General features: G+C 43.7%; 2 protein-coding genes across 18 annotated transcripts in view; both read right to left on the minus strand.

The window, feature by feature from the left end:
- Positions 1-23150: 23150 nt before the first annotated feature.
- LOC147122260 (uncharacterized) lies at positions 23151-115425 on the minus strand. The gene is made up of 4 exons (XM_085983186.1): positions 115005-115425; positions 33061-33149; positions 32229-32475; positions 23151-27216 (listed from the first exon to the last, which is right to left on the minus strand). The coding sequence occupies exons 1-4, from the start codon at positions 115102-115104 to the stop codon at positions 26768-26770; spliced, it is 885 nt and encodes a 294-aa protein (XP_085839312.1). The 5' UTR covers positions 115105-115425; the 3' UTR covers positions 23151-26767.
- Positions 115426-134114: 18689 nt separating this feature from the next.
- st3gal3a (ST3 beta-galactoside alpha-2,3-sialyltransferase 3a) overlaps positions 134115-144179 on the minus strand; it is a 723997-nt gene continuing 713932 nt past the window's right edge. For all 17 annotated transcript variants that reach the window (XM_085983191.1, XM_085983189.1, XM_085983190.1 and 14 more), the window contains one exon: positions 134115-144179. This exon is cut by the window's right edge and continues 2232 nt beyond it. The gene's annotated coding sequence lies outside the window, so the exon portion shown is untranslated.

The following is a 144179-nucleotide window of genomic DNA, read 5'->3' on the forward strand; positions in this document are numbered from 1 at the left end:
TGTGTGATACTGCCATACTGAAAGCCTTGTCCAGCGTAAGATCCTTTTCTGATAGAAGCCGTTTCTGGGTTCCTTCACTTTGTAGCCCACACACAAACTTGTCCCTTAACGTATCTGCTAGTCCCGCTCCAAACTGGCAGTGTTCCGATAGCTTGCGCAGTTCCGTTAGGTACTCATCATTGCTTTCATCTTTGTGTTGGTTCCTTTTATGGAACTTAAATCGTTCTGCCATCAGCAGCGGTGTGGGGTTTAAGTGGTCCTGTAGGATTTCTACTATGCTTTCGAAATTCTTGTTCACCGGCTTCTCTGGGGTTATTAGATTTCGCAGTAACCCATAAGTTTTTGCACCCATGGAATTTAACAAAACCAGTGCTTTATTAGCATCTGGCACTTCATTCGCCCTGCAGTACACCTCAATACGTTCCACATATGTCGCCCAATCTTCGACTTCATTGTTGAACGTAGAGATACTGCCACTCTTCGGCATCCCTGGGTGTGATTTAACTGTCAAAAATGGCGTCTCCCGCGCTTCCCCTTCTTCTCCGCTAGCACAAAATGGTGTCTCCCACGCTTTCCTTCCTTCCCGCGCTCGCCCTTCTTCTCCGCTGCGGCTTCTAAAAATGGCATCCCCCGCGCTCTTCCTTCTTCTCCGCGGCTCAATGGCGTCTCCCACGCTCTCCCTTCTTCTCCCCGCAGACCCTGTTCAGCCCGTGAGCCCTGGCTGTGCTCTGCACGTTCTTCTTTTTATTTATTCGACGCCACTCGGTCTTGAACCCGGCTGTTTCTTTACCCTCTCTCTCTCCAGTTTGTTTTCCTTTATCTCGACGCCGCTCAGTGTTCACCCCCGGCTGCGCCCTGTGCGCTTCACCCTCTGTCTTACCCCATCGACGCTGCTCGGCTTTCTCTCCGCCGTCGGTCAGCACCAGCTGGACCTGTCGTCAGTCTCTTGCTGATCGTCGTGGCTGGGGAACCAAGCCCGGCTCTCCACAGCCTCCCCTGCGATGTTCACTCTCTGCCGGTTCTGGGCGGTTGCTTGTGGTCGACGCCCATGTTCCTGGCTTCAACTTTTTTTTTTCTTTTGTTGCAGGTAGATTCGAATCGACACTCGTCGCCACTGTTAGATCCGTGATTCTGAGGGTCTGCTGTTATTCAATAACCACACAGATGCTGTAAGTTAACAATAAACAGGTCTTTACTGGAGGAGGGTAGTCTCAAGACTGGGGGTACAGAGGCATGCGCAAAGCTTATATACAGGTGTGGTCACTACAGTATACAGGAGCTGTAAAAGTAGTTCTGTCTTAAAGGCACATACACTACAGAACCCACCATGATGTCGCATGCAGCTTGCCGGGAAACCCGACCTTCCAGGTTTCCCATCGTCTCCCAGGTATCACCGTACCATGCGGGTGGGACCCAGGAAAATCCAGCCAACGTTTTGAAAAGGCAGGTAGAATGGAAAAGGAGGGGGATAGCCCTGATAATAAAGAGTGACATAAGGACAGTAGCGAGAAAAGACCTTGGCTCAGAAGATCAGGAAGTAGAATCAGTATGGGTGGAGATAAGGAATAACAAGGGGCAGAAAACACTGATGGGAGCAGCTTATAGGCCCCCAAACAGTAGCTATACTGTCGGACAGAGTATTAATCAACAAATAATAGGTGCTTGTAACAAAGTTAATACAATAATCATGGGGGACTTTAATCTTCATATAGACTGGACAAATCAAATTGGCAAAGATAGTCTGCAGGAGGAGTTCATGGAATGCATCCTAGAATAATACATCATGGAACCAATCAGGGAACAGGCTATTTTAGATCTTGTATTGTGTAATGAGACAGGGTTAATTAGTAATCTCATAGTAAAGGACCCTCTGGGAAAGAGTGATCATAATATGATAAAATTTCACATTGAGTTTGAGAGTGAAATACTTCAGTCGGAAACCAGAGTCTTAAACTTAAATAAAGCCAATTACATAGGTATGAAGAAAGAGTTGGCTAAGGTAGATTGGGAAATTAAATTTAAAGGTATGACAGTAGATAAGCAGTGGCAAACATTTAAAGAAATATTCCAAATTTCTCAACAAATATACATTCCAGTGAGAAATAAAAACTCCAAAGGAAAAGTGATCCATCTGTGGCTAACTAAAGAAGTTAAGGGTAGTATTAGATTAAAAGAAGAGGCTTATAATATTGTGAAGAATAGTAGTAAGCCTGTGGATTAGGAGAGCTTTAGAAACCAGCAAAGGAAGACCAAAAAATTGATAAAAAGGGGGAAAATAGAATGAGAGTAAACTAGCAAGAAATATAAAAACAGATTGTAAGAGCTTCTACAAGTATGTAAAAAGGAAGAGAGTAGCAAAAGTAAGTGTTGGTCCCTTACAGGCTGAGACAGGTGAAATTATAATGTGGAATAAGGAAATGGCAGAGACTTTAAACAAATATGTTGTATCTGTCTTCGCAGTAGAAAACACAAAAAGTGTACCAAAAATAGCGGGGAAGCGAGGGGCTAATAAGAATGAGGAACTTAAAGTAATTAATATCAGTAGAGAAAAAGTACTTGAGAAACTAATGGGACTAAAAGCCAACAAATCCCCTGGACCTGATGGCCTGCATCCAAGTAGAAGTGGTAACAGGGCACTTAGAAAATCATAATATATGATTAGACAGAGTCAACATGGTTTTATGAAAGGGAAATCATGTTTAACAAATTTATTAGTGTTTTTTGAGGATGTAACTAGCAGAGTAGATAAAGGGGAACCAGTGGATGTAATACATTTGGATTTTGAAAAGGCATTCAATAAGGTGCCAAATAAAAGGTTGCTGCGCAAGATAAGGGCTCATGGGGTTGGGGGTAATATATTAGCATGGATAGAGGATTGGTTAACAGACTGAAAATAGAGAGTAGGGATAAACGGGTCATTTTCCAGTTGGCAGGCTATAACTAGTGGGCTGCCGCAAGGATCAGTGCTTGGGCCTCAGCTATTTACAATCTCTATTAATGATTTCGATGAAGGGACCGAGTGCAATGTATCCAAGTTTCCTGATGATACAAAGCTAGGTGGGAAAGTAAGCTGTGAGGACACAAAGAACTTGCAAAGAAGTATAGACAGGCTAAGTGGGTGGGCAATAAGGTGGCAGATGGAGTATAATGTGGAGAAATGTGAGGTTATTCACTTTGGTAGGAAGAATAAAAAAACAGAATAGTTTTTAAATGGTGAGAAACTATTAAATGTTGGTGTTCAGAGAGATTTGGGTGTCCTCGTCCAGGAAACACAGCAAGTTAGCACGCAGGTACAGCAGGCAATTAGGAAGGCAAATGGAATGTTGGCCTTTATTGCAGGGGGGTTAGAGTACAAGAGTCTCACTACACAGTTTTGGTCTCATTATCTGAGAAAAGACATACATGCCTTAGGGGCGGTGCAACGAAGGTTCACCAGATTGATCCCTGGGATGAGAGGGTTGCCCTATGAGGAGAGATTGAGTAGATTGGGCCGATACTCTGGGGTTTTTAAGAAGCAGAAGCGATCTCATTGAAGCATATAAGATTCTGAGGGGGACTGACAGAGTCGATGCTGGAGAGTCTAGAACTAGGGGGCATAGTTTCAGGATAAGTGGTCGGCCATTTAGGACTGAGATGAGGAGGAATTTCTTCACTCAGAGGGTTGTGAATCTTTGTAATTCTCTACCCCAAAGGGCTGTGAATGCTGAGTCGTTGAGTATATTCAAGGCTGAGAGAGATAGATTTTTGGACTCTAGGGGGAATCAAGGGATATCGGGATCGGGCGGGAAGTGGAGTTGTGGTCGAAGATCAGCCATGATCTTATTGAATGGCGGAGCAGGCTCGAAAGACCATATGGCCTACTCCTGCTCCTAATTCTTATGTTCTTATGTTGTAGTGTAATTGGCTGCAAGTGCGTAGCTTCAGTTCATTCTCCTGCCTATTGTTCCCTCTCTCCATGTGAGGAAATAGTCAACTGCTCCTCTCTGTGTATTCAGGTACTGAATCTCATTAAGACTCAAACTCTGGGAGTTTGTAAGAAGCCACACAACACCAGGTTATAGTCCAACAGCTTTATTTGAAATCACAAGCTTTTGTAACAGAGCTTCAGGTGAAACTAGAGACACGTATGATTAAATACATTTGGAGAGTTTCTCTATTGACACAGGAGTTACAAACAATGAGGTCATTTTCACCTTCACCCATTAGCCGGTAAACCCATGGAGTGGATCGACCGCCCATTCTGAAACCCATCCGATTTTCATTTCCATGAAAATAGAATACAGATGAGTTCTATAAAGAGAAGGCAATCCACTCTGTCAGTTCACCGTTCAAGTGGCGAAAGTGAAAATTACCCCCAATGTGTGCTATGGTAAAGAGATTAATATATCTTAGTGTTATACTGAAGGGTAGGTATCATACCCCTTTTAATATTCTAATATTGCCTGTACTGTGACCACCCTATTGCCCACTCCTTATGTAGGTCTCTACTATCCAGCTTCCTGTTTTTAAACGTTCTCTCTAAGCACAGATACATGCAAACAGGAAAATTATATTATGTGATAAGCAGATTTGCTTGTTGATTTTGCTGACTCCAATAATTCTAAACATCTCGAATTCAATAAATCCATCCACATCAATTTAGACTCCTACTCACTAAATGAGGATTCAGGCCACTCTCTCCACAATCATTCTCGTTCTCCCATAGATAGATTCCCCGGCCCTCGATATTATCTTTCCCCACAGCTTGGAGATGGGGGTAAATGAACATGGCTGAAAAATCAATCTTTAAAATGCACTATTTTTGGAAGCCCCGACTGAACCACCATGAATGACATGGCCCAACAGACATCACTCTACAACCAGAGTGTGTCTGTCTGTGCATTTATGGCGCCATTTAAAACTTATTTTTTAAAACAAACATGGATATCTAAAACCAAAGTTGGCCAAATCAAGCTCGCTGAAGCTACAACCAATATTTCCATGAAAATGTTTGCAAGTATCACTGGCAGAGTTACTTCGCTACCTCCTCCCTCTGTTCAAGTTCTGCACACAGAAACATAGAACAATAGGAGCAGGAGTAGGCCATTCGGCCCTTCGAGCCTGCTCCGCCATTCAACATGAGCATGGCTGATCCTCTATCTCAATACCATATTCCCGCCCTCTCCCCATGCCCCTTGATGCCTTTAGTGTTAGGCCCCTGCCCTCCCACCCATTGGAGAGGAAGCCTTCCAACTACATGGGATGGATCTGAACTGGTCCTCAGAGGTGAAAAGGCAATGATCAACAGAGCGCATCTCTCACCCAAGGGCTTCTGAAAAGAAGGTATTCTGTTCTGTACCATAGATTTAAAATTTTAATACAACAACAACAACTTGTATTTATATAGCGCCTTTAACATAGTAGAATGTCCCAAGGCGCTTCACAGGAGCATTATAAGACAAAAAATTTGACACCGAGCCACATAAGGAGAAATTAGGACAGATGACTTGGTCAAAGAGGTAGGTTTTAAGGAGCGTCTAAAAGGAGGAAAGAGAGGTAGAGAGGCGGAGAGGTTTAGGCAGGGAATTCCAGAGCTTAGGGCCTAGGCAACAGAAGGCACGGCCACCAATGGTTGAGCGATTATAATCAGGGATGCTCAAGAGGGCAGAATTAGAGGAGCGCAGATATCTCAGGGGGTTGTGGGGCTGAAGGAGATTACTAAGATAGGGAGGGGCAAGGCCATGGAGGGATTTGAAAACAAGGATGAGAATTTTGAAATCGAGGCGTTGCTTAACCGGGAGCCAATGTAGGTCAGCGAGCACAGGAGTGATGGGCGAACGGGACTTGGTGCGAGTTAGGACAGGGGCAGCCGAGTTTTGGATCACCTCAAGTTTACGTAGGGTAGCATGTGGGAGGCCAGCCAGGAATGCGTTGTAATAGTCGAGCCTAGAGGTAACAAAGGCATGGGTGAGGGTTTCAGCAGTGGATGAGCTGAGGTAAGGGCGGAGACGGGCGATGTTACGGAGGTGGAAATAGGCGGTGACATGAATCAGTCATTCATGAAAGAAAGACTTATGAAATAATACTGAGCGGCCTACGGGTGGCGCTGTCCAGGGAGAGTATAAATACTCGGGCACAGGCCCAGCTTGCGTAGGACATTCTTAACAGGAACTAGTGAAGGACACAACTAGACCTCCATGTTGTAAAACAGTTGATTAAAGCTTTGTTTAACGCTTAGACCAAGTGCCTAGTAGTTTTCTTACATCAGGCGGTCTTCGTTATGCTGCGGATATGTGGTCGGAAGCTCATCTCAGGGCCAAATATGACACCAATGTTGCAAACACTGTGGTTCAGCCTCAGACAGCTATTAGGGAGAGCGATGGAGTCAGTGGCTAGGGAACGGAGTTTGTGGCGGGGACCGAAAACAATGGCTTCGGTCTTCCCAATATTTAATTGGAGAAAATTTCTGCTCATCCAGAACTGGATGTCGGACAAGCGGTCTGACAATTTAGAGACCGTGGAGGGGTCGAGAGAAGTGGTGGTGAGGTAAAGCTGGCACTTAAGAAATAGTCAGTTGAGACTGAACAAAAGGACACTGTCTCCTTAAAGCTGTGAATTCACTTACAAAACAAAATGAATAGGAAAGCCCTCATGTCTTCAGCAGTTTAGTGATGCTCATCAATAACGTGTTACAAACTGTTTGAACACCTTTTGTTAAACTGTAGAGTTTGCTTTTGTAAATGTCTGAAGATCGATATCAGGGAAATCCTCAGACTGTTATTCCCTATCCCAGCTGTTTGTGCTCCAAAGTTATTTATGTAAACTGTAATCCAGATCAGTGAACTTCCACGCCGTGGATCAATCCTTTGTTAATGTGCTCCCCTCCCCTGTTACCTGTGAAACAGTCACAAGGATTAAGGATTATAATCATCTGAAATTCAATGGTGATTAATCAGCAACCAATCTTCAGAATTGGAAACACAACATGCTCATACATGAGAGAGCCCTTGTGAGTTTGTACTTTATCAAGAACTTCTTTGCTTAAAAAAAAATCACACCTCTACAAAAAGTGTAATGTACTTTCTAGCCAGACACTTGCTCCCCTGTGAGCGGCAGCAGGGCATAGGGTGGGGACTTACTGTCATGTATTCTCCTTCAGGCACACGGAGACAGAGGCATGACAATCTCCAGATGGACACTTACGACAATGTATCCTTCTCCAGCCAGGGCAATAGAGCTCAATTTGGTGCTGTGGAGAACAAATGCAAGAAACCCGACACAGAAGAGATCTGTTTCAAGTCAGGAGAAAGTAAAAGTTCGTACTGTTTAAATTTACCAATCTCAGATTGTGCCCCTGCTTGTCATGTACAGTTAGGTATTATATGAACATACGAAAATGGCAGACAGGCAAACACCAGCTGGTCCATCGAGTCTGTTCATAGTCATGTTGCAATTAAGGATCATGACCTCCATTGCTCCCACTCACCAGCAGCCCAGGAAAGGCAAAAAACCAAATGATGTTACGTCTGTGTAATGTAAATAAATGCCAGCCGTGGGAGCATTGAATTGCTGTACAGATGGAGAAAGCTGATGTAATGCAGTTTGGTGGGGTGGTGGGGTGGGGGAAGGTGGAGTGTAATGACATAGTTTTCAAGGCTTAGCTGGAAGCTAGTAAGTGCCTGGGAAAGTGTCAATAAGACTGTCTCTTGCATCTGAGTCCATCCTAGTAGAAGACCTAATTAATGCATCAGTGGCAGCAGTGGTTGTTCATCCTTTTCGTTTTAAAAGAAATGACTAAAAACTGTGAAAAACAGTGAATGAGTTTTGCCAGGCAGAAGAAAGGATTGGAAAAGACAAGAGCCCAGAGATGGCACAACCCTGGGGTAATTCCAGCAAGGAGGTATGAGAAACGGGATGGAGTCCAGAGTGACCGGGTCTCTGCCCATTCATAGAAAAATGACAAAACCTAAGCTGGGGGAGGGGAGGCGGATACTCCTCATGCCTGGTGCTTCTTCTGCCCCATTGACATTTTGCCAGTAGTTTGGGGGGACGTCTGGCAGGGGGCGTCCCCAGACTGCCCCGGCAATCCTGCTGAATGCGCCCAATAGGCCCAGCAGGACCCACGTCTGCTGCGATCAAGCATAGGTTTCATTCCGGTCCCAGTGAAGACCCCCAATGCAGTGGCATCCAACAATAAGCGATTCCAGAGAGATCGACTACTGTCACTCAATGGCCCCCACTGTCTTGGAAATAACTTATAGAATCATAGGGCTCACCTTCATCTTCAGGGTGATCCAGCCTCTTGCTCTTGGATCAGCAGTTTCTGCTGTATTCACTGAGTGGTCACCCTTGTTGCAGCACCCACCCCTATTATTTAATTAAGTGACCCTCCTAGCCCTGGGACTTGGGACAGGGTCCCTGCCAAGTGAAAGTGGCAGTTAGAAATTCTGCCCCGTGCACTTCCGACAATATAACACCATGAGATTTCACCCCCAAGGTCGAAAAGAACATAAAAATATAAGAAATAGGAGCAGGAGTAGGTCATTTGGCCCCTCAAGCCTGCTCTGCCATTCAATAAGATCATGGCTGATCTTCTATCTCATCTCCACTTTCCTGCACTATCTCCATATCCCTTGATTCCCATAATATTCCAAAATCTATCGATCTCTGTCTTGAATATGCTCAACGACTGAGCCTCCACAGCCCTCTGGGGTAGAGAATTCCAAAGATTCACCACCCTCCGAGTGAAGACATTTCTCCTCCGCTCAGTCCTAAATGGCCGACCCCTTATTCTGAGACTGTGACCCCTGGTTCTAAACTCCCCAGCCAGGGGAAACATCCTCCCTGCATCTACCCTGTCAAGCCCTGTAAGAATTTTGTATGTTTCAATGAGATCACCTCTCATTCTTCTAAACTCTAGAGAATATAGGCCTAGTCTACTCAATCTCTCCTCATAGGACAATCCCCCCATCCCAGGAACCAGCCTGGTGAACCTTCGTTGCACTCCCTCTATGGCAAGTATATCCTTCCTTAGGTAAGGAGACTAAAACTGTACACAATACTCCAGATGTGGTCTCACCAGGGGCCGATATAATTTCAGTAAGATGTCTTTACTCTTATACTATAAGTAGGTAGGGAGAGTGATTGCAAAATGCAGATGAATGGTTTCTTGACACATGAAATTAAACTCATCTGATGAATTTAGTCAGCCAACAGAATAGCCAGGATGGATAAAGAGATTTGAAAGATTTAGAAATGCTTCAGGCTGATATAAGAAAGAACTGAATCAAATTATTATACAAATATACAAAACATTGATATATTCAATGGACGAGGAAATGGAAAATATGTTGTACTGTCTTCAACTGTCCAAGAATGACGGGTTATTGATGAAACAGCCCAAAAATGACAGGGTGTTCATGAAACAATGCAAGGTACACTCAAAAATATCCATAGTCCACAAATACCTGATTTTGAAAGAGCTAAAGGGAACAAGAAAGTAAAGTGTTTGTGGTACTCTGAGTGACAAAATCATTTGGGCCAATGAAGTACACAGGAGGTTGGTCAAAATCCATAAAGAGAAATGATAAGTTATTGACATTGTCATCAGGACCTTTCACCAGATAGATAGAGAAGTAATTTACTGAACCAGAAAGATTTGTAAGTCCCAGAACCCATGAAACAAAATACTATACATTCATGAAAATAACCTTCACCAAATTATAACGAAGAATAAGTTCCTGCTGTGAGTTCTGCAGCTTTGATTCACAGGCACTAAGCGTGCACGCTATTGATACAGATACCAGCCACACTGTCACACTGCTACAGTCTTTTCACATTCAAACACAGCCTCCACAGGGTGCAACCAGGGGTGCGCACTCTGCTTTTCTTTTCTTGGAAAATACGGGCCATGGAAACACCCAAATTGTTGACATCAATCCAAAAATCTGAGTTCCGTGTGAACATACCTTCCTGCAGACAGTTAAAGTGAAGAGGAATCTTATAAAATTAGTCTGACCATGTTATTAACCAATTTTAAGAAGTTTTGTGACATGGAAGGTGGGGGGGGGGGCAGAAATAAGTTCAAAAAATAAACCAAGTGTCATTACAAACATTGAAGACAGGAGTGAATGGTATCATGCACAGTGACAATTGCTTTACATTTCCTAAAATCATCACTCCACATTGACCTGATTTAAATAAAATTAATCCCGTTCTTTCTTCATAATCGGATTAATCCTTCACCAAGGAGACAAGCTGATAAAAGCGCAAGGTGAGAACGAGAAAATGTTACTGTGGCCATCCATCGCGTCCTGTTGTTGAGGTCTGTGTTGAGAATCCATGAATCCTTGCCACTTTGGGAGGTTTCACTTCATGATCTTGCTTTATTCATTTAACGGTGTGATGACATCAACAGGCCTCTTGCCTCTGTAAGTCAGGTAAATCGTCCTGCCCTTTTAAATTTGAATGATTCAATCACACAGTTCAAATTCTGGTGCTGAATTGTTGATTGGACATTTCTGATCTGATCAGGTGAAAAGGTTCCCACTAGCAAGCAACCGCACTCAGCAGTTTACCTGACTCCAGATATGTGTGCAGATTCGCCCTGCGCTGGACTTGATGATGGATTGATTCACTCTGTAACCATGTCAACAGATCCAACAACCTTCACATTACATTCTCTAAATAAGTGACAGAGGTTATCCTGGGAGTGACACTGTAGCTCTTAGCTTCCTTACTGAGCCTCCACTCAGCCATCAGCCCAAGTACCTCAAGAAGAGATAAGATAAGCACTGTAGCACAAGACCAAGAGTGACTTGTCCACTCCTCTGTGAACAAATTACACCGCACCTCCTTCCTAATACCATGTTAGGGATTGGGAACTAAGCTCAAAGCAAATTACTGTACAACCATGAAGCCATATCCTTCCACTTAATGGGGCCAAATGCCAGTATACATCTGTGCTACACAGGGCTGTACATTTTAAAGTGCATCACCATTCATGGTTTTCTGCTTCTCATGAACTCCTGGCGACTGATTATTTGATCCAGTTTTTATTAGAGCAATAAAGTCAAACGATATCTCAGGCGCAAAAGGTCTTCTATTAACAACTGGCTTTATTTGCATTGGCAGCATGAACAGAGACATCTATAAATTCCTTCCAGATTTAACAAACAATAACATTTGGATTGCAGTGAGTTTATAGCCTGTGGTGCAATCTGTATGGAGTGGTGGGAGGGGAAGGGGGCGGAGGTTCCACCGTGCCAAACATTCCAGGGGAGAACTTTAAATGGTTCGAGATGACCTGACCACGATAGTGGTAGAAATCTGTAATGCACTCCCAATCAGATTGTTACTTAATCTAACTTTCCATGGTAGGACTATTTTGGAGTAGTTAAAGTGCTGTAAAATCCTTCACAGCTTTGAAGACCATCATTGCCCACATTGCCTGTCATAGCTGTTCTCTAGATGCAGAGGTTGTTCTCTTATCATGACTGGATGAGGGGAGCGTTCAATAAGGGTGAATAATTTGGCTGCTTCGCAGTGGCAGTGGAACTGAGGCTTTTTCAGTGTTGTTAGCTGGCCTCTCACTATAAAGCAAGGTCCCACTATAAAGCAAGGTCAGCTAATTCACATAACTTAGCAGTGCTGCTGTGCACACTTCTGATGATGCACTGGGAGTACACTGGGGTCAAAGTTCGGGATACCTGGTGCTAGCAGGTCTTAAAGGCTAGTTGCCCTTAGGCCTATCCTGCCACTAAAACAGGAGAAACGGCATCCATATCTAAAGATACAGCCTTAGAAGTCCTACTGCACGAGGTCTTCCACAGAAGATTGCTCCTATTTATGCTTCAATTGCGAGAAGTTCCAAAACTCCCTGGACTCAGCAAAGGTCCCGGCAGATTGAAAAACTGCTAATGTAACACCCTTATTTAAAAAGGGTAGTAGGCAGAAGGCTGGAAACTATAGACCTGTTAGCCTAACATCTGTGGTTGGTAAAATGTTAGAGTCCATTATTAAGGAGACAGTAACGGGACATTTGGATAATCATAATTTAATAGGACAAACTCAGCATGGTTTCATGAAGGGGAAGTCATGTTTGACAAATTTGCTTGAGTTCTTTGAGGAAGTAACATACAGGGTGGATAAAGGGGAACCAGTGGACGTAGTGTATTTAGACTTCCAAAAGGCATTTGACAAGGTGCCACACAAAAGATTATTGCTCAAGATAAAAAATCACGGGATTGGGGGTAATATTCTGGTGTGGGTGGAGGATTGGCTCTCTAACAGAAAGCAGAGAGTTGGAATAAATGGTTCATTCTCAGACTGGTAATTAGTAACTAGTGGTGTTCCGCAGGGGTCAGTGCTGGGTCCCCAACTCTTTACAATCTATATTAACGATTTGGAGGAGGGGACTGAGTGTAACATATCAAAGTTTGCAGATGATACAAAGATGGGAGGGAAAGTAGTGAGTGAGGAGGACATAAAAAACCTGCAAAGGGACATAGACAGGCTAAGTAAGTGGGCAGAGATTTGGCAGATGGAATACAATACTGGAAAGCGTGAGGTTATGCACTTTGGCAGGAAAAATCATAGAGCAAGTTATTATCTTAATGGCAAGAAACTGGAAAGTACTGTAGTACAAAGGGATCTGGGGGTCCTGGTGCACGAAACTCAAAAAGTTAGTATGCAGGTGCAGCAGGTGATCAAGAAGGCCAATGGAATGTTGGCTTTTATTGCTAGGGGGATAGAATATAAAAACAGGGAGGTATTGCTGCAGTTGTACAAGGTATTGGTGAGACCGCACCTGGAATACTGCATACAGTTTTGGTGTCCATACTTAAGAAAAGACATACTTGCTCTCGAGTCAGTACAAAGAAGGTTCACTCGGTTAATCCCGGGGATGAGGGGGTGGTCATATGAGGAGAGATTGAGTAGATTGGGACTCTACTCATTGGAGTTCAGAAGAATGAGAGGCGATCTTATTGAAACATATAAGATTGTGAAGGGGTTGGATCGGGTGGATGCGGTGAGGATGTTCCCAATGATGGTTGAAACTAGAACTAGGGGGCATAATCTTAGAATAAGGGGCTGCTCTTTCAAAACTGAGATGAGGAGAAACTTCTTCACTCAGAGGGTGGTAGGTTTGTGGAATTTGCTGCCCCAGAAAGCTATGGAAGCTACATCATTAAATAAATTTAAAACAGAAATAGGTAGTTTCCTAGAAGTAAAGGGAATTAAGGGTTACGGGGAGTGGGCAGGAAATTGGACATGAGTCTAGGTTCGGAATGGTCATGGCCCTGTGGGTAGTGGAGCGGGCCCAGGGGCCGTGTAGCCTGGTTCTGCTCCTACTTCTTGTGTTCTAATTCTGTGTTAGATTTCAGGAGATGGTTTTATTCCTGTTCCTGGCTGGGGTGGAGAGCGCCTTTACAGAAGGTAAGTACTGTAGAAAATATAGGGACAGAGTGATCTCCTGGATGAGTTTCGATCGCCTAGATGGGTCGGAGAGGAATTTCCCAGATTTTTTCTCCCAAATTGGCCATTGGGTTTTTTATCTGGTTTTTCGCCTCTCCCGGGAGATCACATGGGTTCAGGTGGGATGGAGAGTGATAGAAGATTTGAGGTTAGGATCAGATCAGCCATGATCTTATTGAATGGTGGAGCAGGCTCGAGGGGCCGATTGGCCTACTCCTGCTCCTATTCCTTATGTTCTTATGTTCTTATGTTAGCAGCCTGGATATAGGTTGCAGACGGGGTGAATTCAGTCTCCCATGTGCTTGGGAGCAAATGAGGAAGAAATTTGCTCGTCTCTGAAAGGTTGCCACTGTAAGTGAACTTGCACTTTGCCTACTTTTACATTATTGTCTTAAAATGGGTGCCAACAGCACTTCACTGTAAGCTTGATTTAGCTTTACAGAGGTATCAGGAATCTGTATCAGTATGGACTGGCAGCATGGTACCGGGTAACTGCATAGACTGAAGAAAGTGTTATATTAATGTCATTGTTTGGTTAAAGGGAGCACAGGACAAGTGATTTTCCCTCAGATGGGGAGGGAAAGTCACTGTGGTTCCACTAAATATTGATAGATAACCTGAAGTAGGCCACCTGCCCACCCATCATATTGACAGAATCAAGGTTCTTACAACTTATTCTATCTGACTCCTCGGCATATATGCTTCAAAGAACTAACAAAAACTGGGACCAGCTAAATACATTGTGACATAATAAAACTCACTACACACTTGGTTTGAGCATAAAGCAAGGTTTAGTGAGTTTTATTACGTCAATTTAATCAACTTGTTTCAGAACATGGAAGTCTAGTTGTATCCACTAGCTCCTTGTCTTTACAAAATCTCCTGGCAAGCTGGGGCCAACGCCCGAGTATTTATACTCCTTGGACTGTGCCACCAGCTGGCCGTCCAGTGTTATTTCATAGGTAGTTTCTCGATGATGAGATTTATGACACATTGCAACAGTCTTTTCCATTTCTGTACATTCCTATATTCTTATTTTGGAAATGAGCCCAAATCATGACTGAGAATAACAATCGCAAAGAACTTTTTCATCTTTATGATAAACTTGATTTTACAGCCACCTGGAGTTTTTCTTTTTTTTCCCTCCTCCATTGAGGTGAGAAGTGTTAGTGTTGGCAATGGAATATTTCTACTTCTACCCAAAGTGTCAGCTTGGCTCAGTTGATAACATTCTTGCCTATGAATCAGAAGGTTGTAGGTTTCAAGCCTCACTCTACCATCTGAACAAATAATCTAGGCTGACACTTCAGTGCAGTAGTGAGGGAGTGCTACATGGTGGAAGAGGTGGTCTCCTTCAGATGAGTTCATAAACCAAGGTGCTGTCCGTTCAGAGTATAAAAGATCCTGTGGTACTCTTTGAAGAGGCTGAGAGTTACATGAATAGCATGTATCTGGAGGTGGTCACCCTGCAGCTTAAGAGTGTGCAGGCAGAGAGGGAATGGGTGATCGCCAGACAGAAGAGGAGGACCAGGCAGGTAATGCAGGAGTCCCAGGAGTGCATCTCACTCTCCAACCAGTATTCTGCTCTGAGTACTGGTGGGGGCGATGGTTCCGCTAGGGGGTGCAGCCAGAGACAAGGCCACAGCACCACTGGTGGCTCAGCTGCACAGGGGGGAGGAAAAAGAGTGGAAGAGCAATAGTGATAGGGGATTCGATAGTTAGAGGAGCAGACAGGCATTTCTGCGGCCGCAGACGTGCCTCCAGGATGGTATGTTGCCTCCCTGGTGCCAGGGTCAAGGATGTCAGTCAACGGCTGCAGGGCACTCTGAGGGAGGAGGGTGAACAGCCAGAGGTCGTTGTCCATATCGGTACCAACAACATGGGCAGAAAGAGGGATAAGCTCCTGCAAGCAGAGTTTAGGGAGCTAGGAGAGAGATTAAAAAGCAGGACCTCAAAGGTAGTAATCCCCGGATTACTCCCAGTGCCATGTGCTAGTGAGTACAAGAATAGGAGGATAGAACAGATGAATGCGTGGCTGGAGAAGTGGTGCAGGAAGGAGGGCATTAGATTCCTGAGGCATTGGGATCATTACTGGGAAAGGCGAGACATGTACAAGCCAGACGGGTTACACCTCAACAAAGCCGGGAACAATATTCTCGCGGGGAGGTTTGCTAGTACTGTTGGGAGTGTTTAAACTAGCTTGGCAGGGGGATGGGCAACAGCATTTAGGAGTAGAAAAGAGGAATATGGTGAATAAGAGTGAGTGTGTTGGATATTACTAGAGAAGAAAGTAGTACTAGAGGCAGCAGTAGTACCATATTAGATAGGAGGGGACTAAGAAAGACTACGAAAAATTCAAAAATGGGTTTAGAATGCATGTACGTAAACGCACAAAGTGTGGTGAATAAGGTTGGTGAGCTACAAGCACAATTAGCCATGTGGCAATATGATGTTGTGGCAAGAATGGCGGTTAACATAAAAGGGAACCCAAAAATCTTCTACCGGCATGTAAACAGTAAGCGGGTAGTAAGAGGCGGGGTGGGGCCTATTAGCGACAAAGAAGCTGTTATATGTTTCAAGGCGCAGGGCAAGGCTAGAATACTCAATGAGTACTTTGTATCTGTGTTTACTAAGGAGGTGGATGCTGACAAAATATCGGTAGCAGTGGAAAAGGTGGAAGCAATGGAAGGGGTGAAAATTGATAGACAGGATGTACTAGAAAGGCTGGGTATGCTTAGAGTGGATAAGTCACCTGGCCCAGATGGCTTGCATCCCAGATTGCTAAGGGAATTGGGGGAGGAGATAGCAGAAGGGCTTGTCATAATTTTCCAATCTTCTCGAGATGCGGGGGAAGTGCCTGAGGATTGGAAAGTGGCAAATGTGACACCATTGTTCAAGAAAGGGTGTAAAGACAATCCTAGTAACTACAGGCTGGTCAGTTTAACATCAGTGGTGGGTAAAGTTTTAGAAACAATAATCAAGGAAAAAATTAACGGGCACTTGGAGAGGTTTAAGCTAATTAAGGAGAGCCAACGTGGATTTGTAAAAGGCAGATCATGTCTGACTAATCTAATTGAATTTTTTGATGAAGTAACAGGATCAATGAAGGGAATGCAATGGATGTTGTCTACATGGATTTTAGGAAGGCATTTGACAAAGTACCACATAGAAGGCTGGTTAATAAAATTGAGGCTCATGGAGTAAATGGCTGTTTTTCAGACTGGAGGATGGTAGACAGTGGTGTTCCCCAAGGGTCAGTGCTGGGGTCACTGCTTTTTTTGATATATATAAATGACCTGGATATTGGAATACAAAGTAGAATTTCTAAATTTGCCAATGACACCAAACTTGGGGGTATGGCAAACAGTGAGGGTAATATCAATCGACTGCAACAGGACATAGAAAGGCTAGCAGAATGGGCAGACAAGTGGCAGATGGAATTTAATACTGAGAAGTGTGAGGTGATGAATTTTGGCAGAAGGAACAGGGAGAGGCAATATCGACTTAATGGCCCAGTTTTAAAGAGTGTGCAGTGACAGAGGGACCTGGGAGTTAATGTGCATAGGTCTCTGAATGTGGCGGGACATATTGAGAGTGGTTAACAAAGCATATGGGCCTAGAAATTCAGTGGTGTTAGCGCCCACTTAGCGCCTAAAGAGGTCTTTAGCGCCGGCGCTGTTGGTAGCCTGGAATTCAGTGTAGCGCAAATGGTGGCGTTAGCCGGTAGCGCTGCGCCGGCACCGATGACGTCATCAGTGTGCGCAGCGCCCCGGTTTCAACGCGATGCCGGCCCAACGCCCAAATTCAGTTGCCGCCGCCTCACCCGTAGCGGGCTCAAGGAGCGTTTGTAAAACGGGGCCTTGCAGCTCCGAGAGGCCGGGGCGTAAAGGTGGAGGTGCGGCCGGCCGCTTTCCTGGCGGCCGCTTGGCCGCTCCTTCCTCCCCAGACTCCCACACCACCCCCCCCGCGGCATTGGTCTCTGACCCCCGCGAGCCCGGCACTTCTCCGTGGTGCCGGGCTCATTTGCCGGGGGAATCCAGCGGCGATCTCACGGCTGCAGGCAGCTCCTTCTTAAGAGAAGGAGGAGGCCTGCAGTACCCCAGCCTGCCGCACCGCATCGGGTGGCGCAGCGGCAGCTGGACGCCTGAAATTGACTTTCAGCACCCCAAGCGAGGCGGCCAAACCCTGCAATAGCGCCCGCCTCCGTCTTGGGGCGCTGCAACTGAATTTCAGGCGGGCGCTACGGGAATCTGGGCAAGCGCTAAATTTCGGACACTAAAGACATGGCGCGGCGATAGCGAAATTCTAGGCCATGGGATCTTGGGCTTCATAAATAGATGTATTGAGTACAAAAGTAGAGAAGTTATGCTGAACCTTTATAAAGCGCTGGTTAGGCCACAACTGGAGTATTGCGTCCAGTTTTGGTCACCACACTTTAGGAAGGATATGAGGCACTTGAGAGGGTGCAGAGGAGATTTACCAGAATGGTTCCGGGGATGGGGGATCTTAGCTACAAGGACAGGTTGGAGAAGCTGGATTTGTTTTCATTAGAGCAAAGGAGGTTGAGGGGTGATTTGATAGAGGTGTACAAGATTATGACGGGTCTGGATAGGCTAGACGGGGAAAGGCTGTTCCCACTAGTTGATGGTACAAGGACTAGGGGACACAGATTTAAGGTTTTGGGCAGGAGATACAGGGGGGACGTGAGGAAAAACTTTTTTACACAACAAATGGTGAGGACCTGGAACTCGCTGCCGATGGAAGTGGTGGAAGTGGAGACACACAATGTTTTCAAGGGGAGACTGGATAAACACTTGAGGGAAATAAACTTGCAGGGCTACGGGGATAGAGCGGGGGAATGGGACTGGCTGGATTGCTCTACAGAGAGCTGGCACGGACTGGATGGGCCGAATTGCCCCTTCTGTGCTGTTATGACTCTATGACATAGTGGTATTCTGGTCAACATTTGTTTCTCAATTTACACCACCAAAAATGGATTAATTGATCTTTCATCTAATTTACTGTCTATGGGATCTTGCTGAGTGTAAATTGATAGTTGCTGCTGTGTTTGCCTATAAATCAACAGTGATTGTTGTTTTAAAAGTGATTGGGACATCGTGAGATGTGATAAGGTGCTATAAAAGTTATTTTTCTAATTCCATGTCAGCAATTGACACTTGTCCAAGTCAATATCTAGATGCAGGACAAAACTGCCTCACAATGTGTCGCAAGCCTAACCTCATAGGAATAACTACTGCAGAAATGTGCAGTACTTCCATTTGCTACATAAATATTCTTGGCCGAACTGAGATTGCCAAATTGTTCCAAATTATCAGACTTACATCCACTGGAAATGAAGTTAAGACTCCTGAAATTGTTTCTCTTAGATCTCTTACAGCAGAGAAAGACGGCTTATACACCATCAGCATGAACTGGATTCAATCCAGGGTTCCTGATGGTTCAAACCAAACGACTCTCCCCAGTCTCCAAAGGTTTTCCCGTTAATGCAGTGAATTGGATCTGAACTATTCATTTCACCTCACTCGACAGAAATAATGAGAACAACCAAACTCTGTGTATAGTATCACAAAATTTATTTAAAATATCTTAAAATACTGCATTGGAAAAGCTTTTTGTTTTACAGAGGTTTTGTGTTGACATTCTGCATGGTTGAGATTAAATTACAATATTTTAAAAAAAGCTGTCAGAGACATGGCCCCATATTTCACTTCAAATAAATAGGATCTTATATCTGAAAAGGATGAGGTTGATAAAAAATAAATAAATAACTTAACTATAATAAATACTTTGCCTAATAAGTTTCTTTAATGCACAGAGATGCATAGCATCCAACATGGCTAGCTTGCGCTCAAGACATCTGTTAGAACCGTGTGTTCATGTGAACGAATTGGTTGGTGGCCTTTTGCCCTAATGTTTTCCAGAAGCCATTCACTTCAATGGAACCTTTTTTTAAAAAAAAATCCTTTTTTGTTGATGCGAGCTGATAACTATTTGAAAGTCTTCGCAATTTAGAGATGATCTCAGAGGTTCAGTGTTGGATTCTACATTTAACCTGTTTCATCTGCACACATCCTCTCCCCATGACCAAAGATCAAAATCTCATACAGGATACTGCAGTCAGGCATAAATGTGCTAAAAGATTACTTTTCCCCAAAAAACCCTTTAAACGCACTAATTTGCAAGTCTGTTACCAATCTTCAGTGTGCATGTGTCACACTCCATCAATGGTGCAATATTCCATTTATTGAAGGTGGGAAGCAGGGGATTCTGTGGCTGTCTGGGGGCGGGATGTATTGGTGCGGTGCGATACGGCTCTCATTCGCCCTCCCCCAACCACGTATTGAGTTCAAGGTCCCAGTTTTGCCATCGGGGAAAGGTGACAAGCAAAGGTAAGGTGCTTCTCCATTGAAAAAGCGAGAGAGAGATACATTTCAAACTGAGACACCCAATCTCCTTTTGTACACCTGCTCACACCCAGTTACTAGCTAGTACTGGCAGAGGCATTGAAGCAGATGTCTCGCCACAGTGAGGAGGGAGAAATCTATGGGTAAACAAAAAATATTTAATAACATTTCTCAAACAGACCAGTAAATGAGAATTCCCTTTGATAAATGTCATGTCACTGAACAGTGGTACCAATCGCAGTCATGGGATAAATATACTTTGTATTAAATTAATTAGGGGTGAAATTCAACTTTGGCTGCAGCACAAGTCAGACAGTAGCGGACTGGCCGCGTGTTATACACCCCGCCTGATGTTCCTTTCCATTGACTTTAATGAAAAGGAAAATTGGTCGTGGTGTATAACATTCTGCTGCCATCCATTTTGTGCCACCGCGGAGTTAAATTTCACCCCGCAATGTGTGTTGCAGATTAGAATAAATTTGATTTCCGTCACTCCTATAAAGACCAGCTGGACTAGAATCCAACACTCATTTTGAGATCAGAGATTTCCCCATCAATGTCATATTCTGTGTAAACTGAAAGCATTGATCAAGTTGCCTTATTGCATTGTCAGGTTACTAGTTACATGCCAGTCTTTTGGACCTTTGTATTTTTTAGTTATTCCTTTGATCCACTCGGGCTGTGATATGTTTTATTTTTTTAATGAACAGCAATTTCACTGTCTCTAATGTGGCTTCTTTAAAAAGCAGAGCTACTTAACGCCAAGAACACTGAAGGGATTTTGTTGCTGAAGTTTCTTTGAGTGGCCTGCTTTGCAACATATATTTTCTCAACTGATATTTTGTTAAGATAATACATAATACTGAGTCACAGAGCACCATAGCGGTTTCAGCAGACTGAACATAGTGTTATAATACATTGGTATCTCATTCAGGGCTTTCCCCCCAACAAACACTTTTTTTTGAGGGGGAGGGTATTTATTTTGTGCTTTCATCAATATAAAAAATGGCAATACAGTCATGGGGAAAGTAAGATTGCCTACCTTCAGACTGCCCTTCCTCATTTCTCAATTGAAGTTTATTTTCTTATTTTCAAAGGGATCCATTTGCTATTAGGATGGGGGGTTGGTGGGGGGGGGGGGTCGGGAGGGGAAATCACTGGGACAGTGTAGCTCCAGGAACTTTATGTTCTCTGTTGTGAGAATCTTGTAATCTTTACCCGATTGATGTTTGTGGAATCTTGCTATACGCAAAGCAACTGCCATGTTTGCCTACACTTCACGCCGCAAATAATTCATTACATGCGACACACTTTGAGATGTTTCTGAGAGACAGGATAAGGCACTAGATAAATGCAAGCTATTCTTTCTTTTCCCATTCTCACACTGCATAAAAGCTTCACCTACAGACCAGTCTCCATTTCTTTTTGACTATGCAACCTGCACCATAGGTGACACTTTCACGGCAGAGGAAATAATTTGAAAATTAATAACATAAAACACTCCAAATCATAGTCATAAATGTGGAAAAAATGTGGGAGCAAGGTTAACTATTAACTACATTCAAAATACGAAGAGGACCATACCATCGATTTTAATCACTCCGCCACTGGCGGCCGTGCTTTCAGTTGAGTAGGCCCTAAGCTCTGGAATTCCATCCCTAAATTTCTCCACCTCTCTCTCCTCCTTTAAGACACTCCTTTAAAACCTACATCTGCCCTAATAATAGCTCGGTGTCAAATTTTGTTTGATAACGCTCCTGTGATGCGCCTTGGGATGTTTTACTACATTAAAGGCGCTAAGTAAATGCTAGTTGTTGTTGCTATCTTGCTCATTCACTCATTCTCCTTGTCCCTTAGAACCACGCCACAATAGTGCCAAAAAAAAAGAGTAAGTTAATATTCAGGCTTGCATTAAGGACCAATGTGCAGAAAGCAGTATTGTGTTGGAAGTTAATAATGGTGTTTGGTAAAAGCATGAGGATTATCCCACATGGCTACTTTACTACAGAGGCTACAAAAGCTCTCCTATGCTGCCCCCTAAACTGACTGTAGATCAGGTAATTTATTTGTTGGTTGCTGACCAACCAGTTTATAACAAAGATATACATTCCACAGTCCATCTAAAAGATGCATTGCTTGTTGATGGGATTAACCCTAAATGAAATGAGCAACTGTCTTCTAGGCCCTGTCATCAATCTCGACAAGATTACAAAACTACCAAATCATTGAAGGGATCTATAGGGAAAGATTTCCTCTCTCTGCTATGTGCAACAAAATCATAAACCAGGTTTTTAAATGGGTTTATAATTTTGTTACATATAGAAACAGAGGAGATCTTCCCAAATGTCTTATTCCCTGGGAAGAGATGATGTGCAATCCATCTCAGCCAGTGTTCTTGAAACGGATTGATCCTATGACTGACTGCTGCAACCTTCACTGCTAGATGCGGAGTGTCTGTCTTTATTTTTAGATCTGGCTGCACACAGCAATGCCAAAGATTCGTTTTCAGTGGCGAAAATGTATCCAACAAGGGTAGAATGCCAAAGCTTCACAAGCTGGAATTAATGGAGTAAAAAAGAATCGTAGGAATTTTCCCATTGTCAAGCAATAGTGAGGCCTGCTGGGGAGAAAAGGGCACTGAAGACTGGTTCTGTGGATGAAAGTAAGAGAGTATCATCTGACTCTCACATGACTTCAGAAAGTATAAATCTCTCGGAGGGAAACTGACCTGCCAATGATTTTCCTGATGGGCAGTAAGAAGTTATGTAAAGGACAAATTAATAAAGAACAAAATATTTTCCCTGTTTGATCCCAGTGTTAGTATTAACACACTCAGTGAAGGTTTAATGCAGTTTAGAACTCCTGATAGGCTGCTGCCAATTATTTGTCTCTACTCCAGCCCAGCCTCATAGGAAAAGATTCCATTTCCCACACCAGCCATCCCACAGAAATAAGGGGGGAAAAATTCAGTTGTTTGCGCCTCCCATTAGTGCCTTAAGAGGGCGCTAATGGGGCGCAAAGCAATTAGCGCCCGGGCGCGGCGATGTTTGCACCGCTCGCAAAATTAACTAGACATTTTGCGGCAGCGCTAAACACTACCGCCACGATCTCCTGCGCCGGCAGATTGTGACATCAGTCGAGTGCGCAACGCCCCGTTAGCGCCCCGGACCGGATATTGAGTGGCGCCCCCTGCCTTACCGTCTGCCGCTAGCAACGACAGGTTGAGGGGAGCGTTATGCTGTCAGAAAGGGACTGGGGGAGCGCTATTTAAAGGCGACCGCTTCCTGCCTTTTTTTGTTGGTGACATTTTTGCACCACGCATTCTGAGAGAGAGAGAGAGACTTCTGGAGAGATTCAACGCTGTGTGAAGGAGTTTTGAGTACTGAGCAGCACTTTGCAGGTTTATTTTGATTTGCCCTTCCTTGCTTCATCAGCGCTCTGAGGTAGCGCCTCGCTCCTTGGCCTTTGCGCCTTAAGACAGGTGTGAAGTGCCTGATTTAGCGCTCCAATCACCTCCAGGGGCGATAAAAGCCAAGTTTGCTGTCGGAGGCGATAATTAGCGCCAGGCGCTAAACTTTGCACACGGCCGATAATGGCGCCCCAAACGGGGCGATACTGAATTTTTCCCCCAAGATCTTTTAAAGGGAGAGAAATCAGAGCAGTTAGGTGATGTGGTATAATATCCACCGGGAGCTAGGTTCAGACTGATTCATTTCACTGTGAACCCTACACCTAAGCAATAAAGGGGAAGATTGTATTCCAGGCCTATAGGTGAAAAGGCTAAATGTAATAGCCATTACTTCTATTTGTGATCTATCTTTTGTGCATGTTGAACTCTGAGACTTTCCAAAAGGGCATACCTTTGCTCTTTTTGAAAAACAACTTTCTTGGATGTGAGCCATTCAAACCTGGAGCCTTTGATTTAGGTTTTTGATCATAAAGTAAAGCTTCAGGAAACTAACAGAGCACTGTCTCTCTAAAAGGGATCAACTAAAACACCATCTGTGTTAACACAAAGGGGGGGGGGAAATCTTGCCATAACTCATTTTTTTTATATAATGTATAGCTTCTTGTAGAATACAGTAAGAGTGGTAATCCACAAAAGCAGTGTACTGTATGACAGCTGATTGAACTTCACCGTACTGTCATGGTTTATAACATACACTGTGAGGTTAGAACAATTACATTAACTGTTAGTTTCAAGGGTCACGTTGTAACCTGCTGGTATTTTGCAAGAGAGTTGAGTCAATGTAGCTTTAAATAGAAATACAGCGAGAATGTGTGACTACAGCAGAGGTCAGGGGAAGGTGTGAGATCCAAGTGCAAAAGAAAAAAAACAAGAAGATAGGGAGTAATAGGAATAGACTGAGGCAATAAATAAAGTGAGGCATAATTGGGGAAACTTCTGGGACTTAGTTAAAGCTCAACACCAATTGATTGTGAGTAAGTTTTCAATTTCTTTGGCTACCCGTCCCACCCAAAAATGTTGAATTTTCAGCATGTCCAAAGAATATGACAAAGGAAGGCTCTGAGGTTAAAATGCCCCTTTGGAAGATGTTGTGGTTAGCATACATCAGCTGAACTATAGGAGCTCAAAATAGGCCAGTGGTTGTGAATTTGGAGAAGGCCCGAAGAAAGGTGTGTGGTGAGAATAGGCCAAGAGAAGGATCAAAGGTCAAAAATTTCAGGGTGAGCAGTACAGACATTGAGTATAGTAGAATAATGTTGTAGCTTAATATAGTATCTATAGCATTCTGGTTGTCCCATAAACATAAATCCCCAAACTGGCTCTGTTCCTGCATGTGGCTCATTAATGGTGAATGAAGCAAGAGTTATATGTTAGAAACTCTACTGCAAATTAAATGGACACTTGAAACCCATAGCAGCCTTCTTAAGCAGATAATAAGCATTAGCCATTAATAAAATTGATTTAAACCCTTAGTTATATGAATCCTTTCCCTTTTCATATTAGGCTAGCTTTCTCCAATCGTACTTGAAAGCAAATTTGACAATTTGTCATAAGGGATGTGACAAAATGATTGTTGGTTGAAAAAGCACGTGTACATTATTACCTGCAGTGTTTGATGAAAGAGGGCAGATGACAGATTTAGGTCCTTCTGTAATCCACTACAAAGTACCAGAACACTAGTCAGTGTAGTAATATTTTACAACAATATTTTCTTAAATATTTTTACCAGCTGTTTTAATTTGATGCAGTGGCAGTCTATAGAAGTACTTTTCTCTCTTCGAATTAAAACTTATTGGCGTTTCCATATGCACACAATAATATAACTTGAAAGGGAAATGACCCTGGCAAAAACCAATGTTGCTTTTCAGTTACTTGGTAACTTCTGGTACCAGTTGACCCCCTCTTTGATTCTATCTACATTGCATACCTTGTAATATATTTACCATACCTATTCTTTGACAAGGTAGATCGTCATTGCATTGAAAAGCAGCTATACAGTTAATATAATGTCGGACGGACGCTAAGCAAGAGTGAACTACATTAAGGTGCATATCTCCTGACAATGCATGAGATGCAATGTTATAGTGTCATATGCATTCTTCTTAATGATCCCTGTATAAAATGAGCCTGAACGAACCATACTCTACCGCTTGGATGGAGAACAATCCTGGTTTTGCACCTGCACAGTGAGGTCTTTGGATACTTTTGGAGAATTAACAGGATCTCCAACCTCTTAAGCTGGTGGGAGAGGAGCAAAGAAACAAAAGAAACCAACAAGGGAGCTTTGGTAAATTTAGTATGTAGTATAAATACATACATATGCACACATGCATATACTTCCACTCTTGTTAAAAGGAATAGTACTGGCTACAGATGAGCACACAAGAGATGGATCCAAACTACAGGCTAAAGATGGGGAAACCACTGCTCAGGAACATTCTCTGTTCCTCTGAGGTAATGCCATACGCTCCATTCCGGGAACTCCTGCTGTTGTATTTTTACAATTTCATGTGTTTTTCCTCAGAAAGAACTTTGAGAGCCCTGCAGAATCTTCTTTTTAAGAGTTCAGCACAGTTTCATAGAGGTAATTGTGCTTTCTCCATTTTCAACGCTCAATGCATGCCATTAAGGTAAGTGTTGGGCATTCATTTAGCTAAAGTCATTTTGTTCTTTGCAGCTAAAATTGAGGCCTCCTCCTCAGCTCCATTCTTGGGATTACTTTGAGAAACCTTGTTGAAGAAGCGAATGTTTTTGACTATAAGATATTTGTTATAAAAATATGCTTTCCTTGAGGATAATTCCATGTCATTTCTTGTGAAGAACTCTTTACAACCTCCATGTATCTTTAGTGTGTCTTTGCATATTCCTTTTGGAAAGCTCTACATTGATATGTTTATTTTCGAAGAGCCCCATGTCATTCTTCCAACAAAAATTCTTTGCAGAAAGCTTTTTTGTCACAATAACTCCAGACAATATAAAACTTGTTGTATTCCTCTCAACAACAAAAAAATCCAGGTGCATTCCTGTCATCCTAACACGGAGAACTCTTGGCAGTGTTTTCACCTGAGGGATGCCATGTACTCCTGAACTGTTGAAAGCCCCAAGTCACTGTTTACCTTTAGACCAGAAAACAGATTCCATATCAGATTCCCTTTGGTTGATTTAGAACTTTCAAAAAAGGAGCAGCACAGGCCAGAACTAAGTCTGGTTTATGGTCCAACTCATTCAAACCAGTTACCCCTTTGTTTCAATCAACTTGAAGTACAGACCCCACCCCCACCCCCACCCCTCCAAATGCCCAAATGTAGGCGCCATCTTGTTATCTCCAAAAGAGAGTGTTGTACAGCCTTGGTACCTTGCCCTGGTACACAGTTCCTTTACCTCAAAGCAAATGCATAGTCCCTGATGATGTAGTCCATCATCCCATACACATGCATTCAGCTGCAGAGAGCCTCTTGACTCTCTGCCACTGGTTTTGCACATCCAGAAAGGTTACATCTTCATACTTGCTTGGTCTGCAGCATGGGTGACTGATCACCTTTTCATTACTACCAGAAATGATCCCATTTTGTTTCAGCAGTTTGGACAATGTTAGGTCATAGTTTGATCGTGAACGTGGGCAATTTCCACTGCAATATTTGAAGAGTACAATCTCATCTGATTTATACCCATGCCCCAGGTCTCCAACTTTGACCTTCAGGCTATTGATATGGCATCCTTGATTGCCCTTGTTCGATTTCCTGGATCCTCGCTGCCTATTTCTGCGTGATGGTTTCATGCCTTGATGTGAACCCCCTGGAGATCGCTCATAGCGGCTTCGCAGATCCTCTGCAAGCTCTCCAGGTCTGTCTGAAGTTGCACTCTCGTCTGTAGAAGGTAGAATAGCAAATTAGTACAGAGACCTTGGCTTCTCTTCATTTGAAAGTACAGTATGGATGCACATTACACAGTTGAGTTTGTTTAGATGATGCGGTACTTTGCAAACCAATTCCACTGCAACAGTAACTAAAATAGAATTGTGCTGGATTCTCGTGAAAACTCAGACCCCGGGATCTCCACTACAATTGATGGTGTCCCCACACAAAAAAATTTAATTTTTGGAACAGTCACAAATTGCCTGTTTTAAACGTAAACTCAAGCACTGCCCTGCTGACTGCTGTGGGTATATTCACCTCACATCATGCTAAATCTTCTTCTGTGCTAATTTTGCTCAATTTATTTTCAATGGTTTTTGTTTATCTCCTCTCTCATTGGCTAAGAGGGCAGACGCCCAACCTGCTCTTGGGTCTCTGCAAATGGTGCTCTAAGCCCGTTTCTATGAGGCATGCAGCAGCAGCCGAGGGGTGGCTCTCCCTCTGATTTTAGTACAGTGCTGGTGCTAGACACAAGCTCCTGTGCTGAAGTTTCTGATTCGGTGTGACTGTCGGTAAAATGTAATTGTGTCATCCAAAACGCCTCCATTTACAGAAGGTACAACAGAGCATAGTGTGCAGGTTATACACCCCGCACGTTGTAAACCCCACCTGCTTTCCATCACCACAGAAAGGTCAAATCAGTCTTCTTTCTTCTCTTATAAATTTCAAGTTACCTTTCAGATCTTTAACAATAAAAGGTGGTCGACGCTGGGAATTTGTATGTTTTTCTGCTATTCGCAGTCTGTATTGGATTTAGCACTTTCAGTTTGGGATGCTGAACAAAGCATCTTTTACAACACACTTTCAATGTGCTTTTGCCCAGTCTCAAAAAGTAACCCCCTGCTCCACTGACGTGGCATTTCCCACAAAGGACTGACGATCTCCCTAAGAGTCTTAGGGGGATAAATTCGGTGGCGCTAACTTCATCGGGGTGCTACTTTTAGTGCCCCGAAAAAGTTTGTGCCCATGCACCGTAAATTCAGTGGTAGCGCCCCAAGCAGGAGGCGGGGTGCTACTGGAAGTGCTCCCCCTCCTTCCTGGGGCGCTACCAGTGAATATCATGGCGCTATGTGCAATAGCGCCACGCGTGTCGGCACGTAGTGCCGCGCTATTGCAGGCCTCCTTCCCCAGATTAAAGGGGAGGGGCCTAGTGCAGCACGCACTGGGGCCCTGCTGGACCACCGGGGAGCGGGGTGCTGGGAAAGCAGCCCGGCACTCAAGAGGAGTGCCGGGCTGAGCGATCGCGGCCAGCACCCAGAATGAAAGAGGGGAAGGAGGCAGGTGCTGGCAGGCGGCCAGAAAAAAATGGCCGCTTGATACCTGCCACTTTAAATACCGCCGCTGCGGCTGCAAAAATGCCAGCCTGACCCTGTCGGGCATATCGTCCGCCGATAGGTCAGGGGGCGCAACCGAAGTTTGTGACCGGGGCGCGAGCGGGGCACTGCGCATGGCGATGACGTCATTGCCAGAGGCACAGCGCTGCGGGGGGGCACTACCGGCGCTGCTAACCACCCGCTGAATTTCATGGGAGGCGTTAGCAGCGCCGCTCCAGGGTGCTAACGGGAGGCACAAAGCAACCCAATTTTTTCCCCCTTAGAGTAATTGATTGGGAAACCATGCATAAAAATAGAACAGCCAAAGAAAAACAGAAAAGGAGAAAATGCTTCAGGCAATATTATGGGATGTTATAAATGAACATCTCGAGAGCACAGGGTATGATGGTGAGCAGTCAGCAAGGTTTGAGGATAAGTCAGGGTCTAAATGGAGATCACTAGATGGCGCCTGACTGGGATGTTTCTGGGTCCTACAGAACCAAGTTATAAAGAAAGTGACTAAATTTCTTTTCACTGGAGAAAAGAAGACGGGAGGAAAAACACAATATAAGGTTTTAAAACAATAAAAAGTAAAATAAAAAAATAAAAGGTATAGATAAGGTTGAAGTAAATAAACTATTTAACTTAGATAATGAGTACAAGACTAGAGGACACAAGTGCAAAATTAACAAGCTCCAGTAAAATGAGAGAGTAGAAGAGACCTTTATCCCCACAAGCTAGTGGGCACGCGGAGCTGACTCCCAGAAAAGGCAGTACATTCAGGGTGAATTGGCACGTTTAAAAGGGAGCTGGATTATTATCTGTTGGGCGAGGTGGGGGGGGGGGGGGAGGGGGAGCGATTGATGATCAGAGAGATTTTAACAGCACTGTTTGATCTTTTAGGGGGAAGCTAGGGGAAGAAATTTAGTGTTCCTTAAAGTAGAGGGTCAACAACTGGTGGTAGTGAGGGAAAAGAAAGACAGACTTGCATTTATATAGCACCTTTCACGACCACCAGACATCTCAAAGCGCTTTATAGCCAATTTACGCACAGCAAGCTCCCGCAAACAGCAATGTGATAATGACCAAATAATCTGTTTTTGTTATGTTGATTGAGGGATAAATATTGGCCAGGACACCGGGGATAACTCCCCTGCTCTTCTTCGAAATAGTGCCACGGGATCTTTTACGTCCACCTGAGAGAGCAGACGGGGCCTCGGTTTAACGTCTCATCCGAAAGACGGCATCTCTGACAGTGCAGCGCTCCCTCAGCACTGCACTGGAGCGTCAGCCTAGATTTCTGTGCTCAAGTCCCTGGAGTGGGACTTGAACCCACAACCTTCTGACTCAGGGGCGAGTGTGCCACCAACTGCGCCACAGCTGAGAGGGAGAGTCAGTGGGGTAGATTTTGATTTTTGGGGGACTGACCGACCAGCAGAGCACACCAGCTGGTCGGTCAGTCCCCCAATTGCCCGTACCTGCGGCGAAAAGACGACCGTGATTTTGAGGCACCGGCCTCATTAACAACGTGCTGGCGAGCTGCAAGATGCCAAATGGGTTTCCCGATACAGCTTGCTGGGTTGCGGCCTCCCACTATCGGTCCATCCCAGTCGCCAGCAAGGTAGATGCGGGAGGGAGGAGGGAGGTCACAATCAGGGAGGGTGGGGTTCCCGGGGCGGCGGAGGCGGCGGCCCAGATTATTTTTGTGGGCTCCTCTGGGCCCCATAAAAATAATTCCAACCTTGACTCGGTCTCTTCAGCTCCAATTGCCCATTGAACGGGTTGGAGTTTCATGGCGCACGCTCCGACGCATTCCGACCTAAAATAGAATTTGTGGTCCAAGGACCCCAATTGCACAATAAGAAGGGGCTACCACCTGAGACAGGCGGGTGCTATGGGCACCCAGTGGTAGCCATCTTTCATATTGTCACCTGCCTCTTCGTGGGTGTTAATGGGGCGATAAAGTTACTGACCCCATTTTGAAGCTGTTATTGCCCCATTAGCGCCAGATGATAGCAGTGAAAACTGTCCCCCATGACAGAATAATTACATATGGCCTCATCGATTGAGAGGACTTGATGTTATGAATGGCCTTTTCTCTCTCTCTCTAAACATATTGGGGGGAAAAATTCGGCCACTCCCCTTTGGGGTGCTAACTTTGCTACTTTTAGCGCCCCAAAAAGGTTAGCACCCCCCATGCCAGAAATTGAATGGTAGCGCCCCAAGCAGGAGACGGGGCGCTACTGGAAGCGCTCCCCCTCCCCCTCGGGGCGCTCCCATTCAATATCACGCCGCTACGTGCAGCAGCGCCGCGGTGCTACAGGCCTCCCTCATCTGATTAAAGGGGTGGGGCCTAGCGCAGTGTGCACCGGGGCCCCGCTGGACCACTGGGGAGTGGGGTGCTGGCAAAAGAGCCCGGCACTCAAGAGGAGTGCCGGGCTGACCAATCGCGGCTGGCACCCCGCAGGAGGAGGCGAGAGAGGGCAGGTGCTGGCAGGCGGCCCCAAAAAAAATGGCCGCCCGGTACCTGCCCTTTAATTTGCGCCGCTCTGGCCGCAAACACATCCGGCGGTAGGTCAGGGGGTGCGAGCAAAGTTTGCGGCCGGAGCGCTGCGCACAGCAATAATGTCATCGCTGGAGGCGCAGCACCGCGGGGCATTACCGGCTACCGCCACCACTAACCTGCCGCTTAATTTCACGGGAGGTGTTAGTGGCACCGTGCCTGGGCGCTAGGTGCAAAGCAACCGAATTTTTCCCCCATTGCTGCTCTTGGTGTCAAATTATGGGTGTCCGGAATTGAGTTAAGACTGCCGCAGCCTTATTTTGAAAATACAAGAAATAGCCTCAAATATAAAGAAACACACAAGCCTGTAGAAAATGGGACCAACAGTTTAGGAAACTGAATCACTGATGAAAGCATGATGAGGCAAATTAGAACACTTTTTCACCCCGTTTGAATCCAGCCCAGAGAGAGCAGATGAAAACAATGCTCTCTCCTCGCTGCAGGGATCCTAACTAAAACGAATTAAAATCAGGATCAACCCAGCTCCAAGACATGTGAGTTCACAACCCAAGACTCCATTGTTTGGCACTAATTTATACCGAGTAAACACTCCTGTCAGCCAGGTCACACTGCAATGGATGATGTGCAAAATGGAAAAATTCACCAGTGAGGGTGCCATTTTGAGGCTGAGGTAAAAGAATGTTACCTCGGCACAGCAGAGTTTTATCCTGCAAATAACCCGTGCCATTCCTGACCTGGAAGTACTTGATGCACCACCATGATCAATGAATGGTCGGACGTCAGTTCATGCCCATGATTCTTCATATGGTGAGTTCCCAATTCAAGCCAAACTACCTGGAGGAGGGAAAGGCTATGCCCAGTGAAGGGAAAGCGTTTTCTTCTTATAAGGGAAAGTTAGCCACAGGTCAAATATATTTTTGTGCACCTCCCAGCAGGTGATTACAGAGCAGCACAGGTGACAGTCTGAGTTCAAGTTGATTGCCCTCTCTCCTAGGAAATGGCATGTAATGCAAGAGGATGTAAAGTGGGGTTAAATAAATTAAATTTGGTTTTTAAAAGCTGCTTCCATCAATTCAAATATTAATTCCTTTCCTCATTACTGTTTTATGATCAATATACCGTACTTACAATAGGCAGCACCCCAGACAGATTGTGTTGGCAATTCCCTGCTCTCATCAGTCTTACTCTCGAGGGATCCTTGACTCTCCAATGGTCCCTGGCTCTCCACTGAAGTCCTACTCAAGGGAACTTTCTTGTCCTGGGCTAGTATCTCTCTGGAGCGTGGGTTATTTACTGGAAACCAGTTCTCCTCTTGGGATGAAGCAATTGTACTGACAATCAGGGACAGAAAGATGGCCAGGGTCCAGTAAGTAGCCTTCAAGACAAGAGCCATAACAAATAACATTTCAAAGACCAAATCAGATAGAAACATTTCTTCTCTGCTCTGATATGACAGTTTTCAGAGCTTTGACACAGCTTTAAATTGTGAGGCTTATTTCTAAAGGCCAAGTTCAAGAAGGTTTGGAACTGCATCAAAGAAACCCAGCCAACCTCCCCTTCAAAGCAAACTATCAGCAACAAACAGAATCCTTTGGAATTTTACAGTAGGTTTGGCCTGTATCATCATATTGACATATTGGCTGCATTAAGCACTTTTGTCAAAAGGGATTTACAGTCTGTCTGAAAGTAACAGGTAACCAATTTCTCACTGCACAGTAGTTAAGGCATAAGGCTGGCTCGTGCACCAAAGTGCCCAAGGCTGATAGTTTAAAGTCTACAGCAGCTTCTTCTTGAAATACAATAGATTGAGAATCACTGATCTCCAGGGGAGGGGAAAGGTGGACAGTCAGGGGGGATTTGCAACAGTGGGGTTTTTCCAGGCCACAAAGCATTATTACAAAATACTGGCATCAAAGATTTGGGATTTTTTAAAAATTCATTTTCTAGATCAGTTTCTTACCTGCCATCTTCTCAGGGGTTTTAAGGGTAAATCAGCCAGACCTCCTGAATCTATCAGATTGACACCGCCACTCACTTGCTTGCACCTGTCTAAAAAAATAAAATTGAAATTGAAAGAAAATGTGTAAGGCGCCCTGCCTATAACAGTCCCAAGACTAGTGAGATCTGTAGAAGCAATAAACTGTGCCTATGCTCGTACAGCGAATAACTGATAAGCCTGGTTTTATTACTTTATGGCCAGTAATCTCTGGTAGAGATAGATGAGGTGTCGGATCATATGATGACAAGTAACTAAAACAAGGTTTTACATCACTTATAAACAAAGGAAAGGTTATTAAACTGGAGCAGACAGATGATGAGTTAAATGGGTTCAGGCAAAGGTCCAAAGGCAGTGCCTCTAATCCATAGATAGCACCAGTTATCGAATCACCGGGCCATGCTGCCAGTCCCTTCCTTACACGTTTAACACTTAAAAATGCACAAAGAATGAATCCTGGGCCTAAAAGAATCCAGTCTAGCCAGGTAACAGATTTCTGTTGCTTAGTCAAATACTTTTTACATATAAAAAGGGGAGTAACTGACCACTTCTTCAATATTTCATTTGAACTAGTGTTGGATCCTTACAGTATGCCAAGAAACATTATGCTTGGATTAGGATTATGCAGGGATTAGGGGCTCTATAAACTGCAGATAAAACAGGCAATTTGCAGATGTTTGACTCAAAGCCCACTAAACCGTTCATTCAGCGATTAAACCTCAACAATAACAAAAGAAAACATTGAACAAAAACAAGTTGTACAAGAGAGGTGAAATGAAGCTGTTTTAGAGATCACTGAGCAGCCTTTTATGTTTCAATCAGGTGCTTGTATTCAAGTGTTGTGGCTGGGATCAAGAATTCCATAGACTAGGAGCTAACATTAAGTAATTTAGATCACTGAAATTTTATACCTTGGGAAGCAGTTTGCTCCACTGGAATTTCAGCCTGCATTTACACTATAACGACAATGTCAGTGTAAAACAGAGCAGTGAGAATCTTATCCATTGACTCATGTTAAAAGTACACATCAGCTGAGGGCAGGGTCAAGCTCATCTGCCATACCCTCCATGGTTAAATAGCCTGCCAACATTCACACCCTAGGGTTCACACATGAAGAATAGACATTTAGGGGGTGAGACAGTGAACTGCTGGTGCCTACTGAATGATGCTAATGCACGAGTCACAATCTTCAGGAGTGATGGGGAGAAAAGAGAGAGACCAAAGGCATGGCATAATTGGAAAATATCTGAACTTTTTTTTAAGGTGCAATGAGCATTCGTTCCCAAAACTGCTGCAGGCTCAAGTTCCATTTAACGCTGTGCCCTTGAACAGACAGCTCACATCTTCTTTCATACTGTGTGACTGCTCATTGTTCTTTTCTCTCGACTATCTGACAGGACTACCTGCATCTAAAATTATAATTCCCCCCCCCCCTCCCATGTACCTACTGTGTTTCTCCATTCCAGTCACTTTACTTTAGTCTGTCAATCTTTTTCACCAAGATTCCAGTTCTTGAACTATAATCCAATTTGCTACTGATGCTCTCTAAGCATTCATCAGCTACAACAGAGAATAATTATTTATATTTAAATATACCTTATGTGAGTGCTTTTGACTTACCACTGATGTAAGGTAATACAGACACTGAAGCATGTTTATTTATTTATTTTTCACAGAAAATTAAGTTTGAAGACCGAACGTTTTTATAATTCAATGTCCATTGTAGAATTAACTGTCTTGCTGTCACTGAAAAACTCAGAAGTGATCAAAGAAATGACTTTAAATAATGAAAAAGATTATTTTCTGGGATTTCCTACAGAAATACAACAACAACAACTTGCATTTATATAGTGACATGAATCAGTCATTCATGAAAGAAAGACTTATGAAATAATACTGAGCGGCCTGTGGGTGGCGCTGTCCAGGGAGAGTATAAATACTCGGGCACGGGCCCAGCTTGCGCAGGACATTCTTAACAGGAACTAGTGAAGGACACAACTAGACCTCCATGTTGTAAAACAATTGATTAAAGCTTTGTTTAACGCTTAAACCAAGTGCCTAGTCATTTTCTTAGGTCATATAGTGTCTTTAACGTAGTAAAACGTCGGCAGTCTCAGCCATCCAAAAGAACCGTTATGTCCCAAAGCTTTCGCTTATCCTATCCTTTCAAAGTTCAATCCAAACTTTGCTCGTGTGAACCATTCCAACTGCATCTCATCTGAGTGTGTTATTAATTATAAATTGCTCAGATTCGACTCTGCCGGGGAAAGTATTGCACAGCACTTGTTTTTGGCAGACCCCTTCAAATCTTCTCACGGACCCCTAGGGGGATGTGGACCCCCGGTTGAGAACCCCTGGACCAGAGGATCTAGGACTTCTTAGGAACTGTGCTGACGTAGCGTATCTCAGCAATACACTTGGGCCGGGATTTTCCCGTTGCCGAGCGTGCGGGTTTGGGGGAGGGTGGGCAGTAAAAATCCCAGAAATAGTGAGTGCATTGGGAACTCGCCGTCATCCCGCCACCTCGCGTATTTAACTCGGGTGGCTTTGAAGGTGACAGAGGTGGGCGACCTCACTGAAGTCATTAACTGCTTGCTGAGAGACCCTTAAGAGGGTTTTTAATGCCAGCTTTTGACTTTTACTGCAGGAACATGGGATTCGCGCAGCTTGGGTACCTCGCCTGTGAAGAGGAGGTGGAAGCTCAGTGGCCATTGGCAAGTTCATTCATTGCGAGCTGGGAAAAGCACATAAATACTGCAACATTACACCTCATTACTTGCCTCATGGAAAGGCTCCTGTTCACTCCATTTTGTGCACAGATTTGGGTGTCAGAAGTTTGCAGGTCATTTCTGAAACCTCGGAAGCCACTCTCACCACATTGCTATTCAGCATCACAACATTGAAGGATTGGCCCTCTGATCTCCACTTTACCTGCCATCTACTACATCAGCATGGGTGCCGCTTATACTGTCTCACCTTGGTCCTCAGAATCAGACCAAGATGAGCACCACCACTAATAACACTAGCAGTAGCAATAGCAACCTTCTCCTCAATGACCTGATGCTCCACAAGAGAGAGGGGATCAGCATAGGGCTGCAGCACGCCTTTTGGCGATACCCCAGCACAGGGTATGCAGGCAGAGGATAAGCTTCCTCAACATGACTGAACAGCAGTGCTTTAGGAGGCTCAGGCTATCGCGCCAGGTCATCACAGACATTTTCAGCTTGCTGGAACTAGACCTGCTGCCCAGAGGACCTAGTGGACATGCTTTACCAGTGGCTGTCAAAGTCACCACCGCCCTCAACTTCTTCGCCTCAGGCTCCTTCCAGGAATCTGCAGCAGACATTTGCGGGATCTCGCAGTCGGCTGCCCACAGATGCATCACCCAGGTGACCAATGCCATATTTCACAAGTCAGTCAATTATATCAACTTTGCCACTGATGAAGCCAGTGTTACTGAGCGGGCGCTCGGCTTTGCAGCTCTGGCTGACTGCCCACAGGTGCAGGGCGTCATTAACTGCACAGGTGGTCATGAAGGCACCCTCATCATCACCCAGGAGTGTTTGTGAACCGCAATGGCTGCCACTCCCTCAATGTGCAGCTCGTCTGCAACCATAAAAAGATCATCATGCATGTGTGCGCCATATTCCCTGGCAGCTGTCATGACTCTTTTGTGCTGTGCCAATCCACCCTCCCTCAGCTCTTTGCACCTCCAAACAGACTTACCGGCTGGCTGCTTGGAGGCAATGGCTATCCACTAAAGACATGGCTCATGACACCCCTGAGGAGGCCAAGTTCTGAGGTCAAGGAGTGTTATAATGAGAGCCACATCTCCACCAGATGTGTCATAGAGCAAGCAATAGGTATGCTGAAGATGCGCTTCAGATGCCTTGACAGATCTGGAGGGGCCCTTAGATATGCACCAGCCAGGGTCTCCAGAATCATCAGTTGCTGCGTGCTGCACAACATAGCGCAGCAGCGAGGATTGCAGCTGCAGGAGGAGCAAGGCGCAGAGCCTCTTCAGAGGAGGAGAAGGAGCAGGTGGAAGACAAGGAGAGGGGGAAGGAGGAACCTGAGGTGGAGATGGCATTAGCAGCAGCGCAATTTGCTGCTCAGGAGGCCCGGGATGGCCTCATCATGGCCAGACTTACTTAACTTACTCCAATGCAGCAACATGGCTGCCACATGCTGTACTAAGTTCCTCTCCCAACAACATCATAAAGCATCCCTACAATGACCAAGCCATTCCTCTCACCCAAACCCGCAGTGCTCGAGGTTAAGTAATGTCTCACCATGCACTCCAAGAGACAAAGCCACTTCCAAGGTTGCAGGCAATAATGGACAAGACCGGAAAGTGGTGCAAAGAAAAACATTTATATGTCATCAAAATAATTGAAACTTAACACTAAGATTTTTTCATACACCCATGTATCTACTTTTGCATCATTTTTCTTTTCTGAGTGCTCCTACGAGGTGCAACCTGTGGCTTCAGCAGAGGTAGAGGCAGGTTGCTCCCTATCCTGCTGTGACTCAGATACTTTTGGCAGATGTCCTCTGGATTTTGGAGCCTTTGAGGGCCCCTCCAAAGTCTGCTCCTCCTGTGACTGTGCAGGGGCAGACTCGGCCATTGCGATCCGAGGAAGCATGTGGGGCTCTGACTGAGGGGGAGGCAATGGGGGAAGAAGTGGGAGTGCTTTGTGAAGAGCCCCCACTTCCATGTCCCCTCTCACCATCATCCTTCTCATGGGCCACCTGCACTCACCTGCTAGCAAGGAGCTGGAGAGCACCTTGCTGCACAGCAGTGGGGCGATGAAGGCCCAAGTCTACACTTATATCCGTCCTCGAGATGAGGTCTATGAGCGTCTGTCATCTGTTGTCCACAGCTAGCATGTGCTCATGTGACTGGCGCATTAGTTGCTCCATGCAGGTGGCCATCCTTGCCATGGAACAGCACATCGTCACCATCGCCTGCGACATGGTGGTGCTCATGTTGGAGATGGACTCCTCCATTCTCCTCCATTCTCTGCACATCGCGGCTGCAAAAGATGCCAGAGCCTCATGGAATTGTTGCTGCCCCTCCGAGATCACACTCTTTCTTGATGGCCCCCCAAGGTTCAGCATCTGCATGCAGTTCAGCTGAGCTGGGAGCATCCTGCGCCCTCCGGCGAGGAGTCTCCACTGCTGTCCCTGTCAACGCCATCTGCTCTTGCTCACTTGTGAATTGTGAGGCACCAGGTGACAACTCTACTCTATGGCGCACAAGACCCACCGAGGTGTGCGTATCTGCACTGGTGCTGGGTGCACTTGGTTCTGCTGCCAGTGCACCCTCAGAGGCTGGAGGTTCCTCTGAGGAGTCATCTACCTCCGCAGCTATATCCAGCCAGGCTCTTTTGGTGTCTTTTGGAGGTCTTCTTCGCCTATCAGCAGGGAGCAGGACCTGAGGTATCATCCTTGTACAGGAAACTTTGTTATATCCGGCACCGACGGGACCGAGCTGTTGCCGATCTATCAAAACTGCCGGACATACAAAGTTAATGTTGAAGCATACGGAGGTTTTCATCTCCGTATCTGACAACAAACACCGTTGCTTAGCAACAGCTTGTAAACAGTCGGCCCATACCTTGGAAGCGTCTCTGTAGCTTAGCAACAGCTTCAGAGAGACTTTCCAGAGCCCGACTGTTGAAAACAAAGCCACGAGAAGAAATAAAACCTAACAAAACGGCTCCTGATTTCTGCCGGTAGATCGAGGTTTCCGGACAGACAACCTCCAGATAAACCAAAGTTTCCTGTAAATCTTTATTGCACCTTCTCCAGTGCCTTCTATATCATTTTTGTAATATGGAGACCAGAACTGTTCTGTATAAGTTTAACATAACTTCTCTATTTTTGAATTCTATATCTCTAGAAATGAACCCCAATGTTTTGTTTATACTTTTCTTAGCTTTGTTAATCTGTGTTGCTACTTTTAATGGTTTGTGTATCTGTACCATCTCACACTTATCTATATTGAAAGTCATTTGCCATTTACACACCCATTCTGCATGTTTGTAAACGTCTTGTATTTTGTCACAGTCCTCCTCAGTATTAACTGTACCCCCCAATTTGGTGTCATCCGCAAATTTTGATATTATACTTCTGATTCCTGAGTCCAAATCATTTATCTAATTGGTGAACAACAGTGGTCCCAGCACTGATCCCTGTCGAACACCACTTCCCACCTTTCGCCAGTCTAAGTAACTACCTTTAAGCCCTCAGGTCAGGCAGCATCTGTGGAGAGAGAAACAGAGATAACATTTCAGGTCGATGACCTTTCATCAGAAACGTTAACTCTGTTTCTCTCTCCACAGATGCTGCCTGATCTGCTGAGTATTTCCAGCATTTTCTGTTTTTATTTCAGATTTCCAGCATCCGCAGTATTTTGCTTTGGTACATTTAACACCTACTCTCTGTTTTAATCTTTCCCTAGCTTGGGGCTAGTACCATCATGCTGTTCTCATGGCTTGTCCATCTACTCACAGACATACACTCAACCATATAAACTTCACTCACAGTATACAGCAATCCATGCACTGTTTGAAGGTGTCTTTAAAAGCCAGCATTATAATTTATATAGCATTCCACAGATGCTGCCTGACCTGCTGAGTATTTCCAGAATTTTATCTTTTCATTTATGTCCCTCTTCTGTTTTTGTCAGCGTGGAAAGACAGCCTGGCAGCACTACCAGTAGCTGTAGCCTGGGACAAGCCAGGGTGTCACCACATCCTGCATTTTGGGAAATCTAACAGTGTGGGGGAAATTATCATGCTGCTAGTTGCCATTCACTGGGAAAGGAGGTGGTGGTATTGGTCCTGCTGAATGAGGCATCTGCTTGACATATCAGTGGCCTTTAGCATCCTTTTGAAATGGCCAAGATTAAAAAGAAAGATTGCATCTATATAGCATCTTATCACATTTCTCAGGATCGGAGCAATTCACAGCCAATTTATTACTTTTGAAGTGCAGTTACTGCTGTTACCTTTGAGGTCCTGTTTTTTAATTTATCTCCTAACTCCCTATATTCCGCTTTTAGGACCTCATCCCGCTTTTTACCTATATCGTTGGTGCCTATATGCACCACGACAACTGGCTGTTCACCCAGAACATCTTGGAAGGGGAGGGTGAACAGCCAGTTGTCGTGGTGCATATAGGCACCAACGATATAGGTAAAAAGCGGGATGAGGTCCTAAAAGTGGAATATAGGGAGTTAGGAGATAAATTAAAAAACAGGACCTCAAAGGTAGTAATCTCAGGATTGCCACCAGTGCCACGTGCTAGTCAGAGTAGAAATAGAAGGATACTTCAGATGAATACGTGGCTAGAGGAATGATGCCAGGGGGAGGGATTCAAGTTCCTGGGACATTGGAACCGGTTCTGGGGAAGGTGGGACCAGTTCAAACTGGACGGTTTGCACCTGGGCAGGGCTGGAACCGATGTCCAAGGGGGAGTGTTTGCTAGTGCAGTGGGGAAGGGTTTAAACTAAAATGGCAGGGGGTTGGGAACCTGAGCAGGGAGACAGAGGAAAGGGAAATAAGGATAAAAGCAAAAGATAGGAAGGAGAAAAACAAAAGTGGCAGTCAGAGAAATCAACGGTTTAAATCAAACATGGCCACAGTAAATAATAATTCTAATAGGTCTAAGAGCGTTAAAAAAACAAGCCTGAAGGCTTTGTGTCTTAATGCGAGGAGCATTTGTAATAAGGTGGATGAATTGGCTGCGCAAATAGAGGTAAACGAATATGATTTGGTTGGGATTACGGAAACGTGGCTCAAGGATGGCCAAGGCTGGGAACTCAACATCCAGGGGTATTCGATATTCAGGAAAGATAGGCAAAAAGGAAAGGGAGGTGGGGTAGCATTACTGGTTAAAGAAGGGATTAACACAATTGTAATGAAGGATATTAGCTCTGATGATGTGGAATCTGTATGGGTAGAATTGAGAAATACTAAGGGGAAAAAAACATTAGTGGGAGTGATATATAGACCTCCAAACAGTAAGGCAGAGGTTGGGGATGGCATTAAAAGGGAAATTAAAGAAGCGTGCAATAAGGGCACAGCAGTCATCATGGGTGACTTTAATCTGCATAAACATTGGGCTAACCAAATTAGTAACAATACTGTGGAGGAGGAATTCCTGGAGTGTTTACGAGATGGTTTCCTGGACCAATATGTCGAGGAACCAACCAGAGATCAGGCCATCTTAGACTGGGTATTATGTAACGAGAAAGGATTAATTAGCAATCTTGTTGTACGAGGCCCCTTGGGTCGGAGCGATCATAATATGATCGAATTCTTCATTAAGATGGAGAATGAAGTAGTTGACTCAAAGACTAGGGTCCTCAATTTAAATAAAGGAAACTACGATGGTCTGAGGAGCGAGTTGGGTAGGATTGATTGGGGAATGGCACTCAAAGGGTTGACGGTGGATAGGCAATGGCAAACATTCAAAGACTGAATGGATGAGCTACAGAATTTGTTCATCCCAGTTTGGCATAAAAATAAAACAAAAAAGGTGACCCAACCGTGGCTAACAAGGGAAATTAGGGATAGCATAAGATCCAAGGAGAGGACATATAAATTGGCCAGAAAAAGCAATAATCCTGAGGATTGGGAACAGTTTAGGATTCAACAAAGGAGGACAAAGGGATTAATTAAGAAAGGGAAAATAGAATATGAGAGTAAGCTTGCAGGGAACATAAAAACTGACTGTAAAAGCTTTTATAGATATGTGAAGAGAAAAAGATTGGTGAAGTCAAGCATAGGTCCCTTGCAGTCAGAATCAGGGGAATTTATAATGGGGAACAAAGAAATGGCAGACCAACTAAATACATACTTTGGTTCTGTCTTCACAAAGGAGGACACAAATAACCTCCCAGAGATGCTGGGGAACATAGGGTCTGATGAAAGGGTGGAACTGAAAGAAATCAGTATTTGTAGGGAAATGGTGTTAGGAAAATTGATGGGACTGAAAGCCGATAAATCCCCAGGGCCTGATAATCTACATCCCAGGGTACTTAAGGAAGTGGCCCTAGAAATAGTACATGCATTGCTAGTCATCTTTCAGAACTCGATAGACTCTGGAACAGTACCCATGGATTGGAGGGTAGCTAATGTAACCCCACTATTCAAAAAACGTGGTAGAGAAAAAGCGTGGAATTATAGACCGGTAAGCCTGACATCGGTAGTGGGGAAAATGCTAGAGTCCATTATAAAAGATGTAATAGCAGGGCACTTGGAAAGCAGTGACAGGATCGGACAAAGTCAACATGGATTTACAAAAGGTAAATCATGCTTGACTAATCTACTGGAATTTTTTGAGGATGTAACTGGTAGAATAGAGAAGGGAGAACCAGTGGCTGTGGTGTATTTGGATTTTCAGAAGGCTTTCGATAAGGTCCCACATAAGAGATTAGCGTGCAAAATTAAGGCACATGAGATTGGGGGCAAGGTATTGACTTGGATAGAGAACTGGTTGGCGGACAGAAAGCAAAGAGTTGGAATAAACGGGTCGTTTTCCGAGTGGCAGGCAGTGACTAGTGGGGTACCGCAAGGATCGGTCCTAGGACCCCAGCTGTTCACAATATATATTAATGATCTGGACGAGGGAATTGGATGTAATATCTCCAAATTTGCAGACGACACAAAGCTGGGTGGGAGGGTATGCTGTGAGGAGGATGTCGTGAAACTCCAGTACGATTTGGACAGGTTGGGTGATTGGGCAGAAACATGGCAGAAACATGGCAAATGCACTATAATGTGGATAAATGTGAGGTTATCCACTTTGGTGGCAAAAACAGGAAGGCAGATTATTATTTGAATGGCAATAGATTGGGAGAAGGGGAAGTGCAAAGAGACCTGGGTGTTCTTGTGCACCAGTCGCTGAAGTTAAGCATGCAGGTGCAGCAGGCGGTTAAGAAGGCAAATGGTATGTTGGCCTTCGTAGCAAGAGGGTTCGACTACAGGAACAAGGATGTCTTGCTACAGTTGTACAGGGCCTTGGTGAGACCGCACCTTGAGTATTGTGTGCAGTTTTGGTCGCCTTACCTGAGGAAGGACGTTCTTGCCATGGAAGGAGTGCAGCGAAGATTCACCAGGCTGATACCTGGGATGGCAGGAATGACGTATGAGGAGAGATTGTGTCGATTGGGCTTATACTCACTGGAGTTTAGAAGATTGAGAGGGGATCTCATCGAAACCTATAAAATTCTGTCAGGCCTGGGCAAACTAGATGCAGGAAGGATGTTTCTGATGGCCGGGGAGTCCAGAACCAGGGGTCATAGTCTAAGGATAAGGGGTGAGCCATTTAGGACTGAAATGAGGAGGAATTTCTTCACCCAGAGAGTGGTGAACCTGTGGAATTCTCTGCCACAGAGGGCGGTGGAGGCCAGTTCATTAAATATATTCAAGACGGAGTTGGATATATTTCTTAAGGCTAAAGGGATCAAGGGATATGGGGAGAAGGCAGGGACAGGGTACTGAATTTGGATGATCAGCCATGATCTCATTGAATGGCGGAGCAGGCTCGAAGGGCCGAATGGCCTACTCCTGCTCCTATCTTCTATGTTTCTATGTTATCTAGGCAGAGGCAGCAGCCATTTTGCACGTAGTAAGGACCCAGAAAGAGCACCGAGAGGACTGATCAGATAAATCAGTTTCTAGTGGTGTTGATTGAGGGAGGGATGTTTGCCAGGACACCAGGAGAACACTCTGCTCTTCTCTGAATCCTGCCATGTGATCTTCTGTATGCATCTGAAACAGTGGAACAGGGAGACAGGACCGTGGGTTAACGTCCCATTTAAAGGGCGGATAACAAGTTGCATGTGCGCTGTGAGAAAACAGGGACATTGCAGGCTTGCCCATTCAGTAGCATTAGTGAGCAAGAGGTGTGTAGTGTATGTCACTGTTCTACCTTTAAGAGAACTATTGTATGTAACCATCCACCTTTAAGAGAACTATTTTAGGTGTGGCACTACTTTATCCTGGCTGCTGTATACTGTAATACCGACGGTGACCACACCGGTATATAAGTGCTGTGGCAGAATTTATTGGGCAGATTCGCCCTGACCTTCGAATAGTAAAGTCCTGTTTTAAGTTACTCTTGGAGTCTGTGCATTAATTAACTAAACAACCCACAGACTTTACAGTGGCGACGAGTCCGATCGTACCCTGCGGCAACAATACTTCCGAAGCAGTTAACGAGCGTCGAGAAGAGGCAACCGCCCTCGTCGTTCTGCTGGGAGAAAACGCGAGGCTGCAGAACTAGAAAGGAGGAAGAATTCAGAGACAAAGACTTCCATCAGCAACAGGCACTGACTGTCCCTTCTGCCACGGTGAGGAGTGAGCCGATCAGCACGAGAAGCAAGCCGGCCACGGTGACTGTGAGTAAGGGAAAAGTAAAAAGAATAACCGGAGGATAAGGGCGGTGCACTCGACCACGGTCGAGGGGGAAAGGAGCCGGACAGAAGTCGGGCCCAGAGGCGCTGAGGCTGGGGCAGCGTGGAGCAAGGAAGCCGCGGTACAGACAGGCTGGGGACGCAACGGCGTCGTGAGACAGCTAGACCGCGACCGGCGAAAAAGGCCGGGCAGCGACCGAAGCCACGAAGCGCTGCGACCGGGAACGTAGGCGCGGGAAGAGATAAACTCAGCCGCAGCCGGGGAGGGAAGCACCGGACTGCGAGAGGGCTGGGAGGCGCGATTGGGAGCCGAGCGAGCGGGAGAGGCAGAGCCGACCAAGGGAGACTGAGCGAGAGCCAGTCCAGCGGCTGAAACTGTTCTCCGTCAACGGGGTGTACCCAGCGCCGGTAGAGCCGAGTGAGCAGGAGAGAGACAGAGCCCGAGCAAGGGAGACTGAGCGAGAGCCAGTCCAGCGGCTGAAACTGTTCTCCGTCAACGGGGTGTACCCAGCGCCGGTAGAGCCGAGCGAGCGGGAGAGAGACAGAGCCCAAGCAAGGGGAACTGAGCGAGAGCCAGCCCAGCGGCTGAAACTGTTCGCCGTCAATGGGGTGTACCCAGCGCCGGTTGCCCTGCCGAGAAAAGGGAAAGCACTGAAGCCGACGCGTAGGCTGTGAACCTGAAAGCCAGCGGCCGTCGCCCGTGGGGAAAGTGTACCCCTCCCGCCAGGGAAGAAACGCGGGAAGCCGCCATTAGGCGGGGAAGAAGACAGAAGCGGGAAACCGCCATTGAAGTGGGCGGGGAGAGAAGATAAGTGCGGGAAACCGCCATTTTCGCGGGAACCGCCATCTTGGAAAAAAAAAAAAAAATTTAAAGAAATAATTCGTGGTGTTTATCAGGAAGAGAGGAAGATGCCTAAGCGTGGTAACATCAACGATTTTAATTCCGAGGTAGAAGACTGGGCCACGTATGTGGAACGCATTGAGATCTATTGTGAGGCCAATAAAATAGAAGAAGATGACAAAGCTATAACCTTGCTGAACTCGATGGGCGCGAAGACATACGGGCTCTTGAAGCATCTACTATCACCGGCTAAACCGGCGGATCAGACTTTCGATGATATTGTGGCTGTTCTGAAGGATCACTTGAACCCCACACCGTTGATGTTGGCGGAACGATTCAAATTCTATGCGAGAACGCAACGGAAAGACGAAAGCAACGCAGAATACTTGGTCGAACTGCGTAGACTAGCGAAATACTGCCAGTTTGGAGGGAATCTGACAGAGGCATTGCGAGACAAGTTCGTGTGCGGATTGGCAAAGGAAGGAACGCAAAAGCGACTACTCGAAGAGAACGACCTTACACTTGACAGGGCTGTCCTTATTGCAGCATCGCACGAAGCCGCAGTGAAGGGAACTGCGGAAATGCAGCTAAAGACAGCGGCACTCAGTGTGGATCAAATTACCTCGACAACAACAAAATGCTATCGTTGTGGGAAGACAACACACGACCAGAACCAATGCTGGTTTAAGAACCAGGAATGTAGGAAATGTGGCAAACTGGGTCACATAGCTAAGGTATGCCGGTCAGGGAAGAAGACCAACAACCAAAGGACCAACAACCAAAGGAAGCCATCACAGGAAAAGTACAACAAGGTACACAAGGTGGCTGAGAAGAGTTCAGACGAACAGAATTCGGACTCAGACCCAAACGGCCAGGAGCTGGGTAGTCTGAGAATTCACAATGTGAGTAAGGAAGCTGACCTACAAACTATCTGGGTCATGCTAAAAATAGCTGGAGTCCAAGTGAAAATGGAGTTCGACACTGGATCAGCTCTATCAGTCATAAATCGAAGGGCTTACCACCAGCTATTCTCACATATGCCCTTAAGAGATACCAAGTTCGTATTGCAGACATACACGGGGCATAAAGTATACCCCATGGGAAAGATAAGAGTCAAGGTGAGAGATAGGGGTAAAGAACACCCAAGAATGAACTTATACGTACTACCTGATGGAGGACCACCACTTCTAGGACGGGAGTGGATCAAGAAAATAGACATGGAATGGCACTATCTAAAAGCCATAACGAGTGAGGACTCGGTGCAGACAATCAGCTCAGATTCTGAATCGGATGACGATAAGACCAACCCAAATGTGAAAGACAAGGCTAAAATGGACTTGCCGACTAAGGTTGGAAAAATGAAGGCATGCAGAAAGGCTTATGCTCCAGAGAAGAACAAAGTTTCAGAACAGATCTCCACCGAACAACGACAACATAGTTTGACAGAGAATTCTGAGTCTGTTCAGTTTAAGGACATATCCATGACGGAAGAACACCGAGCTCGGACTCAACTTTATTTCAAATTATGACAACAATTAGAACAATTGAGTTACCGTCTCGTACAAGAGATGAAAACAATGAAAAAGTTCTATGACACCGAATGGGAGAATCTGGAAAGACAACAGAAGCAGCTAGCTCAAGCAGAGAGCGACCATAGAGCCATCGTGACCAATCACCGATCACATCTCCCTTATGATGTTCAGGAGTTAGAATATTTGCAGAAAGAAGCAAATGAAGAGGAATCTTCAGGAAGCCAGGATTTTATTCCAGTTCTTCTCTACGACTCCTTACAAGCAGAGTTTGAGAAGTTGAAGGAACAGTATGAACAGGCCCAGGCTACAATCCTGGAGGGGGTTAACTCGGCAACCTCCGAAAAGCTAGTTTCAGTGGAAGCATATGAGCAACTAAAGGTTGAACATGAGCAAGAAGTCCAAAGGCTGCAGGAAATTCTTGATGAGCTCAAGGCCAAGACAGACTCATCGGTAGAAGTTCCATCCATAGGTGAGAAATTAGAGGTGAAAGACATGGCAGAACATGAAAGTCAAGATGTCCAAGAACTCATAAAAATATTGAAGGAAACCCAAGACAAATATGAGGCGGCAATGACCGAGGTTCAACAACTTGAAGAACAGATTCAACTGGGAATTCTTTCAGTGAAAAAGGCAACTGTAAGAAACACAGAGACTGTAAGAATGGCCCCTGAACATGAGCTAGAGAGCATCAAGGCGCAACTTCTCCGAGCGCTTAAAGCCAAAGTACAAGAGGAAAAAAAGGTGAAAGCATTGGAGGAAAAGGTGGATGAAATGGAGAAGACTCTGATCCACAGGGTCCCCGTGGAAGAGTTAACGGTCAGCCAACTCCTTCATATGCTGAGAGACAAGACTCTGCAATGGGAACCATTTGAACACGAGCTTCAATCTTCAAAGGGAAGGGGTTCGGAGCTCTCAAAAGTTTGGGGAATAGTTGAGGTTGCAACACAGATTTTACGGGGCTGCCGAAAGTACGCTGAATCACGTCAATGTGAACTACAGAATGTTGAAACAGCTGCTCCAGTAGAAGGATTGAATAGCCCGATCAATCAATCCCCGATGGAAGGGGAAGTGTTGGAATCACAAATGAGGTCATTAGTGAAGGATTGGCAGGAAACCCAGGAAGAGCGGGATGAATATGAACGCATGAAGAAGTCTCTTCAGGAAAGATGTCTAGGGAGGGAACAACAGTCGGCTAACGTCCAGTTGGGTAAGGAAGAAGTAGCAGGCCCTCTCGCTAGACTAGCTCAGGACGACACCGAATATTACCATGACCTGTTGAGTGACACGGAAGATTACGATGACTTGGTCTGCCCAGCTTGTGATGAAAACTCCCAAAGTGCAGAAATCAGGATGAAGCACTTAAAGTCTAAGGAACATAGGGAGATGGTGGCGCTACAGCTGGCAGCGGATAAGGGAGCCCCGAGAGTCTCCAAGAAGCAGAAAAGAAAAAGACGAAGCAGAAGACGATAACCATCTAAATCATTATCACTTCTATCAGATCATGCACGTGGGCCCTACGAAGGGGGCCAAATCAGTTGGAAAGTAGGAAAAATTACCAAGGCAGTCCAGCTGTTTGTAAAAGTCAGCACTGCTGGTTCAGCAGGACGGAAGTTCAAGCTGTTAAGCCAAGGGAAAGACTATTGGATGAGTCACGCTAGAAATGTGAACCGGCTACACCACAGAGATGTTGTTCGGACCGAGTCAAGACCAGAGACTGAATCTGTGAACTGTTCCCGCAGAGACTGAATCTGTGAACTGTTTCCGCAGAGACTACCTCTGTGAACTGTTGTAACATGAAGTTGGATATGTTATGATGTTATGTTAATGGGGAATAAGTATGTTGTAAGCTAAAAAGGGAGGATTGTAGTGTATGTAACTGTTCTACCTTTAAGAGAACTATTGTATGTAACCGTCCACCTTTAAGAGAACTATTTTAGGTGTGGCACTACTTTATCCTGGCTACTGTATACTGCAATACCGACGGTGACCACACCGGTATATAAGTGCTGTGGCAGAATTTATTGGGCAGATTCGCCCTGACCTTCGAATAGTAAAGTCCTGTTTTAAGTTACTCTTGGAGTCTGTGCATTAATTAACTAAACAACCCACAGACTTTACAAGGTGAATGTGTAATAGAGATCTGTGCAAGAGCACAATGTGCTGGCAGAGAACCAGGGCAGGGATTTTAAGCACTATGCTGACTTGATAGGAAATGAGTGAGCTGAGAAATCACCACTTATACCACATCACAGGTGAGTAATTTAAAGATGATTATTAAAGTAAAATTAAAATGATTAAAGTTGACATAAATTTTAATATTTTTGTGGAATTATATTGGTATGTCGATCGGCTCCAGTGACACTAGTGAAACTTTGCTTTATAGCAACATCTGTTCTGAATTATGAGGTCAGCTCCTCAAAATACAAAACGTGTGGTTTAATTTATGGAAACCGGCAGGATACAATTGGTATCTTCGAATGGGGTGACCCAATTAATTCACAAGCAATAAATTCATAGTTCTTTACAACAAATGTTGTTTATACCATGTATACAAAATTTATTTGGTAAAGAATTAGGTAATGGGAGTAAAGTAAAAGTGAACTTAATGGTGTGCTTTGTGGTTCTGTTCTGTTCCAGAGGCAGTGTGAGTGCTCAGTCCATTATTATTCTGTGATATGGTTTAAAATGTTTAATAATTCCTCTAATATTTGCAGTGTGATGTTATAATGCCAGCTGCATGAAATATTACATTTACTTAAATGACATCACGTTGCATGGTGCTTCTGCTAAAGTGAATGATGCTTTATTCCAGCAGGTGGGGCAATCCCATGACTTTTGGGTAACAAGCCAGCACATGTCTGAATCGCACAATCATCACAGGTTTAATATTATAACCTGTTACAGTCTAAATATCAAAAATGAAACACAGTCAGTTTCATAATATTTATTCATAGTAACTTTTTTCAAGGGAAATCAAACTCCACAACAAGATCTAATTTCCGCTCTTCACCTCTTAGTTCCTGGCAATGACAGAGCTAGGAAGCCAGAGGAAAGAACAGTGGTCGAACCCACTTATAAACATCAGACGCAATTTATGGAGTTGAACCTTTGCTACAAAACTTTTTTTTTAAACCCTGAAACTGATCTTGTTTGAAACGTGACTTTCGGTAAATCGCACATTGCAAATATTAAGCTTTAAAAACAGGAATCTAGTTGTAGGACCCACAGCTACAGAGTAACTTCACTATTCACAAGTTTGTGGACAATCCTAAATTCCAATCCATAACTTAATCAGGCCTACCAACTCTCCCACATTTAGCAGGAGTCTCGTGCAGAACATTGGAGTATCAGGACCTCCTGGCTGAGGATTACAATCTCCCACTTGCATTATTCTAGTAATGCCTGGCTTTGCTGATTTTGTTTGCTTTCTCTGGCTGGAGGCCCTGGTTTTAATAAAGGACTCTCATTACCACTGCTTCATGATCTTTTGCAAAGTGAAAGAAAATAGCAGCGGTGGCAACTGAAACCCACAACCAGGTGGGCTGTGAAGACAGAAAATAAAAAGAGAAAATGGACAGAGAGAAAAAAGAGGAAAGAGGATAAGAGGAATAAAAAATGAGACAAATATATTAACTCCAGGTTTACATGCCACTGAAGGATACAGTAACGGCTCTATTGTCACAATGACATCTTTCGGATGAGATGTTAAACCGAGGCCCTGTCTGCTCTCTCAGGTGGACGTAAAAGATACCATTTCGAACAAGAGCAGGGGAGTTATCTCCGGCATCCTGGTTAATATTTATCCCTCAACCAACATAACAAAAACAGATTATCTGGTCATTTTCACAATGCTATTTGTGGGAGCTTGCTGTGTGCAAATTGGCTGCTGCGTTTCCCACATTACAACAGTGACTCCACTTCCAAAGTACTTCATTGGCTGTAAAGCGCTTCGAGACATCCGGTGGTCATGAAAGGCGCTATATAAATGCAAGTCTTTCTTTTCTTTTTAAATGAGAGCCATGTTTTCACTCCCCCTTCACACTTGGCCGAAACTTGTTTCAAAAATAACGGCATGTTAACGACACACGTCGTTATTAATGCGCAAATCAGCCAGCAAGTTCAGGGGATGGAGAGATACACTGCGAGTTGCGAATCTCCAGACCTTGCTGGTCGTTTGCCTCACACAAATGGTATCCCACACTCAGCCTCCCCGTTATTTTTAAGAACTTGTTGGATTTGCACATTTAATTGCCCATTAAACTCGGCACCAAAAGTTAGGACTCATAACTAATAGAGCAAGTACCCTTTTAACGACATGATAATTGTTAATGCAATGCCAATCAATCTCGTCGGCCCAAAAGGGAACAATTTAAACTGTTGAATCTCACTCCTGCATATAGTCAATTGTTGCTAAAGATTTAAAACATTTTAAATTTTTACATTTTTTTTCTTACTTTTCCTTTCTGTCTCTTTTATCTCTCTTATCTTAATCCAATCTTTCTTTCCCTCTCTTTATTTCTCTTTTTGTACCTGATTTGAAACGAAAAAAGAAAGACTTGCATTTATAGATCGCCTTTCACGACCTCAGGACATCCCAAAGCGCTATATAGCCAATTAAGTACTTTTGATGTGTAGTCACCGCTGTAATGTAGGAAATGCGGCAGCCAATTTGAACACAGCAAGATCCCGTGATAATGACCAGGTAATTTGTCTTTTTTTAGTGATGTTGATTGAGGGATAAATAATGGCCAGGACACCAGGGATAACTCCCCTGCGCTTCTTTGAAATAGTGCCATGGGATCGTTAATGTCCACCTGAGAGAGCAGACTCTGTTTACGTCTCATCTGAAAGACGGCACCTCCGACAGTGCAGCACTCCCTCAGCACTGCACTGGAGTCTCAGCCTAGATCTTTGTGCTCAAGTCTCTGGATTGGACACTAATTCACCCTCCTTCTCCGTCATTCCTGTTTCTTTCTCAATCCTTAAATCTCATTGGTTAAGGAGCTACACTGCTGATCCCGTTGCTCACTAAGGTCCCAGGTGCCCTGTTGCCCCATTATAAGCTCGCACTTCCAGCATGTTATGGTGCAAAAAAGATTTGAGCTGAAGGGTGAGGGAACATGAGCATGTGAGATCACCTTGTCCAGGTGATTTCTGAGGTAACTGAAAGAGCTTCTTCTTGTGATTACAACTCAGTTGCTGTAACATTCAGCAATAATAGGATAGTGAGCTTTGATTAAGGCACAGACTGCGCGCCACGCCACGTGATAGACGCTGCTTGCTACTTTGACCATGCTTACAATTTTGGTGCGATGTGATGCTTCACATGACTGAAAGTCCCACATCCAGAGGAATATATCAGCAGAATTACAGAGAGGACACTGGTGCCTGCCAGAGAATCACAAGAGTGCTCCAAACAGGAAGGGGAAAGGGAAGGTGGGATTTCAAATGGTACAATGTGGGAGCAAAGTTAGACAAACCTTTGCTTGACATTTGAACTCCTAGATTGGGTTTTTGTTTTTGTATATTAGGCAAAATAACAAGAAGGTTCAGCTGGGAGTAGCTATAGAGGGGGAGGGGAAGGGGGAGGAGAGGGGGAGAGGAGGACAGGGGGATGAGGAGGAGGGGGAGAGGAGGGGAGGGGAGATGGGGAGGAGGAGAGATGGGGAGGGGAGGAGGAGAGGAAGGGAGGAGGATGAGGAGAGGAGGAGAGGAGGATGAGGAGAGGAAGAGAGGAGAGGAGGGAGAGGAAGAGAGGAAGAGAGGAAGAGAGGGGAAGAGGAGGATGAGATGAGGGGAGGGGCATGAGGAGAGGAGGAGAGGAGGGGAGGGGGATGAGGAGAGGAAGGGAGGAGGATGAGGAGAGGAGGAGAGGAGAGGAGGGGGATGAGGAGAGGAGGGGAGGAGGGGAGGGGATGAGGAGAGGAGGGGGAGAGGAGGGGAGGGGGGAGATGGGAGGAGGAGAGATGAGGAGGAGAGATGGGGAGGGGATGAGGAGGAGGGGAGGGGATGAGGAGAGGAGGGAATGAGGAGAGGAGGGGGGAGATGGGGAGGTGGAGAGATGGGGAGGGGATGAGGAGAGGAGGGGAGGAAGAGAGGGGAGGAGGGGATGAGGAGAGGAGGGGATGAGGAGACGAGGGGAGGAGCATGAGGAGAGGAGGGGAGGAGGAAGGGGGAAGGGGAGGGAGAGAGGGGGAAGGGGAGGGAGAAGGGGAAGATGAGGGAGAGTGGGGGGAAGAGAGTGGGAAGAGGAAGAGAAGGGGGAAGGGGAAGGGGGTTGCTTTCAACCAGCATGACACTGTTTGGGACTCAAGTGTACCATCCACATAGGACAAGAGTGCCCCTTGCCTGTCAGGAGGTGGCGGCCAGATTGATTGGCCTGTACAGTACGTGGATGCCACCTACAATGCTCTGCACTCTTGGGGACCCTGACAACTGAGAAACTTTCTGTGCCTGTTGAGCTGATGCCTCCTTTCTATATAGAAAATGATAAACATATTGGCCCTTGTACACAAGACCTTTGTCATTTGGTTGATTCATCTGTGGACAGCTGCCTCACTGGCTTGGCAAAAATCACCAGTGGTGACGTGGAAAGAATCCAGTGGTGTAAAAATGCAGCAGAGACCTCAACACCCACAGCAATAGCCATTCTTGTGGTACAATGTGTTTGCTTGTTGGTCTCCAGGGTCTGGTGTACTTAACTGGCAGCCCCTTTGTGAAATGAAGGCGCCAACAACAGCTCTCCTCTGACATGCACAGAAAGGATTACCTGGACGAGTAAATGTGGGTCCTGGGATAAGGATGGGTGCAGTTGTACATGTTTTTCTTTTCCCTCCCGGGAGCTGCTCTTCTTTCTCCAAATCCAAGAGCACCACTGGAACCACCGCACCCCCCCAAAGGATTTCCCATCCTGCCCACTTTTGGTTGCTGCAAGTGAACTAGCAGCTGAAAACAAAACTGTTGTAAGAAAATACATTGGAAATAAAAGTACTGCAATGCAATGGGGAAAAAAATTCCTAAACACAATAAAAATGAATATACCAATAAAAATGCAGATAAAGTAATATAGGGTCAAAAGTTGCCAAGAAAATATTAAATAGTGATACTATCATTACAGAAACCTACTGATTCAGGCCAGGCCATTCATATACTGTTGTGCCCGTTTAAAATGTACAAGCAGCAAAGGGGCGGTGAAAAGCCACAAGATCCAGTGACGGACCAATGTGCTGATGTAGTGAGGCATGTGCTGGCCTTCAGAGTGCCCTCCAAAATCCAGGCATTTTTCTTAACCACAAAATGCGTAGAGCTGGAAATCAAGAGCACTGCTCTGGCTGCTCAATTTCATGACTTGCACTCGTCTCAAGCGAAGCCTCACAAAATCAGAGTAAGAGAATAACGTGTTACAAAAACACAGCAAAGTTGAAATCAGTTGAAGCATTCAAGGAGGAAAAAATTCAATCCAATTTGAATAGCGACAGTGGTTCCTGGAACTTTGGGAATTATATTTGTACACGATACAGGAAGGAAAAAAATGCTTTCAAAACTGAGGCATTATAGGATGTGTACATTTTGAAGTGTTGGAATCACTGCTGTAAAGTATTTTACTGGCTGTAAAGCGTTTTGGGACATCCTGAGGCCGTGAATGGCATTATATAAATGCTTTCTTTTTATTGTACATCATCCGTGGGGAAATGGTAAAGATGACAAGCTTGGTGCCATGAAAGAAGGGAGAAGAGAATAGTCTGGGCAAGGGGTGGAATAGTGAAACAGTAGGTTGAAGCCCCAACACGTTTCACTATGACAGCTCTATCGTACCTTTGCACGCTTATCCAGGCTCAACATACCTTAGCATCTGCAATACTATACAATTTAAGGGCAACATAATAGTCTTAATCCAACATTGTCTAATTCCAAGTGAAAACACATCTATCATATTCAGCCTGGCCTAATTTGGAGTTCACACAGGATCTACTGTACTCAAAGTGGCCCAATTAAAGCTGAATAGTCCACTATATCAATTGAATGCACCCAGCAGAATGCTCATATAATTCTACCATACAATGTTTGGTCCACCTCACAGCCAATACAATTGGGTCATAGCCTTCCTGATCCAGCTCAGAATCAACACAATTCTATCTGCCTAGTTAGAGGCTAATTATTTTACTATACATAATCTGGTCTATTTTAAGGGCAATGCAGTTCTACAATACAGATTTTGATCCAACTGACTAAGAATACAGTTCGACCAAATCTAGCTCAAGGCCAGTACAGTACCCAGCCTAGTCCCATAAAGCACGAGCTAGCATAGCCTGCTGCAGCTTGAGGAAGGGGTGTGGTAACCAGAAATAGTCCTGCACTACAGAAGTACGCTTCCTGTCAGTGAATCAAAAGTGACATTCATAGCAGTCATGAAGAAACTTGCAGTTCACATCCTTATACTCAGAGGTAAACACCAAAGAGACACATACAAAGAAATGGTCAGTAAGCAGTATGTGTTTGCAGTCCATTGGGAACTCCAACACACACACACACACACACGACAGAATAGTGGTCTGTAAGCTGATGCTAATCTCAGCCACATCACTGTAGGAAAAATACTAAACAGAAACCAGTCACTACCCCATGGGGTAAAACAGAGAAAAGTCACCCTTCATCGGGCAGAATGGGAGATACATCCAGCAGCAAAATTTAGTTCTACTAGCCGTACATCTTTACTTTATATGGTCAATAATACGTGCTGCTGCACCACCAGTGCGGGCGCTTTGTGTGCCGGATAAAACATTTCTAATGGCACTCTGGGAGCTTCAGCGTTACATTGTCAGGTGCCAGCAGCTAGTAAAGGCCCGCTGAGTACTGTCTGTGCACCGGCCGCTTCCCGGTGTAAAGGGAGAACATAAGAACATAAGAAATAGGAGCAGGAGTAGGCCATTCGGCCCTTCGAGCCTGCTCCGCCATTCAATGAGATCATGGCTGATCTTCTGCCTCAACTCCGTTCACCAGCCCTATCGCCATATCCCTTGATGCCCTTACTCGTCAGAAATCTATCGACTTCTGTTTTGAATATACCCAATGACTGAGCCTCCACAGCCCTCTGGGGTAGAGTATTCCAAAGATTCACCACACTCTGTGTGAAGAAATTTCTTCTCATCTCAGTCCTGAATGGCCTACCCTTTATCCTGAGGCTGTGGCCCCTGGTTCTAGACTCCCCAGCCAAGGGAAACATTCTCCCAGCATCCACCCTATCAAGCCCTATAATAATTTTGTATGCTTCAATGAGATCCCCTCTCATTCTTCTGAATTCAAGAGAATACAGGCCTAGTTTACTCAATCTCTTCTCCTACGACAGTCCTGTCATCCCAGGAATCAATCTCGTGAACCTTCGTTGCACTCCCTCTATGGCAAGTATGTCCTTCCTTAGGTAAGGAGACCAAAATTGTACACAGTACTCCAGGTGTGGTCTCACCAAGGCCCTATATAATTGGAGTAAGACTTCTTTACTCCTGTATTCAAATCCTCTTGTAATGAAGGCCAGCATACCATTTGCCTTCCTAATGGTTGCTGCACCTGCACATTCACTTTCAGTGACTCATGTACAAGGACACACAGGTCCCTTTGAGCATCTGCATTCCCCAATCTTTCACCATTTAGGAAATACTCTGCCTTTCTGTTTTTTCCACCAAAGTGGACAACTTCACATTTATCCACATTATAATCCATCTGCCATGTTCTCGCCCACTCACTGAGCCTGTCGAGATCTCCTTGAAGCCTCTTCACATCCTCTTCACAATTGACACTGCCACCTAGCTTTGTATCATCAGCAAATGTGGAAATGTTACATTTAGTCCCCTCATCCAAATCATTGATATAGATTGTGAATAGCTGGGGCCCAAGCACCAATCCTTGCGGTACCCCACTAGTCACAGCCTGCCATCCTGAAAAAGAACCGTTTATCCCTGCTCTTTGTTTTCTGTCTGTTAACCAATTCTCAATCCATGCTAGTATATTACCCCCAATTCCATGTGCCCTAACTTTGTTCACCAACCTCGTGTGTGGGACCTTATCGAAGGCCTTCTGAAAATCCAAATACACCACATCTACCGGTTCCCCTTTGTCTACTCCACTAGTTACATCCTCAAAGAACTCTAATAGGTTTGTCAAACAGGACTTCCCTTTCATAAATCCATGTTGACTCTGCCCAATCTTACTATTAGTTTCAAGTGCCGAGTTATTGCATCCTTTATAATAGATTCCAGCATTTTCCCAACTACTGACGTGAGGCTAACAGGTCTGTAGTTCCCCGTTTTCTCTCTCCCTCCTTTCTTAAATAGCAGGGTTACATTTGCTATCCTCCAATCTGCAGGAACCGTTCCAGAATCTATAGAATTTTGGAAGATAACAACCAATGCGTCCATTATCCCAATGGTCACCTCTTTCAAAACCCTAGGATGTAGGTCATCCGGTCCTTGGGATTTATCAACTTTTAGTCCCATTAATTTTGCTGGTACTGTTTTTTAACTAATAGTAATTTCTTTAAGTTCCTCATTCTCGCCACACCCTTGGTTTTCTCGTATTTCTGGGAGTTTTTTTGTGTCTTCCTCCATGAAGACAGAAACAAAGTATTTATTTAATTTCTCTGCCATTTCCTCATTCCCCATTATAAATTCTCCCATCTCTGACTGTAAAGGACCTATATTTACCTTCGCCAGTCTTTTCCTTTTCACATACCTATAGAAGCTTTTACAATCCGTTTTTATATTTTTCGCTAGTTTGTGCTCATATTCCATTTTCCCTTTCTTTATCAATTTCTTGATCCCCCAGGCATGGGACGGGGGGCCATCGGGTAGCGTTGCCAGGTACCAGGGATGTCAGAGAGCTAAAGAGTGGGGTGGACTATTTAGAAGAAAAAAATTAAGTAATATTATGGGTGGCCATCTCATTTGCATTCAACTTAGGGGCCTAATCAACCGAGTACATACCTCGTGCTCCCAGTACACTTTGCCCTTGCTGACTGTATTGAGACACACTGAGCACCTCGAGTGCACTGCCGGCTTCAGGCCTCCATCGCTGATGTTCCAGAGAGCGGGCAGACAATGCCTTTCAGCTTGCTTAGTACTTAGCACCTTATGCTGCCCCATGAATAAAGCCATTCACTTTCCTGATGCACTTTGTACATGGAAGAAATGGGATTCCACTTTACCATCTATCTTCAGTACCCTGTGAAAATTCTTGCAGATTGTTTCAACTCACTGCTTCAAGTTTTATTTAGCTTTCTGTTGGATTTCAAGGAACCTGCTGGATTTACATAGCCATTTAATTCTCCAGCTTTCTATTAGCATTTCTGTTTGACAACTGGTTTCACTGTGTATGTACTATAAGTTAGGCAATGAGAGTTCTTTTTGTAGAGTTTCTGTTAGGATTGATGTCTGCTGTTACTGTTTCTGATTTTGGTCCTGGTCAGGCTTCTGTAGAACATATCCTTCCCCGTTTACTTACATCTCTTTTTACCTGGGAATTGGTTTTGCTGCACGCAAGACTTATTAAAATGTAACTTTTACCTAACTAGGAACTTGTAGTGTATTCTTTGATTCCGACACTATGTTGATATAATTTTTTGTGGAATTCCTTTTTGTCTCTCCTATGCAGATGCATCACAGTCACCACATGGAATTATGTAAACACAGTTATGTACATATTTGGGAAAGAGTCTATCTTCGGGTTGGCTGAGCGTGCCAAAACTCTACTTAATAAAAATAATTGCACTGCGCCAGTGTAATTCCTTTCTTTTTTTAAAAATAGATTCTCGGACAATTTTTACCTTTTGACTGGTGCCCATGTTTTGTAGTTTTCTAAACATGTATAAGTATTCACAGAATTTGGTGGAAAAATGCTGTAACTTTAAAATACTAGACACCATAAGACGAAGAATGGTGTGATAAAAGACCTAATTTACAATGTTGTCAGAGTTAACTAAATAAAAGTTTCCAAAAGGAATATATCTCAGGCATTCATTCATTCTGAGGGAATAGCTCTTGACTGCGGTTCCTGCTTCAGACACACAAGCTTGAAAATTACTGTTTGTGATATTGTGGCATGCACATCAGATATTTTACCCCGTTAATTTATGAACACTTAACACATTCTTATGACATTCCTCTATCCACTACTTTAATGTCGGCTTTCAACAATTTTAAATTAAAGGGCTGCTAAACTAGCAGGCAGTGGAGTGTCAAATGGATTTATTGAGCATTTGCATGCTAGTATTGCAAGTAGTAACTTTTAGGCTATGATTCTCAAGCAATCTGTGCTCCATATTGAGACAGCACTTAAACAACAATTGGCCAAGATTCACAGTCCTGGTTGTAACTCAAGCAGATTAAATTACAAATTGAGATAGGTTATTTAACATTCTGCCTTCCTTCATAAAACCAGATTTGAGTATTTTGTGCAATTTTGACACTCGATATATTTTTTAAAATATTGATGCATTGGATAAGCACTAAAAGATTATGTTATGCTAACAGCTCTGAACTAGTTCCATTGGCAAGGGGGGGGGGGGAATGATCCAGACCTTTAAACTGCTGAAACACAGTTCATGTGGTTATAACCAAGCTTTGTTTTTCCAATTCATTCTTGGGATGTGGTTGTCGCTGGCAAGGCCAGCATTTGTTGCCCAGCCCTAATGGCACTGAAAATGTGGTGGTGGGTCGCCTGGCTTGCTCAGCCACTTCAGAGAGCAGTTAAGAGTCAACCATGTTGGTGTGGGACTGGAGTTGCGCCAGATCGGGGAAGATCAGCAGGTTTCCTTCCCAAAGGGCATGAGTAACCCACTTGGGTTTTCACGACAATCCAGCAGCTTCATGGTCACTTGTACTGATGCCAGCGTTTTATTTCAAAATTTTAGAAACTGAATTCAAATTCCCACACTGCCATGGTGGGATTGGAATTCACGTATTAGTCCAGGCCTCTAGATTAACTTAACTGTGAGTCAAAGACTTAAGGATATCAGTACAAAATTTGTAAGTCTTGTGTGTGGTATTAGTTCCCATCAAGGGCAGTTGTAATGGTTAATTTTGAATAGCCACTTATACACACTGGTTGTAATTAGTCTATGCATGTGATCTAACACTTCTATTCCAGTTTTGTGGTCTGTGTCCTGCTGCCCGTCAGCCCTGTCAACTGCTGAATACTTGGGCCTGAGGAAACAGCAAGGAGGTAAAATAATAGCAATAGACCAAGAAACAGCTCATCACTCACGCTGTACACCATTCTAACAGACTGTATGGAGCCACATGAAAGGAAGCTGAACAGGTAAGACACAGTTCAAATCACATGATGTTCTCTAGAAAGAAGCTATGGACTCCAGTTGCTTTTCTTATGCACTGAAAGTTTACAAATACTTGACACTATTTCCAAATTATTGCCAAGAAAGCTGCAGGCGCATTCATTTGGCAGCAGGATCAACCTTCGAGGAAATCTCACCACAAATACAAATAGAATCCTTCTTATTTCTTTTGAGAACTGATAAGGTTGGGCCAAGGTGGCAGCCAGTTGTTCAGCTGCCTTGAATTCAAGCCTGTGAGATACGGAATCGGAGGTATGGGCTGCTTGGGAAATAGGAGACAGAAAGTATGGATAAATCATGAGGGGTGATCTAATCGAGGTGTTTAAAACAATAAAGGGATTTGATAGGGTAGTTACAGAGAAACTATTTCCTCTGGTGGGGGAATCCAGAACAAGAGGACACAATTTTAAAATTAGAGCTACACCATTTAGAAATGAAATCAGGAAGGACGTTTTCACACAAAGGGTGGTGGAAATCTAAAACTCCCTTCAACAAAAGGCTATGGATGCTGGGCCAATTGAAATTTTCCAGACTGATGTCAATAGACTTTTGTTAGGTAAGGGTATCAAGGGATATGGAGTAAAGACAGGTAAATGGAGTTGAGATACAGATCAGCCATGATCTAATTGAATGGTGGAACAGGTTCGAGGGGCTGAATGGCCTACTCCTCTTCCCATGTTCCTAAAGTACCTCTGTACAAAACCAATTCTGCCCAGTTTTAAGGTTCAAGAAGACAATTTGGCCTAGAAATTCATTGATGCTGCACCTACTTTACAGGTGTAAAACAAGCATCTCAGCATCAAATATGGCAGGCAGTGTGCCTGCGCACATTCTGTGCCAGAAGTCCGCTGTCCAACATATTGGTAAAGGGTGAATGATAGGTGGCTAGGCCCCATGCCTGAAACAAGTGTTAGGTACTTTGGAAATGCAAATAGGAGGCCCTGAGTGCAGCCGGGCCAGCTGTGTTCAGGATAACTATGTCAACATGCAGCCAAACCAATAAGATAAGCTTCAGGAAGGAGCGAGGGCCAGCAACGTTTTTTTGGTATTGCTGTGGAGCTGAGAGGTGCACTCCTGCTCCTCCTGGCTCCATATTCAGGTAAGCTTACCTTATTGATGGATTGCCTGATCGCCGGCTCGCTCTTGATCTGTTCATCCCCCCTCTTTGTCAGGACCTACCTGACGCAGCGGCCCGAAATGTACATCAGTTTCTCCAGCGAGTTGCCTGGGGACATGCAGCAGGTGTCCGCTGCTCGTCGGTTTAATTTAACTGAGGCCCGAGGCCCAATTTAGATCAGTCCTCGGGCCTAACCGTTCCAGCGCAGCAATCCTTCCCTGCACCCGGCTCACATCGGTGGTCCGGTGCTATCCAATTTCACCACATTTGTATATAAATGGTATACATTTGATCCCGACAATGCAGGACTCAATTTACACATACGTGCTCCTGACACCGAGCCTTGCCAACCAGGAGTAATCGTGCCGTGATTTACCAATATGTGCTGCCAGTGGATGAGGCTCGCACCAGGACTGCACATTTGGAAAACCTTTGCCCTAGCATGTAATGCATTCCTGCTTCTCGTAAGGCTAAAGATCACAAACAGTCTTTACCATTACAAAAGATCTACAGAATCACAATTACACCTTCAACACATTGCTGGCATTGTGAGGAAACAGAGTATAAATTCCCCTGTTTCCACCAATATTCTATTTAATTTGCTCCCAGTTTTGACTTGGATGTTTAAATTTCTCCAGGATTGCTTTTTAGGACTTTCATACCATTAAATTCTGCCACATACATTCTGAGTAATAAGTCATTCTTGTTATGGACCAGATTGCTGCATTTGGAGCTGTTGAAGCAATGAATATGGACTCTGTGCTTCTAGAAGTAAATGGACCAAATGAGACATAGCAGGTGGTATAGTCTGATGTGAGACACTGCAGATTTTGAAACCCTTATTATTAAACCTAGGAGGAGTATAGTGTACTTTATCAGAGGATTGCATCTTAGTCACTAGTAATTATCCTTCTTGTGTGTCTGGGTTAGCCTGATAATAATAATGCAGTTCTGTACTTCTGAACGTATTTGATGCTTCAAGTGTATGTGATGCAATAGTTACTTTGTACAGCGTAATTGTGATTTCTTAGAATCGTTTCAATAAATTGCTCTTCAAACTTGAGGGACCAAATCATTTTAATTCATTCCTATTTTACAAGTTTTCTGATCCAAGCATAACATTTCTCAGTGAAATCTTTATGCAAGAACAACATGTTCCTCAATTATTTGTTTCTCCCCTCCCTAAATGTATTCAGTCCATGGCTGCAGGTCAGTTCGAGGCAGCCACACATTTTAGAGACACCAGTCTCTTTCTTGTGGAAAAACATGCATTTGCTCAGTGTTTTCTGCTGGTTTTGTTTAAACCGAATTCGTGCATGAATGATTAAATGTGCTGCAGTAGAAAAATGTGCAAATTGACTTTTTATTTGAAGTGTATGGAAATCCTGATTCAAGCATAACATTCTTGTCATTTGTTAGGATTTAACTGTCTGACTGTTTAGACCCTGAAAGCATACCTGGCACGACTATTTCCGTTAATACTTTGAGAACAGTCTTTTATTTTCCAAAACTCCAAACACTTTTTCAGGACTGCTGTTGCTTCTGCCAGAACCTGGCAGATGGTAAGTACCTGCCAAATAAATGGATTTAGGTCGTGATTGTGTATCCAACAGGTTTTGATTCGTCATTATTCCCAAATACTGCTGCACTGAAATTTTATTGTGGTTTCAGAACATGATGGCGAGCATTGTACTGCCCCAGTATATTGCAGCACAATGGGCCGGATTTTTGCGGTAGAAATAACGGTGAGGCGAACAGGGCTCACTGTTATTAACGTGTAAATCGGACAGCGGCCGCACGTATGCAGTTAAATGCGTAAATCAGGAAGTTGCTGTCTGAGATGCCCTGCTCCTGCGGTAATGGTATCTCGCTGAGAGGCTCGGTATTGAAATACATGGAATGGCGTGAAGTTGCTGTACTTACCCGATATATACGCACTAAACTCACCAGCAAAAGTTTGGGCCTGTCCATTCCAGTGTAAGTGAATTTTTAATGCCGTGGTAAGTCTTAATTTCTGCCAAAGAACCTCCCTGGCACTGAAAATTAACTTGAACAAGTGTGAAGTCTCGTTCCTTCAGATTTTAACTATTGTTGGAGATTTTTTTTTATTTTTAAATTTAATAAAAATGATTTATTTTTTGTCTTTTTATTTCTGTCTCGTCTCCCTCTCTTAATCCTATCTTTCGTTCCCTCTTTATTTCGCTTCCTGTATCTGATTTGACATTGAATTCAATATTCTAATTGGTTCAGACTCTGTGCTGCTCATTAACGATTCTTCAATCTGATTGGTTAAGGAGATACACAGTTACTTGCCCTGTTCACACAGGTCCCAGATGCTCTGTAGAGGGCGCTGCGTTTTTTGGATGGTTGGCTAACAGGAACTTCCAGCGCAAAAGCCCCAAAAAAGTCTACAGGCAAGGACAAGTGTAACGAACAGCTGGTGCCATTTGTTTGCCGCTGACCACAGAATCTGGACCAAAGTCATCTATCTTTTGTACAATGATATGGAACACTTTAGGCCACACTGTGCTGTATTTTTACATAATATACAATGCATTGCATTACTAGATACTGCATAACAAGTGTTCTCTTCCCTCCCATTGGTATAATATCGGAAACATAATGTATCCCTTATGACAAACACAAGATACCATGTGCTACAAATATTTATTTAAACATGCTTTCTGAAAATGGCATCACTGATACAGTAGGTTGTATTGAGCAGGTGCGGATTCAACCTGTTGCATCTACACTTTTACTCAGGCTGCCTGTCCCCAATTACAAGCTACTTAAACCCCAACCCGTCACATGTCCATTATCACACAGCTAATGGACACGTAAACCACCAAGTACAGAAGTGAAAAGATTTGAAGTTTACTTTTTAATACATATTTTAGAATGAAGGTACATTCCACCATCATCCCTCTGGAGATTACTTGAAAGAATATTTTGGAGTCACTGTAACACACCTGTAACCGAACTGATTGCACATCCCACCAGATCATTTAGAATAACAGATATGATAAGTTTCTCATCACTGTCACTGTTGCACAAACAGCCTGTGAAGTGAGAATGGTAGATAAGGCTACGAAGATATAAAATGGTGGCCTTGGTGAGTACCAAGAGTACCATTTATACTTTTTCCTCCTCAGTTACATATTTTTAATTCACACATCGTTGTTCATAGAATCACAATTTAAGTGCTTCTGCTATTGATACCAGTTAAGGAATTGTGTTCTTTTAAAAGAACGGATTGCCAGCTGGGGAGTCCCCTTTGTGATTTCACTGCTGTAAGTTAAAGGGAAGTAAGAATGGTAGGTGCCAGTTCTGCCGGTGCAGCAGTTCCTGGACCTGTACCAGGTGTACAGAGCTCATGTCCACAGATGCAATTTGGTACCGTGTCTCCCTTTTCATTCTCATAATGTTTTGAGAACTGTTATCAGGAGTAAACATCTCCCTTACACTAAATGGTTAGTTACATTGTGCACATGGAGCATTCTGTTATGTAATGATTGCTCTACATCATGCATGAAACTTTCATTTTCAAATACCTGAAAAAATTTGATGAACACTAAAGGAGGAGCTATTAGAGAAATTGGATAGGCTAAAAATAGATAAAGAGGAGGACCATAGTGCAGAGGAAATTTACAAGAATATTACCAGGGATGAAAGACTACAGTTACATGGAGAGACTAGAGAATCTGGGGTTGCTCTCCTTAGAGAAGAGAAAGTTCAGAAAGATTTAAGAGGTGTTCAAAATCATGAAGGGTTTTGATAGAGTAAATAAGGAGAAACTGTTTCCAGTAGCAGAAGGGTTGGTTATCAGAGGACACAGATTTAAGGTAATTGGCAAAAGAACCAGAGGCGAGATGAGGAGAATTGTTTTACACAGCAAGTTGTTATGATCTGAAATGCATTGCCTGAAAGGGTGGTGGAAGCAGATTTAATAATATCTTTCAAAATGGAATTTGATAAATACTTGAGGAAAAAATTGCAGCACTATGGGGAAAGGGCAGGGGAACACGGCTAATTGGATAGCTCTTTCAAAGAGCCGGCACAGGCACGATGGGCCGAATGTCCTCCATCTTTGCTGTATCATTCTATGATTCTAACCCATGCAATTCCCCATTATTGAGTTATTCAGTACCAAAGTGGGCACTAAGGTGTGTGCTTCTGTGCCTGACTTGTGGTGTCTGAGCTTTGTTTTCATATTGTCATCTTCCTGAACCGTGCCGAAAGTTGCAACTGCACCAGCACCACAATCGGTAGCTTATTCTGACATTGTCTAGGTGCCATTCACCAAGAGAATCCTGGTTCAAGCCAACCCCTCATACTACATTTTTTCATTTAAGTATATCCCTCCATTTTCACTCAAATTTCTTATATCATCAAAATGACATAATTCCTACTTGAGCACATAATCTAGGCTGGCACTCTAGTGCAATACTGAAGGAGTGCTGCACTGTCAGAGGTGCCATCTTTCAAATGAAACATTAAACCAAGGCCCTCTCAGATGGACGTAAAAGATCCCATGGCACTATTTCAAAGAAGAGCTGGGGAGTTCTCCCCGGTGCCCTGGCCAATATTTATCCCTCAACCTGCAGCACTAAAACAGATTATCTGGTCATTATCACATTGCTGTTTGTGGGAGCTTGCTGTGCGCAAATTGGCTGCAGTGTTTCCTACATTACAACAGTGACTCCACTTCAAAAAGTACTTCATTGGCTGTAAAGTGCTTTAGAATGTCCTGAGGTTGTGAAAAGCACTATATAAATGCAGTTTTTTTCTTTCTACTTTATTGATGCACTGTAAGGGCAACTTTATTCTATATCTGGACTGCATCTAACATGGTATAAACATAATAATAAGAAATAGGCAGAGGGAGTTCATTTCTGGTCCAAGAACAAACTCCTAACTCACTGGTACAGACCTGTCAAGTCTTACACATTTGTTTAAATAGTAACTATTAGCTTTGTTTTGCTTTGCACATAAACAAAAGTTTACAAGAGGTTTAGTTCCTTTCATTGTTGCAATGACTGGACTATAATACAACCACGTCTGTCACTTAGGGCACTGTCTCCAGCAGGCATAAACAAGAAACAGCAACACTACTATCGGGTTGCCTTCAAGGTCCTGTTGTACACTGTGTTAGTGAAACTCCAACCACTATTTTAACAGGCTTTCTGTGGCCCAAAGTTTATTTTTAAATGTTATTTAAATTTATCTTTAAGGGGATTTTTTTGTGCTCATCAAGTTCTTAGTAATTAAACATCTTTCTATTCTGAGCATCTCGTTTCACAATCAAGTACCACTAAGTTAGGTATAGTCCAGATATAGAATAAAGTTCCCTTTACTGTGCATCAATAATATGCCTTAATCTCAACTGCAGGTAAGCATCTCAGTGTGAATTTTCTAGCCCCTACACCAGCCATCTTTAAGGCCTGTATGAGCAGAAATCCCAGTTTAGTGCTCGTCGTCGTCGTACGTGTCTTCACACTGTTCTCTTTGGGGAACTGTATGAAGTGGTGGAAGGATTTCTGGCCGCGATTAACGCTCCTTCCGTGACCGTAACCATCTTCGTACCAGCCATTAGGGTAGTTAGTCCTATGGCAGGAGGGTTTTACGGGCTCCCACAAGCCATACGAGGGGGGGGGGCCACCCACACCCACGGACGCAAGTATCCCGCTGGATGTCAACCCAAAATTTAGAGCCGGAGCTGCGACTCCACTTGCCGGGACTGTCTGGAGCGGGGTTCGAAACCCTATGCCTTCTGGCCCAGCGGCGGGGATGCTACCGCTACGCCAAAGGCCCACTCCAGTTTAGTGCTGAATTATGGTAAAACATCAAGGGCTAGATTTTCAGTATAGACAGTTTTGGGGCGCTAACCTTAGCGCCCGCCCGAAGTTAGCGCCCGCCCCAAAGTAGCGCCCCGTTGCCGGAAATTCAGTGGCTTCGCCCTAAGAGGTTGGTGGAGCGCTAAAAGAGGCGTTCCACTACTATCTTTAGGCGCTAAGCCGGCGGTGCAGAGCGCAACACCCGAGCTCGGGCGCAGCGCACGGCAGACACTCTGGTGCCAGTGAGCTCTTAAAGGGGAAGGGTGCATGTGTTTTTTTCAAAGGCAGAGTCTGCGGGGGAAAAGAGGAGGAGGAGGAGGAGGAGGAGGAGGAGGTGGTGGTGGTGGTGGTGGTGGCCGGAAACATAAATACACCGTTCACAACAACACACTGGATCCTTCCACACAACACATTCAGACTGCCTTTTATAGTGCAGGAGGAGTGCCCTTTAATTTGCGCTCCCCAGGGTGTGTAGCGTTCCATTTTACAAACGCTCTGGACGCCAGCCGCACAATGGGGCGGTCCGACTGAAGTTTGGATTCGGGGCGACCAAAGGGCGTTGCACGAGGATGTGACGTCATTTTCTGCGCGCGCATCCGGGCGGCCGCTAAACTTTGCGCCGGCGCTAACGGGCAACTTAATTTGGGGCGGGGCGCAAACTGCGCTGCGCCCGGGCGCTACACGCATAGCGCCCGAAAATCACTTCTCTTAAGGCGCTAACTGCTGGCGCAAGCAACTGAAAATCTAGCCCCAACAGTTTTGTGGTGTGAACTTGAACCCACTAAAATATGGTTGAGTCTGCCCCAAAGTTACTTCACTTAGGACTCTTACAGGCAAAGGAGATCCTGAGCTAGTCAGTCTGGGCTCGATTCAATCGGAGTCGAAAAGAAATGAAAATTTAGCATTCTATACAAATTCGGCCACCAGAGGCACTCTTGTCACAATTTTTTTGGCGAAAATTTAAAATGCAAATTTGCAATGTTGAAATCCAATGATTAAATGTCACAATGATCAGTAATTGGGACTCCAGTTCTTAAGCAGATTAACTTGTTACTTATTCCTTTTACTGTTTGTGGGACCTTGCTGAGTGCAAATTGGCTTCCGCAATTACCGACAAAACAACAGTGACTACGCTTCAAACATAATTGATTGGCTATGAAGTGCGTCGGGACAGCCTGAAGACGTGAAATGTGCTGCAAATTAAGGCTCTTTCTATTTAACCAACTGTAAGTGAAGCAGCATTGGAGATTGGAAAACAGCTTAGAAAATGCTCCATTTCTAAAGCATGGTGTTGTGTATTGGGTAAAGAGGTTTAATAGGTTTTTTTTGTTGTAAAAAGATGAAAAAATCTCAAAATAAATACCTTCTGTGTGTCTCCTGTATTCTACAATGATTTAAAAAATTGTGAAAAGCTGATAAATTTATATAGATTTTAAATAACTGACAATGCTAACAGTTCTGTATATGAATAATAAAGTATTATGCAAAACTAGAAAAAAACTATGGTGTACATCTAACCAAACATTATGAGTACATCTATGAAATATGGTGCTAACCATGCATACATATAGTAACCTATAAGAATAGAAAGGACCTGGATATTGAAATACAGAGTAGAATTTCTAAATTTGTCGATGACACCAAACTTGGGGGTGTGGCAAACAGTGAGGATGATACCAATCGACTGCAACAGGACATAGAAAGGCTAGCAGAATGGGCAGACAAGTGGCAGATGGAATTTAATACAGAGAAGTGTGAGGTGATGAATTTTGGCAGAAGGAACAGGGAGAGGCAATATACACTTAATGGCACAGTTTTAAAGAGTGTGCAGGGACAGAGGGACCTGGGAGTTAATGTGTATAGGTCCCTGAAGGTGGCAGGGCATATTGAGAGAGTGGTTAACAAAGCATATGGGATCTTGGGCTTCATAAATAGAGGTATTGGGGCCGATTTTCCTGCAGGTGTGGGGAATTGTCGGGTTCCCCGAATGTCGGGGTTCCCACACGAATGTAAATGGGTCTGCCAGATTGATGCAATTTTCCCTCAATTGGCCAATTCATTTCCAGCGTGTGGGAACCTTTGCTAATTGACTATTTCCAGTCAGAAAGTCGCACAATATGATGTCATCATTCGTGGTGCTTTTAAGGTCCCCAGCAAGCATTGCTTCCTCTGCAAGCTTTCAAACGAACCATACAGGATGGCAGAGGAGCCTGCAGCAGCTGTGGCCAGTGCCAGACCCCGAGCTGCCTCCAAATTCGACGAGGCTTCACTGCAGGCATTATTGGATGGGGTCAGGGCCCACAGGGAGGTTCTCTTCCCTAGGTCAGGGAGGAAGAGGCCTCCCACTGAGACCAAGGCTGCATGGATGCAGGTGACAGCAGATGTCAACTCGCTGGGAGTCACCAGAAGAACCTGGATACAGTGTCGGAAACGATTCCATGACCTTCACCATACAGGAAAAGTAAGTATGAAGTTTCCATCACCCTCAAACTGATCCCCATTGCCTTTCCCCACCAGCACTTAGCTTTAGCACTCTCTTCCTCCACATCCCACTTCACAGTGACATCCATGCACCCTTACCCATTCCCTCTCTCTCTATGCTCACATTCACATAACTATTCCACCATGCAGCCCTCACACTCCCTCTCACTTTGATGCTTTGAACACAACTGACAACACACAGGGAGGGCCCTTGGTCTTGCAGCCTCACACCATCTTTGTCTCCCTCTAAGTATCTATGCTAAGCAATCTCTACACTCACTCTTTCATTCTCACTCAAACTCCACTTGTCTCCCTCATTGCAGGAAAAAAGAGCTCACAACAACAGAGAGCGAGCCAGGACTGGAGGAGGCCCACCCTCAAAAGCCCACCTGACCCCCTGGGAGGAAGGAGTGCTGGAAATTGTTAGGGCTGATGTGGCTGCAGAAGCTGGGGAAGGAGAGACAGGGGCAGTCCCGCAAGCTGGTGACAGAATAGTTTTCCATCTCTCTCATTGATATAGCATGAGCCGCTGTTATGATTCTGAAGCTACATCATTTGGACTTATGAACATCTGCAAAATCCAATGTGCATGTAACCTTGGCATCACATCTCTAACTCTTTCATTTACTCCCCCACAGGACCATCCAGAGCCCCCGTCCCCACTGCGGAGGAGGAAGAGGCTGAGCAGCCAGACTCCTCAGAGGAAGCTCCAACCTCTGAGGGCGCAGTGTCAGCAGTATTCAGCGCACCCAGCACCAGCGCAGACACTCACACCTCGGTGGGACCTTCGCGAGATAGAGTAGTGTTGTCACCTGGTGTATCACAGCTCACAAGTGAGCATCAGCAGATGGTGGAGACAGGGACAGCAGTGGAGAGTCCTCGTCAGAGGGCGCAGGACTCTGCCAGCTCAGCTGAGCTGCATGTCGACCCTCTGCCTCTGCGTCCATCCGCAAGAGAAGAGGTGATGGATCTCCATGCACAGATGCAGGAGTCTCTGGCAGGTTTTGTCTCCAGGGTCGCTGCGAGTGTGGAGCGAATGGAGGAGTCCATAGCGAACATGAGCAGAGCCTTTGTGGAGTCATTGGCACATGAACGCACCACCATGGAAAGGATAGCAACCTCCGTGGAAAGGATGGCTACAGTAGAGGAGAGGATGGCTATGGCCATGGAGGAGCTAAGTCGCCAGAGTGTTGAAAACATGGTAAGTGTTCAGAATAGACTGACATCTCTGGAGGAGCGATGGTCAGCTATTGAACAGAGAAACCAGACCTTCATGGCAGGCCCTCTGAGTAGGACTGCCATTGTAGAAACGGGTCCCCATGGCCCCCCTGATGTGCAGCAAGCTGCTCTCAAGCCACTTGCAGGCACTGAGGGGGACCTGACCCATGAGAGGGAGGTTGGTGGCAGACCTCAAGGAAGTGGGGGCTCCTCACCAAGCGCTCACACTTCCATGCCACTGCAGAGCCCTCAGTCAGAGCCCCGCCAGAGTCCACACCCAATGGAGATAGAGGTCTTAACCCCTGCACAGCCGCAGGAGCAGCAGACTGCTGGCGAGCCCTCACAGGCTCGCCATCCCAGAGGACGCCCGCCAAAGGTGTCGAGACAGGAGCAGCAGGAAAGTGAGCAAGGGGCCTCCACATCTGCTGAAGCCACAGGGGAACCACTACGTAGGAGCACGCATAAGAGGAAAATAAAGCACTAATAGTCACAAGGGTAGTCACTTGGGTGAAATGTGTTTATTTGAAAAATGCCATCAGTTGGTTATTGTAAATAAAATTTCTGATGGCAACTTCTGCAGTTGTGGCGTGTGTCATTTTGCGAATGGGGCTGGAGGTCCTCTAATGCCAAGAGGGGAAGGAAAAAAAGGCCTCCCATGCTACTGTTAGGTGCCTCAGTTGAGGAAGCGCTAAGTGAGGGTGGTAAGAGGGGCTTCCCAGGAGCTCACACTGGAGAAGTGTGTGAGGCTCCAACCTTCCACAGCTGTGCCTAAGCCTGGAACAAGTTGCCCCAAGCCTGAAACAACAAGGTCCTGCAACCTACAAATGATGTCTGATTAAATCTCTTCTTTCCTGATTGACCTGCAGCTGATAGTCAGCAATCCGATATTGTTCACGCCAGGTTTCATCAGCGGGGTTCCCACCAGGCGTGTTTAACGTGGGAAATGGCTGAAAATAGCAAGGGCCCCTTAAAATGGCATTATAGATGCTAATTATTGGTGATTAAGGTGCCTGAAGACCAGTCCCGCCTGCTGCGGGCGGGACTGATTCGGGTCGGACAGAAACGCCTGGGTGAAAATCGGACGGGGCAGGGAATCAGGCGGGGGGGGGGGGGCGTCGCGACCCCCTACTTTTGCGATTTTTTTTCCCCCCCACACACGCCTGAAAGCCCGCCTGACGGTTCCAGGAAAATCGGCCCCATTGAGTACAAAAGTAGAGAAGTGATGCTGAACCTTTATAAAGCGCTATAACAACAGAAAATGCTGGAAAAACTCAGCAGGCCAGGCAACATCCATGGAGAGAAAATAGAGTCGACATTTCGGGTCTAACCCTTTTTCAAAACTGGAAAGGAAATGAAATAGATCGAAAGGCAGGGCTGGGAGAGAACAAAAGAAGTGAAGAGACATTAAGAGGTATTCAAAACAAGACGAGATGGTGATAGGACTAGTGGAGACAAAAGACGGCTCTAGATTAGGCGTGAAATGTTCTGGCAGAATGAGAGACAGCTGCCATGTGGGAGAGAAAAAAAAGGGGGGGGAAATGTAGTGTATGTACCTTTAAGAGAGAACTACTTTTACAGCTCCTGTATACTGTAGTAACGGCAGTGACCACACCTGTATATAAGCTCTGAGCAGGCATCTGTACTGTTAGTTTTTAGACCACCGTCATCCAGTAAACACCTGTTGATTGTTGATCTGCAGTCTCCGTCTATTTATTGAAGAACACCATACCTTAAGATTCATGGATTTAATAGTGGCGACGAGGTCGATTCGAACCTACCTGCAACTCTGCATTTCCTCCCAAGGATTCGCTCCAGGAGGATAGTGGAAGAAAGTCGAGGCCAGAAGCACGGGCGTCGACCACGAGCAGCCGTCCAGTCATCCGGCAGAGAGTGAGCATCGCAGGGGAGGCTGTTGAGAGCTGGGCTTGGTTCTCCAGCCACGATGATCCAGCAACAGGCTGGCAACAGGTACAGCGCAGACCCTTCCCGGACAGCGGCGGCTGAAGCCGACCGACGGCACAGAAAAGGCCGAGCAGCGTCGACGGGGTAAGAGAGAGGGTAAAGCGCACAGGGCACAGCCGGGGGTTGAAGACCGAGCGGCGTCGACGGAAAACAAAAAGAGAGAGAGGGTAAAGCACAGCCGGGGTTCAGGACCGAGCAGCGGCAACGAGAGAGGCGCACAGGAAAATGCGCAGAGCGCAGCCAGGGCTCAAGGGCTGAGCAGCGTCCGTGGGGGAAGAAAGGAAGCGTGGGAGATGCCATTTTGAGCCAGCGGAGAAGAGAGAGCGCGGGAGACGCCATTTTAGCCAGTCTAACCACACCCAGCGATGCCGAAGAGTGGCAGTGTCACAGCGTTCGACAATGAAGTCGAAGATTGGGCGACATATGTGGAACGCATTGAGGTGTACTGCAAGGCGAATGAAGTGCCAGATGCCAGGAAAGCACTGGTTTTGTTGAATTCCATGGGTGCAAAAACGTATGGCTTACTGCGAAACCTAATAACCCCAGAGAAGCCAGTGGATAAGGATTTCGAAAACATAGTAGAAATCCTACAGGACCACTTAAACCCCACACCGCTGCTGATAGCAGAAAGATTTAAGTTTCACAAAAGGAACCAGCATAAAGACGAAAGTAATGCTGAGTATTTAACGGAACTGCACAAGCTATCGAAACACTGCCAGTTTCGAATGGGACTAGCAGATACGTTAAGGGACAAGTTTGTGTGTGGACTTCAAAGTGAAGGAACCCAGAAACGGCTTCTATCAGAAAAGGATCTTACGCTGGACAAGGCTTTCAGCATGGCAGTATCACATGAAACAGCCGCACGGGGCGCTGCAGAGATACAACGGAGACCGCAAGAATATGGCACCAATGAAATGTCATATGGAGCAGGGAAGTGTTATCGTTGCGGCAGAACAACACATGACCAGAAGGATTGTTGGTTCAAGGACCAAGTGTGCAGACAGTGTGGAAAAGCAGGACACATAGCAAGAGTCTGCAGGTCGGGGAAGAAAACCAGCAGCAAGAAATCTCCACAAGAGAAGTACAAAAAGGTACATAAGGTGACGGAGAGTAGTTCAGACGAACAGAAAAGTGATACAGACTCCAGAAGCAAGGAGCTGGGTTGTCTGAAACTACATAATGTAATCAAAATGGAGGATCACCAGACTATCTGGGTCACGCTCAAGATAGACAGAGTCCAAGTGAAAATGGAATTGGACACAGGATCAGCCCTAACAGTCATAAACCGAAGGGACTACAAGCGGCTATTCTCATATATACACTTGAGAGCTACAGAGATTGTCTTGAAGACATACACGGGGCAAAAAGTCTACCCCAAAGGAAAAATAAGGGTGAACGTGATATACAACGGCCAGGAAATACCAAAAATGGACCTATATGTATTGCCAGATGGAGGCCCACCACTACTAGGACGTGAATGGATCCGGAAGATACAATTAGATTGGCATTCCATACAGGCACTGACGGTAGAGGCCAAAAAGGATGATGACGTCACACCTGGACGACTGTCAAAAATGCTAACTGACGCACAAGAAGTGTTCCAGGAGGGACTCGGAACACTAAAAGGCATAACAGCGATGATTAAAATAGAGGAAAATGCAAGCCCAAAGTTTTTTAAGGCCAGACAGGTGCCTTATGCGATCCGCCCAGCCGTCGAAGCAGAGCTGGAAGGTTTGGAACGTTCAGGAGTACTGGCCAAAGTGGACTGGAGCGAGTGGGCTACACCCATCGTTCCTGTAATGAAGAGGTCGTTGAGTAATACGCCTGGGGAACCAAAGAAGGTTCGCATCTGTGGGGACTTTAAGGTGACAGTGAACCCAGTCCTTCACACGGTACAATATCCGCTTCCGCGGATTGAAGATATTTTCGCCTCGCTATCTGGAGGAAAACGCTTCACTAAGATTGATCTGGCCCAGGCGTACCTGCAAATGGAGGTAGAAGAAGCCTCGAAACAATACCTCACGATCAACACTCACAAAGGTCTCTACCAATACAACCGGCTGGTGTTCGGGGTAGCATCGGCTCCGGCTATTTGGCAAAGGGCAATGGATCAAGTCCTGCAAGGGATTCCAGGGACCCAGTGTTATTTGGACGACATCCTGGTCATGGGCAAAAATGACAGTGGTCTCCTCGCCAACCTGGAGCAGGTGCTCACTAGATTGAAGGAATATGGGCTACGAGCTAATCGCCACAAATGCGAGTTTTTCCAGAAGCAGATCTCGTATTGTGGCCATGTTATTGATGAAGAGGGGTTACATAAGTCCCCTGAGAAGATTGAGGCAGTAGTCAAGGCTCCAGCACCGGAAAATGTGTCACAACTGAGGTCGTTCCTCGGGCTGGTGAACTACTGCCATAAGTTCTTACCAAATTTGTCTACAGTATTACACCCACTGAACACCCTACTGCAGACGGGGGTACCATGGAAGTGGAATGACAAATGTAAACGAGCTTTCCAGAAGTGCAAAGAATTGAACTCATCAAAAGAGGTGTTGGCCCATTTCAACCCAGCACTACCAATTCGGTTGGCGTGTGATGCATCACCCTATGGTATTGGAGTGCTGCTGTCGCACAAATTCCCAGACGGGTTGGAGAGGCCAGTAGCCTTTGCGTCTCGGTCACTAACCTCAGCCGAGCGCAACTACACCCAGATTGACAGGGAAGCCCTCAGCCTAGTATGGGGAGTAAAAAAGTTCAACCACTATCTGCACGGGCAGAAGTTCACCTTGCTGACTGACCACCAACCACTTGTCTCCATCTTTAATCCAAAGAAGGGCGTTCCGTTGATGACTGTGCAACGGCTACAAAGATGGTCCCTTTTTCTAGGGGTGAACCAATATGAAATAGAGTATAAGGGCATGAAACAGCATGGAAACGCTGATGGGCTATCACACCTGCCACTGCCTGCTGCGGAGGAAGCACCAGCAGTGGACCCTGTCGAAATATTTCATTCATCGATAATTGAACGCTTGCCAGAAACTAACGCGGATATAGAGAAGGAGACCCGAAATGATCCGACACTGTCTCGGGTATATGATTTGACGGTGAAGGGATGGCCAACACATGGCGACTCACTGTTGCCAGCATTCTCATCCAGAAGAGAACAGCTGTCAGTATGCCAGGGGACAGTGATGTGTGGATCCCGAGTGGTAATTCCACCCAAGTTAAGGGAGAGAGTGCTCAATGAGCTTCACGAAGGCCATCTGGGAGGGGTGAAAATGAAAAGCCTTGCTAGGGCTTATGTGTGGTGGCCGGGAATCGATCAACAAATCGAGGACCTAACAAAGAGCTGCTCAGGATGCCAGAAGGTCCAAAATGCACCACCACATGCCCCTCTACACCCATGGGAGTGGCCCTCCTCTCCATGGCAACGGGTGCATATTGATTTTGCTGGTCCATTCATGGACTCAATGTTCTTAATAGCAGTGGATGCCCACTCGAAATGGCCTGAGGTGATAAAAATGTCCTCCACCACTACGAAGAAAATGATTGCAGTCCTACGGACCATATTTGCCAGGAACGGCTTGCCAGAGCAGATTTGCTCTGATAACGGATCACAGTTTGTATCCAAAGAGTTTCGGAAATTTATGAGAAGGAATGGGGTAAGGCATTACACATCCGCCCCGTATCATCCAGCCACAAATGGATTGGCTGAGAGGTTCGTACAAACCTTTAAAAAGGCAGTAAGGGCCATGTGCGATGACGACATTCCACTGCAGCATAAGGTGGACAATTTCCTGTTAACCTACAGAAATGCGACACATGCAGTTACCAACCAGACCCCGGCCATGATGTTCTTTAACCGAAGGTTGAGATCTCGTCTGGATTTGCTCAGACCAAATGTGCGAAGAAATGTTGAGAATAAGCAATTCCAGCACATCAATGAGAAGCCGACAAGGTGCTTCAATGTAGGACAACCAGTCTTGGACCGCGACTACCGAACAGAGAAATGGCAACCCGGAACGATATGCACACGGCAGGGGCCACTAATGTACACAGTGGATATCGGGGAGAACATTGTGAGACGCCATGTCGACCAGATCCTAGCATCACAGGAACTAGTCAACCCCATGTCTAGCGTACCTGGTGATGAACCCGACATACCGGTAGCACCTACCCCAGAAACAGTAGCATCGGAAACTGATGAACTAACCGACGACAGGGGGCCAGAATCGCCTCCGCACCAAGGACAAGTCACTCATAAAGGCGCTATCCAGAAAGGATCAGGCAGCTGCTCCAAAGACTGAATCTATAAATGGACTATTTCAGTTACTGTGCATGTTAAAAGTGTTAACTGTTATTTGAATGTTATGGTACTGTTAATCTAAAAGGGGAGGAATTGTAGTGTATGTACCTTTAAGAGAGAACTACTTTTGCAGCTCCTGTATACTGTAGTACCGGCAGTGACCACACCTGTATATAAGCCCTGAGCAGGCATCTGTACTGTTAGTTTTTAGACCACCCTCATCCAGTAAACACCTGTTGATTGTTGATCTGCAGTCTCCGTCTATTTATTGAAGAACACCATACCTTAAGATTCACGGATTTAATAGGAAAGGGCCAAAACAAAGATGCGGATAAAATATAAACAAAAATGTAATGGGGGCCGAGGTTATGATCTGAAATTGTTGAACTCGATGTTGAGTCCGGAAGGCTGTAAAGTGCCTAATCGGAAGATGAGGTGCTGTTCCTCGAGTTTACGTTGAGCTTCCGTGGAACAATGCAAGAGCCCGAGTACAGTGAGGTCTGAGTGGGAATGGGGCGGTGAATTAAAGTGACAGGCGACCAGGAAGCGCTGGTTAGGCCACAACTGGAATATTGCATCCAGTTCTGGTCACCACACTTTCGGAAGGATGTGAAGACACTTGAGAGGGTACAGAGGAGATTTACCAGAATGGTTCCAGGGATGGGGGATCTTAGCTACAAGGACAGGTTGGAGAAGCTGGATTTGTTTTCATTAGAGCAAAGAAGGTTGAGGGGTGATTTGATAGAGGTGTACAAGATTATGACGAGTTTGGATAGGCTAGATGGGATAAGGCTGTTCCCACTAGTTGATGGTACAATGACTAGGGGACACAGATTTAAGGTTTTGGGCAAGAGATACAGAGGGGATGTGAGAAAAACTTTTTTACGCAGCAAGTGGTGAGGACCTGGAACTCGCTGCCGACAGAAATGGTGGAAGCGGAGACACGCAATGTTTTCAAGGGGAGACCAGATAGGCACTTGAAGGAAATAAACTTGCTGGGCTACGGGGATAGAGCGGGGGAATGGGACTGACTGGATTGCTCTACAGAGAGCCGACGCGGACTCGATAGGCCGAATGGCCTCCTTCTGTGCTGTATGACTTGGGATCTAATCAGTTATCTACAAAGTAGAGGAACTGGCAAAAATGTAAAACAATAGGGGTAGCTGGGAATTTATTTATGAAAAGTGATACGCACAAATCTATATGACACACTTGTTTCACAAAGCGGGAAAGTACCGGACATGTTGGGTGACAATAAAGCTTGATCTGACCAAGAATGGGAAATTCCACTCTCCAACTATTCTGCGGGAGTTACTTTCCACCTTGGATGAGAAACAAAGCATCTTGCCAGTTTGCAAGTAAACATCACTGTGCTTATCTCTCTATCTCCAATTTCTAATTGGTTGTTTTCTAATTTCTGACTTCATATGATCCTTTACAACCTGCTTCCATTTCACATTTTTAATAAGTCTACATTGTATCAAATGACTCAGTCACCATCTAGCAAGAAACGTTTGAATAATTTCCCTAGTCTGGGTTTGACTAGGATCAGCTGTCCTTTTCCAGTCTGTTCTATTTTTTAGTTTTATGGAATCTTATTAAGTTTCAGCAGAAGGCTGTTCTAGATATAGCCTTTGACATATTACTGTACTTGTGGTTTGCTTATCTTTGTATCTCAAATCCACCAGGACCTCTTTGGCTGTGACTAATGCATGCCACATTTGACCACATTGGTTACTAAATATGCCTCTCACTGGCTGAAACCTTTCTCTGTTGTTGGAGCTCTATGTGAATATATTGTGATATTCTGAATAAAGCAATGTACCAAAAAGATGAACCATGTTACTCAATCCCAATTTATACCACAAAATATGGCCTTATTATGGGTATATTTTAAAAGCTCCCACCCATTTGTTCACTACTGTACCATTCGGGATTGATAAGAGTAGGCTCAAAATGAGGTTGATTGGAATAAACTAGGGCATAGCAATTAGTTGTTGGCCTGTTGTAATGTGCAACAGCATATGACATAAATGAATGGCTGTTATGAGACACTGGTTCTTTTGTTAGCTCATTTTGATTGCAATCTCTAGACCATTTTTTCCACATTGAGTGGCTTGAAAGGTCCAGTGTCATCTGCAATGTCTGCCAGCCAAAAAAAAACTCCTGCTATTCAAATTTAATTATGCTCTGATGCTCCTTTTGATAGTGACAAAGCAGTTAATTTAGTGTTAGCATCCAAACTCTATAGCTGTGGATCAGGAAAATTGGGAGACCAAGGTTTAAATTATCAGTCTCTTCTGACATTTGTTCCTGCCTTTTTTAAAGAAAAGAACAAACTATATCACACAGTCTCTACAACAGTTCCTAACTATTAAACTCAATAACTATTCAACTAAGTACCGAGCATGTGAACGACCAAACGTGCCATGTTTGCCAAATTTTGTCAAGACTATACTCACATTGTGGTCACCTGTGGTCTGTGCAAAGTATCTTAAATAATGGCCCAGAATTAGCTGGAGCAGGGCATCTCGCGATGTGGCCCGTTAGATCGACTGTTTTCCTTACTATTTAACTCGATCATTTTTTGCGTTGAAGATAGCTGGAAGTGTGAGCTCATAATGGCATGGCGAGGACAACGGACCGTCTGAGACCTTGGTGAATGACGAGACCAACAATCTATCTCCTTAACCAAGAGGTTTAAGGATTGAGACAGAAACAGAAGAATGATGGAGAAGAAAATAGTGTGAATTAGAGTCAAATCAGATACAGAAAGAGAAATACAATGAAGGAAAGAAAGATGAGATTAAGAGAAAAAAGAGATAGTAAGAAAAAATTTTAACATTGAAAATTGAAAAAAAATCTCCAACAACATTGTTCCCTTTCTGGGCCGGAGAGGTTGCGTGGCATTGCAGGAACATAAATCTTGTCATTAAAAAGGCACTTACGCTGTTAAGTACCAGCTCTAACTTTCTGCGGTGGGTTTAATTAGTAAATTAATGTGTAAATGCAGCAATTTCTTGAAACTCATGGGGAGGTTGTGGGCAATCTTCCCTTGAATTTTTTTTTGGATGCACAGTTGCTTTAACAGGCTGCGCAGCCCATTCAAACTTTAGCGCATGCATGGTTTCTTAAATTTAAAAGCCAGTGAGCAGCCTGCACGGGACCTCCAGACAACTGCATGGCCGCACAGCTTACATAAGAACAATAAGAAATAGGAGCAGGAATAGGCCACTTGGCCCCTCGAGCCTGCTCCGCCATTCAATAAGATCATGGCTGATCTTGGGCTCAAAGCCTGCTCCCCATAACCCTTCACTCCCTTGTCTTGCAAAAATCTGCCTATCTCCACCTTAAATGTATTTAATGACCCAGCCTCCACAGCTCTCTGGGGCAGAGAATTCCACAGATTTACAACCATCAGAGAAGAAATTCCTCCTCATCTCAGTTCTAAAAGGGCGACCCTTTATTCTAAAACTGTGCCCCTGCGTTCTAGATTCTAGAACGGGAACGATGGTTGAGGGCGAGATGTCGTTTTTGTGAGGCTAATGGCGGCGCAAATCATCCAGCAACTTGTGGCAATCCACAGCTTATCTCTTACTCACCACAAATTGTTGGATGATTCATATCATTAATAACGGCACGCACATTAAACTCACTGTTATTTTGCCAGCAGATTACGGCCCCATAAATTTAACAACTACTAAACTCACGTGTCATACTGGCCTGTGATACAGACATTCTTTTTTGACAAGGTGTGTTTATTATTTTCTCCTCCATTCTTCTCCACATCCCAAGAAACAAGAAAACGATTATTCAAAATTTACAACTTTAATTTATGAGGCAAGACCACACACCGAGCTGAACTTGATTTCAGTTCAAACATGATGGCCGCGATTTTGCCATAGGAAGCGGGTTCACGTCAGGTTGGCTGGCCGGCGGGTTCCGGTCCCGCTGCCGGTTTCAGCCGCACTGAAATAATTATTTTGACTTCATTGGGCTTATTCAGCCCGTCATGCGCGTTACCCGGCCCAATCAGTGGGTTCAGGTCTGCTGCTCGCCTCTGCTGACGTCTTCGATTCAGCTGCATTTAAGGGGCCCATGCAGCCTGTGCTGTTCCATTCACATTCTGATGCTTCTCAGTGTTACTGATAGCGAGATGACTGCTTCAAGGGCCAAGGCTTCTCCCAGATTTGATGATGGCTCCCTCCATGCTCTTGTGGAGGGAATGAGAGGGCGCAAGGAGGTTCTGTTCCCCTCCAATGGACGTAGGAAGCCTCCTCAGCAAACCAAGGCAGCCTGGCTGCAAATTGCTGAGGAGGTCAGCGCCTGGTCTTTGTGTTCACGCACCTGGGTTCAGTGCCGCAAAAGGTTCAATGATCTGTTACGCTCAGCAAAAGTGAGTATAACATCACACTTACCTTCAATCTGCTCCCATCTCTTCTCATCACCAGCACCCTGCATTGTCAACCTACTCCTGCACATCCCAACTTACCCTTACATCCCTTGCACCCTTAACCATCCCTCTCTCTCTATGTACAGACTCACTCCACCATTCTACTATGCACCCCTCACACTTGCTATCACTGTTATGCAATGGCAACAACTAACAATGCACAGGGCGGGACCTTGGTATTGGCACCTCACCCCATCTTTGTCTCCCTCTAAGCAGCTATGCTATGGATTCTGTACACTCATTCCAACATTCTCGCCCAAACTCCACTTGTGTTCCTCATTGCAGGAAAAGAGAGCTCACAATAAGAGGGGGAGGGGGGGGACAGGAGGAGGGCCATCTTCCATGACGCACTTAACCACCACTGAGGAGGCTGCCATCGAGATCGTCAGAAGTGCAGAGGAGCTGGAAGTGGGGGGCGGAGAGATGGGCACAGTAGAGCAAGCTGTTGAGAGAATAGATTTGCAACCCTCTCAATTAGATTTCATGAGTGACTGATATGGCATCTGATGTTAATTTAGATTGAGTTCTGATCATCTGTACAATGTGATGTGTCTGCTACAATAATATCACGGCCTAGAAATTCAGTAGGCCTAGCGCCCCATTTGGGGCGCTGGAGGGCCTAGCGCCGGAGTTATGGCCAGTTTAAAAATTCCCTGGGGCCCTGGAATCGGCGGTAGACCGGTAGCGCTGCGCCGGCACCGATGACGTCATCGGTGTGCGCAGCATCCCGGTTGCCATGCCGACGGGCCCCAGCACCGAAATTCAGTTGCGGCCGCCTCGCCCGTGGCAGCCGCAACTAAGACTCTGGCAATAGAGTCTTACACGACTTTGCGCCGGCGCATAAAGGTGGAGCGGCGGCCGGCCGCTTTCCCGCCGGCCGCCTGCCCGCACCTCCCTCCCCGGACTCCCCCCCCCCCCCCCCCCCCCCCGCGGAACAGATGCTTCTCGGCTGCGAGCCCGGCACTTCCCTGAGGTGCCGGGCTCATTTTTGTGGCGATTTTACCGGCCAGCAGGCGGGTGTAGGCAGCTCCTCCTTAACTGAAGGAGGAGGCCTGCACTTCCCGAGCCTGCCGCACCGCATCGGGCGCTGCAGCGCCGGAATAGCGCCGCAATGCGGCGCGTAGCGCCAGTTTTCAGGCGCAAACACCCTTCAGTAGCGCCGGCAGCCGTTTGGGCGCGGCGCTACTGAATTTTTGGCGCGCGCAGGGGGACTTAGCGCCGGCGCTAACTTTCCGGCGCTAAAGCCCTGGCGCGGCGCCAACTGAATTTCTAGGCCCACATGTCTAACTCATGCTTTTACTCCCCCACAGGACCATCGAGAGCCCCCTCCCCACTGTCCAGGAGGAAGAACCAGAAGACTCCTCAGAGGAAGCTGCAACCTCTGAGGGTGCAACATCAGCAGAATTGAGCACACCCAGCACCAGCGCAGAGACGCACACCTCGGTGGGTCATTCGCGAGATAGAGTAGTGTTGTCACCTGGTGTATCACAGCTCACAAGTGAGCATCTGCAGATGGTGGAGACAGGGATAGCAGTGGAGAGTCCTCGTCAGAGGTTGCAGGACACTCCTAGCTCTGCTCAGCTGCATGTGGATGCTGGGCCTCTGGGGCCATCCAGAAAGGAGCGGTGCTGGAACTCCAGGAACAGGTGCAGGAGTCTCTGACAGGGTTTGCATCCACTGTAACTGCGAGTGTGCAGAGAATGGAGGAGTCCATCTCAAACATGAGCAATGCCGTGGTGCACTCAATGGCAAATGTAGGTGTCGCCATGGAAAGGATGGCAAACTCCATGGAAGACATAAATCGCCAGACTCAGGAGAACATGATGACTCTTCTAAATAGATAGTCTGCTATGGAGGATAGATGGGCATCTATTGAGGAGAGGAACCAGAGGTACATGGACATCCCCATTATGAGAACTGTCAGTACAGAGACGGGTCCTCATGGCCCCACAGATGTGCAGCAAGGTGCTCTCCGGCTACTTGCTAGCAGTGAAGTGCGGGTGACCCATGAGAGGGATGTTGGTGGTTGACAACAAGGAAGTGTGGGCTCCTCTCCAAGCGCTCACACTCCCATGCCACAGCGGAGCCCTCGGTCAGAGCCCCAGATTCCTCACCCAACTGAGAGGGCCGTCTCAGCCCCTGCACAGCCGCAGGAGGAGCAGACTGTTGCGGAGCCCTCCTAGGCTCCCAAACCCAGAGGACACCCGCCAAAGGCATCTAAGCAGGCACAGCATAGAAATGAGCAAGGTGCCTCTACATCTGCTGAAGCCACAGGCCACGTAGAAGCACGCGTAAGAGAAAATTAACACACAAATAGTCACAAGGGTAGTCACTTAGGGGTTTTGACCTGATACAAAGTTACGTTTCTCGTCATTATTTCAATTGTATTAAAGAAAAGCGATGGCAAAGATTCAAAGAGTTGGCCTATGTGTGCTCAGAAATAGAAGTAGCTCAGTGAGGGGTCAGGGTGCCTTTCATCTGTAATGATGGTGGTGAGAGGGATAACAAACCACAGTTTATTGTACAGGTGCTTTATGGTGTGTTAAGAAGGTCGGTCAGACACTCATTTCCATGTGCTAGCCACATGTGGTTGATGCGTAAACTTACATTAATCTGGCATGGATTAATGCATCCCTTGCCTCACGGCCAGCAATGTGCTCACATGCTGGCGGAACTGGCACATCCGCCTCCACAAGGTCTTCCTCATCTGCCGCCTCCTCCTCCTCATCCTCCTCCTCTGAGATCTGTTGAGACATCTGAATCGCATTTTGAGCAAGCCAATGGTTAGCTCTATGATGCTTCTGGTGGAAATGTGGCTTTTATTGTAGCGCTCCTCAGCTTCGTTTGATGGCCTCCTCATCGGTGTCATTAGCCATGTCTTCAGGGGATAGCCCTTGTCTCCAAGGAGCCATCCGGTAAGTTGGGTTGGCGGATTGAACAGCTGAGGCACAGTAGACTGCCGCAGGATGAATGAGTCATGGCAACTGCCAGGGAACTTGGCGCAAACATGCATAATGTTCTTCCTGTGGTTACACATCAGCTGGATGTTAAGGGAGTGAAAGCCCTTGCGGTTGACAAATACAGCTGGGTTGTGATGGGGTGCCCTAATGGCCACATGTGTGCGGTCTACGACGCCCTGCATCCTTGGGAAACCTGCCATATTTGCAAAGCCAACCGTACGCGTGGTTACACTTGCTTCATCCGTGGAGAAGTGGATGTCATTGTGCGACTTTGCAAAGAGGGCATCGGTAACCTGCGTGATGCAAGTGTGTGCGGCCAACTGGGAGATACCGCTGATGTCTGCTGCTGATCCCGGGAAGGACCCTAAAGCAAAGAAGTTGAGGGCGGTGGTGACTTTGACAGCCACTGGTAAGGAGTGTCCACCCGTTCCTCTGGGCTCCAGGTGTTGGTGCAGATTGCGTAGATGTCAGCGGCTACCTCTCGCAAAAGTCTCAGCCTCCTTTGGCACTGCTGCTCACTCATGTTGAGGAAGTTCATCCTCTGCCTGTAAACCCTGTGTTGGGGGTATCTCCTGCAGCGTAGAGCAGCCCTGCGCTGATGCCCTCTGCCCTGTGCAGCATCAGGTGGCTGTGGAGAAGGTTGGCGCTCCTGTTGTTGCTGCTACCGTTGTGCCTGGTTCTGCTACTGCCGCGGCTGCTCCGAATCTGAGGACCAGGATGACAGGGTATAAATGGTTCCCATCCCACTGGTATATATCTCAGTTGAGGAATAGATGTTATAAGCGCTCAGTCAATGTGGGGAGAGGATTTTCCAAGGAGGTCACAATGCATATGCATCTCAGCTTAAACACTTACAAGCTCAATAGACCTGCAAAATGTGTTCCACAACCTCAAAACACAAAGTTCAGGCATCTGAAAGTCAGCCATGTTACAGGTCTGCTTTTATGATGCAGGTGCAGCTGTCAACAATTCAGGTAGTTGCTGAACCCGGCACAATCAGCTGGCGTGTTTGTCGCACAACGTGCAACACGCTGAAAATGTAGTAAAATGGGAAGAGCCTCTTAAAATCGGATTATCTAGGCAGTTAACAAGCCGTTAACTGTCTTAAGTGGCTCTCCCGCTGCTTGGTGTCGGGTCTGATCGGGACTCGCAGACCCGGCACTTTGTAAAGTTGTGTGGAGGCGGGATGGCGGCGGGTTCACAACCCGCCGTCAATCATTTAGGTTTTAACTTGAGACCCCCCTCCAAACCCACCCTCTGAGCGCCGGCAAAATCGCGGCTGATGATCGAGGAGCGACCTGAATCAGGCCATCAAAATACTGAGAGACGCAGATGATGTAATGTAAGGAGGCTATTTAACTTAATACTAGCGTCACAGGTTGAGCCTTCTTCCAACACTTCTGCTTTGTGTTCATGGTGAAACGGTGCTTTAATCCAAAACCTGGCCCTTGTATGTTTCATGTATGGAGTAGCACAACTAAGATTAACAATTACCATCCTACAATTACAATATATAGTACAACAGAGATCACATGGGGTGCCCAACTTATTCTCCTGCCTTCTTTGAAATACTGAAAAGGCCATGCCATCAGACCAATATATACAGGCTGAAATTAATAGTCAGAATTATTTAAGACAGAAAGGTAGCAAGATACTCAGTGTAACACTTAAAAATAACAACTTGTATTTATATAATAAAACCTTTAACATAATAAAACCTCCCTGTTCACAGAGATCCAAATATACTATTCCAGAGTGTATTTTTTTTTAAAGTAAGATAAGTGGATACAATAGTCTTTTTATAGATCTTCACAATATGATACTCCATGTGAGTGATGCAAATTTCCAGTGTCCCAACGGAATTTAAATCTCCATCAAAACTGAGGACCTGAGCACCCTGCATTGTGATTTATACAGTGACAATTACTCTATATTATAACTATTCATTTGATGTCAGCTCTCACACAGAAGAAAGAAAGCACTTGCATCTATATAGCACATTTCACAACCTCAGGATGTCCCAAAGCACTTCACAGCCAATGAAGTACTTTTTGAAATGTGGTCATTGTTGTAATGGAGGGAAACACAGCAGTCAATTTGTGCACGGCAATGTCCCACAAACAGCAATGAGATAAATTAAGCGGTTTTACTGATGTTGCTTGTGTTATAAATGTTGGCCGTTATTCTTCAAAAAAGTGCCATAGGATCTGCGATGTCCACCTGAGAGGGCAGACGGGGCCTCAGTTTAAAGTCTCATCCAAAAGACGGCACCTCAGACAGGAATGACGTATGAGGAGAGATGGGGTCGATTGGGCTTGTACTCGCTGGAGTTTAGAAGAATGAGAGGGGATCTCATTGAAACTTATAAAATTCTAACAGGACTAGACAGACTAGATGCAGGAAGGATATTCCCGATGGTCGGGGAGCCCAGAACCAGGGGTCACAGTCTAAGGATAAGGGGTAAGCCATTTAGGACAGAGATGAGGAGGAATTTCTTCACCCAGAGAGTGGTGAACCTATGGAATTCTCTACCACAGAAGGCAGTAGAGGCCAATTCATTAAATATATTCAAGAAGGAGTTGGATATATTTCTTAAGGCTAAAGGGATCAAGGGATATGGGGAGAAAGCAGGGACAGGGTACTGAATTTGGATGATCAGCCATGATCTCATTAAATGGCGGAACAGGCTCAAGGGGCCGAAAGGCCTACTCCTGCTCCTATCTTCTATGTTTCTATGGAGGACCACAGATGGGGTGTCTGGGCCAAAGTCATTCCTGCCATCCCAGGTATCAGCCTGGTGAATCTTCGCTGCACTCCCTTCATGGCAAGAACATCCTTCCTCAGATAAGGCGACCAAAACTGCACACAATACTCAAGGTGTGGTCTCACCAAGGCCCTGTACAACTGCAGCAAGACATCCTTGCTCCTGTACTCGAATCCTCTCGCTATGAAGGCCAAAATACCATTTGCCTTCTTAACCGCCTGCTGCACCTGCATGCTTACCTTCAGTGACTGGTGCACAAGGACACCCAGGTCTCGTTGCGCTTCCCCTTCTCCCAATCTATTGCCATTCAGATAATAATGTGTCTTCCTGTTTTTGCCACCAAAGTGGATAACCTCACATTTATCCACATTATACTGCATCTGCCATGCATCTGCCCAATCACCCAATCTGTCCAAATCATACTGGAGTTTCTCTGCATCCTCCTCACAGCACACACGCCCACCCAGCTTTGTGTCGTCTGCAAACTTGGAGATATTACATCTAGTTCCTTTGTCTAGATCATTAATATATATTGTGAATAGCTGGGGTCCTAGCACCAATCCCTGCGGTACCCCACTAGTCACTGCCTGCCACTCGGAAAAAGACCCATTTATTCCAACACTTTGCTTCCTGTCTGCCAACCAGTTCTATATCCAAGTCAGTATCTTACCCCCAATCCCATGTGCTTTAATTTAGCACGTCAATCTCTTATGCGGGACCTTATCGCTTCTGAAAGTCCAAATACACCACATCCACTGGTTCTCCCTTATCTATTCTACCAGTTACATCCTCAAAAAATTACAGTAAATTAGTCAAGCATGATTTACCTTTTGTAAATCCATGTTGACTTTGTCCGATCCTGTCACTGTTTTCCAAGTGCTCTGCTATTACATCTTTTCTAATGGACTCTAGCATTTTCCCCACATAATTCCCCGTTTTCTCTCTACCACCTTTTTTAAATAGTGGGGTTACATTAGCTACCCTCCAATCCATGGGAATTATTCCAGTGTCTATAGAATTTTGGAAGATGACTAGCAACGCCTCTAGTATTTCTAGGGCCATTTCCTTAAGTACCCTAGGATGTAGATTATCAGGCCCTGGGGATTTATCAGCCTTCAATCCCGTCAATTTCCCCAACACCATTTCCCTACAAATACTGATTTCATTCAATTCCTCCCTCTCATTAGACCCTATGTTCCCCGACATCTCTGGAAGGTTATTTGTGTCCTCCTTTGTGAAGATAGAACCAAAGTATGTATTTAATTGGTCTGCCATTTCTTTGTTCCCCATTATAAATTCCCCTGATTCTGATTGCAAGGGACCTACGCTTGACTTCACCAGTCTTTTTCTCTTCACATATCTATAGAAGCTTTTACAGTCAGTTTTTATGTTCCCTGAAAGCTTACTCTCATATTCTATTTTCCCCCACTTAATTAATCCCTTTGTCCTCCTTTGCTGAATCCTAAACTGCTCCCAATCCTTAGGTTTGCTGCTTTTTCTAGCCAATTTATATGTCCTCTTCTTGGATCTTATGCTATCCCTAATTTCCCTTATTAGCCATGGTTGAGTCACCTTTTTTGTTTTATTTTTATGCCAAACAGGGATGAACAAATTCTGTAGTTCATCCATGTGATCTTTAAATGTTTGCCATTGCCTATCCACCGTCAACCCGTTAAGTAATGTTCCCCAATCAATCCTAGCCAACTCGCGCCTCATACCATCATAGTTTCCTTTATTTAAATTCAGGACCCTAGTCTCTGAATCAACTACTTCACTCTCCATCTTAATGAAGAATTCTATCATATGATGATCACTCCTCCCCAAGGGGCCTCGCACAACAACATTGCTAATTAATCCTTTCTCATTACATAATACCCAGTCTAAGATGGCCTGATCTCTAGTTGGTTCCTCAAATTGTTGAATATTAGTAAGGAAATATTGCTTCTATTTTAACTCAAAGCATTTTGAAAAATATCTGAAACAAGGATAGAAATTTCCCTATTTGTCTCACGACAATAGTTTTACTTTCATCACAGCTATCTCAAAAGAGACTAGAGATTAAAAATTGGATGAATATTAGGAAAAGGGTTCATTCTTAAAATGGATAATAATAGACTGAAATGATCAAATAATCCACAGGTCTCAATGATTCCTATTCTGCTGGAACAATGTGGGAATACAGTCTGGAGGACAGTAGACCAGTTTAATAATGCAGTTGTGTCATTAGATGTATATTCTGTAATTTTGGCTGATTTTTCAAGGAGTATGTAGACAAGAACATTATTTAGGAGTGTAATTGGGTCCATGATGTGGGAGATTGCACATGGTCTGTGGAGTTAGTAGGGTTGGTGGACTAAATGGCCTTTTACAATTCCATATTTTCTTATGTCTTCACACCTCAGGTCAACCCTAGCTAATGGGGAAAAATATAACCTCTTTCTAGACATATGTCAAATCTGTTTAGCACCGAGCCACTAGGTGATGTACGTCAAGATAACGATTCCTTCAACTTTACCTTCCTTGCTCAGTGTACCCCTCATAATATGACTGAGGATAAGAAATTCTCCACTCGGTGCCATATTAAAACTGCGTACAGTTTTGGTGTCCATACTTAAGAAAGGACATACTTGCTCTCGAGTCAGTACAAAGAAGGTTCACTCAGTTAATCCCGGGATGAGGGGATGGACATATGAGGAGAGGTTGAGTAGATTGGGACTCTACTCATTGGAGTTCAGAAGAATGAGAGGCGATCTTATTGAAACATATAAGATTGTGAAGGGGTTGGATTGGGTGGATGCGGGGAGGATGTTCCCGATGATGGGTGAAACTAGAACTAAGGGGCATAGTCTTAGAATAAGGGGCTGCTCTTTCAAAACTGAGATGAGGAGGAACTACTTCACTCAGAGGGTGGTAGGTCCATGGAATATGCTGCCCCAAAAAGCTGTAGAAGCTACATCATTACATAAATTTAAATCAGAAATAGACAGTTTCCTAGAAGTAAAGGGAATTAAGGGTTACGGGGAGCGGGCAGGAATTTGGACATGAGTCTAGGTTCGGATCGGTCATGGCCCTGTGGGTAGCGGAGCGGGCCCAGGGGCCGTATAGCCTGATCCTGCTCCTATTTCGTGTGTCTAATTCTGTTAGATTCAGGAGATGGTTCTGTGATAGTGGATTGGCGGTTGGGATCGGATCAGCCATGATCTTATTGAATGGCGGAGCAGGCTCGAGGGGCCGATTGGCCTACTCCTGCTCCTATTTCTTATGTTCTTATTATATTGGAACTCCCGGTCCTTGGATTGTCATTCTGCAGTTTTGAAGAATTACATGACCCTGTCCTGATAATAACATCACTACTGCATCAAGAAATCTTCTGCTTGGATTGGATTTCCATAAAGACCAGATAAAAACAGAACATTTGGTAAATCTTTCTACCTGATTTAATCATTGATTCACTGATTCAACCAAAACAGCAGAAAACAAAGAATCAAATAACATGCAACACAATACTGATTATATTTCTACCTCATGCTGTAGTCTACAGGTGAAATTAGGTGGTAAACTGGTGATAATTTACGTGCTGGGTATTAACATAATTAGGAAATACTATATGCTTGGATCAGGATTTTGTAAGCTAAGTATTTTGTTTGGGCAAGTAGTTCTATACAATGGGAGTGAACAGGAAATGATTTGCACCATTGGAATTCGATGTTTGGATCAGAACGATGCTTGGATCAGGTATGCTTTAATCTAGATTTGATTGCACTTAAATAGTGGATTGATTTTGGCAACTGTGATGTTATGTCACTAATTTTTCCTAGAATAATATATTATTTAAGAGTTTGTACACTCACATTTGCGGTATAAAGAAGGTTAATATATTGGCAGAACTATTTGCGTGATACAGTATGTGAAATGTTTGCACTGTATAAAGGGTCACAGCAAAAGAAGGCACACTGCCAATCATTAAGCAAGCAGTCAAATGGTTGGGGCAGGCTACATTTTAACCCTTTTTCATCATAAATAACTTTTATTTTCCAGTTTGTTTTGGTGACCTCTCTTCACCCCCTGTGGCTCTGCACTGCACTGCTGTGTAGCACTTGAGATGAAAGATAGCACTTTCCTTCCACAATACAAGGAACATGATATTAAGAACATAAAGAAGTTTTTCCAATTAAGGGGGACTGATTCAGTTTCAGAAATAACTGGTTTGAAATCTCACTATGACTGAAAGGCCACCTACACACTCCAACAGCAATGCCATGGATCTTTTTACCAAGCAGTCGCAAGTACTGCCAGTGGCAGTGATATTTATCTGCTCATGGTAACACAACAGTGCCGTCAACTTGTAATTTCTCTTCGGTTCCACTCTGTCCCCAAAAAGAAGTGACACCTTTTTCTCCTCAATGGCCTCCCCCTTTCTCCTAGTCTCTCCTGAAGGTGGTGGCTAATACTGGCATATAGTTTGACATAAACTGACAGCCACCAAACTGACGTCACCAAACATCACATACTTTCCAAAAGAGGTTACGTAACAATAATTTTTGCCTCCTTTTTCATTCCGTTGCCTGAGTACACTGAAGCCAATTGTAGTGTCTCAACACTATTCTCAGTTAAGATCAGCAAACTCCCAGCATGTATGACTCATGAGGCACTTACTCACTAGACATCAGGGAGCCCCCAAGTTTTAGTTATTATTGGTGTAGGGGAGGAGCATATTAGTAAATCTGCTGATCCAGTGCCCTAGGTTCCACTTGGTGACATCCCCAGATGGCTCAACTAAGATGAGAAATTCATATGGACTGAAATCAATGCCCTGTGAGGCTATACCCTACCCTGCTATATTATAGCAAGCTAGTACATGAGTGCTCTAAAACCAGCCACCTCTCTTAACTATGTTTATTATAACAATAAAGGTTCCTGACTATAGGTTAAAAACTGGTCCATCGGAATCTTCCAGATTTAAAAACTCCCCTGATAATCACTGTAAAACCCACCTGATAGGTTATCAGCATCTCAACTTTAAATCAGGGCTGCCTGAAACACTCCAACTTCTCAAATTCACAATTAAATCTGCTCTGAGGCCCTTCTACCACCTTCTCTGCATCACCATCCATCGAACTTGCAGGATAATATTTTGCCACAGTTGCTTTTGTTGTAAGTCTACTGCTAAGTGCGTGTACTCTTGTGTTCGGAAGGGGCATGGACGGGTAAACCTTCCCAAACACGACGGCTGGGCTTTTCAATTGAAGTGCCACCAAACAAGGATTGGGTTCAGATACCTGTATTAACCTGTTGCCTGTCCGGTTGTACTTGAGGATAAGGCACTATAGCAGCCTTCAGTATTCATGAAAGGAAAGAAAAGGGAGAAAAAGAAAAAAACTTGCAATTATAAGCATTCATTTGCAAATTACAGCTTAACTTTATTATTATTAATTATTTAAAGTTAGCTTCAAAAACTCATCACAAGAGGCTGGCAACTCAACCGGGGCCACAATCTTTTCAATGTTTCCAAGGTAAGCTGTTGAAGCATCGGGTAGTCTCATCTCCTAACATGCCGCGGATCCACAGGTCAACCACAGCTTATAGTGTGAAGCCTTTGATGAACTCTTTGTGTAGTTGTGTTCTGCTGATACATAGGTCAATAGAGAACTAAAACCACTACTATAATGTGCATCTGCATATCAGTTGTGAAAATATTAACAGAGGTTGCTATTTATTCATAAACACGTCTGATTTCCCCATGGCAACATAGAACTGTTTCCAGATACACTGAAATCCACTCAGGTTAGAGGGGCGAGTGGATGGATTTTGGGTCTTTCCAATGCCTAAATGTCAACTGTTTGACTTACTGCCAGGCCTAGGTAAACAACAAACTTTTTCTTCTTTATACTATGTCAATTGGGAGCCTATTTTATTTTTGAACATAAGCTTTGCTATTAGCTATCAGAGAATACAGAAAAATTTAGCACCACGTTTAAAAATAAAACAATAGCTTCTGCATAAATATGCTATCAGACTCAATAGCAACCGTTGAATATGTTCAGTAACAGTCCCGCTGCCCTGAGACATTAAAGCTGGGTTTTTTAAGTCTTTTTTCCAAAATTTAATGCTGCTATGGTCTATATAGGGGCAATTGATTCCAGAATAATGTTAAAAATACAGGCCCTGTTTCAAACCTATTCTGGAATATAAACAGGATTAAATGCAGAAGATATAAAGTGCGTATCTAAACTGTAACGTCCACCATTAAACAATTTTGCATTGGGGACAGATAGATTTGATTGGGCGGGGTGAGGCTAGAGGTTGAAAATCCAAACATGCTTCTACATTGTGAAATTGATTTCTTTGGTTGGGATAGATGAGTCAGGAATCTCACATGCAGTATCACTGATCTTCAGACTAGTCTCTTCCAAAACAATTCAACAATTTGAAAAATGAATAATAACAGAACAAAGTTAGAATTCCATAGCACTGCATCACTTCTGGTTTCAACTCAATGCCAGCAGTGTATTACTGGATACAACTTTTCAGGCATTTCTGACAGGAATGGTCATCTCAGAGCCTCAATTCAGTAAATGTAATGCTATTTATTGCAAATGAAAGTATTTTGACAATCTAACCATCAATTAAAAGTATAGCCGAGAGACTCAGAGAGCTACAGTAATCCCCAAAAATGCCTGTCTTTATGGCTTAGATCCACAAAAGGGGGCTTAAACAGGAGGCCAACAAGTTTAAACTTCAAAGACATTCCAAAGGGAAGTGGGTCCAGAGGTGTTTTAACTTAGTAATAATGCACTTTGAGGAGGGGAGGGGGGTTATTCCTTATGCTTGATTTTAGGGTTATCTGTTGAATGGAGTCCAAAGGTTCATAAAGGAAGTTATCAATTCTACAAAGGACCTCAATTATCTACTTTTGTGCGAATGTCCTGAATTTATTAATAAAGGCAGAGTGATATTTGCAAGGTGCAAACTTTGATATCTTTGTTCCTCAGCACCATACTGGGCATATAAGTAAGCGAGTGTTATGTCGAAAGAAATTGCAAGATTTGATTTTTTTTAAATGCCTACCCTCTGCTGAAAACATAGTCTAAGAATTACAGTGGACAAACACTTAATGCACCAGTGTAACATTCCTCTGTCTGCTATTTTAGTGCAACATGAACTCATTTAAAATGAACAGGTTAATGCCTGCTTTAAAATAAAGAAACTTTGTGTTATCCGGAGGCTAAATGTCCGGCAAGCTCGAGCCACCGGCAAAAATCAGGAGCCATTTTTTTTCTTTTCGTTGCTTTTTTCTCAACAATCAAGCTCTGCAAGGTCTGTAGCTAAGCAACAGCTTCAGCTAGAGACACTACAGAGACGCTTGCCGACTGTTTAGAAGCTGTTGCTAAGCAGCGTTTGTTGATTCACACGGAGCTGAAAATCTCCGTATGCTTCAACATTAGCGCTGGAGTGTCCGGCAGTTTTGAGGGAACGGCAACAGCTCGGTCCCGTCGGTGCCGGATAGCACAAAGTTTCCTGTAGTAGACTAAAGAATATCATAAGAACATGTTAGGAGTTCATGAGCTAATGTTACTACATTTCAAGGTTCATTTTTAATTTTTTTTTATCCATTCACGGGATGTGGGCGTTGCTGGCAAGGCCAGCATTTATTGCCCATCCCTAATTGCCCTTGAGAAGGTGGTGGTGAGCCGCCTTCTTGAACTGCTGCAATCCATGTGGTGAAGGGACTCCCACAGTGCTGTTAGGGAGGGAGCAATGTTCTAAGTAAGAACATAAGAAACAGGAGCAGGAGTAGGCCAATCGGCCCCTCGAGCCTGCTCCGCCATTCAATAAGATCATGGCTGATCCAATCTTTACCTCAACACCACTTTCCCGCTCTCTCCCCATACCCCTTTACTTCCTTGTGGTTCAAATATCTGTCAATCTCCGCCTTGAATATATTGAATGACTCCACCTCCACAGCTCTCTGGGGTAGAGAATTCCAAAGATTCACAACCTTCAGAGAAGAAATTCCTCCTCATCTCAGTCTTAAATGGGTGACCCCTTATTCTGAAACTATGCCCCCTAGTTCTAGATACCCCCACTAGGGGAAACAACCTCTCAGCATCCACCCTGTCAATCCCCCTCAGAATCTTATATATTTCAATAAGATCACCTCTCATTCTTCTAAACTCCAATGAGTATAGGCCCAATCTGCTTAACCTTTCGTCATACGTCAACCCCTTCATCGCAGGAATCAACCTCGTGAACCTTCTCTGTACTGCCTCCAATGCAAGTATATCCTTCTTTAAATATGGAGTCCAAAACTGTACGCAGTACTCCAGGTGCGGTCTCACCAGCGCCCTGTAAAATTGCATCAAAACTTCCCTATTTTTATACTCCATACCCCTTGCAATAAAGGTCAACATTCCATTAGCCTTCCTAATTACTTGCTGTACCTGCATGCTAACTTTTTGTGTTTCATGTACTAGGACCCCCAGATCCCTCTGTACCGCAGCATTTTGTAGTCTCTCTCCATTTAAATAATCATTTGCTTTTTCATTCTTCCTTCCAAAGTGGATAACCTCACATTTTTCCACATTATACTCCATCTGCCAAATTTTTGCCATTCAAAATATTAACAGGAGCATCGATAGGGAGTTCCAGGATTTTGACCCAGTGACATTGAAGGAACGGCGATATATTTCCAAGTCAGGATGGCGTGTGACTTGGAGGGGAACTTGAAGGTGGTGGTGTTGTCATGCGCCTGCTGCCCTTGTCCTTCTAGATGGTAGGGGTTCTGGATTCAAGAGATGCTGCTGAAGTAGTTCATATCTTTTTGGTCATTTTCAAACACTAAAACGCAAACAAATTTGTGACTAATGTGGTAAAGCAACTAAATTGCCCACCCCGAATATGGGGGAGGGGAGAACTATATAATCACTCTGCTATTTGGGGAATGCTATCAACACTCTTCACAAGGGGTGGAGTATATTACCACTCGCCAGCATAGAGGAAAATTGTATCTTGATGCTCCAATATGAAGAGAACTGCATCATCATTCTCCTAATATGAAGGGAAAATTCTCTTCAGTTTCCATTGCAGAGGGAGATCAGCCTTTTTAATCTCCCTGTGCAATCTCCACTCTTCATAAACCTCAACTCGTTCAGAACTCTGTGGCCCGTGTCCCACACAGACTCCCAGATATCCACCACCTCCATCCTTGCCAAGCCCTGCTGACATTTTCCACCCTGTCAAGTGCTCAGAGACATTTTCTTTACCCAAGGAATACTATAGAAATGTAAGTTGACACTGTTGTTGCAGTAAAGGGCAGGAAACTAAGAATAAAAGAAAACTTTATTAGACAGCTGGCATTATAAATTTGAGTGTTTAATGTACTATTCAGTTGGTACAGCGCTCCTGTACAATATACAGTTCACACCAAGCAGCCACCTGTAAATGCATTGCTCCAAACATGCAGCTCCTCTATGCAACATGCTTTTCAATTGTTACAGCTCACTTCTTCAACCACTACCTCATCATTTCCACCTTCTCACCTTCATTCCTAAATTCAAAAGCCTCCTAAAGGCCCTCCTCCTTCTTGACTGTGCTTTGCCCCCTTTTCAGCCTTGTTCACCTTTCTCCCTCCTGCTCAGTGTTCACAACTCTGTGAAGCATTCAGAGACGTCTCTCTGTATTTGTGGACTGCTATAGAAATGTGAGTGGCGGTTCCATATTCTGCTCATTGATTTCCTTCAACAGTGCATCCACCGCCATCTTTTCCTTCATCTATTTTTTTTTATCAGCCTGGAAGTTCCTCAATCCCATTTACGCCAAAATTTATGCTGGTTTCGACATCGATCTTACCAATGGGAATTTACACGTAAATATCCTGTGGAGCTTATTTGCCTACGATGGGATATAGAAACCAGTGTAAAACAAGTGCAAATTCAGTGTCGCCAATAGAGATAATAGTGAGTGGGCTGCTGTCCTCTGCCATGGCGGCTCACTCAGAGCTGCTTGCCTCTGCTGCTCCTCATCGTTTTCCATTATTATGCATTCTTGCCTCTGAATCAGAAGGTGGTGAGTTCAAGTCCCACTCCAGGGACTTGAGCACAAAATTTAGGCTGACACCCCCTCAGTACTGCACTGTCGGAGGTGCCGTCTTTCGGATGAGACATTAAACTGAGACTCTGTCTGCCCTCTCAAGTGGATGTAAAAGAACAGGGGAGTTCTCCCCGGTGTCCTGGCCAACATTTATCCCTCAACACCAACACCAATAAAAAACAGATTATCTAGTCATTATCACATTGCTGTTTGTGGGACCTTGCTGTGCGCAAATTGGCTGCCGTGTTTCCTGCATTACAACAGTGACCACACTTCAAAAGTACTTCATTGGTTGTAAAGTGCTTTGCAATGTCCTGAGGTTGTGAAAGGTGCTATATAAATGCAAGTCTTTCCTTTTCTTTAGAACAGGGGTGTGCCCATTGGGAAGGTTATCCCAGCTGCTTGCACCTTTTGAATACGAGGATGGGGCGAGGGTCTGAGAAATCTCGGGTGCACTGAGATTGACAGCACTTTGGTTAAGTAGTGCCGGTCTCAGTAAGAAAAACAATAGTTTGCCAAACAGCTGTGCAAACTTAAGGTAAATAAATCTCAGGGGTCAAATAAAATGCATCCGAGGATCCTTAAGGAAATAAGGAAGGAAATTGCAGGAACTTTGGTACAAATCTTCCAGAAATCACTGAGTACTGGCGAGGTGCCTGGGGATGGAAGAAAGGCAGATGTTACTCCTATGTTTTTTTAAAAAAGGTAGCAAAAGTGACCCAGGAAACTACAGACCAATGAATTTGACATCCAACGTGGGTTAAGTTATGGAAACCCTCATTAAAGATAAGATCATGGAGCATCCGGATGTAAATAAAATCATTAAAGATAGCCAATATGGGTTCATGAAGGGGAGGTCTTGCCAATCTAACTCACTGGTTTTCTTTGAGGATGTGACAAAGGAGCTTGATAGGGGTAAGGCAGTGGATGTGTTGTACTTGGATTTCAGTAAGGCCTTTGACACTGTTCCTCTGGAAAAGCTGGTACTGAGAGTAAAGAAAGTGGGACAATGGATACGTAATTGATTGACTGCTAGAACCCAGAGGGTGGTGGTACAGGGATTGTCATCAGCCTCGGAGAATGTTACCAGTGGGGCTCTGTGGGGAGCTGTGTTGGGGCCTTTTTTGTTTAATATCTGGAGCTAGGAGTCACAAGCACAGTGGTTAAATTTGCAAATGATACAAAGCTATTGAAGGGTGGTAGATGCCAAAGCTGAACAGGATAAGCTACAGGAGCATTAAAATATACTTGGGAATTGGGCAGACAGGTGACAGATGAGATTCAATGTGGAGAAATGCAAAGTGTTTCACACTGAGACAAAAAATCCAGGAAGGGACTATTACTTAAATGGAAAGAAAATAACGTGCAAGGAAAATGAGAGAGATCTGGAGGTCCTGACTGACAATAAATTGAAGCTATCGCAACAATGCTCGGAGGCAGTGAGTGAAGTAAATCGGATGAAATTCAGGCATGCACTGTGCATGGTTTTCTGACCATTTAAATTCATGATCAGAAAGTCATGCGCAACATGCACCTGACGCGCAGGGCATCACGCCAGCAGCACCAAGTCAGAAAATGACCCTGATTATGTCGAAGCAGTGAAAGGAGAGCTCCAAATTGCATCAAATTCATGCTTTACCTGACTCTCTCATTCTCAAAATTCCAGAAAGTATTCCATTCCCCAGCACTGACATTCCCCAGCTTCACCAGAGTATACACAATTATTTTTTTAAAACCTAATCTACGCCATTATGTATTAAAGACCAGCAACACACATTGGAGTAAGTTTCCTCTCTTCACTGTAGTGAAATTATAAACCTAAGTATAAAGAACATTTAGGATTTCACAACAAATAGTGAACAGGGAAAGTTTTCCCCTTAGATAATAAATCGATTTCTGTTCAACCTCGTGTCAACACTTACACAAGAGTAAGGGATAATTAGGGGGGATTATTCAGATTCATTCCAATTTTGGTCTTGGATACCCCTTCCCTCCACTTTATCTAAAATTTGAAACTGACCTGAAAAGAACAGGAGTATTAGCAAGGACAGCTCAGAATCGATAGCTGACTGGACAACCCATAGGATGAATTCCTCAAATGGATAGCCTCATTATATAAACACAAGAGAAGCACATGTACATAGAAAGGTGTCAATCCGTCTCCTTTCTGAATCAGAAGGATGAGGGTACAAGCTCCACTCTGGGACCCGAGCATTTATTCTAGACTGAAACTCAAGTGCAGTACTGAGGGAGTGCCATTCTTTGATTAAAATATTAAACGGAGGCCCCTTCTGCCTGCTCCAGCAGTTTATATGGACATTAAGGATTTTATGGTACTATTCGAAGAAGAGCAGGAAACTCCTCAGTACCTTCGCCAACAATAATCCCTTAAGCAACAATCACCACCAATGGATTAAATGCTCATTCATCTCATTGGGGTTTGTGGGAATTTGCTGTGTGGTAAATGATTAGCATGTTTACCTACATAAGAAAAGTCAGCCCACTTCAAAGTAATTCATTGTATGAGAAGTGCTTTGAGATGTTGCTGAGATGTGTCATTATATAAATGCATGCCTTTCTTTCTTTCTCATCTATAGTTAGGTGTGGACTTACTTACTCTAACAATCTTGTGTTACTGCTCTTTCTATCCCCAGGTCTGCCACAGTAACAATCGCATGCACTGCTTTGCTCATACCCTAGTCTATTACAGTAAAAAAATGATTAGTACATTTGGAGATTACTGGTTACAATCTACGGCTATTGTTCCTTTAGAGTAATAATCTTGTATTATTATCCTACAGTATTTTTCAGAACTATAAGAACATAAGAAATAGGAGCAGGAGTAGGCCATACGGCCCCTCGAGCCTGTTCCACCATTTAATAAGATCATGGTTGATCATCGACCTCAACTCCACTTTCCCGCCCAATCTCCATATCGCTTGATTCCCCTAGAGTCCAAAAATCTATCTATCTCAGCCTTGAATATACTCAAAGACTCAGCATGCACAGCCCTCTGGGGCAGAGAATTCCAAAGATTCACAACCCTCTGAGTGCAGAAACTCCTCCTCATCTCAGTCTTAAATGGCCTACCCCTTATCTTGAGACTATGCCCCCTAGTTCTAGACACTCCAGCCAGGGGAAACAACCTCTCAGCATCTACCCTGTCAATCCCCTTCAGAATCTTGTATGTTTCAATTAGATCACCTCTCATTATTCTAAACTCCAGAGAGAATTGGCCCATTCTACACAATCTCTCATCATAGGACAGCCCTCTCATCCCAGGAATCAATCTAGTGAACCTTCATTGCACCGCCTCCAAGGCAAGTATATCCTTCCTTAGATGAGACCAAAACTGTGCACAGTACTCCAGGTGTGGTCTCACCAAGGCCCTGTACAATTGTAGCAAGACTTCCTTACTCTTATACTCCAACCCCCTTGCAATAAAGGCCAACATGCCAACTATCTCAGCATCAAGCACTTCACATCAGTTTTATCACAGATAGATATAAAGTAACGGTCTCTGGGCTCTGTCCCAACAAGATACCTTAACTACAGAAGACTACTTCCTAGTACAGCAATCTGATATTCTCATTTCCGACAACATTGGCCCGGGATTTGCATTCTAGATGACAACGAACTGGCAGCATTCGCCATCATTCCGCCTTTGAAACTGACCGCAACTTTGGGATTTGGCACATGTGCAGACACATGCAGAAATCCCGAAGTTGCAGTCAGTCATTGATAGCTCTGAAACTGACTGTGCTGTGCCTCCCACCACCACAGAGCCGGCAATCTGTGTAATCTGCCAAATCATTGAAACTGACGAAAACTTCTGCTCTTCCACAGTAAGTACGCTGTTAAATTCCCCACTAAAAGCTACACCCAAAGGGATTAGGAGTAACTGGGGTTTTGACAGTGTTATCACTGCTAAACAATGATACAGGCCTGAAAAACTAATTTTAATTTTGTGCAGTGTGAAATGTGTCCATTTTAATAAAAAGTAACCTTTTTAAGAAACTTTTCAAAAAAAAAATAATTAAAAAAAAATGTTTGTCCATCTTTATTTCAGGTTTGACCTCTGTGAGAGCCCCAATCTTTATTTTGCTCTCTCTAACTATTTTAAAAAGTTAGAATTTTAAGAGCTTACTCACTTCCTTGTTCGCTGTCCGTGAGAATTCTGCCTTTTGATTCACCTTGTTGCCGTCACAGCAGCTCGCACTAGGGGATCCCCACTACAGTTTGTTGATTTGAATTGAAGGTCGATAAACCAGAAGTTCTCGGCACAGGGATCGCGAGATCCTTGTGCGAAGCGTACTTCGGGGCCAGCGACAAACACTGCTGACTGCAAATTCTGGGCCATTACATTTTGTGACTTGTCTGAGCAAGACCACCAATTTCATATCTATTGCTGCCAAGTTATGAGCAGTTCTGTGCTATGAATTCATGCTCACTATAAAAAACATAGGCTCCAAGTGCCCAAATCCATGTAATTTTAGACCGTTATAGCTGGCAGGGAGACAATGCTTGTGAATTTGAGATGGATTCATACCCAGGTCCCAAAGGTATTAAAACCCAGTGCTCTACAAATCTATCCTTTAAAACTGTCTGTTTCTGTATGAATGACATTATCTTCAAAAGTTTACAAGGGGAGCTGCAGGTGCTTACCTCTGCTTCGATCATTCATGTCTTGGAAGACTTTCTCCCACACCACACTAATGAACCATGAGGCATCAGCTGACCAATTCTACAGTGGGAGGGAGAGATGACACTATCAACGCCGAGGTAAGAACAGGGACCTCCAACTACAGTTATAACATTTCAATAAAATAAAAATGTTTGAGAACTTGTTCCTGGCCCAAATATTTATATTAAGCATTGGACAGAGAATAATGGATGCAAAAGAATGCACTATATCACACAAGGAGTTCAGATCACATCATGAATCACAAAGAATCAGGAGATTTATAAATGTCATCTGAACCCAGCGTTTGAGAATTCCAGGCTTGAGCACACTCCCAGTTATTTTTATTCCTTCTCATAGAGAGGGTCTGCCTTTTTTGGGTTTGCGGACTTTCACTTTCAAGTTTTGCCACTGGCACCTGCATTGTGCAAAGCATGTTGTGTGGAAATGATGCTAGACCAGGATTGTCACGGCATTAATTGACAAGAAGGTATTGTTTCATTGATGATTAACTCATAGCTGGCTTTTCAAAAGTTCTCCTTGCCCGAGTAGCGTAATTAGCACACTGGCAAAATTACCTTTAGACGCTAGGTGTACTAATATTGTGAACTCTTTCTTTATAAATTGGCTTACAATATCACGAGTATACAGAAGATTTTCCCCCGCAGTTGCCAACATGGAGTGCCGCCATGACTGCTTGATTTTACAGAAATGAGTAACCAGGATATTACCTCAATTTTTATGAATAGAATCATTATTTCAGGTTAGTCAGGGATTTAGAAATCTAAATCAAAATTCAATCAATTAAACCTGGCATTCAACTTCAAATATATTAATTCTTTGTATGTGTACAAAGGTCTTATGGCAGTCATAGCGAAGTTAACTGTGCATCCTTCCCCAGATTAACTTGCAATAGCATTGATAAAAATGTTAAAAGGGAAATTAAACCCTATTAAAAATACTCAAATATTTTATTCCTAGATTCCTTTCCCAAGTATTCTTAGCTGTGTTCACGAATATATGGAAAAGTCCAGCTCAGAAGTTCTTAAAATCAAATATAGGAAAACGTCCTAAACCAGAAAAACAGCCCTTATAGCTCAGGAGACCTCAAGCTGAATGTAAACGTTATTAACTTGTGAAATAAAGTGCCACTTCATAAAGTGAATACACACACAGCTGAAGCATTCAAAAAAGAAATGGATAAATCCACAGCTCGACATGGATAATGGCTTAGTATCAATGCAAGAGGGAATTGAAAATGATCTGATTCAGTCCTGTAAATTGGAGCAATATAAGACAAGCTGCATGGGCTGAATGGCCTTGTTTCTTCTTTCCTGTTATGTTTGTGGACTGGTGACCCTGGCCACATTAGCCAGAGCACTGGCTACAAAGTACTGTTGCAATGAAGTTCCTCAAATAATGTGCCACGCCTGGGATATTTACTTGCAGGAAAACAGTCCAGGTGGATAGAAAAAAAGCAAAAGGCTGCGTGCTTAATTATCATAAAAAAGCAATCCAGTATTTTGAGCTGGACTTTTCTACAATACCACAGGATATAGTTCAGAAAACTAAGCAGAGGACTTCCATGAGTGAATTTAATGTTATTATGCTGTTATACAAGGGCAACAATATTATATTGTATAGTGCACAATGTATTATTCTGTTGCTATGTGTAACCTAGCCTGCCCCTTTCAGACCACAAGGTCTTGTTGTTTTAGATAGGCACATCCTGAGGTCAATTAAAGGGCATTGTATGTTGCTGGGGAAATTTCCATGAAATCAGCAGGAAGTGGTTGGTTGTCTTTCTCGTTTTTTTTAATACTTTTTTAGCGTGTGACTCAAAATTTGTATGTATGACAAAGTGTGATGCCTGAAGCTTGACAGAATGACATGTTTTTAATAGAGCAGGATTTAGAGGGAATCGCTGAGCAAAGGTAAGTGCTTTATAATTAGGAAGGAGAGATGTAAAGTAAATCAGAAGACATGTCAACTTAAAATGCTCCTGTACACTCTGGGCCTGTTAGCACTGGAACAGGAGAGGCCTAGGAGCAAATTGGTTGTCCACGTTCTCAACTGTGAATCCAGCAGAGTGCCAGTATTAAGGCCAACCCAATTTTTCAAATAATCAGTTGTGCAGGAAGAAAGCACACTGTTTCTACTGTTAATTTATTGTATATTTTCAGAATAAACTAGTTCCAACTTATCCTAAGATTTTAAAAGAAAAGTAAATAACATTCCCTCCAAATTAGTGCCATTCTTGCCATTCCCTGGCAGAGACAATGCACAGATAATCAACCCATTTCCAGGCTCCTTCTCTCTGCACTGTCACCAGCCACTACGAGGAGCTGAAAAGTGACCCAGGATGATTTGCTTCTCTTCCTGTGGAGAAGCGTCCAGCCTATGTTTCCTTATTTGGTAATCCTGAGTTCTAGTTCCCCTTTTCTTCTTTTAATTACTTTAAAAGCCTGAATTGTGAACTTCTCCCTTCCCCTTCTGCCTCCATCTTCTTTCTTGTAATGTGAAGACCTCTCTTCATAGCTCAAAACATAATCAAATTCAAACTCAAGGGTCTCAGCAGGATAGTTTCATACTCGCTTTTTATCATTTTTATGTTGTTGGTCAGAGTACCAAGTGGTTAAATGGAGACTCACAAACTCTTCCTATTTTTGTTTGGTGTGTCAGAGGCATGAAAGACCGGGTCCATAAAAAGTCTTCATGTTTTTATTTCCTCATAATAGGCAGCATAAAAATGAATCTGTGTTGCATCTTCTGTAAAGCCTCAATATCATTCCCATAGTGTGGAGTTCAATACTGCACACAGTGTGGAATTCTTAAAAAGGTTTCATCGTTATCACTTGCCTTTTATATTCTATACCTTGAGATAAAACCCAGAATTCCTTCAGCTTCTTTTTTTAACAGCCTTATCAATCTGCGGTGCTGCCTTTAATGTTCTGTGAACCTGTACCCAAAACCCTCTGCTCTTCCACAGCACCGTGCCTACTTCCATTCAGAGTAAAATTACTGCTGGTATTTTGTTACTAAAATGCATCACTTCACACTTATTGACATTGAATTCCACCTGCCGCTTTTTAGCCTATTGCCCCATCTTATCAATATTCCTTTGCAACCTCCTTTGATTGTTTAAAGAATTAACTATATCTCCTATTTTGGCGTCATCTGCAAATTTCGACACCACTCCCTCTAAGCCTATATCCAAATCATTGATATACAGTGAACAGAAGTGTCCCAGAACTGAACCCTGTGGGATATCTCTACCCACTCTGGAAAACTGTCTTTAACTTCGATTCTCCTTTTTAATCCAGTTTACTATCTTCTCCTAATTCCATACCCCTTAATCTTCTCTAATAATCTTCCACGTGGTACCTTGTCAAAGGCTTTCCTAAAGTCCATATACACTGCATTTCACGCATCAATCATGCCTATTATGTCCTCAAAGAAATCTATGAGGTTTGTCGAACACGATCGTTCCTTTTGAAATCTGTGCTAGCTACTTCTAACAATTTTCTCTTCAAATCAAACAAAACTTTGCATGCTAATATCATTTTTTCCATTTAAACATCTGTTGTTCGCCACTTAAGTACCTTACAGGTCACTCTATTTCTTTTCCTGCGCATGTCGAAGTGTGCATTTCCCCCCTCCCCATGGTTCTGTTCCATTTTATATGCTGTTCATCTGTAATATCTTCCAATTCTGAGGAAGTGTCTGTACCCAAAATGTCTTGTCTACTCTCTCCACAGATGCTGCCTGACCTGCTGAGTGTTTCCAGTGTTTTCTGTTTTTGTTTCAGATTTCCAGCATCAGCAATATTCTACTTATTGTTCGTACTGCAAATATTTTATTCATCCTCATATTTTCACAAATCAACCATTAAACAGAACAATATGTCCCCCAACATCACAGGAACCATTGTATCCTGCAGAGTATATGATCAGCTCAGTGCATATCTATCCCTGTAACTTCTAGTTGCATTTCCAACCAGATTTATCTAGTTCCATCTTTAAAGGAGTTACATAGGATTACAGCACAGAAACAGGCCATTCGGCCCAACCAGTCCATGCCAGCGTTTATGCTCCACTCAAGTCTCCTCCCGTCTTTCCTCATCTAACTCTGTCAGCATAACCCTCTATTCCCTTCTCCCTCATATGTTTATCTAACCGCCCCTTAAATGCATCTATACTATTCGCTTCAACCACTCCCTGTGGTAGCAAGTTCCACATTCTCACCACTCTCTGGGTAAAGAAGTTTCTTCTGAATTCCCTATTTGAATTCTTGGTGACTATCTTATATTGATGGCCTCTAGTTTTGCTCTTCCCCACAAGTGGAAACACTTTCTCTGTATCCACTCTATCAAAACCTTTCATAATTTTAAAGACCTCTATTAGGTCACCTAGGTCAAGAGAAAAGAGACCCAGCCTGTGCATCCTTTCCTGATAATTAAAGGCAGCACCGCAGAAACCCTCGCATTTCTGGTATCATCCTTGTAAATCTTCTCTGCACCCTCTCCAGTGCCTCTATATCCTTTTTATAATATGGCGACCAGAATTGTATGCCATACTCAAGTGTGGTCTAACCAAGGTTTGATACAAGTTTAGCATAATTTTACTACTCTTCAATTCTATCCCACTAGAAATAAACCCTAGTGCTTGGTTTGCTTTTTTTTATGGCCTTGCTAACCTGTGGCACTACTTTTAGTGACTTGTGTATTTGTACTCCGAGATCCCTTTGCTCCTCTACCCCATTTAGATTCTTAGTTTCCAAGTAATAAGTGATCTCCCTATTTTTCTTACCAAAATGTAATACCTCACATTTATCTGTGTTGAATTTCATTTGCCAATTATATGCCCATTCTGCAAAGTTATTAATGTCTTCTTGTAATTTGTTGCAGTCCTCCTCAGTATTGACTATCCACCCAATTTGGTGTCATCCGCAAATTTAGAAATTGTGTTTTTGATTCCAAAGTCTAAATCGTTAATATAAATTGTGAACAACAGTATTCCCAGCACTGATCCTTGTGGAACACCACTTCCCACCTTCTGCCACTCTGAATAGCTACCCTTTACCCCTACTCTCTGCATTCTGTCTTGAAGCTAGCTAACCATTCTGCTACTTGTCTCCTGACTCCGCATTCCCTGACCTTATTCATTAGTCTATTATGTGGTACCTTATCGAAGGCCTTTTGAAAATCTAGGTTTGTGAAAAATTATTTTTCGAATCTCTCGTCTCACGTTTTAGGCTTATTAATTTTAAACCAGTGTCCTTTAGGTGCCTAAAATGACACACAATGGCTGCCAATTTCCTCAGCCGCCACCGTAACTTCACCATAAAAGCAGCAAAAACCCAATTTATACATATAGATAGACAGGGTTTCCACTGCACTTCTGGCAAAGGTATGGTGATGGAGTGGGAGCAGCTTCAAGGAAATCCCTGATCAATATTCCAAGTATAGCATCACCACTGTGCATGGTATTTTATAGAGTGTAATTTATTCAGGATATTCTGACCCAGTATATATGCGGTATTTACACCAGCAGCAGCCCCAACTGAGGTCATTCTGGTAGGTAAAATAGTCTGCTAAAAAGGGCAAATGAACTTGCATTTATATAGTACCTTTCCCATCCTCAGGATGTCCCAAGCACTTTGCAGCCAATGAATTACTTGTTGAAATGCAGTCACTGCTGTTATGTCAGCAAACATGGAAGCCAATCTGCATACAGCGAGATCCCACAATTAGCAAGAAAACAAATCACCAGTTAATCTGTTTTAGAGTTGTTACTTGAAGGGTAAATGTTGGCCAGAACACTAGAATACACCCCTGCTCTTTGTATAATCCCTAGGGATCTTTTACATCCTCCTGAATAGGTGGACAGGGCCTTGGTTTAACATCGCGTCACAAAGGTGACACCTCCAACAATGCAGCACTCCCTCAGTACTGCACCAAAGTGTGAGCCTAGATTATGTGTTCAAGTATCTGGAGTGGAGCTGCAACCCACAACTTTCTGACTCAGCAGCAAGAGTGCTACCATTGAACCAAGGCTGACCCTATTGCTGATAGTAGTGGTATGTACTACCGCCTCAAGGAGGTGTTTTTCTCTGCACCAGCAAAGGTAAAAGACTGGGCCAGCCAGATAAATCATTGTCATCTGTAAGCCATCAGTTTTCTAGCCGAGGGCAGATTTAGGGCTCAGCCAATCTGTGCAGGTCAGCAATACCTTTTCATATTGCTGGCCTCGATGGAACCCAGCCAAAAAATGATCCTGACATTTTAAACAACTGCGAGCGCACAGGATTGCATGTACAGAGTTGCTTATCTGATGCTTTACTACATTACAGGTGCTATATAAATACAAGTTGTTGTTGTTGATGATGCTGCATAATGTAAATGGGTCAAATTTCAGAGTGCAAGGAGGCAAGGCAAATACAAGGTTCTGTGCAACATAAAGCCTTCAGCATACACACTGCAAGACACCTGATGGTTCCTGCTCTCCCTTTTCCCTCATGGTTCTCTCAGTCTCTGTCTCTTTAGCTGTACAGGCAATAAAGTTAAGCAGAATTGTCGTGGAGGTTTTATGGAGTGCTCTGCTATTGTATTTTAATCGCTCCACCATTGGTGGCCGTGCCTTCAGCTGCCTAGGCCCTAAGCTCTGGAATTCCCTCCCTAAACCTCTACGCCTCTCTACCCCTCTCTCCTCCTTTAAGACACTCCTCAAAACCTACCTCTTTGACCAAGCTTTTGGTCACCTGCCCTAATATCTCCTTATATGGCTCGGTGTCAAATTTTGTTTTTTGATAACGCTCCTGTTAAGCACCTTTATTACGTTAAAGATACTATATAAATGTAAGTAGTTGTTGTTGTTGCTATTGTAGGCAGAGTGGAGATTTGGAGTTGTGTACCTATTTGTTGGTGTCTTCCGGATGAGACATTAAACCGAGGCCCTGTCTGCTCTCTCTGGTGGACCTAAAAGATCCCATGGCAGGGGAGTTATCCCCAGTGTCCTGGCCAATATTTATCCCTCAATCAACATCACTAAAACAGATTATCTGGTCATTATCACATGGCTGTTTCTGGGAGCTTGCTGTGCAATTGGCTGACGCATTTCCCACATTATAACTATAAAAGGTTCTGACGAAAGATCATCCACCTGAAACACTGGCCTGGATTTTGGGGTCGGTGACATAACTACAGATTATGCTGCCGGCTTCTGAACGGAATGTGCATTTAGCTGATGGGGACCCTCCTTCGAGAACTTGCTGGCAGACGCTGCATAGTAGAGGGCAGCGCATGAATCCCAGGGGCGTACCGTGTCTGGGATCACGTGGGCCGGTGCTCCAATCAGGAACATTTAGTTACGATCATAGATGTTTCTGCACATTCAATCTCGGAAGGCTCTAGTAATGAGGGTTTGTTTTTTCCTTTCCTCCACTTTCAGTATAGATTTTTTTTCAGCTTATGCTCCACATAGATGCAAAAAAATAAATAAAACCCTCAATGTAGCAACCGCTTCCTCTGAACTTTTCATGAACAATAAATAATTTTCATGGATGAAATCCTAAAATGCTTCCATTTCCGGCCTTGTATAGTTTACTAAATTACTTGGATTTGTCAGGAGGTAGCCCCTTACGCTGTGCAAACAGGCCCTGTCCCTGTTTGCATCAGCCATAACGTTTTCACACATTAGCCCAACTCTGCGCGAGCAATTAGGATTTCCCCATCAGTGCGGATCTTGTCAAGCGCATGCGGAAATCCCGAACTTGCGATCCCTTTCAAAGGCGGTATGACAGCGTACTCTGAGAGTATGCCATCACACCCACCGCAAATTCTGGCCCATGAACTCTGTTTCTCTCTCCACAGACGCTGCCTGACCTGCTGAGTATATCCAGCATTTTATGCTTTTATTTCAGATTTCCAGCATCCACAGTATTTTGCTTTTGTACAAAAAGTACTTTATTGGCTGTGAAGCGATGCAAGTATTTCTTTCTGTTGTTTTGCTGTAATAAAATGCATTTTCTCTCACCCCAAAAAAGGCACTGCTGGGGCTTAGTCAGCTATAATAAAAGTTGATGCTGTCAGTTTGGAGAGGTGCTTCTGTAAATTTCCCATTGTGAGCCGGCATTCTTGTGACTAGGTGTGAACTGATTCACTTGACTGATCCGCGGAGGTGTTGATTTAACTGTTGACGGCTTGTCTCTGTTAAACGCTTGTAACTGGCTGTGAACTTGCGAATGGTGCAGACTCCTTGTGATTGTGTGTGTTCTTTTGCTCTGGAGACTATTCAATTTCCCCAATGTTGTTTTTTTTTTCGCTATAATCTTTTCTCCACCAATTTTCTTCCCTCGCTTGGGTCCTATGCAAGACCTCAACCAAGAAAGACAGACTTGCATTTATATAGCGCCGTTCACGACCACCGGACGTCTCAAAGCGCTTTACAGCCGAAGAAGCACTTTGGAGTCGCTGTTGTAATGTGGAAACCAAGTGGACATGACTCGTATGTGTGTGTGCCTTCACACGGAGTGTCAGCATGCTATTCAAACATGACGAGGGCGGCAAATAACAAATAACATCCGAGCCTGATCTTCTCACGCAAAATCCACGTGGACACATTTCCAGCAAGGATGTTGGATGGTGACCCGGAACCATGGCCAATTTCCCCAGCGTTGGCACTGAGGCCAATTGTAGCGCCTTCACCGCCAGCCTGGTTGAAATTGCCGAATGCAGCACCAGGCGGAGGTTGAAGCCGGGACCTTGCGGGTCTGTGTGGCTCAGCGGCCCTCTCTAAACTTGCTCAGCCATCGGGGAATGCGGAGGCAATTCACTCAGTGTTCCTATCTGTACATTTCCTTCTTGAAGTGGAAATTTCTGTTTTGAGATTCTTAGATTGAAGAGTTTGTTTAGGAATAGAGATATTAAGATTGATCTATTTTCATTTACTGGGAAATTAGACTTTTTTTTGAAGAGTAGCGGGTCTGTGTGGTGGTGCTCCTGAATAGCCCGAGACCAGCAGCATTGAGCAGGGTTGTATTGCAGGTAATTGTAGCTACATTTAAACACCCGAAGTTAATTAGAGGGTATTTGTAGCTGGCTGGCACCAGATCAGAAAAACCCAACATGAAATGGATGGCTTTCTTTCTCTTTTTTTTTAGCAAAGTGTAACACTTTGGATTATGATGCCTGCAGCGTGCTGGATGTATGTCACAGAATGTTACAGCGGAGAAACAGGCCATTCGGGCCAATGCTTTTCACCCTAAGCTAATATCACTGCGCTACTCGTTTCATAGAAACATAGAAGATAGGAGCAGGAGTAGGCCATTCGGCCCTTCGAGCCTGCTCCACCATTCAATGTGATCATGGCTGATCATCCAAATTCAGTACCCTGTCCCTGCCTTCTCCCCATGTCCCTTGATCCCTTCAGCCTCAAGAAATATATCCAACTCTTTCTCGAATATATTTAATGAACTGGCCTCCACCGCCCTCTGTGGCGAAGAAATTCCTCCTCATTTCAGTCCTAAATGGCTTACCCCTTATCCTTAGACTATGACCCCTGGTTCTGGACTCCCCGGCCATCAGAAACATCCTTCCTGCATCTAGTCTGTCCAGACCTGACAGAATTTTATAGGTTTCGATGAGATCCCCTCTCAATCTTCTAAACTCCAGTGAGTATAAGCCCAATCGACACAATCCCATGTGCTTTTATTTGCTGGAACTTTTTAACTCCCTTTTAAAATAATTTAAGAACTCTTCTTAGGGAATTCCACATTCTAAACACCTGTGTTAAGAATATTTTTCTAAGCTTTCCCATAATTCGTTTTGTGATTATCTTAAATGTGCGTCTTCTCTGACCAGTGAAAACAACCTATCACTATTTATCTTATTAGAACTCTTCAAGATCTCGTCAGGTCCCCCCTTAACCTTCTCAGTTCTAGTGAAAAAGCCCCAATGTATTGTTATAGCTGCAATCCCTCATCCCTGGTAACATCCTAGTCAACCTCGTAAAATGTGTAAAGTAATTGTGACTAGAATGGCCTTTGTTCTGAATTAATGCTACCTGTCTCACTTGCTACCTTGCTGTCTGAGGCTCGAGTTCTCTTGTGATTGGCAGTTCATACAGAGCAACATGGCTGCTTCACATGCTTAATAGTCACAATACTACACAATTTTAGAATGAGGATCAGTCTTGTGTCTCCAACACACATGTTCAGAAAAAATCCGTTTCTCAAGGGTAGACACAATAGTTTATCTCTTCCAAATGGAATATGTGTGTGCAGCACCATTGTTGCTGCAATTAAGAATAAGGCAACACAGCCCAGCAGAGAACAACAGAGCAGTATTATGAACTATGCCGTTCTTTACAGTGACTCAATTGTGATTGAACAGAAAAGTTCATCCCAGCCATTTATCCCAGAATCCCGAAGAACAGGCCGGCCTGGGATAGGTTGTGACATATTTGATAGTTACTGGTACTGGTTAGAAGCAATAAGAATACAATTGTTTGTCTCGGCTGTGACAATTTGAATTGGATTTCTCACTAGAAAACCTTCAATTCCAAAATAGAACACAGGCAATAAGCGACTTCTTTTCAAACAGGAAATGGGAGAAGAGATACCGAGTGTGCTCACTAAGGGGTTGTAGAATACAGAATGTATCCAAAAACTGAGGAAATTGAGAGAGAATTATAAAGACTGTTCTCACAGTTTTGATCAATATGTTCTGCAGAAGAACATGCAGTCATGCAATATGTAAAAAACCCCACTGCACTGTGTTAGTAGAGCGGCAGGATGCAAGTTTTCATCTCTGAACATCCATATAGATCAGAGTGATCCATGACACAGGGAGACCTGACGGAGAAGGGCTGAAAATACCTTTAAAAAGAAGTTTCATCCTCAACAAAATGCTGTGTCACAATTGGGCGAATGTGGAGCACGATTACAAGACAGAAACACCTTAACAACTAATTACTTTATATTTAAATGTTTTTAATTTATGGAACAGACTGGCATCAAAAAGAATGAATGTGGACTCTAGCAACATGTATAAGAGTAGATATATTCATGAGGAAATCAAGAGCTATGGGCTGAGTGTTACGTCAGAAGGAAGCTATATTCGGTACATTCTATACATTGATCAGAACAACGAATGACCTTTTCCATGGTGCTACCTTTGTATGTTTTGATGAGCATTCATATTGTACATCTGTTTTCATGTTTCATCTCAGATTAAATGTATAATTTACTACTGACACAATGGAATGTGAGTTACATTTTTTGTTACCACATAATCTGTACACCCAACACATGTTGTATAAACATGCCTTAGTCATGCCTTATGGCAGACTGGAAAGTTCTTAACTCGTGGGACTGAATGTCTGATTAATCGTTCTACCAGAGAACGTTATACAATGATCAATTCCACATTCAAGTCATTTGTCGAGAGTAATTCAGTTCTTGCCAAAATACAATTACACTTTTATGTATTAGATTGGTCTGAGCCTTACCACCACTTATATTTTAGAGTTTGCCCTGTGTTTTAATGTTTTAAATTACTTCAACAGTGTTATAGTGACACGGAAGAGTCAAGCGTTTATATATAGGCAAGACACTTCTGTCTGTTCCCCAACTAGTACAGTACAAATCAGTACATTGCTTTCAAAAAATCAGACCAATTATTACCTATACATCTTGCTGTTATCTCAACTGACATAGCTAATGGATCTCACTCTCATGTTCCTACTTCCTCTGCTTCTCTAGAAATGTCTCGTCTATGTATTCACTTTGTACATTGTTTCAGTTCTACTATCTATACACGATACTCATACAAAGTTCTTTACTCAACATATATGTGGTAATATTTGTATCTGACTCCATATGGGTCAGGAATGACATTCAGATTTACAGTACTGTGTAAAATGTATCTGTAACAATGGCCTTCAGAATAAATGGAGCATCTCGCCCACCGCGCTACATGACATGCACTCTTTCACTCATGAGTGACCTTCTTCATGCACCATTCGCCCCTGCAGTATTAATGAGTTAATGGCGTTTCACACTTAGGGGGAGGGGGGCAGCCAGCCCTAGCACACAATTAGCAGGGCAGCAGCCTCCGTTTATACCGTGGATCCGATCCAAGGGCAATGGGATCCTGATAAAAAAAAGACACGCCAGTGTGAAATAATTAGTAGAGTTTTATTGCTTAAGAGAACATATGTAGGAGCGGGCAGATTGTTAGCAGTGCCCACCACAAATGAGTACCAATGCCAGCCCAGCCCACATTGCCAGCTAGTGAAACGCGCCGAGAGATGGCCAGAAGCATGCTGACCGTCTGACACTGTGGACACCGACCTCCCACCCAGATTGTTCAAACCTAACAGAAGAGTCGCACTGTCCCTGGAGGAGCCCGCCCTTTGTCACAGCGGGAGTCATACATTAACACGGCACTTGCAGATAATAAAAATACACACATAGGTTTCGCGCCTTCACAAGTCATTATTGAGTCTGCTATAAAACTAATGGCATCCGCCGAAAATTGAACACGAGCTGTGACAAGAATGATGTGTGAAATAAGATGACGTGGGTTTATGTCTGAGCTACGCAGCCTTGCAGACCTCAACATCAATGACAGTGACACTCTGTCGCCCACTAGTGACCACCAAGTGCCAGGAATCCCCTGATCACCCATCACATCCGGGGGGATATTAAAACATCGGAAAGAATTAATGGTCCCATTTGGAAAGTAGTGAGACTCTCAGCTCTGCGTGAATTCGATCAACCCGACTGTCCATTAATCAGATCTCTGCATGTTAATACATAAATATGTGGGCTATATATAGCTATTATATATATATAGATATATATTGTGATAATAATTGATAATGGTAGAATTGTTAAACTTACCGTCCGCTGTCCTCGTCCCAAACCGAGCTCCGTGTACTCTGGGCCGGACACAGGCGCTCCGTCTGCGCACTGGTCGAACTCGGAGCCCCTTGCAACTCATGATGTGCGCCGTGCTTAAATCCCCAGCTAATCGGACATTCCCTCACTCTGGTCGAAGCGGCAAGGGTGAGAAATCTCCTGGGGCTGCTCTCAGGAGATAGATTCGATGCTCAGTTTGGGCTTCGTGTTTCTGTGAAAGCGCCACCCTCTGCTCTGCAACATGCTGTTGGACTCCTTTCCAAAAGTCTTCTGCAGCCACTTCCTGGAGCTAGCCTCTCGGTCCTGTTCGAAACACGAGTGTTCTTTTTTTTAATGCAAGGAACACATCAGTCCCCAACCCTCGATCTCAGCAATAACACCCACCAGATCAGTGACGAAGGCACCCAAAATATAACAGAGGGATTGCCCCCAAAAGGCTTCACCCTGAAAACCAAGAGAGCCCCCAAAACAGCCCGGGGGCTGCCCGACCCCCTTGATTTACCCTTCCAAAGGTGGACAGCGAAGAGTTATATGTGGACACGTAGACTTTCCCTTCCTTCAGCTACGAGCATATGCACAGGACTTTGGAAAAACAAACGCACCGAATCCAGTTTCTAAATAAACCATGCGAGAGTGTGTGCGAGAGTGTGTGTGAGAGTGAGTGTGTGAGTGAGAGAGAGTGAGTGTGAGAGTGAGAGTGAGTATGTGAGTGTGAGAGAGTGAGTGTGAGAGTGAGTGAGTGTGAGTGTGAGATAGTGTATGAATGAGTGTGAGAGTGTCAGTGTGAGTGAGTGTGTGTCAGAGTGTGAGTGTGTGAGTGTATGGGTTAGTGTGTGAGTGTGAGAATGAGAGAAAGAACGAGTGAGTGAGTTAGTGAATGAGTGGGAGTGTGAGTATGAGCTAGTGAGTGTGAGTATGAAAGAGAGTGAGAGAGGCAATGTGTGAGTGTGAGTGAATGTGTGTGTGAGAGTGTGAGTGAGAGGCAATGTGTGTGAGAGTGTGAGAGTGAGTGAGAGTGAGTGTGAGGCAATGTGTGTGAGTGAGAGTGAGTGAGTGAGTGAGTGTGAGTGTGTGTCCGCGCTCCAGAAAGGAAACCAAATCAAATACCTCCAGCCACAGACAGCTTCGGTTTAAGCTTTAGTTTGTGCTTCTTTGGTTTGGTTTAGTTTTAATTTGAAAGAATAAATGTGATATTACTACTTCAATACATTTCCGGACATAATTTGTACCAGGCTGCAATTAAAAACACTCTGGTCTTTACGTCGTGACTTTGGGATACAGATTTCATAATTAGCGTTGGCTCACTTATGTCAGGCAAAGTGCTAGTTAATATTGAGAGGATTATTGAAATGATATATAACAAGTTGGCGCTTCTTTCTGTCATTTGTGAAACATGCAAAAGCTAAACAAGATCCAAGCTGTACAAAGCTGTGATTTGAAGCATGCTCCTCCTATATTCAGCGTGTACAAGAGCGATTCATTTAACTCTACTCTAGCCAAATACAAATTTTTAATTTTAATTTCGTGCCTTAAATTCTTGAGTTCTTGTTCAAGGTACTTCCTTAGTTTATCCAATCATCACAAGTGTTTTCCCTGCATTATTATACGTTATGAAAAACAATGCAAACCAGACTAGGGGAACCGATGGTGTTCCATTCATTCACTCAAAGACGGTAGAGGCTAATGGAGAACGAGTGTAATAGAAAAGAAGTGGTTGAATAAGTTAAATAAGTTGGTGGGATCACAGAGACTCACCGAGCTGATCTGGGACCCGAGCAACAGCCGTCAACCCTGATCACTAACCGCTCAACCGTTCAGTTCCAGCGTATCCCGAGATAATCCATTGTCCGGGACATCGCGGCAAGGAATGAGAAACTGGAGGGGTTTTTTGGGGCGGGGGGAGGGGGGAGATGGTGTGTTAAACTGTGAGTAGGTGACTCTGGTTGTCTCCATCCCTGAGCTGCCGAGCCCTCTCCCTCTCCCTGCTCGGTGTCAGATTCCATTCCTGGAATCACATGATGGAAGCCGGCTTTCTGCCAGGCTCGACACCTGCTCCGCAACAACCGGGTCACCCTGCCATTCAGCACCGAGAGGGCGCTCCCTCCAGAAACCCAACAAATCTTTCCCCATAACAAACTTCTCTATCCAGAAACCGGGCAGCATCCCTTCTGGACCTGGCACTCCTTCAATCCAGAACCTTGACTAGCAACCACTGGAAGTCCTCCACACGGAACCTCTTCAGAGTATAAAACCTCCCCACTCGCACACAATCCAGAGAGCTAGCCATAAAGATGAGACCCATATTTCCATTGGACCAGAAACGGGTCTAGCCTCTATCTGAGACCGGGCATTTTTGTTTTCTAAAGAACATTTACTCTCTCCATGCAGAACCAAAGTAACCATCCATTCATATGCTCCAGTAGAAACTCAAAATAAGTAGGATCAATCACCTATTCATGCTGTATCCAAACAGGCTTCCTTCCGTGCAGTGCTCCAAACTAGAACTGTGGTCATTTCTATCCAAACTTGGACTTCCTTTTATTTAGAACCCAGACACACCCATGTCAAGGATATAACTAAGAGTTAAAACATTCCCGTGTGACAGCCCCTAGCCAATATCCAAACACCGCACTGTCCAGGGTTTAGGTCAACCCTGCAAACAGAATCTAATCTAAGTTATCAAGAATCTGACTCATCCAGAACCCAACCTTTAGCGCAGGTTTTCAGCCAAGAAATAATTCCTTCCTTTCAAAGCTCAGCCCACAAGCCAAAGGTGCTTCGATCCACAACCCAGCAAGCCTACCATTGACATCTCGGTTCACCTCCCTCCTCGCCACACCCGAAATATGGGCAGAACCGGGACAGCTTTCCATACTGAACCCAAATAGCCATCAATTCGTAAACCATTAACTCAACATTTATGTCTCTAGAAATCAACATCCGCTGACCAAAAGCCCATCATTCTTTTATCCAAAACTTGGTCATTACCATTGCACACAGATCCCCAAAATCCTTCCATGCAGAATCCAGGTAGCTGCCCCATCCATCTTCAAACCGAATCAAAACGTTTAGAACCAGGTAGTCGCCCCACCCAGAAATGGATAGTTCGTCTTTTCAGACCAAAGTTTCCCTTGATACAGAACACAGTCCATCCGGAATTAATGTGTACAATTATAATTCAGGCACTGAAAGTTAGAGACTTTTTTTTACACAATTATTGAAAGGTGATAATTATATTTTTTCCTGAGAAGAATTCGTTTAAGGGTTGGTTTTTATTTGGATGAAGGCTATCATCAGTATTCGATCATTGAATGAGTTATGGAATCTGTAATCTATGACAAGAATATTCTTCCATTCTGATACCAGACAGCCTTTCTGCAGGACAAAGTCATCCATTCATCTGGAACAAATCTATCCCTCCATCTGAAACGTGATGACCCATTCATCTAGAAGCTACTGAGTTCTTTCGGTGGCTCTGATCTCCGTGGTTCTGTGTAGATACGGCACCACATGGAAACAAGTACAAGAAGCCAGCTCGGCGCGGTGATATCACTCTGGCCTGGGTCAAAGGTTAAGGGTCCAAGCCTCACTCCAAGAGGTGAGTACATTAGCAACGCTGCCGCTCAATGCAGTCCTGGGAGGGCGTTGTTAGGAGTGCTGTCTTTGGGATTAGGCGTCTAAACAAGCCACTATTTGAAGAACCGGGTTTCTAGCAAACCTTGATCCATCAAACACCATCATCAAAACAGATTAACTAATCACTTAGTTCTGACGAAAGGTCATCGACCTGAAACGTTAACTCTGTTTCTCTCTCCACGGATGCTGCCCTGGCCTGCTGAGTTTTTCCAGCGTTTTCTGTTGTTATAACTAATCACTTAACTCATTTGTAGCTGTGGGATCTTGCTGTGCACAAATTAGTTGCCACGTTTGTGTACAAATCAAGAGCCGCCACTCTTCAAAAACAAGTTCCGTGACTATGAAATGCTCTGCCATATCCCGAAGACGTCAAAGGTGCTATAAAATACTTATCATTTTATAACTTCTTTAAAGAGCCAAAACTCAATAATATATTTCCATCCAAAATGTGTATACCTGTAAATTTTGAAAAGGGCAAAAAGTGATGAAGAGTTCCAGTCACCAACTGCAGGAGAACTTTTATTTCACAAACTTGGCTTCATTCACTTTAGGCTAACACTTCAGTTATGTAGGAAATATAAATCTCATCCCTCCAGTTAATGTCAAATTTGAAGATGTTTTTTGAAGAACTTGAAGATAATACAATTTAATAAGCCGGCCGAGTAAATTTAGGAGACGCTCAGTCGGACAAACTTCTTGAACTTCCTTTGAGGTCCTCAGGGATAAAATGGATAGTGGAACTCGCTCTGATGCTGTTTATTTGGACTTTCATTCTGCTTTTGACAAAAGTTGCACACGGGACTCCTACTTAAACTAAAATCTTGGGGAATACTGGATAACAACGGGACTAAGTAAATTGGTTGAGAAATTGGCAAAAAAATATAGAAAGAGGGATGAGCTTCCATGGATCTAATGACCATTTCTCCTTCACTTCTGTTCTTCTGAGATCACAGTGCCCGAAGGTTTGAACACTAATTTTATGCTTCCAGATTTCAGCTGGGCAAAATTAGGATTCTTGAATCCGTGACCCTAAAGCTAATCGGACCAAAAACACAAATATTGGTCTCGTTTAGCCCCAGTGAAGAGATCGCGACTTCCGATTAATTCCACATTTGGCTAACATTCATCTAAAATAACTCCCTCTTAACATTATATAAGGATACTTTTCCTCTTGCAAGCTGCCGTCAGTCCCTGCTCTGGCGATGGCTGATGCTGAGTTTTCAAACAAGGGCCAACAGCTCTCGGGTACATCATCCCAAATCCAACCGATGCCACCATTCACATTGGACTCTTCCTATATATTGTTTAGCACAATGCCGGCCCGCTAACTCAGATAGTAATACAGCCATCCGAGCACTTCCCTTCTGTACATTAACTAGGTTAACAATGAAACTCGACCTGTTGAGAGCCGCGCATTCTCAACCATAATACTATAAAACGCCCCGTCAAATCTGGGGAAATAAATGACATTTCAAAAAGCTGAACTGAAACTCAACGACCCAGGAAAGAAAGCTACCGATTGTAATATTTATTACAGTGTCCTATCTTTGGAAGGCCAGCCCCAATGTATCATTCTATCCTGATTTGTTTAATCTGCGGATATCAAACCCTGGGCTGAACCGCCTGTTTAGGCGCTAGGTGGGAAATGAAGGGGTTCGGCATCCTGGAGACCAGAGTACAGCGAGATTAACCGGGACAGGTGTGGGCACTGTGGGGAGAGCTGGTGGCGACAACCGAGGACACGGGGAACGATCCGGACCGCAAATCTTCTCCGTTTATTGGAATATACATGTATAATTTCTGGTAATCTTTCTAAAGCTGCAATCGCTAACCAGAACTGAACAACTTGCAAATGTGAAACAGAAAATATTATTAAAGTCGCGTTTTAATATTTTCAGAGAACTGTCTTTTCTTTTCCAACCTTTAAACCATTTCCCGTATCGATGCGCCCTTTCCCTGCCGCCGACCGTCTAAGCGGAATTTTAAAGGCATTTCTTGCTGCGTTTGCTGAATTGACCGGATCTCAAAAAGAAACCCATTCCCATATGTTCCTCACTCTGCTCTCTCCCCTACACAAATATAATTAAAGCATAAATTCTCGTATACCCCTAACTAGTTCTAATCACCCCCACACCCAAAAAACTTTCAGGGTATCCGAACTATTGTTCTGGGCTATCTGGTGTCAAGGAAGCGCAGCAATTCCGTTCTACTCACGCTTATAATTTTGCGAGAGAACAGCCAGTGTCTGACACCAGTGGAAACCCATCATCATATTTAAGAGTACACCAGTTCAAGAAACATGTAAATGTACACTCACCTCCAGGGATTTTGTTTGTTCAATACGGCGGCCACACGCCCTCCCGAAAGGGACCCATCCATAGAGAGCTTAGGTACAAGACTCCCAAGTGTGCACAGGGATAGAGATGGCATTTAACCAGCTAACATCATGCAGCTTGCCAGAGCGAGTCCTGCTAAGTTGCCCACTGCTTGTCCAGCTAGGACCACCCTACCAACTTGTACTTTGGTCTATAGGGTTTTCTGGAGCTATGTAGGAACAATCCCAGCTCCCGGTGACAGGTTCCATTAGTGAGTCAGGACTGGCTGGTTGATCAATAATGCTCTGGAGCACTACACACCTGTCAGGTATTGGGTTGCTAAATCTGTCACAGAGATCTGATTGGATCCAAATTTCCATCACCAGGTGTATCATCTTGTAGCCACTTTTATTCCAAAAAGACCCTGCCTACCTCATCCCTGCAAGGAGGCTAGTCACTAGTTTTTTTTAAATTCGATCCTGGGATGTGGGAGTCGCTGGTAAGGCCAGCATTTATTGCCCATCCCTAATTGCTCTCGAGGAGGTGGTGTTGAGCCACCTCCTTGAACCGTTGCAGTCCGTATGGTGAAGGTACTCCCACAGTGCTGTTAGGGAGGGAGTTGCAGGATTTTGACCCAGTGAGGGTGAAGGATTAGCGACATACTTCTAAGTCGGGATGGTGCGTGACTTGGAGGGGAACATGGAGGTGATGGTGCTCCTGTGCGCCTGCTGTTCTTGTCTTTCTAGGTGGTAGAGGTTGTGGGTTTGGGAGATGCTATCAAAGTAGTTCATATTTTTGGTCATTTTCAAACACTAAAAACAAATAAATTTGTGACTAATGTAGTAAAGCAACTAAATTACCCATCCCGAATATGGGGGAGGGGAGAACTATATAATCATTCTGCCATATGGGGAATGCTATTATCACTCTTCACAAGGGGTGGACTATATTACTACTCACCAGCATAGAGGAACATTGTATCGTGATTTTCCAATATGAAGAGAACTGCATCATCATTCTCCTAATATGAAGGGAAAATTCTCTTCATTAAGATTCAATTCACTGGATCAGGCCCCTGCCCACAATAGTGGCCACGTCCTCAGATCTACATTGAAAATATCCGCCGGTTGCACTGGTTTTGGAAGGCTCTTCAAATTAAACTAATTTTCTTCGGTGGTAGGCACGTGTTCAAAGTTCTTTCATATCAAAAATATTTAATTTACTAAGGAACTGACTAGTGTACACCAATGAAAGTAGTAAATGGTTCAGTACAGTTTTGTTGTCATTTTCAGTGATTCTAAGTCAGGTTACTCACAGGTTGGACACTTATTTTTTGTGATAAACCCATTTTCTGCTGTATTAGTAAAACCAGGTTGCCACTCTTAAATACATCATAGAATACTTCTTAATAGTTAGAAAAAAAACTATTACGTCCTGTTACGCTGGGTCATGGAAGAGTTTTCGTTTGTGATTCGGCAAAATGATTATTTAATCGGAAACTTGAACTGTAACCTAACCAGTACAATTCCGGGCGCATTTTAGGTGCAATTTCCTGATTGCGCCCAAAGCGAAAACTCTACCCCTTAAACTTTGGATGTGGTCAGTGAGATTTCATGGTACGCACCTAAGCTGCTACAGAGACAAAGAGCTTGGACATTCCTGCAAAATATTATTGTAAAAATTACAACAAAAAAGTCCAAAGGTTAAAGCCATTTCCTAAGTACCCAAAACATTAAGTTCCCCTACCCTTCTCTTCCCAAAGAGTCAATACAAACTTATGAGAAGGACAGGAAGAGACCATTTGGTCCATCAAGCCAGCCGCAGCCAAACATAATGTCACCCAGCTCCAGTCATATAATCCCCACAGACATGCAAAAAAAAAGTTGGAAAACTTGAGGCCAATTTATGAAAAACTGGGAAATTCTTCTCCAGCCCTCAAAGCAATCAAGCAAGCTCCAGGAGACTGCAGTAACTCATGAATTTCACTTGTTCCACCACATCCCATAATTTATCCTCCATAATTTGAAATATCCTTTCCTCTGAGGAATCTGTCCAGCTCCCTCCTGCAACGTATCTGTACTCACCACAATGTTTGGTAATTGATACCCCATCAGTAAGACCACCAACTTCCAATCATCGTATATTACCTCAACTTCCTACTTATAACTGAAGGTCTAAAATGAGACCATAGATTACAACTTTTTCCTAATAAATGTTACCCTTTAACATTTGTTATAATTCCAAAAACCACCTATTCCATAAAAATGGAAAATCTTACACTAAATAATCTGAAGATAGGCATTACATATAGACCTTATTGTTTCTAAGCAAACATGCAACCTTCTGTTTAAAACTTATTTTAGATTGTTTGATACTGTGCTAGAGCCATGGGAAACATTATCCTTCTAAAAATACTAAAAGTTATATTAAAATACAAAATGGCACCCATCTACATTCAGATCCAGAAAGGACTATCTTTTTCAATCCCATCAACCTAATCACCAGTTCCTTATATATGGAGAACAAAAAAACCCAAATAATTGAAGACGACATACTATATTAATTCTGTTTAGTATTTTAAAATTATGTTTTATATTTTTGTCCATCACTCCTCTAAATCATCATACAAACACAAATTCTCCTTTGAAATATAGATCTCTAACTTTACATATAAAAGTAAAGACTTATTTTTTTTAAAACAAGTTCAGCTTCATTCTCAAAAATATTATTGGGTAGAGTTTCCGCTTTGGGCACAATCGCCGATCCAGGCGCAAATTGCACGAGTTTTCAGAAGTGTTTTCTTTCCCTTAAGTTTCTGCTCAAACTCATTTGCATATTGCCAAACAAAATCTGACATGAACATGCACAATCGGGCAGCGTTTTAGAATGTAATTTTTAAAACAAAATTTTTACTTAAAAAAAATCCCTTGATATATTTAAGAGTGGCAACCTGGTGCAGTTTTATTAATTCAGCTGAAAAGGGGTTTATCACAAAAAATAAGCATTTTAATCAGAGGGTCCAGTCCTCCACCTGTGAGTAACCTGATTTTAAATAACTGAAAATGACTTTAAAAATATTTGCTAGTTATATTTGTGTACAGTAGTTGTCAGTTTCTTAGTAAATTAAAAAAAATATTTTTGAAAAGTTTTAAAACATACCTTTTCGAATTTTAGAGCCTCGAAGGCCCGCAAACGGGCACAATTAGCAGAAACTCACAATGGTGATTAATTCGATCTGGGGGTGTGGCCAATTTTGTGGGCGGGGCCGGCTTCTAACGTGATGTTTTTTAAACTAGTGCAAAAGATTGCAGAAACTCAATTTGCGCTGGTTTCGCTCATTTCGGGTAAATTGCACCAAAATAGTGCAACCGAGTGGAAACCCCAGGCCTGTTACTATTTGAGACAAACTGGTGGCAGTGAGCATTGTTCAGGGAATGAATTTAGCTTTGATCTTTGCCAACTTCAATCCCTCATCTGAGCTACATGGAGTAGGAAAACAGAGCCTAAAGGCTGTGGTTTATTCCTGCAGTGGTGGCAAGGAAAAGAACTTGGAGAGTCATGATCAAGTGGTTTCAGCTGCCTGGCTATGGAGGGCACTGGCAGTTGTTTGGGAGGAAGATACTCATCCATCCTTTCAGCAGATGGGAAGACCATGTAGAGGGGATCATTCACTAGAAGATAAATTCAGTGCCGTGCCCAACAGGTGGCAGCTACTAGATTGGTTAGGGAAGCTGAGATTCTCCTAGGGTACAGGAAGAATTAAAAGGTCTGCCATCACCAACAATTGCTTTTTTAATTCGCCACGTGCCTGAAGTACTTTCACTTTGGGGATATATTTAGGAGCACCCTATGCTGAAATAAAGTGTGTATTTTCTTTTGGAAGACCAAACCCTCCTGAAGTCCTGTTATACATTCTCCTCAGTTTCACTTGTGGCTATTTAAATGAGTCCTCCATCTGCTTAAAATATCTGTTGGAAACTAGGTATGTCAAAGCAGCTCAGATATTTCAATCGAGGCAAAATATTTGTTTTCAAGGATGGATCCTACCCTGCAATGACACAGGCAGAGATCTCCATCTCAACAAGTCACATTCAATTCTATCCAACATTATGGAAATCAGATCAGATTTAAACTTCATATGAAAAGAATTTACTCCATTAACGTATGTTGTGCTGGAAAGTCGATCAAGTCCCTAAGAATTTAGTCTGGACAAAGTCTTGGGGGGAAAAATTCGGTGGCACCCCCTTTGGGGTGCTAACATCGCCGGGAGTTACCAGTGAATTTCGGGGCATTATGTGCAACAGCGCCACGCGTGTTGGCACGTAGCGCCTCGTCATTGCAGGCCTCTCTCCCCTGATTAAAGGGGAGGGGCCTAGCGCTGCGCGCCCCGGGGCCCTGCTGAACTACCGGGGAGCGGGGTGCCGGGAAAACAGTCCGGCACTCGGCTGAGTGATCGCAGCCGGCACCCTGAAGAAAAAAGGGGGCAGGAGCTGGCAGTCGACCCAAAAAAATGGCCGCCCGACACCTGCCCTTTAAGTAGCGCCACCGCGGCTGCAAAAACGCCACCCTGACCCCATCAGACATATCGTCTGGCGATAGATCAGGGGGCGCAAAACAAGTTTGCGGCCGGGGTGCTGCGCACGGCGATGACGTCATCGCTGGTGGCTACCGCTAACTTCCCGCTGAATTTCGTGGGAGGCGTTGGGGCGCCATGCCCGGGCACCAGGGGCTTTGCACCCTGTTAGCACCGCCCCCCCCCCCCCCACCCGGGGGAGCTAATGAGAGGCGCAAAGTAACCCAATTTTTCTCCCAAGGACTTCAATCATGAAAATAATAAATATTAAAATTGGATCAGGGTTTCCATGTGAATCTGAATGGTGAGGTAGAACTCGATGTTTAAATCTTAATTATTTTGGCATCATTACTACTTCCATTTTTCTGATTATTTAAATAATTAATTTGTTTAAATTGTCTCTGAACTCTTGTGGACAGAAACTCACAGCACAAAAACTGCACAAATAGCACAAACTGGAAATCTCAGGCATAAAGATCAAAACATTCCCCCACTAACTTAGGTAAGGTTAAAAAAAAAGAAAAACTTCTACTTTGTAAGAGATATTTTTGGGAAGTTGTTATTGTGGATTAAGAATTGGCTGCATTCCTGTAGGCAAAAAGTGGTTATTTATGATTGTGGATCTGCTTGCACAGGAGTGGGTGTTAAATGCATTGTTATTTACTATCTTCATTCATGCCCTGGGTGTAGATGTTTCCATGTGACTCTGTATGGTGAGGTAGAACTCCATGTTTAAATCTTAATTACTTTGGCATTATTACTGCTTCCATATTTCTGATTATTTAAAAATGTATTTGTTTAAATTGTCTGTGAACTCTCTTTTATCTGTTTATTTGGCTCTCCCAGGAGATTACACGATTGCTGGTGGGCAGCGGGATGTTATGAATCATGATTCTTTAAACATCACGACTGTGTGGGGCAGGCTCAATGGACCAGCTGGTCTTTTCCTGTTCATCATTTCATATATAAAATTTATTACTCCTCCGATTGAGAGCCATCATTTTCAGTCTCCAAGCTCAGCAGGGATCAACTCGGTGATATCAGTTACAAGATCTATTGACAAGTTGCTCTATAAGAAGTAACAGATATCAGTATATTTTTCCTGGAGAGTTTTCTGTGCTCAGAATTTACAAATATCTGCAAAGTATTATTATGGCAGGATGAATCAGGAAGACGAATTATTTTAATGCCTTTTATAAGCAGGAGATTTTCAAAACTTTTTTAAAAAATCGTGGATGGGAGGAAGCACTTTTCATTGAAAATAGTTACCAACCCCCTACAAACTTGTACTGTCTCTTCAACACAGCATTTGATCTTAAATGTTTTATTAGCCCATTCTTTTCCTGTGATAATAATTTGCATTTGTTCCAGAATCCAGAGCCAGAATTGTGGCATCAGTTAAATCTCAAATACCATTATGTGACACTAAAGGTTCTTTAAACTCAACATAAGGTATGCTAGTGATATGTATTGATAGTTAGTTGACAATGCACACTATAATTTAAAAAAGCATTGTGAATAGGGTGTCAAAGATTAGATAGCCAATCAGAAAGTCCAATTGCAGGGCACTGAATCCAAAGGCTAATTTGCTACTGCTTTCAATTGAAATCAGAATTGAAACTGATCTATTTTGAATGAATTTTATGCAATTCAGATGATCTGTCCCTTTTCTCTTTTTGAAGAGAGAATATTATATGGGCACAGAAAGACAAAGGGCGGAATCTTACCTTCCAGGCCGAGTTTGAGGCGGGACTGCTGGTTTTCGGGTTCCAGTCCCACCCCCAGCGATGTCTGATGAGCTGACGCTATTTTCCCCTGATTGGCCTTGTTAAGCCCGCCCTGCGGTCTTGCTGGCCAATTAAGGGAAAGCCAGTGTCAGATGACGTCAGTTGATGACGCTTCATCTGTCGGTTTTCTTAAAGGCACATGCACCACACTTGTTTGATAGATGATTTGACAGTGTTTGACAGCATTGAGGTGCTGTCAAACACTGACAATCACTGTCCAAAGGTGAGCCCTTGCACCCAGGTTCTCTCTCCTTAGGATAAAACAGATGGCAGATGAGATTGCAGAAGCCATCTGTCACTTCTCCCGATGAGATGAGCCTACACAAACACTTCACAGCTTGTCACCTGCAGAAACATCTAACCACATTAAAAATTACTTTCATAGCTTTTCCTTACCTCTGATACTCACCAGTGTCCCATTGAATCCTTTAAACCACTTCTGCAGCTGTCATCCATACACAAAAATTACAGTAGACCCACATCACGCCTCACTTACCCTGGCGGGGTTCCCCGATGTCGGAAAGCCCGCAGCAACAGTTGAAAAATTGGAAAAAGCCTCTTAAGTGCCTGTTAACAGGCAGTTAAGTAGCTGTAATCCTCTTCCCATCTCTAGGAGTCGGGACCCTGCGCAAATCGGGGACCCAACTCCCGGAAAGATTGGTTGGAGGCGGGTTGGGAGCGGGTTTGGGACCCGCTCCCATTTTTGGGGATATTCCCAGCAGCCCTGCCTCTTCAGGGCTGGTAAAATCCAGCCCATAGGGGTCAAAATTCTGGGATTCTGGGGAACGACAAAAGTAGTGGCTGAAATATGGGGCCCAAGTTGGATACGTCAAGAGTTACACACTTTCTAAAATACATACTAAAATTTGGTGGAAGAGTGCCGACAGAAGGTGCACCCACCCCCAAAGTGGTGAATATATGCAAATGACAGGATAATGAGGACAAAATCTGGTGTCCCAGAAATTCTGCTGTTCGCATCAGAATTGCACATGATTTCTGTTTAGTCCAGAAAAGATGGAGAAGTTACCTGCAGGAATGTCAAACCAGGAAGGAGTTGAGTTCACAGGCTTTGACTGGCCACAATTTCTGTCAGAAATATCAGTTTTGATTGGAGTAATTAGAAAAATATTTTCTCAGCTGTGTCACTAAGAAAGGATTCTGCAAGGTGCCTTTCAGCAGTTTCAGCCAAGGACATATTTTACTTCCCATTGCCCTGTCATGGAGCCTTTCTATGTGGTTCACTATGGTCCTTGCTATATTTATCCTTGTGATGGAGGCAGAACAGGAACGGAAGGAATAGGAAATAAGAGAGGCATGCAAGGTAAGGCTATACCAAATGAGAAGACGACCAACTAGGAGTTATCTACTTTGAATGTACGGTGAAGAAAATAGCTTGGGGGTCTTGGTGCAGTGCAGCTTGGCCAACAGTGCTAGCTGAAAACAAAAAACGACCATTTTAAAGAAATACGTTGCCGACTGCAATCGTATTGGAACTCCACCTCCTTAGCAATGCTGGACACCAGAAAGGAATGGAATTCCTGACATCCAGAATTGCTAAGGCATTAATGAGAGGAAATATATCAGATGACGTTTTCCCGTCACTAAGCTTAATTTCCATATGATACGCCTGACCGTACTCAGTGCCCATTCTCACTTCCAGTGGGAAATCCAGTAAGTGGCGGCAGACCTCAGGGATATGGTAGCATGGCTCCCCATCCTAATTTATGCTCCCATATGCCCTGAAACCATCACAAAATGAGTGATAAAAGGAAAATCTGAGCCTTTGTGTGCGAGTTCCTAATGATCTTGTGGAAATCAAGTGTGTCTTGAGAATTCGACGGTTTGTGTGAGATGATTAACCCATCTTTTTTTAAATGATCAAGAACAAAGTGATGGTTTAAATATTTTCAGGTTAACCCAGACTTAAGTTAATGGAGCTGAGGTTCATTGCAGTATTTCATTTTACAGTGAATAGATGGTGTTCCATCTAAAATAATATTTACATTTTAGTTGGATTTGATCTGTCAGAAGTCAGATCCAGCAAAAACAACATGAAATCTTTAAACGTAACATTATGGCACATTTACATATAAGCAATTGAACTTGGAGCAAACCACTTTGGAGAGCCGATTCGCACTGGCATCTCCAAAACCTGAGCTGAGTTCACTGTGATTCATTTGTATGGTTATGACCTAACATATGAAGATTACAGACAGGAAAAGACCAATTAGTCCATCTAGCCTGTCCCATGTAGTTGTGATGCCATAAGCATCAAAATATAAATACTCTCTACCCCAAGTATGACTTGTATGCAATTTTCCACCTCAAGTTCATATTGCTAACAGCTTTGGTGTTCTGATTTAGGATTTATCCAGCAATGAGGCATAAAGTAGCCTTTTCCAGATCTCCAATCCGCAAAATTCCAACAGGACAAACCAGCAAACATGAAAATTTAGACTCGAATAGAACTGAATTGTCTGGGCTTGGTGGGCCCGATTGCCAAGGCCACAGGTTGGATACACCTGTGATAAGGCAAATCTTTCTTTTGTAGTTACATTTTTATTGAATTGTATAAATTCTGTTGAGGTTCCGTACATTACAGATTTATATAGCACTTGCTGGTGCAATTATTGAGCGTCATACACAGTCCTGAATAATAGGGTAGCACTATGCATCAACAGAGTCAAGGTTATTGAATGCTATTATTAATAAAGTTGCAGTTTTTATGCTAAACTTGTAACTCTAAAATGGAAAAACTCAACTTCACACCGTAGATTCATACAAATATCCCACACAGCAGCTTAGACAAATAATTTAATTATTATAGATAACACTGTTGTATCATCAGCTAGGGAGCCACAAATTATATGCAATATGAAAATAAACCACAGAAGGTTAAGAGTGAATATAAGTACACGAGGGAGAAAGGAATAGAAGGTTGTGCTGACAGGGTTAGATGAAGTAGGGTGGGAGGAGACTCGTGTGGAGCATAAACATCGGCATAGACCAGTTGGGCCAAATGGCCTGTTTCTGTGCTGTAAACTCTATGTAAGGATAGAGTGAATTTTCATTACAATCTTATTGTAGTGCTTTATTTCTGTATATAAATGCTGGGTCATGGAACTGAAGGAATATCAGATTTTAATGTGGAATATGCAATACAATTAAATCATTACTTTTGTTGTACGGTAACTGGAAAATTCACCATCTTGCACATAATATACGACATCGGAGTCTTGCACTGTTCCACAAAGGGCCCCAAATTCAGCTAGAAAACAACAGCTGACCACAATTTAAATGTATGCAGTGCTGTTAAATTGTGAACAGTAGAGGGCAAGAACATTGCATTTTCAGATATTAAATCACAGAATTCAGAAAAAGAATCACCTACTCTTCAAGAGTTGCTGTTAAATTTACAAAACAAATCAAAGCTGGAATCTGACCACCCCCGCCTATTGGCTCATTTTTATCAAATGCAATTGGTGCAGCAAACTAAATTTCTTTATCTTTAAGCTCAAACTGTCCTCATGTATCAGAATGGTGCTACACTGTTCACTAGAGGGAAATTCACAATGAACATACCCAGAAGTGAGTCTCGTTACCAGGGTCAGGGGTGAGATATGAAGCAAAAGCAGTCTATTTCTCATGAGCATATGGTGAAATTACCAGAGGCAATTATATACTTCTTCTAAAGGACATGAAGGACAATCACGTCTTACTTATTATTGTGGAAAAGCTGAAAGGTCAGTTCCCCATCACAGTGAGGGTCTGTTTATCTCTCCTAGTCGGTCAATTTTCAGGGCAAAATCCTTCAAGTACAATTGGTAAGAATGTATTGCCAGAAATCTTGACAAGTGCAATCTCTGTGTTCCAGACATCATATATAAACTCCTGATTCAAAACAACCCCACAAAAAACTGTAATTACCGTGCAATGTAATGAATCCAAACATAGAAATAGTAGACGAGGGTTAATTCGTCAACACCAGTTACAGTAACATGAAACAGTGCCATACAGCTACAGGGAAAGAACAAGGGAATCAACAACTTTAATGCATTTGAGATGCAATGAAATTTTACTCTAATTTGCAACATATTAAACACGGCCAGGAGGGAAGCAGAATCCTTGGGAAGAAATGCTTAATTCTCAGCATCAAGCACTGAAATCAGGATTTATTTGCTATAGACAGGTAGCCCCTTACTGCAACCAAATCCTAATCATAGAGTCTCATTCTGCAACTAAATCTTACTCTCTAGCTTCATACTATAATCAAGTCATACTCACTAGTCTCATACTGCAATCAAATCTTACTCAGCAGCTTCAAACTACAACTGAATCCTACTCAACAGTTTCATGCATAGTTGGTAATGTTTTTTGTTTTTACCAGGAATATTTTTCTTGGGTTCACTGTCATTGACCACTCCCATAAGCAGATCCCACATTCCGTATTAACAGAGTGTGCCTTTATTTGCCCAATATATTAGATAAATGTAACCCTTGTCACTACTAGAATTATATCGAATTGTACAGCACAGAAACAGGCCATTTGGACGAACAGATCCGTGCCGGTGTTCAGGCTCCACATGAGCTTCCTCCCACCTTATTTCATCTCACCCTATCAATCGAGGTATTGCCAGACTGGGAGCCATTCCTTCTATTCCTTGCTCCCTTGTGTACTTGTTTAGTTTCCCCTTAAATGCATCTACACTAATCGCTGCAACCACTCCCTGTGGTCGCGAGTTCCATATTCTCACTGCACTCTGGCTTAGAAATATATAATTTGCCACCATGTAACCTCATCTTTGGTAGACAGGAGCATATACAATCAGGCTCAAGCTATAAACTACTAGACAAATTTATAAAATTAAACAGGTAAATGAACGGTACTCAGTACGAGCAGTACATACACAGTAAGTATAATACCATTATCTTTGAAATGTCAAGAATGATGAATTGTTTCCTGCATTAATCTTCAAAATTAAACTGATTCTTGAAATGTGGTACATGGCTATCCATTATCAGAGTCCTTTTAGTTTCATACTCCTGATAGCTACTAAATGACTGCTGCCTTTATGCAACAGCACCCAAGATGTAGCTCCAAATTGCTTTGAAGATATCCCAGAACAAAGGAACATTAAAAACTGTATCTCTCATAACTAGATTAAGTGGTCAGCCATTTTCAGGATTCAAGATGGCATTTCCCCACTTAAATATAGCTGCTAAACAGGTAGTGAAAACTGTCCCGCAGGATGCTTGAATTTGAATAGAATAGCTTGACTCATTATACACAAAATGTGGTGTGCAGTGCATCAGATGTCCCATATGAATTTGTGCACCCCCGCCAATTGAATCTTGCAATTTTGGGGCTTTTGTGTTAATCATTTTATGCTGTTTTAAAATAAGCACAAACTTATGCAATCAAAGATGAACACCAAATGGCAAACTAAACATATTAAAATAAATTCTAGAAAAATTTGGTTTGTTTCCAAAATTGGGAATAATGCAAAGAAAAACTTCTTTGAGCAAAGTCAATACTGAGAAATATAGCCATATTGCAGAAATTCCATTAAAAAAGTGACATATTCGATCCATTGGCTTTTCGTAATATCGCCCGTCTCAGCCGCTGCCTCAGCTGCTGAACTCCTTATCTATGCTTTTGTTACCTCCAGACTCGACTATTCTGATGCCGTCCTGGCCAGCCTCTCACCCTCCATAAAATTGAGCTCATCCAAAACCCCACTGCCTGTATCGTAACGCGCACTAAGTCCTGTTCACCTATCAGCCTGTGCTCATTGACCTACATTGGCTCCCAGTCTGGCAATACCTCGATTTTAAAATTCTCATCCAAGTGTTCAAATCCCTCCATCACCTCACCCCTCCCTATCTCTGTAACGTCCTTCAGCCCCACAACCCTCTGAGAACTCTGCATCCTTCAATTCTGGCCACATGCAGCCCTGACATCCTTCACCCCAACATTAGCAGCCATGCTTTCTGCTGTCTAGGCCCCAAGTTCTGGAATTCTCTTCCTAAACCTCTCCACCTCTTGCTCCTCCTTTAAGATCAGAAGAACATAAGAAATAGGAGCAGGAGTAGGCCATTCAGCCCTTCGAGCCTGCTCTGCCATTCATAAAGACCATGGCTGATCTTCTACCTCAACTCCTCTTTCTATCACTATCCCCATATCCCTTAATATCCAAAAATCTATCGAATTCTGTCTTGAATATACTCTATGACTGAGCATCCACAGCCCTCTGGGGTAGAGAATTACAAAGATTCACACTCCTTTGAGTGAAGAAATTTCTTTTTATCTCATCTCAGTCCTAAATGGCCGACTGCTTATTATGAGACTGTGACCTCTAGTTCTCGAATCCTCAGACAGGGGAAACATCCTCCTTGCAAAGCCCCATAAGAATTTTATATGTTTCAATGAGATCACCTCTCATTCTTCTAAACTCTAGGGAATATAGGCCTAGTCTCCTCAATCTCTCCTCATAGGGCAATCACCTTATCCCGGGTATCAGTCCTGCTTAAAACCTACCTCTTTGACCAAGCTTTTGGTCACCTGTCCTAATGTCTCCTTTGGCTTGTGTCAAGTTTTTGTCTGATTACGCTCCTCTGATGTTTGGGATGTTTTACTGCGTTAATGGTGCTATATAAATGCAAGTTGTTATTTGTTGTTTCATTCGAGAGGATCTTGAAACCTGCATAAGTCAGGAGGAAACAGCAGTATCAACTGCAATGAAATAAAGAAAAAAAGCAGTTTAAAAAGAAGATACTCAAAGATGATTCAATAATTTTATTGCTTCAGTGACATCTTGTACATAATCAGTTACATTTAATCTGGTCTGATCAGCCAGTGTAATACTGCTGTTTGTAAAGGAAACATAACACATACCAGGGCCTATTAACGGGTCTAACTTTAAAATAAAATGGGACAAATGAAGAAATATTAAAACTTATACATATGAAATGCAAAATTTCACATATTTGTGACTAAGTTCAAAATCAGTAAATCTGAGATGAATGAAATGCTGGATTGTCATTGTTTGACATAAAATACCAGGGACAGTTTTCACTCAGAGCCACAGTAACAGTGCCAACCTCAGGACACGATTATATTATCATGCTGCGATCCCAGGAACAGTGAGGCTCCAGTTACCCAAGCGCACTTTTTTCTTTTTATTATTGCCATGTCATAGAGATAAGCGTTTGAAAATCATTTGAAACTTAGAGAAGGGGATCAGCCAAAACTGAATCTGAAGTTTGAGGTTACTGATTTGTTTGTGCTTTGAGTTGCGATTGAAAGAAATGTCAGCTTTGGAAAATCCAAAATCTAAAAGGGTTGTACACTAATCCTAGGCACCATGCAGCAACAGACAAGTAACCTCTCAAATAGTTCAAGTACTTTAGGCCCCCTCACAACTCTCAAATTGTTTTTGATAAGTGGGACATTCTACTGTAGTCGTGGAACCTTAATTTTCAACTGTGTCAGAGTGTGATCTGGTTTACATTACACTCTGTAAAACATAACCTCATTTCACATTGCAAATACCATGATCTTTAAAAAAAAAACTTCCAGTTTCATTGAGTAAAAATAATGATCAAACCACCATCTCTTTACAATTATTTTTTTAACATATGTTTTAAGCAACAAGTTCTAGTTTTTTCCATACTTAATGTAGCAGTGGAAGTCTCCTGCTCAGTTGCCTAAAAATATAATCCATATTTTAGCATTTTATTACAAGTAAGGTTAACCTGTTCTCCAACCTTAAAAGCTCTAATATTGCATTAGGTTCTGGTTCTTTTGAAGATTAGTGTGAATTTCACTTGGAACAATTACATTTTCTAAATTATTATTCCCCCCACTACACTCTCCCAGTAAAAGGATAGATGAGCAGGTTGACAGTTTCTGGTCGCCATTTATGATGCTTCAAACTAGTCCATATGTTAATCAACAAGAACCACTTGGACTCCCCTTCTAACTGTCCCTCTTTCCATTGGACTTTCCTTCACTTATTAACTTCCCAGCTGAGATTGGTAACTCAACTCGGAGAACTTTGCGGGATGAAGAGAGAATGAAGGACAGAGTGCAACAGAAAATGTACAATTCACTTTTCATTATTTGCTATTACTTGAACACTGTTTTTGAAGCCATTGCCAAACGGCACAGACACCTGTACTTGTGGTACAATCAATTGACTATATAGAGGTAGGATAAAATTGGTGAGTTAATCTAGGTTAATACTGTCCTAGAGATTTGCACAAACCTGCCTCTAGGTTAGCCCTTTTACCTCCCTTGTAAATATTAATATTTATTTTCTACTGAGAAATAGCTGTCAATACTCATCTATAAACTCCTCATATAGATGATAACCGAGGAGAAATAGTGAAATGAATGTTGGTCCCCACCACAAACTCCATCCCTCTCCATGGTCACAGACTTGAGGCTGACCCAGACCATTCGCAGCGTTGGTGTCCTATGTGACCCTGAGATGAGCTTACAACCACATACCAAGACCGCCTACTTCCACCTTTGTAGCATCGCCCGTCTCCACCTCTGCTCATCTGCTGAAACCCTCATCCATGCCTTTGCTACCTCGAGACTTGACTATTCCAACACTCTCCTGGTCGGCCTCCCATCTTCCACCCTCCATAAACTTGAACTCATCCAAAACTCTGCTGCCCGTATCCTAACTCACACCAAGCCCCACTCACCTATCACCCCTGTGCTCACTGACCTACACTGGCTCCCACACTGACAACATCTTGATGTAAAAATTCTCATCGCCCCTCCATATCTCTGTAACCTCCTTCAGTCCTACAATCTGCAGAGATCTCTGAGCTCCTCCAATTCTGGCCTCTTGCGCAGCTCCAATTTTAATTGCTCCACCACTGGCAGCCGTGCCTTCAGCTACCTGGACCCTAAACTCAGGAATTCCCTCCCTAAGTCTCTCCGCCTTTCTCTCCTCCTTTAAGACCTACCTCTTTGACCAAGTTTTTGGTCACCTGTCCTAATATCTCCTTATGTGGCTCAGTGTCAAATTTTGTTGGATAGTGCTCCTGTGAATCAACTTGGGAACTTTTTACTAGGTTAAAGGCACTAAATAAAAGCAAGTTGTTGTTGTTTCAAGCATTTTCTTTAGTTAAATCTTTGCAACAGAACTCCAAGTTGGTTGTAGAAATCTCAGTGCTATTTAAACATTGGGCCGGATTTTGTGATCCCTACGGGAGTGTACGAGGTGTACATGCACCCGTACGGGCTGCGCAAGTGCGGGTTTCAGGCATGCGAAACTATCAACAAAGACTTTTTATTCGGAAAAACATAATTGTTTTAAATTTATGCATGATCTTTTTTGTTTCATGATGCTGTATTTTGTTGTAGATACACATGGGTGAATCTGTAGATTAGTACCAAGTGATGTTTGCCCTGAAATCCAATTTTACTTTCCATTTAAAATAAAACTTAAAAACATGGCCTCTTTGTCATATTGCTCATAAGCTCATAAAAGGTTAGATAGTAATTCACAACTTTCCTGCAACATTAAAAAAAAAATGTGGTTTTGTTACAGTACCCATTAAATCTGCTTCAAAACATTACAAAACAGTCCTCAAAAAGTTCATGCTGGTGAGCAGGTTAATCTAATGCTGACTATTTTACAAGACTACTGCAGCTCATTATTCTTCTGTTCCTTTACCAGGGACTATTGATCATTTCTCCTCCCTTCGGCACTAGAGGCCATGGGCTGAAGAAAAGTGTGTGAAGATAAAGGGTTTTGATTACTAACAACTCTCAAAAGGTTTGCGTTCTTTAGTTTATTCTGAAATGAACAAGAGTCCACATAGCAAAAGCATACTGTGCACCAAGCGTCAAATTGTACATCATCAGCTTGAAAAGGTCCAAGCTGGCAGTGTGGTAATATTATACTGGTGCAGAGCAGGATGGTTAAGAAACGTCACATGCCTGATACTCATGTTCAAAGGAAATGTAACTTTGCTGGTGTGAGAACCTGCTGGTAAATAGCCAACTTGAGATCAGCAGAGAAAAACTTCTTGTTGCCATGATTATAATACACCTTTCATTTATATTTCAGACCACTTTAGAGGAGGTTTGCCACTTCTGGTTGGATGTAATTCTTGGAGGTTCATCACAAGACCTCCCACCTTTAGCCATCCCACCCACTTATACAACCTTTTTCCTCCCTCTCCAATATTTTTATAACTAATAAACAAAAGTGTTCAAAGAAAATTTAAAAAACACTCAAATGTTTTTTTAACGCCATGATTTTACACGTGGGTTGCTCGAAGAAGTTTCCAGGAGATCAATCTTTAATTCCTGAAGAGTCATAGTCATAACGGCACAGGAGGCCGCCATTCGGCCCTTTTCGGTCTACAGAGCAATCCAGTCAGTCCCATTCCCCCATAGAGTCATAAAGACTCGAGGATAATTCTGGAGGGTTGGCAAACTTACTTCAGAGTCATTAACTGTTGCCTTCTCCCACTCCACTTCACACAATGGGCCATCATATGTCAGCGTCAAGAACTTGCAAAACTAGTTTGATGGGTGCAGGCATGTTTGAATATCTTGTGACCCTCTGCTTGTGCTGGACAGAGCATTTCGTATTCAGCATTCCTGGGATACTGCTGGATACCTGAAAGATTTTCAATCCCTTAAAGACTGTTATTCTTCAGAATCAGAAATACATTCTTGTTTGCAATACTTGTGCTAGTGGACACTGTTGAAACCTTGTTATCTGGATTGTCCTGATTGAAGTTAAATCAGTGCCTTATCAGCTTAACCCTAATAATCAAAATTCCCCACTATGATATAAATACATTGGTAATTGATTGGTGCCAGTGATAGTATTCCTTATAAATGAATGACTTCTGAGGGGGACTATTAAATTTACTGTGATGTCTCTGAGTGAAAACTGACCCGGCTATTGGTGAGCATTCTCATACTGTGGCATCCACGTAAAATCTGTCACTGTAGCATGATGTAGTACCAACAATGATAGAACTATGCAGTATAAAGTATTTGATATCTGCAATATAGATCTGTTTACACTGGAACTGGGTACAGATAAACCAATCGCTCCAAGTCCAGAGAGAAGACAGGTTTTAAAAAAGCTATTACTTTCAACCACTCTCCAAAATACACAGCGGCAGTTTCAATGTGTGGGATCGGCAGGTTTTCTGATGACCTGGTGACAAGGCCCTTTTGTCATATGTTGCCACTGTGGCAATTTTGATCATACGTGCCAATAAATGGAGTCTCCAGCAACTGTAGGCTTTACTTTTTAAACTCAAGTTTTCACATTTTTAAAAAAGATGTAAAATATTGAAGGGACAGAAAAAATAATATTGTACCCCAAGTCTGGATTGGATGCTGAATTTTTCAAGTATTTCATTCACACTGAAATATGGAAATCATATAGCTCTTTGTTTGGTGTCAGAATTAGAGACATCTTCTGATGTCACTCCCTCAATCCCAAAAATGCTTTCAATCTGTTAGAACAATTCTTTTTTTATATATAAGCCATACCATCAGGACTTCACTTACATGGTTTAGGGTGCACTTATGTGATAAGTACTGGAAAAATCTGAACAATCCATTATGAAATGGCTGCTGAGTTAACGGCCGGAATTTTGCTGGTGTTCAGGGGGTGGATTTGGAGGCAAGATATTCGGCAAAATCGCAAAGATTGACAGCGGATCAGAAATCCGCTGTCAACCCACCTTCAATCAATCTTCCCAAGTGTCGGGTCCCCGATTTGTGCATGGACCTGACACCTACCGGTGGGAAGAGGATTATAGCCACTTAACTGCTTGTTAACAGGCAGTTAACAGGCTTTTTCCAATTTTGACACTTCTCCTACGGGCTTCCCGACGTCAGGACACCACCCCAGGTAAGTGTGACGTGCTGTGAGTCTGCTGTAATGTTTATGCATTGATGACAGCTGCAGAAGTGGTGTGAAGGATCCAATGATGCACTGGTGAGTTTCAGAGGTATAGAAATGTTGGGAAATTCATTTTTAATGCGTTTAGGATTTTCTGTAGGTAACAAGTTTTGAATTGTATGTGTAGTCCCACCTCATTGGGAGAACCTCTCTCGCCAGCGACAGATTGCTTCTGTAACCTCACCTGCCATCTGTTCTAGCCTAAGGAGGGAGTCACTGGAGAGCCTGGGTGCAAGAGCTCACCTTTGTACAGTGATTGTCAGTGTTTGCAGCACCTCAATGCTGTCAAACACTGAAAAATCAACGGTAAAAAAAAATTGTGTGTGGTCCCTTTAAGAAAACTGGCAGACGACGCATCATCAACTGACGTCATCTGACACCGGTTTCCTCTTAATTGGCGGGCTTAACAAGGCCAATTGATGTAAAATTACATCTGTGGGCTGGATGTAGTTGGGGGCAAGACTGGAACCCGGAAGGCAGTTGACCTGCTCCCAAGCCGCCTCGAAGCATAAAATCGCGGCCAACATGTTCAAACTCACAAATAACAACAGAAAATGCTGGAAATACTCAGCAGGCCAGGCAGCATCCGTGGAGACAGAAACAGAGTTAACGTTTCAGGTCTGGGACCCTTCATCAGAACTGGAAAAAGCTGGAGATGTAACAGATACTAAGCAGGTGCAGAGACAGGAGGGGGAGGAATTGAAAGAACATACTGTGCTTATAAGAGGCAGGAAAGATAACATGTTGCAAATGGGAATGGCAAAATAATACAGCATGAAAAATGGGGGCAGGGGTTACTGTCTGAAATTGTTGAACTCGATGTTGAGGCCGGAAGGCTGTAAAGTGCCCTATCGAAAGATGAGGTGCTGTTCCTCGAGCTTATGTTGAGTTTCATTGGAACAATGTAATAGGCTGAGGACAGAGAGATCAGAGTGGGAGTGAAACGGAGAATTAAAGTGACAGGCAACCGGAAGCTCAGGGTCACCCTTACGGACTGAACAGAGGTGTTCTGCAAAGTGGTCGCCCAATCTGCGTTTGGTCTCCCCAATGTTCAAATTCACTATCACTTAGATGCTTTTACTGTAGTTTATAAAACAGTATGAGTTATGTATAACCATAAATCACATTAAAGCTTTTGTAAATAGTCCTGAGAGAGCGCCAGAATACTCACACTAACTTTTAATTATCAAACTTATCTGCTTTCGTTGGGCAAATTTTGCCAGTTCAAAGCCATAAAGAATGATTTAATGTGTAAGTGGAGAGGGAGGTAAATGAGGAATAATTGGCAAGGTTGACAATTGTCTCAAAGACGTTTAACTCTTGGTTGATTATGTAGCAAGGAAACTGGAACCATGTCATCTGAGGTGAAGCCTGGAACTAGGCAACAGGGAAAAGGAAATTAAAACAAAATCTGGGCGTATCTGTGTGGCAGTGCACTGTAACATCAAAGTGTGCACTACAGAATGGCTGACAGTGGCTCAAGTCCCCACTCCACTAAGTTTCTGACGTCAGTGATGCCGCTGAATAGGCCAGGCACTTCCCCATGGACAGTCAGGGGATAAATCAGTCCGTTCTGGGCTACTCATTCACATCTCCTGATAACTGGATCAAAATAAAACTGGCAGAGAGCTGGAAGAAAGTTGACCGCAGCCAATAAAAAGCCTGGGTGGGACACTAGAATTTAGACATTTAAAATCTGGGGCCCATTTGTGTAGGAACAGTTTAAGTGTTGTAGGGCTCCCCCTCCCAGTTATAACCTTGGAATTAAAACAGTTATTTTAAAGATTGTCAGGTGAATGAATGTTAAATTGCAATCTTCTATCAATGGACCATCTCAATAATTTCAGTATTTCAGTAAAATTGGTACGCAGGTTGAATATTTCCTTCCTTTGAAATGCAGCCTGGAATGGCTGGCAAGCCAGGGACCCATATATCACTGATACTGATATGGAAAACAAACTATTTTAAGTTCCACCTACACGGAGAAGCTCAGACCAAAGCAGCTTAAATCACCAATGATATGCATGGTTGATGTCATCAATAGGTAAAGTCTTCTTGTCTTGGTTAAAAAACCATATTGTAAACGTAATGATAAGGATTCTGAATATTAGCAAGGAGGCTAGGGAATTATCAGCTTTCCACCAGATGTTATCCTGTTATAAATTCTTGTTCATTAAAGTTTATTTTCAGTTTCTGCCATGTTCCAATAGAGCTACAATGGATGTCGGAGGCAGTAAGACCATTTACGGTCAAGGGAGAGAAACAATAGGTCAAATATGTTGATAGTCTCAATGCCAGTTGTTAGGCGAGGTAAGTTATGATGAGAAATCCCTTCCCTAAAGACTAGTGTAATGATTATTGCAGAGTATGTGGGAGTTAACGACAGTGGAACTGTGAAGTCCCTGTGTGGCCAGGTACATGGGATTTATCAGCACTGGAACAGATATGCTAATTGTATATTTTTCTGTAAGATATGCTTGCAACAAATCATTGGTAAAAAAGTGGGTGCCTTGGGAGCAGTGACAGACTGATGCATTGCTTACCTCATGCAGCATTGATTTCTTAATCTGAAGCTCATTGGCTAGCTTAGTGATAACTTTAAAATAGTTACATTATGTCATCAGTTACAAGCTTTTATGCAGTAGCTGTGAGACTACTTCCATCTTTAAAAGGAAAGCTGTGACTAGGAAAATAAAGTATCAGAATCAAAATGTGTTTTGCTCTGATGCAGCAGTGTGTGATAGCACTAACTTGCACATGACCATAGCAGGCAAAAATATCTTCCATTCATTGTGGCATCATATAGCAAATAATCTTTGCACATTCCTAGGTTCAGGGAGCTCCCCATGAGATCACAGCAGGCCCCAAAATGTTGTCCTTTTTTGGGGGGAGGGCGTAATAACTACTTAAAATCAGTAATTTTATCTGGTGCTGTATTTAACCCTTTCACGAGCATAGTGCATTTGTCAAGTTCGGTTAGCCTCAGCTTTCTTGTGTTTACTGTTCAACTGAATTTTTTAACTAATCATGTTGTAGCCTTTATCAATCATCATCAGTTTATGTGTTCAGTTCTTGTCCCATCTTTTCCCCCGTATCTTAAGTTTATTTTAGATTCTTCTCAAGTCCTCTTCCTAATGCCACAAAACATTCCAACTAAGAAGGCAAGCAACAAATCTATTTCTTTGGAAGCAAGCAGAGGCAGTAGAACAGGAATACTTTGATAGCTATATGCACTATGGCTTGAGGAATATTGCATTGGCCCAATTTAGTATAAGACACGAGAGGAAGTGCACAGTCCAGCATGAGATGGCAAGCTGAAAAGGTTCCACAAACTGAGCTGGCAAAGTGAAAAGATTCCACAATCGGACCAGTGTGTGTGATATGGAGTACATTTAGCAGGAGTTGGGAGTGTCAGAGGATACCACTGTCTGAAATGACAAAGATCAGTGTGAGATACAGCGTGTACGGCAATATTCAGTGGAGCTGGGAGCGTCAGAGGATATCTTTGTCTGAGCCGACAAGGATCAGTGTGACGTATGGACTGTGAGGCAGAATTCAGCACAAACTGGGACAGGTTGGAGGATAGTTCAGTCTGAGCTGACTAGCATAATCTGCTTTTTCCTAATGTAAAGAATGCCATGTTGATCTGGCATTGTATTAACTGACACCAGTGCAAAGAGAATATGGAACCATAAAGCTGAAGAGGTTTAGTCTCGCAATCAGGTTAATTTAATAAATAAAATGCCCCGTTTCTGAGGCACACTGTATGAAGGTTGAGCTAAGCGTTTGGAGTACATTGTCTGAATAGCTGGGGTCATTTCCTTAAGGAATGTTTGGGATATCACAGATTACCTGTAGCCTGGTTCCAGTAAAACCACATTCATATCTGAAAACAATGATGGAACTGAAGCCAAATCTAGAGCACCACATTTTATAAACTGTGTTTATGCAAACCTTTTATAACAAGCACCCCCCCACCCCCTAATATTGTCAGCAGTAGTGCTCAAACCTTAACTGTTTGAGTTCTCTTTTGCAAATAATTTTGTAGCGGCTACAAGCCTGTAGTGACAAGGTTTGAATGTAAGTAGCAGGAGACATTGAAAAGCATAAGAAATAAATATAAAAATGATTTCAATGTTATACAAGTCCCAAAATATAAAAAACAGAAAGGCATGATAGTTTTGAAATATAAAAGTCAGATGAACCCAGGATTGTCATTTTCAAGTTCTTTCCAGGTTTAGTCCTGTTAATATGTTGACCAAGTAATCATCAACATGTTGCCACACTCTATCCCTATCTCCATTCAAGGCTTACCTCTATGTTTGGGCTCTCGGAACTTATTCTAGCATGGGTCTACGTTTTTAAACATGTAAGAAAGCAATCTCGACAGGTTATATTCTGGAACTGAGGAGAAAACTGATCACATAAACAGAAAGCTGTCTGGTTCTAGTTTTACAGCCAGAATTGTCCAAAACATTCCGAGACAGAGAGAAATGCATCATGAAGTATTTCATAGGCCTTTGGTCAGTAACCAGCCAGCTCTTTCAAATTTAGAGACCTCACAAACTAATGAAGTTTGCTAACAACAGATAATTGGGCAGCATGGATCCAATAGAGTGCCCAGGCTATGAGAAAGGATAGCTCACAGCAACAGAGGATAAATTCCAGTAAACGGTATATAGAATAACTAATCTGGGAATATGACTCATATCTTAGTGACAAATAAAACTGGAAAAATATTTTCCTCATTATTTAGAATAACAAATTGGGGGTTAAACTGCTCTGCTGGGATTGCTCTGAACTACAGGGTCCATGGGAAGTTTACTGTTCTGCTGTTTGCTTCCATTTCAGTCCTTGCATTATTCAGTAGGGGCAGAGAGTGGTTACCT

This window comes from Somniosus microcephalus, chromosome 3 (genome assembly GCF_052327205.1).
Source record: "Somniosus microcephalus isolate GS21.2 chromosome 3, FLI_Smic_1.0, whole genome shotgun sequence".
NCBI lineage: Eukaryota > Metazoa > Chordata > Chondrichthyes > Squaliformes > Somniosidae > Somniosus > Somniosus microcephalus.

Excerpts from the sequence above, each read along its gene's own strand:
- LOC147122260 (XM_085983186.1), bottom strand. The coding sequence starts at position 115,104 with ATGAGTTGCAAGGGGCTCCGAGTTCGACCAGTGCGCAGACGGAGCGCC. Across the intron at positions 33,150-115,004 it reads TGGGACGAGGACAGCGGACG|ACAGGTGCAAGCAAGTGAGT; the intron begins GTAAGTTTAACA and ends TTATTTTTTTAG. Across the intron at positions 27,217-32,228 it reads TGTCTGGGGTGCTGCCTATT|ACGAGAGTGCAACTTCAGAC; the intron begins GTAAGTACGGTA and ends TACCTTCTACAG.